This window comes from Chanos chanos, chromosome 6 (genome assembly GCF_902362185.1).
Source record: "Chanos chanos chromosome 6, fChaCha1.1, whole genome shotgun sequence".
Lineage (NCBI taxonomy): Eukaryota > Metazoa > Chordata > Actinopteri > Gonorynchiformes > Chanidae > Chanos > Chanos chanos.
This window is the reverse complement of record NC_044500.1, coordinates 36,781,973-36,891,774: the sequence shown is the minus strand read 5'-3', so window position 1 is coordinate 36,891,774 and position 109,802 is coordinate 36,781,973. Positions and strand designations below refer to the sequence as shown.

At 39.8% G+C, this 109,802-nt stretch overlaps 12 protein-coding genes across 14 annotated transcripts; all 12 read left to right on the top strand.

The window, feature by feature from the left end:
* The first annotated feature begins 9,611 nt into the window (after positions 1 to 9,611).
* Positions 9,612 to 18,429, top strand: inavab (innate immunity activator b). Its single transcript, XM_030778317.1, has 9 exons — positions 9,612 to 9,666; positions 10,866 to 10,999; positions 12,226 to 12,348; positions 12,591 to 12,819; positions 12,964 to 13,017; positions 13,172 to 13,559; positions 14,434 to 14,589; positions 15,010 to 15,760; positions 18,337 to 18,429. The coding sequence occupies exons 1-9, from the start codon at positions 9,612 to 9,614 to the stop codon at positions 18,427 to 18,429; spliced, it is 1,983 nt and encodes a 660-aa protein (XP_030634177.1).
* A 1,297-nt stretch (positions 18,430 to 19,726) lies between these two features.
* Positions 19,727 to 24,132, top strand: rnpep (arginyl aminopeptidase (aminopeptidase B)). The gene is made up of 11 exons (XM_030776522.1): positions 19,727 to 20,128; positions 20,645 to 20,785; positions 21,083 to 21,234; positions 21,573 to 21,689; positions 21,886 to 22,121; positions 22,356 to 22,469; positions 22,613 to 22,725; positions 22,914 to 23,022; positions 23,150 to 23,374; positions 23,642 to 23,784; positions 23,935 to 24,132. Exons 1-11 carry the CDS (start codon positions 19,745 to 19,747, stop codon positions 24,079 to 24,081), a joined length of 1,881 nt encoding a protein of 626 aa, XP_030632382.1. The 5' UTR covers positions 19,727 to 19,744; the 3' UTR covers positions 24,082 to 24,132.
* A 570-nt stretch (positions 24,133 to 24,702) lies between these two features.
* cyb5r1 (cytochrome b5 reductase 1) lies at positions 24,703 to 27,893 on the top strand. The gene is made up of 9 exons (XM_030776523.1): positions 24,703 to 24,732; positions 25,176 to 25,325; positions 25,562 to 25,634; positions 25,840 to 25,946; positions 26,100 to 26,229; positions 26,357 to 26,440; positions 26,567 to 26,652; positions 26,951 to 27,050; positions 27,151 to 27,893. The coding sequence occupies exons 1-9, from the start codon at positions 24,718 to 24,720 to the stop codon at positions 27,321 to 27,323; spliced, it is 918 nt and encodes a 305-aa protein (XP_030632383.1). The 5' UTR covers positions 24,703 to 24,717; the 3' UTR covers positions 27,324 to 27,893.
* Positions 27,894 to 29,337: 1,444 nt separating this feature from the next.
* Positions 29,338 to 33,218, top strand: adipor1a (adiponectin receptor 1a). The gene is made up of 8 exons (XM_030777458.1): positions 29,338 to 29,416; positions 29,530 to 29,738; positions 29,899 to 30,015; positions 30,101 to 30,272; positions 31,026 to 31,212; positions 32,121 to 32,308; positions 32,578 to 32,771; positions 33,001 to 33,218. The coding sequence occupies exons 2-8, from the start codon at positions 29,595 to 29,597 to the stop codon at positions 33,127 to 33,129; spliced, it is 1,131 nt and encodes a 376-aa protein (XP_030633318.1). The 5' UTR covers positions 29,338 to 29,416; positions 29,530 to 29,594; the 3' UTR covers positions 33,130 to 33,218.
* A 1,297-nt stretch (positions 33,219 to 34,515) lies between these two features.
* Positions 34,516 to 36,110, top strand: rabif (RAB interacting factor). The gene is made up of 3 exons (XM_030777811.1): positions 34,516 to 34,821; positions 34,912 to 35,133; positions 35,407 to 36,110. Exons 2-3 carry the CDS (start codon positions 34,990 to 34,992, stop codon positions 35,653 to 35,655), a joined length of 393 nt encoding a protein of 130 aa, XP_030633671.1. The 5' UTR covers positions 34,516 to 34,821; positions 34,912 to 34,989; the 3' UTR covers positions 35,656 to 36,110.
* Positions 36,111 to 38,136: 2,026 nt separating this feature from the next.
* Positions 38,137 to 52,588, top strand: kdm5ba (lysine demethylase 5Ba). Of its 3 annotated transcripts, none has more exons than XM_030776613.1 (27): positions 38,137 to 38,510; positions 40,502 to 40,579; positions 40,974 to 41,096; positions 41,206 to 41,376; positions 42,665 to 42,802; positions 42,964 to 43,057; positions 43,145 to 43,251; positions 43,513 to 43,671; positions 44,091 to 44,210; positions 44,326 to 44,484; positions 44,719 to 44,900; positions 45,366 to 45,528; positions 45,759 to 45,878; positions 45,997 to 46,191; positions 46,521 to 46,702; positions 46,825 to 46,949; positions 47,122 to 47,272; positions 47,403 to 47,517; positions 47,680 to 48,035; positions 49,098 to 49,236; positions 49,341 to 49,520; positions 49,649 to 49,801; positions 50,039 to 50,482; positions 50,567 to 50,657; positions 50,857 to 51,059; positions 51,204 to 51,476; positions 51,713 to 52,588. In XM_030776613.1, the coding sequence occupies exons 1-27, from the start codon at positions 38,358 to 38,360 to the stop codon at positions 51,839 to 51,841; spliced, it is 4,503 nt and encodes a 1,500-aa protein (XP_030632473.1). In that variant the 5' UTR covers positions 38,137 to 38,357; the 3' UTR covers positions 51,842 to 52,588. The 3 variants fall into 3 exon arrangements, with proteins under 3 accessions (XP_030632473.1, XP_030632474.1, XP_030632475.1); XM_030776614.1 differs by having other exon boundaries at positions 42,964 to 43,060; positions 43,142 to 43,221; XM_030776615.1 differs by having other exon boundaries at positions 42,665 to 42,808; positions 43,145 to 43,221.
* Positions 52,589 to 53,012: 424 nt separating this feature from the next.
* Positions 53,013 to 63,170, top strand: ipo9 (importin 9). The gene is made up of 24 exons (XM_030777010.1): positions 53,013 to 53,178; positions 54,836 to 54,897; positions 55,014 to 55,100; positions 55,285 to 55,486; positions 55,581 to 55,669; positions 55,832 to 55,918; positions 56,074 to 56,193; positions 56,284 to 56,384; positions 56,597 to 56,655; positions 56,767 to 56,918; positions 57,014 to 57,112; positions 57,221 to 57,327; positions 58,172 to 58,311; positions 58,402 to 58,564; positions 58,888 to 59,114; positions 59,281 to 59,429; positions 59,533 to 59,661; positions 59,894 to 60,169; positions 60,285 to 60,451; positions 60,538 to 60,671; positions 61,112 to 61,231; positions 61,469 to 61,576; positions 61,775 to 61,851; positions 62,322 to 63,170. Exons 1-24 carry the CDS (start codon positions 53,013 to 53,015, stop codon positions 62,430 to 62,432), a joined length of 3,132 nt encoding a protein of 1,043 aa, XP_030632870.1. The 3' UTR covers positions 62,433 to 63,170.
* A 1,239-nt stretch (positions 63,171 to 64,409) lies between these two features.
* Positions 64,410 to 67,978, top strand: shisa4 (shisa family member 4). Its single transcript, XM_030778728.1, has 5 exons — positions 64,410 to 64,467; positions 65,745 to 65,922; positions 66,620 to 66,756; positions 67,474 to 67,662; positions 67,931 to 67,978. The coding sequence occupies exons 1-5, from the start codon at positions 64,410 to 64,412 to the stop codon at positions 67,969 to 67,971; spliced, it is 603 nt and encodes a 200-aa protein (XP_030634588.1). The 3' UTR covers positions 67,972 to 67,978.
* A 2,955-nt stretch (positions 67,979 to 70,933) lies between these two features.
* lmod1b (leiomodin 1b (smooth muscle)) lies at positions 70,934 to 75,654 on the top strand. Its single transcript, XM_030778316.1, has 3 exons — positions 70,934 to 71,236; positions 72,911 to 74,698; positions 75,628 to 75,654. The coding sequence occupies exons 1-3, from the start codon at positions 70,934 to 70,936 to the stop codon at positions 75,652 to 75,654; spliced, it is 2,118 nt and encodes a 705-aa protein (XP_030634176.1).
* Positions 75,655 to 79,742: 4,088 nt separating this feature from the next.
* timm17a (translocase of inner mitochondrial membrane 17 homolog A (yeast)) lies at positions 79,743 to 82,905 on the top strand. Its single transcript, XM_030777357.1, has 6 exons — positions 79,743 to 79,783; positions 80,628 to 80,727; positions 80,915 to 80,978; positions 81,149 to 81,277; positions 81,688 to 81,798; positions 82,045 to 82,905. Exons 1-6 carry the CDS (start codon positions 79,758 to 79,760, stop codon positions 82,113 to 82,115), a joined length of 501 nt encoding a protein of 166 aa, XP_030633217.1. The 5' UTR covers positions 79,743 to 79,757; the 3' UTR covers positions 82,116 to 82,905.
* A 628-nt stretch (positions 82,906 to 83,533) lies between these two features.
* Positions 83,534 to 96,415, top strand: rap1ab (RAP1A, member of RAS oncogene family b). The gene is made up of 8 exons (XM_030776124.1): positions 83,534 to 83,598; positions 90,623 to 90,711; positions 91,125 to 91,193; positions 91,316 to 91,372; positions 91,772 to 91,912; positions 93,990 to 94,133; positions 94,340 to 94,460; positions 96,281 to 96,415. The coding sequence occupies exons 2-7, from the start codon at positions 90,655 to 90,657 to the stop codon at positions 94,427 to 94,429; spliced, it is 558 nt and encodes a 185-aa protein (XP_030631984.1). The 5' UTR covers positions 83,534 to 83,598; positions 90,623 to 90,654; the 3' UTR covers positions 94,430 to 94,460; positions 96,281 to 96,415.
* Positions 96,416 to 102,947: 6,532 nt separating this feature from the next.
* On the top strand, positions 102,948 to 104,045 carry LOC115815358 (uncharacterized). The gene has a single exon (XM_030778315.1). It carries the CDS (start codon positions 102,948 to 102,950, stop codon positions 104,043 to 104,045), a length of 1,098 nt encoding a protein of 365 aa, XP_030634175.1.
* Positions 104,046 to 109,802: the final 5,757 nt, after the last annotated feature.

The following is a 109,802-nucleotide window of genomic DNA, read 5'->3' as shown; positions in this document are numbered from 1 at the left end:
GTGAAGCTACTGTACTGTAGTAGTTTCTATTTGAGTGTTTTATATATATATATATATATATATATATATATATATATATATATACACACACATATACACATACACATATATATGTACTAATATATGTATTTATATATATATATATATATATATATATAAAGCAATTCAAAGGGTTGCAGGTAAAGAACATGGTGGCTGCAGATCAATTTTGGTTTTATTCAATGACAAAACAGATAAATACACACCGCTTTAGCTGACCTATCTCAATGTTCATCTAAGATGTTCTCTTGCTTTTGTGAACTTTGTCCCTGTGTTATCTTACTGCTCAGCAGAGTCAGACACTTTCCACTACTGCTAGATGTGACAGTGGTGATGGGACTAGCCACTAAGAAAGTTTCCCATGCCGGTCTCTGGTGTTTTTAGCCGTTAGCTCACACTCTCTGCCTTCCCTCTGAGTGGTTGCGAAACCCTCTGACTACACTCATTCACACTGAAATTTACTTTCCTGGGGAGAAACATGATGGGCTTTTCCCCTTCCTTCTTTCTAAACTCTGAATAAACCTGTATTACTAATAACCAAACTGTAGAACACAGATGACATAAGCTGTATTGTCTGTGTTTAAAGGGGAGGAGAAACTCAACATTATGCTTAAGTGGTTTGACTGATGAATCTATGTGCTTTATATACATAAAAATAAGAATTGAAACAACTGTGGAAACAGTAAAATTCATTATACATCAAGGAGATGTACTGGTTAAAGAGTGGCAAAACCATGTTCATTTCTGCTTTGGGGCCAAAATGCAAAAAAATAGAAGTAACCTAGATAGGGTCTCTGAGCTCAGAGTAAATGTGTGTTTACACCACTTTGATGGTTCAAAATGTAGTCACATGATTGACTGTGGCTTTTTTTTAAATCTATGATAGGATAGACATTTTTGTTTGTTTTTGTGGGAAGATGAAACCATAAAACAACGGTGTTATTGTAAGGTTTTTGAACAACTGCAGAAAGTTATCATAATCAATACAAATAATCCACATTTTGCAAAATGTTGTGTTCATGAATTACTCTTCATTTTGCATGTTCAGGAAACATATGCACGGTCAGAAACGTATATTTCAGCCACAGTGTTAGAGAGGAAGTCCAATAAAAGGCTGATATGTATATCTGTTTGTGCGTGTGTGTGTGTGTGTCTGTGTGTGTGTGTGTGTGTGTGTGTGAGTACAAGTGTGTGTAAGTCTGGTTATACGTGTGTGCGCTTGTGCGTGTGCGTGTGCGTGTGTGTGTGTGTGTGCGTTTTGATTGGTAAATCGGTTTTGAAGTTGTACAGTAGTGATCTGAGGTATACGAGGAGACATAAGCAACCTCAGTGCCCAATGATGTGGTATTGTTGTCAAATTCACCAGCAAGTTATTCGTATAGGAAAATGACAGCACACGTAAGCTAGTTCACCGTCATTAAAATCACAAAGACGTTAAAAGGAGCTTCTGCTCACTAATCTACATGACCAGTCAGCTTAATGTAAGACAGTCTTCACAGTTTTAAAGAATGCACATCGTTCTATATTTGTTCACTTCTGTGTTTGTGCTGGGGGGGTCTGCAACATCCTGTGACTTTTACAAAGAATTCGTTGCTCTTTGCTGACTCCCTGCGTTTCAGCAGGAGATGACGCATGAAGTTAATTCTGCGATGAGTAAACCAAAGTTGACAGAAACTTCAAACAAGCTATTGTAGAATCTAGTTGGAATCATCATTTGATAGTCTTTCTTTCTAATCGCTACTTATTTTGTGCGTGATCATTTGAAAAGACAATCATTCTGAAGTATTTTACTATCTTTTTTAATGGAGAACGCCTTTCCTTAATTTTCTGCAACTGATGAAAATTAGTAAAACGGAGATTCGCTTGAAGTGAGGTTCCTGCTCTCCTTTCACATGGAAACGATCTTTTTACCTCGAACAGGATAAAAAGTATTAGTTCACTGAAGGACCCCCCCCCCCCCCCCCCCTTCCGTGCTGGGAAAGTTATTGTCTGTGTGTGTGTGTGTGTGTGTGAGAGAGAGAGAGAGAGAGAGAGAGAGAGAGAGACAGATTTGGTCGGGGAGAATTAGTTTTGCTTAGAGTGATGATCATCTTTATGGAGTGAAACTACTTGGCATCGTTTAAAGAAACAGCGAGTAACTATACTCAAAAAAGAGGGAGAAAGAGGAGTGGGAGGGTGTCTACCAAGGAGTTTAGGAAATACCATTTGTTTCTAGATGGGGGGAGTTCTTTGTTTAGAGATTGAAATTGAATATTATTCATGATTTGCTTGAATTTTCATTTCATTTGTGTCATTAAAAACTTTGTAGTAAGTGTCTGCGATGCTTGTGGCCAAAAAAACGAACCTGCAAACGAACCTGTCCGTCTGTGATGGTATATCCCTTCTCTCAGCCTCTTGCTTACAACTAGTTGGAATGTAGTTGTCGAGAAAACGTGGACGAAAAAGTAGGATGGCGTTGCGTAAAACTCCATCAGTTTTAAACAGATTTTACTTTTTCAGTCACGTAGAAAGGTAAGCGAATGGCATGTTTTCCCTTTGACAAAATAAACATCTTTCAAAAACGAAATACGGGTAGATGACTTAGAAGTAGTAAGCTGCCTGATCCAGTATTCACCATTCACTCAATAGATGTCACGCATCATAAAAGTTTCTGAAGAAGCGTGATAAAGAATGATCGTGAAGAATCAGTTGAATGGCCTAGGAGGATTTTGATCGAAAGAGCGGATATGTTGATTACAGTAAACTTCTAGTGCTGAAACTTCTAGTGTGAAATATTCGTGTCCGCAACGCTGTAAATGGCTGGATAAGCTGTACTCTCCTGTTCCTGATCATACACATACACAGACCAGTAACTTGTAGCCTACGTTTCCATCCATTTTTGCAAATGTGTTGATTTTTTTAAATTAATTTATTTATTTTAGGAAAATCATAAACATTGCTCAGCTATTCATAAATCAGAGTCACTGATCAGAGTGATGAATTTGTGAATCGCCGAATAATCTATTGGCTGACAATGGACCAGTTGTTAAATGTGTTCTTGAGAAACTGTGGCGGATGGTGGCCTCATGTTCAGATCTCGTTGCTTGTTGTCAACATTTGTCTTGAAACAATTATTGTGATATTCCAGGCAAGACAAATTCTGTATGACACAAGCCATGTTCTATTCAGGAAGATTGAGATTTTGAATTTGAACGAGTTATCTGAGTGCATATTTTATGTGCTAAAAGCTCTGACTATCTAACTCAGTGTTCCTTCCCTTTACTGTATTGTGATGAATTGTCTGTTATTAATGATATGTGACAGTGGAACCACAGGAAAGTTTTTTTTTTTAACTTTTTTTTCACCTCATCAAATAGCGTTGAGAAAACAAAGAGTTTGCTTTCTTGCTGAAGAGTGTGCTGCTATTGTTTTCTTAAGTGTTTCACACATTCATTATTTATTGAAACAATGCTTTCTACTACAAAAACAGATACGGTACAGTCTGACCAAAGGAGATGAATGAAACGATATTTTGGTCTCCCAGCAAATCTCTCTGTTTTAACCATACTTGCAAAATTAGTATTTTGACTTGTTTCATGGAATAAAATAAGAGTGTCTCTTAGTTCCACTATTATTTTGAGGATTCACTTCAAGATTCTGTGTGACGCTTTGGAAGCTGGTGGGAAAATGAAGGTTCTCTGGGGAGACCCAACCCAAAAAGACAGGCTAGGTGGGTGCCAGTGGGATTTGAGTTGGCAGGCGTCAGATAGAAGTGTAGAGACATAGGAATGTGACTAACACTGGAATCCGTGGCTTTGTGGGGTCACAGACGGGGTCATGCTAAAGAGAGTCTAAGTGCTGGACACATATTTTGTGCTGTTGACAGCTCAGTTGAAGATGTTAATTATCACATTTAGATGTGGTTTAACACAATGACAGGCAATGTAGTGATGTTTCAATTGCAACCACTAGTTTATTATGAAATTTTTTTCTTCAATTTTCTTCAAGCACATCAGTGTATTGAACAAGCGGCATTCCTATTTAGTCATTCATTTATTTATTTTAACATTCAGCTATAAATGAGGCATTCTGTCATGATTCTCTTGATGTGTTATGGGCTTGTTAGTGCGGATAGTGTTAATTTAGATTTGAACAACAAAGGGATGAAGAGGTTCAAGTGGTTTTCCTCAAGCTCAGACAAAGCATAAATTTCAAAGCCAGTTTGGATTTGTTAGTTCTGAGGCCTATTTTACTATCACTGGGCCCATCAGTGGTCTTGTCCTCATCAGTGGTCCTGCTGCTGTGTCTTTGCTTGAAAATGCTTTTTTTAGATGGGCATGTAATGGTTGTGCAAACCCATGGCTACACAGTATATCTTTCTGCTGTCCTCACTCTACAGACATTGAGACTAAACAGGAACAGACAACGCTATGATCTGAAGGGAACAGTGAACTTCCTCTCAGATTAAGAAAGGAAGATAAAAAAGAGGATATTGTCCTCATGCTGCATGGATGAGTAAAAAGGACTTGCCAGGACTATTTTCACGAATTATACCTACACCACTTTGTTTTCCTGCATAAAGAAAATTCTGTTCCCTGTTCATGTACCTGTCTGTCCCTCTCACTTTTGATGGCTGTTTTAGTTAATATGTAATCAGTAATTAGTTGTCTCCTACCCCAGAGCTATTGTTTTCATTCATTCATTCCATCATACATGTTTTATCCACAATTAAGATTCCAAAGCAGTATGGTAAAAGGACGGTCTTTACCAGTAGTGTCTCTCTCATATGTTCTCTCCAGCTGTGCATTTAGTGCCTTGATCTTGACCACTGTGGTAATTAATGTGGGAAAGGGCAGCTTTCCGTAGGATTTTAGCTCAGAGAGACTTAACAGCTACTGTGATACTATACAATCAAGAAGAGACAGCATTAGCCACATCAGAAACTGTTTCTATGACTCACATGAAATCATTATTGAACATCTTCATTTCTCCAAATGGAGCCTTAGAGTCACAGAAGCACCATACACAGGGGTGGAGTGCTCAGACAACCCAAAAAGCATCTTGTCCTTAGGGTTCTACTCTTGAAAGCAGCAATTACTCAGAGGCTTTCTGCAGATGGTAATTTGCACTAATTGCACATCACTGATCAATGATGATGGGCCCAGGAAAATCTGTTAGGTTTATACTAGAGACCAAGTTTATAGACTATCCACTTTCATTCCACAGTCAAAGTATGATTTATCCCTATGGGCAGTGTTATGTTGATGTGTTACTGCAGAGTCCTCTGAATATTCTGGGACTGTTATATTGCCAGTTGGTTGGTATGATCTCTTGTCAGCCTCAAGAAATCTCAAGAAGTCTCACAGGGATTTTCTGTGACATCCACCCTATTCCTGCCCCCACAGTGAACTAAGGACTGTGAACTGAACTGGAGTCTGACTGTCTCTGCAGTGTACACCCATGTGTAATGTAATTAGAAAGAGAGCCTTCTGTACAGAGATTGCCTTTCATTCTCTAGCAAAGGAGAGGTTTCAAAGTGTTGTCCGTGGCATTGTTAACAGTGACTGTATGAAACACTAGGTTAATAATCTTGTGTCCTGTGTTGCCTTGTTTCTTTAGTGGCAATTTCATTTTAAATTATATATTTACTGATCATTTTAGGCTTTTTTCCTGTTGTGTTTCGATTTCCACTCGTAAGCTGGTACACTCAAATTGTATGTTTTGTACATTTAACATGTAAATAAACTAAAAATTACTCATTAGTAATGAGTATTTAGACTCAGTGAATATCATTCTCAGAAAACACCTCTCCTTTTCTTGACTTCAGGAAGAAAAAATTTGAAAAACATCACTGGTAAAAATGCTATCTATTTTATCCCTGGGTCGGTCTACACGGCTGCAGCAGGAGATCAGAGTGAAGCTGACATGGTTCACTGCCAACATCAGTGCGCTTGAGCTGCCAGTCTGAATGAGCAGGATGGCATAGATCACTGGCGTAATATGCACACAGAATTTCTCATGTGTATTGAGGCGCTATAGCTCATAGCCTCAGGAACAGGAAAGATAGAGATCTGCAGTGCACCATAGAATGTCGGCTAATGCATGTATACAGAGCCACAAAAATCAACTTGTTATAATCCTTTGGAAATCCTGTATACATAGTGCTATTCTTATAGTGTATATGGTCTTGTCACAGCTTGTTTTATAAATTTGCTCTCAGGTTTTACCATGCAGGCAGTCCCTAAGGCATCGGTCTTTGGGTTAGTTTTTTTTTTTTTTTTAAGACATGTGGAGTATGAAAGTATTGTTTTAGAATATAAATTCTCAGGTTTTTCAAACACCATAGACGGAACTGGCTAAAGAGAGGTGTTGTAGTAATCAGACCTAAAGATCATTACTCAGATGATGGCCCCGCGCACCAAACTATAATGTTCGTTTTCAGTCTCCCCAGAAACTGCTGGTTTACATGTGCTTGTGTGTGCGCGCGTGAATGTGTTTTCCTGATATGAACACTTAATAATCAAGCTTTATAAAGCTCTCTAATAGCATATTTATGACAGTCGCCCCACCGTATCTGTGGCCGTATGTGGAAGTGTTCACGTTGTAGAGCCTACACTATGTGTTCGTTTTCCAAATGGTTTTTTACATGTAATCTCTGCTCAGAAAAAAAACTACATGTAGCATTTGGAAGGTTCGTTTTTGTGTTCAGTTCTGCATTCATTACATGGTTGAGAGACTGAGGAATTCTTCCCACCAAAGCCAGTCTGCTAATCCTTTGTACACTCTTTCTCCTCTAACCAAATGAGATGGAAGTATTTAGACTCAGTAGACATCGTTCTCAGAAAACACCCTTTGTTTTTTGACTTCAGGATGATTTATAAGTTAAAGCAGATGTCTCTGACAGTTTATGAATTGGAAGCTATGAGCGAAATTAGATATTGGTATGCTCCAGACTGCTGTCATGTTGCCTCTTCGTTTGAGATGTGATACCATGCAGTTTTAAAATCATGGTATTTTTTTTCAGGAGCTATACTGACATTCTTTAACAGTCAGGGTGAGTAGAGGGATCATTGGTTCACAGGAGCAGCAGGTGCAGTGTCTCCCACCACATTCTAGTAGACTACCCTGTCACCATCTGTGTGTGGGTTTTTGTTTGTTTTTCTTTCCTTTTTGGAGTGGGTGGGATTAAGACCTTGTGTTTTATTGCAGCAGGGCAAACACATATTACACAGCGACTTCTGCAGGTATTGTCTCAGAATTGAGTCACGTTGTTAAAGAAGGATTTGTTTGTTTATTTATTTGTGTACATCATTTATTGTTGTTTTACAGTCAAACTCTCTCAGATTCCTTGTGGAAACCACCCAAAATTGTCAAGGTAGAATAAAAATATGTAGTTGCTGAACTGTTAAAATTGTGAAGTTTGATTTATCTTTCTTTACAGACAGAGGAGTATCTCTGTCTATAGACTGAACTTAATTTGGTTTTCCAAAACGGGGAACATTGCAATTACAATTGTCAGGAGAGGGCAGCAGAGAGTTATTTTACATATCGCCTTTCAAAACTTTGCCTCGGTTCCCAGGGCTATTACCCAGAATAGTTCATTCATTTGTGCCAAGGACTCCTGCTCTCCAAATGACGATTGGCAACTATGTATTCATGTTAAAATTGTTACATTCATTTCTGTAATAACGGACATTTTGTCTCAATTACTTTGTCATCAGCCCTTGCGGAGGGCAGAAACATTTTGTAATTCCATGAGTCATGAGGAGAGAAACAGGGAACTAATCTTTACAGTCTTTACTGTTTACACCTGGCGATGGCGGCCAGTATCGCAGTGATTTACCGACAGACTGTGTGAAAGCGGCTGCCACAGGTAGGCTGGGCATACGTCACTATCATCTTACGGAGCTGGAGTAGTTTGGAAACATACCACGAGTGAAGACATTGAGGAGCGACTGGCTCCTGATTTAAGGATTAACGCCAGGGAAGAAATTTAAACAGCTTTTTGCGATTCCTCTTTCTTTTCTTTTCTTTCTTTTTTTTGGACAAAGACATGTTATTGTTCTTGTAAGTAACTAGAGCATTTTATGTTGTCTTTTTATTCAACGTCATGATAAGATTTACAATAGTTTACTACTGAAAGAGCTGTTAGTTGCGGTACGTGAGAACATGCAAGTGGGCTTCTGTGACATTTTGATAAGCCTTGGCGTGAACTGTCTTGATCTGTCAATATGAAATAGTCTGTTAGTAGTGTGAAGCTAGTAGTGTATTTAGTAGTGCAGTGCAATTAACTTACTTTTAAAAGTTAACTGAAGGTAGGGAGCCTATTAACTGTGATCGCGATACTAGAATTACCTGCTTCATCACAAGTCAGTGTATGTTTTTATCAACTTTGTGCTGAACTTGTCCCGACTCTATAACGAGGGATTGGTAATAGTTTCACAGTAATAAATGTTCTGCCGCAAGTACACATGTGGTGATTGGTGACGTCGTACTCCTCCTATTACCTGTTAATAAGTACCTAACCGGTGGTTACTTAAGATAACGCATTGCACCATGATGATGCAGGGCGGTCTTGGCGTGTTGATCTCAGAAGACGGGAAGTTTACTAGACTAATGGCCAAGCCAACACTTGACTCTATCTGTGTCAGAGTTGTTCATGAGTATGATCACTTAGATCTGATTCAGAGAACTGACGTGATTACATAGATTGTCACTGTTGACTCAGAGTAGAAACCGAATGTAAAACCCTTCATATCAAGGCTGGGGTTATATTGTCAGGGCTGTGTCGAAACTTTTCTCTGTGTTCAGTTATACTTGCTTTTTCAGAGCTGATCCCACAGTATCAGTTTAAGTGGTGGACAAAAACTTTCTTTAGTCAGTAACCTGTAGAATCAGCTTTTAGTGACACATGTTTTATGTAGCACTACTTGCATGTATGTGATTTAGAGCTAAGATTAACGAAAGCACTGAACCTAACCCAGAGGAATGCCCTCCGTTCATGTCAGTTACCTCTAGAATGGATGATGTTTAAATTCTGTTAAGCTGAAATTAGCAACATTATTTCTCTTTAATCAACAGAAACAGATCATAACTGTTTTCAAACTCATTGCCACCCATTATTCCTTTATCAGATAAAACACTGTGTTCAAGGCCTTCTCCTACACTTCTTTTTTTTTCAGTTTGTTTGAATCACTCAATTTGGGTTGAACAGTTAAAGGAAGTCTATGGTCATTTGAATGCCCTAGAGTTCAATCCATAGGCTGATGTCTTGCTGACAGAGCATTGCTGCAAGGCATAGTTAGTGTGAGATTTGGAGCTGCCCTGAAAAGCCATTGTTTGCTAGGTTTAGTCTCCTGGAATCTGCTCTGACCCCTGTGGCTTTTGGCCTGGAGACCTTGTCATGGTTGAAGGGTTAAATGGATCCACAAGACAGGCCTTGTTCACAGTCACTTGAACTGCTAATTTAGTCCATGGCGAATTTACATGGTAATTGAGTGTGGATTGATAAATATAGTGTTTTGCTTTGTAGGGCATCTTGAAGCTACAAAAAAACCCAGTCTCTTAGTTTGGAAGAAACTTCATCAACAGAAATGGAGGGAAAAGAGGAAACCAGCGACACTGACAGCGGAATCATTCTGCATTCTGGTGAGTACATTGTTTGAATTTAAAGTGTCAGCTATTTAAGAGCAAACAGGTACTACTGACCCTCCCTAATTTAAGGTTTCCATTAAGTTGTTGTATATTTCATTCTTATGTATACCGTTTCTTCTTTTGTAATGATCTAATATGCTGTTGGTGAATCAGCAATGAGTTGCAAGGCTATCTCTCTTAGTTAAAACATTTCTTTTGCACTTTTAATAAACTGTAGAAAAATGTTTTGCTCTCATAATAGTGTACTTCAGATCACACACTACTATCACATATGAAGCTGTGAAATGTTATATGTAGCATTTTAAATACGTTTGTAAAATTGGATATCTAGCAAGGTGAGTAGAGTATAGATACTTGGTGTTTGGATTTCAACCCTGAACACTGATCCGAAGAGATCTTACCTGAGGACAGAAACTAATATAGACAGTGTTAGATTGACAACCTGAGCTCCTCTCACTTACCTAAACAACTTTTCCTTTTCAGCAGCATTTGGGAGAGTGTGTGAGATTATTTTGTTTTAGCAGTAATGCAGATTCGTCAGTCTCTCTGTACAGAAAATGAAGAAAACATAAACAGTGATGTTTAGAGAGTCCACAGAAATTGCTGATCACATTTTTTCACTCCAGATCTAATAAAATCATGCATTGTTGGATTCAGACAATAGATAAACAATCCAAGCTGTATGGCACTATTGTTTTTAGACTAAACTTTTGCCTCTACGTAGTTCTCATACCAGTAGCAGTTAGGTGACTTGTTTACACACTATCACATTGTCGAATACCAAAGCATGTCATTTTTGTGCATGGAACCAGTAAATTGTCACAAGATACGTGACATACAATAACATTTGCCTGTAGTCAGCGCTGACCTAGAGTGATGAACCGAGTGTCAGTACTCAGAAATGCTGTGGTGCCACTTATCTTTCAAATCAGCCACAAATTCTTCTACATTCAGTTTCTTTTCTGATCAGATCAGCATCAGTTAAGTTCCAGGAAAGAATATTACATCTAGCCAAGCCAGAACAAATGTATGTCTTAGTGTCTTTATGACTTTTGCAATCATGGCCCATTGTGTTGTGATTAACTAAATAATTTCTTAATTTGTCCGCTGTATTATTGAATAAATGTGGTAATATATGTTTTCTGTGATAAATAATGATCTGATTATTAACCTCAGAATTATTTCTATTACAGGGCCAGACAGCCCTACTACAGTCATGAAGGACGTGAGCACCCACACCCGTGCGGTGAAGCTGAAGCAGCAGTCTCTACAGGACCGACTGGAACTGTGTCTGCTTGAGCTGAAGAAACTCTGTATCAGAGAGGCTGTGAGTCAACTTGACCACTTCTCTGCACACACACACACACACACACACACACACACACACACACACACACATACACAACACAGAGACATTTTTCTATCAGCAAAAACATTTTTCAGCGAGAAAATAGAGGAAAATTTAGTGATTTTAAGGTACGTGATACTCCTGTGTTAAAGATTTACTGACATGAGGAAGGAATGAAAAATGTGTTTGAAAGTATGGTGAAAGGACTCAAGTGTGCAGTGTTAATGTATCTTTATGTAGGAACTGATTAAAGAAAGGCAGCCGTTTCCGAAAAAAGTTATCATAGAACAAGTTCCGGGCCAATCAAATGGACTATTTTGTCTTGCGTTTGTGTAACCAAGAGTGTAGGCCTTTCAGGGAGTAAATGAATGGTGTCAAAAATTCCCCAATCGAAGTCAGCTGATGATATTTACATCCAGGTTTGATGAAGTCATTTGACAAAAGAATGCTCTTATCTTTTGTCATTATTGGGAGACAGAGGGGTGTTTAGGCTTTAACAAAAAACTGCCGCAGAGTGATACATAAGGTCTCAGAGACACATCATTGTTTCCAATTTGTGGAACAGTGTCTCACTTGTCAGAACTTGTACAGCAGTTCAAGAAAGAGACACAGCTGATGACACTGCTTCTTTGAGTCACTATGGAGACTCAACTTAAGACCAACAACTTTGTTTTGTATTGTTGAGCATCTAATGATACGTCTTTCTTTTGACCCTTAAAAGCTTAGGGTTTGTGGTTTTGTATTTAATCAAAAACATTTATATAAATATAGCAGTGTGCAGTCTGTATCTATAGCCCTGATCTGAAGAGGAGGGACATTAGGACCTCTGAAACATTGTGCTTTCAGTAGAGATTGTGAAAGAGGAGAGCCTTTCCCAAAATATTGTGTAACCTCAGACTGTTACCTGTCTAAACAAGTTGAATTGTCTTTTTTTTCCACTGGGATATGAGTATAGGATCTATTTCCTTGGAAATACATTTGTAACTGAATTTGATACATTTATTTCTTTGAAATAGTTTTGTGCTGGTATCAGATATATGGGAAGAATGACAGCTTAGGAACATTACCCCCATTGTTGCATCTTTGTAATGTAACCAGTCAAAAAATCTCACAGAATAATTGCATAGAAAATGATGAATGATACAAGTAAACTCTTTAAGTTTTTTTTTGTATTTGCTAATGAACGGCTTCTTTCCCACTTTTAGGAGCTAACTGGACATTTGTCCTCAGACTACCCTTTACTGCCAGGAGAGAAGCCTCCTGTAATCCGACGTCGCGTAGGTGCTGCCTTCAAACTAGATGAGCAGAGCATTCTGCAAAAAGCGGAGGTATAAAGCTTAGCAAAACATTTCAGTCGACTGTCAGCCCAGTTAGTACAGGAAAATAACATAGTGTAGAAGTGATTAAAATTGATGTTAAGCTCCAGATGACTTAATAGTAGAAGCTGTTTGGAGATTTTTGTCATTTGTACTGTGCTAAATTACACTGAATGTGCCAGAATATACATTTTTGGTCAACAAAAAAAAATAGTTGATGTCTGCGTTCTGCTCTTTGTGTCTTATTTGTCCAGGACTCTGAGTTGTGTTCCGTGGAAGGTGAGCTGGCCTTACAGCAGCAGATCTGTGCAGCTGCACGGAGGCTATGCCAGGAGGAACACCTCAGCAAGGCCATGAAGAAGAGCCGCATGCAGCAGTACAAGCGTGAGGAGAAGAAGCTAAAAGAACTTCAAGAGGCCGTGTTCCGGCTGCGCCTGGAGCGCGGCCGATCCTCGCCACGCCCCGGCATGCTCATTCAGAGAGGTGAGCGACTCACCCTGAAGCACGCAGTACAGTCTGTCAGGCAGAACATATTTGTGATGCTTTTCTTTATGCAGTTTTTAACATTGTACCAATGACTGTTATATCACATGTAACGTGACTCAGTGTTGTCATTTGGATTTTCAGATCAGGGCACTTCAGATGACAGTTCTCTGTCAGATTCAGCCGTGTTGGATGAAGGTATGAAAGCATGAATAAAATACTCAAATGATATTTGAAGGGTTTTTTTTTTTTTTTTTTTGCACCCTATCAAATAGTTGAATCATTTAGATAATACGCAATAAAGCATTTGATTGTTGTGTTGTTGTTTTCTTTTTTTCTCTCCACATATCAGAAGAGATGACCAGTCAGTCATCTCAACAGTCTTCAGACCTCCCGCCCCCAACTGACCACCTCCTATCTGCCCCAGGCAACTCACACCTCCAACCTCTGTTCCCTGGCCCTTCACACCCCCATCTTCTCTTCCCTATCCCCTCACACCCCCATTCTCCCCTTCCTGCTTCTTCACACCCCCATGCTAACCTCCCTGCCTCCTCACCGCGACCCTCTGAGTTGGCCCTCCATCAGTCTCCTCCACCGGTCTTGGAGGAGCTGAAACCTTGCTCCAGCCCTGTTCTGGAGACTGAGCCTGCACCCATACAGAACTCCCCGTGGAAAGAGTCCAGTCTAGATCAACCCTACCAGAAAACAAAGAAGTCACGGTCTAGTAGCAGTAAATCCAGGTAAAGAGCCAGCGTTACTTTCTAGTGACAGCACTAGATACAAGATACTACAGTTATGTGTCTGCTTCTATGTATGCTATAGCTTATGCATTCTTAGTTTTGCATTCTTAGCGCGAAGTTGTGCACTTAGTGTTTTAAATGTCACATGGTGGTTGAAAGACAATCATTTGAAGTGGGTGCTTTCAAGTGGTTATGAATACCTCACATAGTAATTCTCGGGGTTGCTAGAGCCACACCTTCCTCTGGTAATAGTTTTACAAGACTGATGTTTCAACTCAGTGTAGTTTCTTGAATGACATCATACCTGGTGGCTCACAGAGTGGTTATACAGATGTTTCATGATGCTGTAAATGGAGGGGAGTGCATAGAGTACTTTTTGTGTGTGTTGCGTATTGTGTGTATGTTGTTTATTTGTTGTATGCTTGCTACTTTCAGACAGCTAGCTAGTAACACAATCCATCAGCTTGCGCATCAACAGAGAAAGACATACCACCAAATGAACAATTTCGTTTAAAAAACTGCTAGTACATCAAATTCAAAGTAGCTTATCATTAATAACCAAAACATTGGTCAATGACCCACTAGCTATAGAGGACCCCTAGTTTTTGAGGACCCCAGAAAGAAGTGGACAAAGGCAAAAATAACATATTATCCTGATTATGTCTGTTTTCATCTCCTTTTTAATTAAAGTACATGGCATATTAATAAAATGTAGTACTTACTAAATGGAAAAGCATGTTGCATTTAACATGATTTATTGAATGCTTTTATACCCTTGGTTTTTATACAGTTTTATTTTGGACTTTTCTAACTCTATAATGTTGAGAGAACGTGTGTTATTCTTACTCTTTTCATTCTTTTCTGTTTCCAGTAGTCCTGCTGTCACTCCAGTGTTGCCTCCACTGGAAGCCTGTTTGGGAGAAGGAGGTCTATTACTGCAGTCACCCAGACATTTAGCACTGAAGCACACACAATCCAGCAGTGCCCCCTCAACTCCAGACATGCATCTGCGCAGGGGCTACTCTCTCAGGTCAGCCCTCACTCCTCTAGCACATAACAAGTCAAACACATGTCTTAGCATTTTCAGTGGATATTTCCCAATCCTACTGGAACATATTAAAAATATATCAGCACTTTACTCCAAAAATAAATAAATAAGTATGATTTGTAATAGGAATAACAAGAGTTTGCCTGTTTATTCATTTATCATGCAACTCTGTATGCATGCCAACGATCATTTGTTTTGTCCACTAGGGATTCATGAATTGTTACTAGTCAAACGTTTATTAGTCTGGGTACTTACGAAGTCATATAAGCAAGAAACCTTCTGTCAGCTCTCTCTTTAGTAATTAAGTCACTGGTGCTATTGCTTACCCCCTGTCTTTAATCTTTCTCTTGACTGATTTGTTGTGTTTTTGTGGATAATATCTGTTGTTTTGAACTTCAACAGAATTCCCAGCAGCGAGCCTCCATGTGAACCAGACCTGGACCGCGGGCGATCCCGGGTTGCTCGGAGACGTTTGACAGACTTTGGGGCGTCATCATCAGACTACTCCCCTCACAGGATGAACATAGGAAACCCGCTCTACCACTCCAGCTCTGAGGACAGCAGCTCCGAGCACTCTACTCCTTCCTGTACCAGCTCCCCATGTGTGGAGCATCCAGCAGAACTCCATGGCTCATTCCGGTCTCATTATCCATGTCATTACCCCGGCCATCCTGATGGACATATGCAGGCCTATGCTCAGGCCTATGCACCCACTAGCTTCTACAAAACCCCCCAGTATCAGTCTTCACCCAACTTTTTCAGGGGGTTTGTAAATGGAGTGAGAGGCTACCCCTCAGACATGGACACTGGAAGGCTTTGTACCAGCCAGCTGCCTCCTCAGGCCTGTCCTGCCGGCCGTTATGAGTACTGGTATGAAGAAACCCACCCCCATGCGCAGCGTGTGCTCAAAGCCCCACCTTCTCACATCCGTCTGGCAAGGGCTCCATCACTAAGGGAGTACCCACACCATCCCAGCAGGGTACTGCCCCGCCAGGTGGTGTCTGAAGAGCTTAAATCATGGCACCAACGCAACCAGTTTCGAGAACCTCGCCCACGCTCCCTGGACCGGCAAAGACAGGGCGCAATCCGTATTCGAAATATCCCGGGTCGGGAATCTCCACTTTCCCAACAGCACATGCTCCAGGAACAACAGGTAAAGAGTCACTACTGTAAAGCAGGAAGAAAAAATCTTTTTTTTTTTTTTGGTCAGGTAAAACAAAACAAACCACCCACTTCTTTAAGTATGCAACTTGCTGTGGGTTTTTAAGAAACAGAATAGCACAGTCTCACCTTACCATCATGTTTCTATCTGTCGAAGAGGAATTTCCAGTGTGTGCACACAGCTTGACAGAGGTGCAATGCCCAGGCCTGTCTCAAGAACACGGAAGGTTTCATAAAAACTGGGCAGGTTAAAAAACGTTGAGTCCTGTTAGTGAGATCACCGCTCTCACAAGGTGTGGTGTACCAATATGAAAGTACCCAAAGTATATTTCATTGAAATTTAACACAAACCTTTGTTCTTACTCAGTTGCATGGTCAACGTTAAGTAGCATGGGTTGACAAACTGGCTTGTTCTTCTCAAGTAGCTGTCATCAGCTTGACAGATACAAATAAAAGAGAGTTAACCGTCAGGTTTATTCTTGAATGTCAGTGGATTGGTGGCACTTTGTTCAACTGCCTCATTTAAATGTCACAAAAAGCCTAAATACATATCAGATTTGGTGGATAAATGAATAGAATCCTCATCTGTTCTTACACGGAACTGAAGATATGGCAGAGGGTGTGCAGATGTTTGTGGTTCATCTCAAAGTCAGTTTTGTCATTGTGGCAGTTTTGTCCTACAGGAATATAGGTGAATCTGTCCACTCCCTAATATGATACCTCAGCAAGCATTCCATTATTCAAGGACAACACACAAAGGCTTGTACTGAATGAGAGAGACTGTGATTTTGGCCCTGCCCTGTGTCTCTTTATATCTGTCATGATAAGTTGTTCGGTCAGGATTTCATAGTGCACTTCCACCAGCGTGTATTAACTTTAGAAATCACCTGAATGGGATTACTTCCAGGAGTGAAAAGGATATGGGTAATTGTTCCATGGGCCTGTTTGTTTGGTGAAGAGCTCTATTTAACACAGTCAGGTGTTGATGCAGTAATATGTCCTTTTCACCTGCTCAGTCAGTGCAGTTATTCACTTTAACATACCTCCATTAAAACAGGTCATTAGAGAAGAGCAAGCCATTTTTATTACCATAATAGAGTGTTAGATGATCACCGGAAGTATCTCAAATGTGACCACACATTTGTGTACCATCAAACTATGAAACTAGTATGCTAGTATACATTTTTCTATGAACAATTTGAAACACCCATAAGCTTTTTTTTTTCACTTTCATGTGTTGTAACCGCACTTAATCACTGCAAAAGGGAAAAAAGAAAGGAAATATGAGAATTCAGTAAAGTCTGTTTCGGTATTCTAAAGTTTCTGCTTTCATCCTCAAAAAGTGATGGAAAAATGACTTTGAAGTGCAAATGTGGACCATATAATGTATGTGGCGGTTTTCCTTTTATAAAATGCCTGTGTCACTCTGGGATGTCATCTTACTTGACTAATAGTGGACCCTTCTTCCAGCTGTTAAAATAAATGCCATTTTACATAACAAGTGAGACAAGCAAAAATAGGCCTTACATGATATGCCCATTCGACCTGACACATAAGAATGCCTTCTACTTTTTAACTTGCATTTGGAGGTTAGCAATGAAATTATGAATACTGATTTATGTTAAGAACCAAACAGCACTCATGTCCCAGCAAGTTGAAAATGTGAGTGAAGCTGAATTCTATTTCAGAGTAATTCAAGTGTGGGAAATACCTGATCTGAAATGAAAAGATAAAAAAAAATCATTTTGTAGGTGTGAAAGTATCCACACTACCTCTTTCAAGAGTTGAGATATAACCACAGGATTCCACTGTAATAACATTTCAATCCAAACATTATATCTGGGAATGGAAAGAGCTTTAGTGCTTAAATTTAATTGAAGCCAAGTTTCATTTTGTCATTCTTGGGTTCACATAGTCATTAACCTTTGATTATTTAAGAGAAGTACAGTTGTTTTTCATGTTTTCTTTTCTGGAGGTAGGATTTTAGAATGTTACATTGCTTGAGACACACAGTTGCTACATTCCAGTGTCATGTTACAGTCCTTGCTAATGATTTACGAACTCATGTGCTCAAAGGAGAGGGCAGCTGTGGCAGTCTTAAAGATGTTATCTGTGGAAATATTTAAAGAACTCCATATTAAATGAATGGCTCTATCTTTTCACAAAAACTCTCACGAGTATCAAAGTTATCCTCACAATACACACTTCTCCATACAGTACAAAAAGAACCCCAGAGTCAAGTGTCCATGTTTTCTCACATGGAAACAATCCATGAGTGAATTAACTGAGTTTTGGGACATTTTGGCCCAGCTGCTGAGACATGGATTTTCATAATGAGACACTCCCTTGCTCAACACTACTTTGAGTCACTGTGTATGCTGCCACTCCCTTCTGGTGTTTTTCTGATGCTAAAACATACTGGTAGCTAGCACTGGTTGTCTCCCAGTAGAGTTTGGAAGATAAAGCCAAATGATTTTTGGCTTTAAAATGGCCATACTCGTTTGTTGATTTTGTTTATCATGTTCCTTGTGGGACTAACAATTGCACTCTGTTGTATGCCTTTTCTAGGTGCCCCAAAGACGGGTCATCCAAAGAGCTACTGATGAAGCACCAGTCCAGTGGTTTACAGAAGAAGATAAAGAGATTGTGAGCCAGGTTTAACAAAAGGATTCACGCCTGCAGAACAAATTGGAGCCCTGCCTGACAGTCATATTTATTCATTAATTTATTGAGCTGCTCATCTTGTCACTTATGAATTCTGGAGACTTGTCTTAACATGGTTAAGGTTTGAACATAAGGCTCTGATGTGACTAAGCCTATGTGCCTCATAGATCAGTTTTATTCCAAACTGTTCTCACAAAGCAAGAGACTACAATGACAGGCATTATATGAGTGTGTTTACTGTGAAGACAATGCTGTTGTTACTCTAGTTTTTTCTATAGTTGTAACATTTATATGTTTTGTAAAATCAAAAAAAAGAAGAAATTTAACTTTTTACTAAAATGTGTTTTATATGTTAAACAAATGTATGCTGCAGTAGAACTTAATAAAGTTTAGACTTTGATTCTTAACATGTGTTGCACTGTCCCTACTGTCATACAAAATATAAACCTTTACACTCGACAGAAAATAACATGAATGTAAGACCATGTGAGAATGTGACTTCATTTTTGTCTGTATAGTATCAGGTAACATACAGATATGTCTTTGTCTTAATCTCAAATTAAAAAAAAAAAATCTCAAATTACTCTGGTGCTGTTGGTTATCTAGCATGAAAGTTATCGTAGCATTAGAGCTTGTAAAAAGACGAAAAACAGAAAGTTCATACACAGGTTTTGTTTTGCCAGTTCTCAGTCATGGTCACATGCTGAATCTGCGCATGGCAATCCTTTCAGATTAAAGACAGTTTTTTGGCAGTACTGATCATTTGAATACAAAATCTGCTCTGGATACCTATGCCCCGCTTTCAAATTTACGGAGTCATATCAATGAAGCAAATCCATAAAGTTGTGTTCATTTCTACAGGGCTGGTCAAGTCTGCATTGTCTGGAAAGTGTAGCGATTTCTCACACAGTAAACCAATGAACGTCGAATCCATAAGTATTACATCGATTCTTTCATATTTCACTCTTATAAATAGTAATGTCGATGGCTACAGCAATGCAGCAGCACATTTGGCGGTGTCCATTTATCTTAACTCGGCGCTAGTATAATCAGCTTTACATAAACTACAGACGCCCCCCAGTGGAGTGAGCGTGAAGTGGTGGGGTTTTTTTGGCCTGCGTATTTTTTGCGCCGAAACGAACTCCCAGCACGGGCAATCCATATGTTATAACGGCCATGAAATCTGTGCTGCAAACTGAGGAAGTGGTCATGGAGTAAGTGGAGCAAGTGGGAGAAGACAAGTGCCTTGGGCGGGCCATTGTGAATTTAGCGCCGTTAGACATTGGTTTTGTGCACGATTCGCACCTGCAAGATGGATGATTATCTGAAATTACATTCGGATAAAGCAAGGGATGTGGCCACTTCATCCAGTTTCCGTGCATTTAAAATTCAACATTTCCACCTCGATCTTACAGTGGATTTCGAAAAGAAGAGTTTAACGGGAACTGAAACAATCAAACTGCAGTGCATTCAGGAGTCCCAACGCGAACTGAAGTTGGACATTCATCCCAGATTGTCAGTGCAGGAGATTTCCTATCGTGGCAGCGACGACGACTCAGAATGGATCCAAGTTGAATTTCACGTTCGAGACTTTACTAGTTACGGTACTACTCTAGTTGTGGTGTTCCCCACTGCTTGGAACAGCGAGGAGAAGTTTCAACTTGCCATCAAGTACTCCGCTTTTGATGGACCAGGGGTAAGTGTGTTGTGGGATATTGATAATTTAGCTGAATAGTTGCCACGCTTCTGAAATTGGTGAGAAAGTACTTTATAGGGTCAAATACGGCTCAGTTTCGAAACACTTATTGTAAATCGGGGAATCAGCACAAGCAGAGTAAGAGTTAGACATTATGCAATGCGATAGTTTCAGTTCCAGTATTGTGTGACATGAAACGCGGATTGGATTTGAGATGCATTAGACTAGATCTACAGGTGTTTCTGGATAGTCCCAAATGCGTGACTTTGCATGAAGCATGCCAACGTACAAACCCAGAGGCGTACAGTCTCTTAAATGGGACATCTTTGTAGATGTCCTGGCTGAATCCTGTCCAGACAGCTGAGAAGAAAGAGCCTTTCCTGTACACCTCTGGTTTCCCTGTGCTGAACCGCAGCCTGTTCCCTGGTTTCCATACGCCCATGACAAAGAGCTCTTACACAGCCTCAGTGAAGGTAATGTCAGTGTCATTCATGCGTGACATGTACCATCTTCTAGGTGTGCTGGCTGGAACCAGCGCAGACTGCAGAGAAGACCAAGCCCTTTGTCTTTACTCAAGGCCAAGCAGTACTCAACCGCTCTTTCTTCCCCTGTTTTGACACTCCAGCAGTTAAAAGCACCTACTCAGCTTCAGTGAAGGTGAGGTCTTGGGTCTGCCACACAGCCACCCACCAGGAACATTTATACAGGACAACTGGATAGCAAAACAATTTTTTGTTTTCAGTTATCTAGATATGTCGTACAGTATGCTGTTTACCAGTAAAACTGTTACAGTTTATCTGAGTGATGACATTGAAGTTCTTTTACTTCTAGATTGATGCGCTGTGAAATGTTAGAGAAGCTTCCTGTTAGGTCACATGTTATTGTTGGTCTCTGAGCAGTTTCAGGCCCACGGGTGTCGTGATCATTAAACTGACCTTTATCCTCTGTCCTAAGGTACCTGATGGCTTCACAGCAGTTATGAGTGCTACTAAGTGGGACCACAGGAAGACAGACAACACTTTCCTGTTCACAATGGAACAGCCCATTCCCTCCTATCTGGTGGCACTAGCTGTAGGGGATTTGGTGTCTGCTGAAGTGGGGCCAAGGTAAGTATTGTGGTAGCAAAGGATGCATGTTACATACTTAGACATGTTCATTACACGGCCACTCCAGAGCCAGTTATATTGAGTTCAAAGCAGTTTTACTTTTGTTCTTTGAGCAATGCTTTGATTCAGTGTATTTGTTTAATTGCTGAACCTCATTGTTTATCTAAAACTGATTTGTATAGCTCATCTAATGCTGATAAAGCATTGTACTTGTGCTGCGTCCAAATAACCTACACATCTGTTTTTAGCAAAATGGATTTATGGTTGTTCAGAAAGATTACAAACCGTTGACTATTCACCTCATAGACCGTTTGTACATGCTCTTTTTTTCTCCCCAGAACTCGAGTATGGACTGAACCATGCTTACTGGATGCAGCGAAGAAGGAATTCGATGGAGTGATTGAGGAATTTCTATCTGTGGGAGAGAAGCTGTTTGGACCCTATGTGTGGGGAAGGTAAAAAAAACCCATTAATGTCACCCTGGTCTTGCAGAGTATACACCCTTCAGTTCTGTCCATTTCAGTTCTTTTACTTACTGCATCAAATTTCATTTTGTAATTCAGACCAGTCATCTGATATGTTAGCATGAAAATATGCGTAAATGGATCTTGTGCTTAGATTCATATCTTTGTATGATGTGTGTCTGTTTAGGTATGATGTGCTGTTCATGCCACCGTCTTTCCCATTTGGGGGGATGGAAAAACCCTGCCTGACTTTTGTCACTCCATGCTTGCTGGCTGGAGACCGCTCTCTCGCCGATGTCATTGTGCATGAGATATGTCACAGCTGGTTTGGCAATTTGGTGACCAATGCAAACTGGGGTGACTTCTGGCTGAATGAGGGCTTCACTATGTATGCCCAACGTCGAGTCTGCAGAGAGATTTATGGTAAATAAGAACACTGAATCTTTAATTCGCTTCTGTAATGAGTACACCAAAAATGAACGCACTGAAATCTTCCTTCTTTGCCAGCCTCACCACTTTTGTATTCAGTTAATTTAGAAGGGTCTTGTCAAACTAGAGCTATTAATGTATCATGTGCGATGTGGACACAAAAGTAAGTGTGAGGACACTGAGTGTCCGATAGTGTCGGTCTAAGATGTCAGTGTGTGTTTTTCTCAGGGGAGGCCTATACCTGTCTGGAAGCAGCAACAGGCAGAGCACTTCTGAGACAGCATATGGACAACACTGGAGAGGACCATCCGCTGAACAAACTACGTGTTGAGATCAAACCGGGTCAGTCATCAGGGAGCAGTTTTACGATCCTCTTTTGTGTTTTCTTCACGTGTAATCACCTCGTGCCGCACAAAGAGAGCGTCTTTAAACCTGAAAGGGGAAACATATCAAAGGTCTTATTTTCCATCATGTGGTTTTAACAGGTGTTGATCCTGATGATACCTATAATGAGACACCTTATGAGAAAGGTTTCTGCTTTGTGTCCTATCTGGCCCACCTGGTAGGAGACCAGAGCCGCTTTGATGCATTCCTCAAGGTGATTTTATAGGTCATATCATAATATTGCGCATGGGTTATTGAGGTGTAGTTATGGTAAAAGTTTTAGCTTAAAGCTGTAAGAGGGTCTGTATAAAACTGGATACTCTTTTTTTTTTATTATTATTACTTTATTTATTTATTTATTTTTACTTAAGTGGAACTGACATTTAACTTTTTGACCTCCAGGCTTATGTAGAAAAATTCAAGTTCTGCAGCATCATGGCAGAGGATGCTTTGGAGTTTTACCTAGAGCATTTCCCAGAACTCAAGAAGAAGAACGTCCACAAGATCGAGGGTAAGGAGAATCAGTGGTTCATGTCTTATCCTGCTCTTTTTAGGTGGCTGTTTCTAATATGTGAGAGACAGACACAGAAATGGATTGATAGGGAATCTTGCCCCTTTCTCCTCTTTTTTTATATTAGGTCTGGAGTTTGATCGCTGGCTCAACGTGCCTGGTTGGCCTCTCTTCCTCCCTGACCTCTCTGCTGGGGAAAACTTGATGAAGCCTGCGGACCATTTAGCAGACTTATGGGGGAAAGACAGCTTGGACTTGGCAGCCATCTGCAAAATGGATGTCTTGCCCTGGAAGACCTACCAAACTGTGTACTTCCTTGACAGGATCCTTGAGAAGTCTCCATTGCCTGGAGGTAGACTCTACAAGTCTCTTTGCAAGAAAGCTAGGAAGCTTCTGAAGATATAGTTTGTCATGGAAAATAAGACTCATTATCATCATAATTAATGTACTTTAGATGCGCCTTAAAAAAAAAAAGCAGCTTCAAAAGTTGTAATCAAAAGGTGTGGTTATGGCAAAGAAAACGTATCAAAACATATGGGTACATTTGAAGAAATGGTTGAACCTTGTATGTGTATGATTAAATGACATCAGCACAATTCTGTTGCTTCCTCATTATTAGAAAATATGAAGAAGTTGGAAGAGCAGTACCCGCACATTGTGAAGTCCAGTAACGCCGAGCTAAGATTACGCTGGGCACAGATTGTTGCGAAGAACCAGTACCAACCAGGATTTGAACATATCACCAGTTTCCTCAGTAGCCAGGTCAGAGCTGCATATTAGTGTATTTAACATAATATATGTTACATGTATTACGCATTCAATCCAGTGTTAGAGGAGGGTGTACTAAAAGAGCAGAGTACTAGAAGTGCCTGTGATTATCTTTACATGTGTTTCTCATTCTCTCATCCACAGGGGAAACAGAAATACACTCTACCCATCTATCGGGCCCTGTGGAATGGGTCAGAAGAGACAAGGGCTCTGGCCACAAAGATTTTCTCTGCCACCTGTAATCAGCTTCACATAAATGTCCGCAACTACGTGAAGAAAATCATGTGTTGACCATATGAATTAAGCAAATTTTCAGGTGTTGAAAGAGTTCCAAACTTTCGATTAGCTATGGGTGATTTAAGGGTATCTACATACACTTTGAATTTTGGAATTACAAAAGACGCTAATAATATGGCATACATTGAGTGTTTAAACAAAGATCTGCATACCGATTATGTTAAAAAAAAAAATGAGCATGATTTTTCTGTTCCTCAAAGGGCGTTTCTTTTTGGGTGGGGTTGTCATTAAAGTTGTCTTGTTTTTAAAAAAAAAAGTTTCTGTGTCTTAAATTTTCTGCACTTTAACTTCAGAAATGTATCTAGATATTGTTGTTTTTCTGAAATTAATTGCGCGCAGTTACAAGAATTCTTAACGTCTTTTTCAGTAAGAAAAAATAACTGGTGTGTTCAGTTAATCGTAAAGGCATACTTTTATACTTCCAGAATTTTGGGGCGTGTGTCCGGAATAAACACTAAAGTTAGTAACACACTGGATGTGCCGATACCGTTAGCAACGGATTGTGATAATGGCAAGGTATGCGTTTTGGGGACGCAGCTTTGTTTTTTACTAATGTATTCCTTGCGGGCGTGTCAGTCCAGCTCTAAATGGGCCGATAGGAGCCCAGACAGACAGTCTTCGGTTGCTGTCATGGAGTCGTCTATGGTAACTTTCTATCAGATGACTTTCCATGTCTGTTGCTCAGGCGAAGGAAATTACTGACCGTATTTGCATTTAACTTGCTTTATGTGTTAGCTTGTAAAACTCGAAGAGTAGTTAGCTATCTTGCTAGTCAAAGCAAGCAGGCAACTGCTACTGGCTCGTCATGAGCAGCTTCTAACTTCTAACTTGAGGTCTATGACTCAGACTGTCTTTCCTCAGCTATAGCTAGCCAGCTAGCCATTTTGTGTTAAGGTTAGCTTCTGATTGAACGACCTCTTCTAGAGTATAGGGTGCATAGCAGAGAACTAGCTCCTTTTACGTTCCTGGACATTTTGAGAACACGAAAGCTGTGGCACGTCTGAGAGGGTTAATATTTGCCTAATGTCATGTTTTCTGTTTTCTCGTATTCATGAGTGGTCGATTGTGCCGTCTTATCTGCACCTTAGGCAAGGGTTATTGCAGTAACTGCCGGTGTGCTCCTGGTCTCTACCTTGGGGATTGTCCTTGGGGTGTTTTACCTGGGCAAAAAGAAAAAGGCGCCCGCGACTCTCCTTGACCCCACTATAAAATATCCTCTTAGACTCATCGACAAAGAGGTATTCGTTGTCTGTAATTGTTTTAGAAGCCTTGCCGCAAGATTTTAACGTGCATTACCTTATAGAGTACAATACATCAAACCTAAAGAAAATGTTTGGCTGCTCCGCATAACGTATAAATATTGTATTGTGTGTATCATAGTAGTAAAATGATATTAACTAGCAAATTAGATAGTTAATGGCAGTATTTAAAAGAAGAAAGAATGACAAAGTATGTTTTTTTACACGTCTCTCAGGTCATCAGTCATGACACGCGCAAGTTTCGTTTTGCGCTGCACAGTCCGGAGCATGTCTTAGGCCTACCAGTCGGTAAGCGAACTGTTGGTTTTATAAAATGGTTGTTTGGGTTAATACAAATCTCTGGCATTAAGAGGAACAATTATGATTACATTTTTTGATGGCTTACACTTGCCATTTCACTCTATACCTAGATTTTGATAACAATGGACACCCCTGTCTTATTTGGTGGTGTTTAAGTTTATTCAGGCCTTTGTAATAAATTGTCTCTTTCAAGGCAAACATGTCTACCTATCTGCTCGGATTGATGGAAACCTGGTTGTACGTCCATACACTCCTGTGTCCAGTGATGATGACAAAGGATTTGTTGACTTGGTGGTGAAGGTACTTTTTTATTTGTTTTCCACCTCTGTAACAACACCTGAACGAGATCAAGTCACACATTCAGTGGAAAAGTCTTGTGTTTATTAGACTGCTTTATTAATATTCTTTGTGTTTGTTCTCAGTGTGTATTCATAGATGTCTTGTTCTTCTTAGATCTATTTCAAAAATGTCCACCCTAAGTTTCCAGAGGGAGGTAAGATGTCTCAGTACTTGGATAGCTTGCGGGTAGGAGATGTGGTGGAGTTCAGAGGACCAGGGGGTTTGCTAGAGTACAAAGGCAATGGTAAGAATTATTTACTCATTTCATCTGTAATATTAATATCATTTTAACTGTGTCATACTCTTTGATCAGCCTTCAAAACTGATACATTCATGTGTTGTTGATGTCGTTTATTAACATCTTACAACAGGTCTGTTTGCTGTTCAGCCTGATAAGAAATCACCTGCTGAGATGAAGACTGCCAGAACTTTGGGTCTGATTGCAGGAGGAACAGGTATAAAGTCCCCTCACCACTAGCTTTGAATGAAAGCTTTTCATCTCACTGTCTCGTTGTTAAGACAGAGAGAGAAAGTTAATGCTTTTGTTTCGTGTGAGAACTATCTGTTTTGTGTTTGTGCAGGCATCACTCCTATGCTTCAGCTGATCCGTGACATAATGAAGAACCCTAGTGACAAAACTACTTGCAGCCTCCTGTTTGCCAACCAGGTGTGTGAGTCATTTATAATATCATAAATGTGTTCAAGGGAACAGCCAGACGTACATAAGAATGTGAACAGTCACTAGGTTTTGCATATATCCAGCCAAAAATGTATTTCTGTTCACAAAATAGTGTAGAAGCATAAAGGAGAAACCTGGATTTAAATCATTGTCAGTGATCTCATGTAGGGCTATTGTGTATCTTACGACTCATTCTTGAGGAAGCACTACGAGGCTTAAGGTGCATATAATGAAACTAAATGGGCATTTTTGTTTTTCTTAACTGGGGCCTTGTGTAACATAACAGACTGAGAAAGACATTCTCCTGAGGGATGAGCTGGAGGAAGTCAAGGCTAGGCACCCCGATCGGTTCAAACTGTGGTACACTGTGGATAAAGCGCCTGCAGGCAAGCAACCTTCAAACCTTTTTTTCAGCTACACAAAGAGTTGGTTTTCCAATATTTTGCATGGTGCAGAGATTTTAGTGTGTTTATCTTCTATCCACAGACTGGGAATACAGTGAAGGCTTCATTAATGCAGATATGATTCAGGAACATCTTCCACCCCCAAGTGACGACTGCCTCATTCTCATGTGTGGTCCGCCTCCCATGATCCAGTTTGCCTGCAACCCCAACCTTGACAAGCTTGGCTACAGACAGGGCCAACGCTTTGCTTACTAGTTACTTCTCATGCTGGGGCCTTCTTAAAAATAAACTCCAAAGATGGCAGCACTGAGGCATGCCCATCAGCTTCCTTGGAAAATTCAGCCTAATACAGTCCATTGGTTAATAATAGACAGCTCCACAATGTCAGTCCTTAAAAAGACAGGCTTAGTATCTGCGTGTGAATTTATTATGACTCTAATACAAATGTTTCAGGCCAAATTTTTAGGGTCATGAAAAACCAAGCTCATGCTCAGACCTGCATAGTGACATGCTTTATCGTATCACCACATGTATCTGTAAACTGTCAGATACTGATAGAGCTCCAAAATGTTTAAAATGCACTTGAGTCATTTTGCTGTGTGCAGAGTGGCATTATTAAGTATTCAGGCACCTGCTGTTGCTGGCTTTAGCATTGAATATTTTATTTGTGCCTGTGTGGTTGGATTGAATTTACCAATTAATTGTCTGTGCAACTGTGTGAATTTATAATGTCCTTTGAAATGTTTTATATGCATGCACTTACTGTATCATATCAGTTAAATACAGTCAACTGTTTCAAGCACTGAACAGAATACAAAAAAATGAAGAAAAGATTGAATAAATTTGTTGACTCTAGTAGTGGGTTAATCTCATTTTGATCAGTTTTATGTTGTTTGTTAGATGTATTGCAAGAGTTGTTCATCCTCTCTGAATTTCTTTGCTTTCATTGATCCATTATGGGAAAAACAGTGAGCAGTGTTATGCTGTCAGAAAGGCTGTGGCTAATGACAAAATATTTGCTTGGTGCCCACCACCCCCTTTGTTGTTATGGATTAGGGATTACAAGAGATTGAAGGCTGGTGGCAGTTGGTTCTAGATATTTTTCAGTGTCATTCTGGTAAAAAATTTATACAGCCTTCGACAACTGCTCTCAGAAACCTAATAGTATAAAAATGACTTCAAATGTTACGGTTTTATGATGGATTTTTTTAGTAGCTTTTTAATTGTTTAAATAACCAAAATACTTATACCATTTAATCATTGAAAATATATATATAATTTCGGATCAAGGGAAAAGTTATAGTTAAAAAAATATATGGCCTTTGATTTTGCCTTGTGATCAAACAAATTCATAACATGCCCTCCCGTAGTACACTGCACCCAAGTTAAGAGCATACTCGCCTTTGACTATCACAGCAACCATCGCCATCTTGACCACGAGATGGAGCCTCTGGGTTATTTTTCGTGAAACCACAGAGAGCCAGTTCAAACCCGTTACCCGGCATAGGTTTAGGCTTGTCATCAGTGACCATTTGGCTTGTTTTTGTAAGAGGCTGGAAGAGATCAAATTTCTTATTTCGCGTCTTGAGATACAAGGTGAGCACGGACATAAACTTTGAATGTGTAGAAAACAGCTAATAACAACGATTGTAGTCAAGTGGGCGTACAATTATGGTAAACAGTTTTCGCTAGCATTGTTATTGACTTGGTAGCATTTTCGGTTACATGGAATTTGGTGTACCTTGTAGGTTTCTGCAGACTGGATGGCTATTCAACCTGCGAGATGCTAGCCGTAATAGAACAACTAGCTGATCCGCTAGCTGGCTGCCTTATGAACGCTAAGCTTGCTAGCTAAGTTGTTTATCAGCTTGAAAACAAGATGCAACCTGCATGCCACGTCAGTGTTGATATTGTATGGAAAACTGTTCTGGCAGTTTTAATTTAACTAATTATAATAGCCGTGGATCAGTTGTTTGTTCATCGCTGGTAATGAAGTTAAAATACACTCTATTTGTTTCATGGCTCAGCTCACTTGCTAACAAGCGATACCACCCAGGAACTCCTGTCGTACATTCCATTGTGTTAGCTGATTTACCGACGGAACATTACTTTTAATTAAGACCTTCCGTGTATTTATGAGTTTATGCTTCAAATCGACGATGGTTTAGGTTGATAAGACCATAACTGACTTGTACGTCATTCCGTATATTTTTATGAATACCGAACTAATGCAAATTTCTGAAACAACTGAACACTGTATTTACGTTTCCAAGTTTTGATGCAAGACTGAGGGATACACGTCAGGTGGGCAATATAGACTTTACCGGATACCAGCGTAACTGTCCCAGGTAAATCAATTGTTTTCATGTTATGTATCTGAGGAAATGCATAGTGTTGTTTTCACAGGTGTCACTCGTGCCCTTTATTAATGCAGGGCTTTGTTTGTTTCTGTGGCTGACAGTGGTCTGAAGTGTCAAGCTTCGGCTGAAGACAAAAGCTGAGGATCGGTTACAGGGCAGTCTACTTATGTCAGGCCGAAACGGGTCTGCCAGTGATGCAGACTGTCGGATCTCAGAGGAATGCCGTGTCCCAGCTGACATGGAGCTGATGGAGCTGGGACCCCTGCTGGAGGAACCAGGGGCCAGGGGGGGCAAAGGTCTCCTAGCAGAGGCAAGCTCACTCATTCAACCATAAAGACAGTACATATTTATCTACTGCCTCTGCTGCAGAGGACAATGTTGTACTCCTCTAAAGATTCGAATCCTCTAAAGATTTGAAAGCACACCCCTAAACAATTTCACAATTTAATGTAAACTAATTTTGCATTCAGGGGGCACATGCTCATGCAGATGAGGATGAGGATGAGGATGATGAAGTGGGAGAGGTACTTACTCTGCCCCTGCAGGCTCATCATGCTATGGAAAAGATGGAGGAGTTTGTACACAAGGTATTCACTGTAGCCAAGAGCAAGATTTCCTCAACAGAAAGTGTAAGATAGTCGAATGATAAAATGTTGTGGTTTTCCATGGCAGGTATGGGAAGGGCGCTGGCGGGTCATTCCTTTTCATGTTCTACCAGAGTGGCTGAAGGACAATGACTACCTCCTGCATGGACATCGGCCCCCCATGCCCTCATTCCGTGCCTGCTTTGGAAGCATCTTCAGGATCCACACAGAAACTGGGAATATCTGGACCCACTTGTTGGGTGAGTTGAGACCTTTTTTTTTTTTTCAATTGATGATTTTTGCGAACTTACAGTGCAGGGGGGAAATGGAAAGTTAAATTACAGAGCTGTGGAAAAAACAAGTTGATGTACCACAAAACACAATACTGTACCAGCAATTCATGTATGCAAGGCAGCTTCCTCAGAATTAAGCAGGCGATCAAACTGGGATATTGCTTTAAGTGTGCATTTTCATCTAGTTCATTTAGAGCAGTTATTTCAAACCCTGAAGTTATTTCCTCCTTAGTTGATTCATATGAATTTTCACAGGTAAAAAAAAATGTTTCTGCCCACAAAAATTTTGTCCAGTGAAAGAAGTCTGGGACAATATTCACGATGTGTTTATTGATCATTTCAAGCGGGCCAAACCAGTGCCAAATTGTAACAAAATAATTTAGAATCTGAACCAGCCCCAAGCAAATGGACAATAAATTTGAAGAATACTTTAAAATGCTGATTTTAGTGTTTAGTATTTTTGATGTTTATTTGACGAGTGAGCCCTACTGAGACCAAAATCTTTTAAGCTAGGTCGGCAAAAAAAACAACAACAAAAGGGTTCAGTACATGCATTCAGAGACTTCTAACCATACAGTGTGTAATTACTAAACACATTATATTGCTCTATACTTATCGTCATATAAGATATTAATCTAGTCTCATAATACATTTTTAAACACGTCTTGTTGCTCCTTCACTTCCATTAAAATTTAATGAAGGAATGGTCATTTTTCACAGGACTCATTCTGTTCCTGTGTCTGGGCACTCTCACCATGCTGCGGCCCAACATGTACTTCATGGCCCCTCTGCAGGAGAAGGTGGTGTTTGGAATGTTCTTCCTTGGTGCAGTTCTCTGCCTCAGCTTCTCCTGGCTCTTTCACACTGTTTACTGCCACTCCGAGAAAGTGTCACGTACTTTCTCCAAGTAAGGCCAATTCTCATTCATCTGTTGTCTTACTCTGTCAAGTCTTAGTTTGAAGTCGAAGCTCAAAGTATTTCACTCAGGAGTCCCTTTATGCTTAGTGGAATATGTTGTTAGAAGTTATCTTTTGTACTCCTCAGGAAGTGAAATTTGACACTTAACAGTTGTACAGCTTTTCAAGCCAGTCCACATACAGTGTTTATGTGATGCAATTCAGAAGAAATTCCTCGCAAAGACCAGATATTTTACTGACAACTGAGAAAATACCTTTTTCTTTGTGTTTGTAATTTTGAAAGAGAAAAATCACAAAGCATCTTAGCCACTATTTATCTGCATAAATGTCAGACCATATGCAGTGCCTTGTACTTCTGTCCATATGAGCACGGATGCTACCATCATAGCTTTAACTGGATGCTGTGAGTTTTTACAAAAAACAAAAAAAAATTCATTCAAAATTGTGGATGACATTCCCTCTCTTACTACACTGATGGTTCACCACAAGTCTCAGTTTCATCCACACTTCTTTTGCTAGTGTTTGTGCATGTACCAATCTTATTCCCCTCATTTTACCTCTTTAACGCAGTTCTCCAATGTAAATGATGCATCAAAGGAATATGGGATTCGGGTCTACATGTGAAGCCCATATAAAGTAACTTTAAGTATGGGCATATACACTGGTAAACAAACCCTAGTTACATTATCATCACCAAAAAAATTCCCTGATGCACTGCATTCTATCAACTGAAATGACCTAATGTCTCTCTCCTGTAGACATGTCAAGACTTAATGCACTAAATCAGGTTCATTTATGAAATGTGATGAAATGTCTTGAGTTGTTGGATACTTGTCGCGACAAAGGCTTCATGTTATTCAGGCTCCAGTTGATGTTTAAATGTCTCTCTGTCTCTCAGGCTGGACTACTCCGGCATTGCTCTGCTGATCATGGGCTCCTTTGTGCCCTGGCTCTATTACTCCTTCTACTGCTCCCCTCAGCCCCGCCTCATCTACCTCACAATTGTTTGTGTGCTGGGCATTGCTGCAATCATTGTGGCCCAGTGGGACCGCTTCTCCACACCCCGCCACAGGCCCACAAGAGCAGGTAAAAGCTAATCATTGATGTTTAAATAATGGACCCTTTGTGCTTGTTCTGCTCCAATAGGCTGCTGACTGAAAGCAGTATCATTTTTGACTTTGATGAAACATTGCTATTACAAATTAAATACGGTCATGTACATAAAGAAGTGCGCTTTGACTTCAGAAAGCAACCATGAATGTGGACACAGTCTGACTGGTACCTGCTCTGTATCTTTCATGGTCGTTGCCTTCTTTCGAGTCATTTTTTCTCTGCCAATGATTACTGTTCCAAAGGAGTATTCATGGGTCTTGGGCTGAGTGGTATTGTTCCCACCATGCACTTCACCATTGAGGAGGGCTTTGTCAAGGCCACTACAGTAGGACAAATGGGATGGTTCTACCTGATGGGTGCAATGTACATCACAGGGGCCGGCCTCTACGCTGCCAGGATCCCTGAACGGTATTTCCCTGGCAAGTGTGACATCTGGGTAAGGAGGGAGCATTTTATCGTTTCCTTACATCTCATGATGAAATCAGAGGTTGAAATCACAAGCAACAGAAAAAAATAATTGAAGCTCTTTGCTCATGCTCGTACATTTTAAGGGGCTGAAAATAACAAATGTATTGTTAATTCTTTGCTTTTTTTTTTGCCTCTCATCCTGGTTGTGTGTGTGTGTGTGTGTGTGTGCGTGTGTGTGTGTGTGTGTTTCTTTCTAGTTCCACTCACACCAGATATTTCATGTGCTGGTGGTGGCAGCTGCCTTCATACATTTCTATGGGGTTTCCAACCTGCAGGAGTTCCGCTATGGGTTAGAGGGAGGTTGCACTGATGACACTCTGCTCTGAGAAGCCTAAATCCCCATTCCTCAAACCCTCAGAGAAGTGCTGTTTGGAAACAGTCACCTGCTCCTCCGAAGCCTTCTCTTCTCTTGATTAATACTACATCATATATTCTTCACTTTTCTGATAGTGTTTTATTCCTGGGCTCCATATGGTCCTAATAGGTAGTATTAGCCTATGAACGAGGGGTAATCATACTGGCACAGCAGCACTAAGTCTCTCATCCCTAGAAGTTCATTATGTGAACTGGATTTGCTTTAAGTGTGACTATTTGTCTGGAAGTGCACTAAGTTAAATTAGTGCATGGTGGCTATAGTGTCATTATTAACACTTAGACTGAATGCAATCTATGCTGATGTGTGTGTCTTAAACCTCCCAAAGCACTTTCCAACAGTCTGTAAAGAGAGCGTCAATGATCTGGGTTATGCATCAGACAGTTATGTAAATCCTTGATGGATCTTATCATTAACTGATTAGATGCACATTCCACATATTGCTGATTACTTAATCAGTTAAGTAATATCTATTTCATCATTAGGTTCAATCATTTAGACTGGGTAACGCACAATGGGCATATTGGGGAATATAAGTCTACTAGCTTGGAGATGACTTCCTTTTTTAAGCTTTTTTTCCTTTAGGATAGATTGAGAATTCAAAAGGTCAAATTGTTGCACCTTACAGTAAGAGTATTGTTACAAATTTAGATTAGGCCACTGCACTGAATTTCCGTGCAGCATAAAATATAATCATTTAGCGTTCCTGTGCCTTAGGCCACTGGAAATAGTTTCAAATAGATGGGCCAAACTACAGTCTAGTGAACATAACTCAAATCTCAAACATAAGTAGGCATTTTCGTTATTCCTAATGAAATCACTAGGCACATGACCTCCATTGTTACATTTTCTCAAACTGCTGTTCATAAAGACTAGTGTTTCATTCTTTTAAGATATAAGATGACTTTGTGGCTTTATTACAGAGATTAAATATGTGTATTCTTTTGTTGTGTTCTGTAAAGACGTGATAAATCCTACTTTCACTGAATTGCATTGTGTTATAATAAATATTTATGGATGTTAAAATGAACATTGTCTGGAGATATCCTTTCTACTTTGGGTAAATGGACTTAAATATAATGCATGTAGCAGTCACCTACTTATTTTCCTTTGATGTTACCACATAATTTGCCACCACCCTTCTCTTTATATCTGCAACGAAACCTGTATAATTTAACCTATTTTCTATCATAAGGGAGTTACTGTTGTGTTCCAAAAGGGTAAAATGCGAGTGCAAAATTTCAACGCTACTTACAACGAGGTGGAACGTTGTTTTCGGGCTTGTTTTTACACGACAATATTAAGTTGCTGCACTCAGGCAATACCGTCGCGACAAGCCTTGCACTTTAATGATAAACTGTCCACTTTTTAAGTCTTTTCAGGTGACTTTTTGAATTTTCACCTCATGGGCACCTCTGGTGGACTACATTTCATAGAAAATATTTATGTTAAAGCTTTCCCCGGTAGTGCAAGTGACTCACAAAACTAAAGGAGACGCCAGGAAAAGCCCCGTTTCCCCGTGAGCCTCGTCAATTTATACAGCTCTCGTTTTCATCCTAGCTAACTGTGTAGCTATTTGGAATGTTTTACAATATATATCATGCCCTGTAGACTTGCTTATTAACTGAGGTGTTCGATAGACTTGGTACGTAAGTACATTAAACGAAATTGTTTACTATATCCATCGTACTGTTTTTATAGTTAACTGTTGTGCTAAATGATCGCTTTCATGCAGATTCTCTGGCAGCCTGGAATAATTTAATCTTGGAAACGACGACAGTTCATTTCAGATTGACTTCTATCTGTTGCCGACATGGATAACAGCAAACAGAATGAAGGATGTACAGACACCTCTACGCTAGTATCGGATGATGGGAAAAATGCGAAATCAGTGCTGTGTCAACGCTGTGGTTCCAAAGTGCTTTGTCCAGGAATGGCACAATTTTCAGAAAAGGAGGTAAGGGCCCTACAGATTGCCTCTGGGCAGGGTGCCTGGATGTAAAAAACAAAAAATGTTTTTGTTTCTTGCTGCAGGTTGAGTTTACTTTTGTCTGTAGTTTCCATTTGTAAACATGTTTAACATAAATATGTTATTTTAGTAGTAATACCTTAAACATTGGGAATATAAATAATAGTAATTTAGTAATAATTGTTTATTGAAATATACTGATTTTGACTAGAGAAGACAATTTATCTTTGTTTCTCTCTGATATGTCTCCCTATCTACCAGCTTTTTTTACCCTCAATGAGGAAAAAGTCCACAATCAGCCAGTCAGAAGGCTCATTGGATGGGGACACATTAACCGCTCACTGGCTGGTGGATGACATGTTCAACTTTGAGAACGTGGGCTTCACCAAAGATGTTGGCAAAGTAAAATACCTCATCTGTGCAGATTGTGAGATTGGGCCCATTGGTTGGCACTGCCTTGACGACAAGACGAGCTTCTATGTGGCGCTAGAGAGGGTTAACCATGCCTAATCTCTGGATGTTAGTAAGAGATTAGGTGTTTCTGTGATAAATTGCACCTGATTTGATCAGCATGTTCAGTCTTGCTGGTCCAGGCTATATCTTTAAGTCAGTTCAGTCACACAACAACGTTACGTGTGCTGCTCCAGAGCTTGATTTTCCAAATAAAAAAGAAGAATATGTTTCTTTTGTAGTTACTGTTAGGTATACTTTTTTCTTATTACTGTAAAATGTCTGATATTGTTCAGTTGTATAAGTCAATTACACTTACATTCCTTCAATTTTTAACGACTATTTTCAGTTTGTCATGTAGACCATTATATAGAATATTTGTGAACATTGCCTGCAGCAAAACACAAATCTCTACCACTCGCCCCCTCCCCAAGCTTGTTCTGAGAGTTTCTCACAACAAATTAGCTCTTGTGTATGCAGTGGAGAAGTAATGTTAAACGTATGAGGTAAGGAGATTTTTCCACCTCATATTACTAAAGAATAATTTTGACCTTCCAAAAATAAAATCTGAACTTTTGCTGTTGTCTTATATGATCTCTTAATGAAAATGTCAGCTGCTGAGATTATGAGCAAGAAGAAGAATAGTTGTGCTTTTATGAAATATGCTCTCTAACACACACACACACATACACACACACCTTATATATATATATATATATATATATATATATATAATGATAGTGCCCACAAACAAACAAATTGCGAACATATAGTGCTCAAACATGTAGGCAAGTGTCTGTCGCTGGTCATTTAAGAGCTCAGTGTTTGATACTGTCTGACATCTGTAATAACCACTCTTACAGGACCAAGTCATCACCATATAAAACAATGCAAAATAGAATTAATTTAGATGTTAAATGTTCAGTAGTGAATATTTTCCACAGTAGTTCATCCTAAAGAATTTGGATGATATGTCCAGATGCTGCAAAGCAAGTATTAGAACATAGGTTGTGTCTTTGGGGCCAACTTACGTATTTCTTACAGTTACATCAACAAATCCTCAAGAGAGATTAACATGTCTGTGTACATTCAACTATACTGCCCACCTGAACCCGACAGTGTTCTGTATTTTAAGATCGATTTTCAGTGTTTCAATATGGCTGTTTTTATTCTTACTTCCCTAACCTTACAGTTCGTAGTTACAACCTTGCTAACAATTTTCAAAAAGCCCTTTTTTACTTTTTGGTTTGTCCTTGATTCTTACATGGGCATGGAGACACCTCTCAAAGGCCCACAGTGAAAATATAAAGGGCGTGTGGTTTTAAATGAAACACCTACTTAATGAAGATACATATTCATAGCACACTAGCACAACCTATGTTCGTTGTACAGCCTGATCACTCACGTATATGCAGTGTCAGTATGAACCAACGAATACCGGATGGAATAATTCCTGGATCAAAAAGTCAATGAATCATAATAAGAAAAAACTCTTGTTCGATTCTATGGTTTTGTACGGTTCTGTCATGTAGTCTTCGCTGAGGCGGAACACCGTATACTGTTGCCGATTTGAGTTGACGTGGACTACGTGCTGACAGGCAGGGCTTGTATGGAATGATGCTGTGGACACTGAGGTACCTATCTCGGTCCGGAGCAAACTAGTGGAGGAGATGTAAAGGAGGCAATAGTATGGGATCATCTCGTTAGTTTATAGTCACCGCGGTAAGCAATTCTGTATGTCTTTTCTTGTAACTTGATGCTTTTCAGGTGGTGTAACCACGTGATGTAAATGCAAGTATACTAAACGAGTAGTATAGTTATGATCGAATGTGGTTATATTGTCCAGCTTAAAACACATTTTATTCTGTGTTCACTACAACTTTTATTCACTATGATGACAAAATTAATATCCCTACTTCTATACAGTAGTTTTGAATGGGCAATACGAAAGAGTCCATTTAAAAAAGAAGTTCCGGTCTTCGTGAAGCGCTCAGCTGTAACATATTATTGCGCGCAAGTCATCATACTGTAAATAAAACAGGACATTGGGCCTCTTCATTATTTCGAAGTTTGTGTCTGCTGGAAAAGGTATCTTAATACTTCTCGTGTTAAAAATGCATCTTGTCAGTTTATGTTATAGGGGCTGAGCTTAAAATAAACATCGTGTTCGGTTGGTTATAATCGTCAAATATTTGTAGATATCATTACATATAACACAAGTAAGGGAAGTAGGTTAATTAATAAAAGAGCCGTAATTTCACACATTTGTACGAATGATTTTCTTAGGGCAACAGACCGATTTGTAGAAATCGAAAATAAAATATAATGACATAGGGATATCAAACCAGTACCTTGGTGTAATAGTTTTGCAGTTCATTTGGTTATGAATCTGATAAGTCGTTACCTAATGGACCTGAAATTCTCACTAAGCATCAGATATTTTTGAACGTAATATACAGGCAGACCTTCCCTTTGAAAGTTACAATGAGCCCAAAGATCAGTTGCTGTTTATGATTTGCATTCGTATGGTTGTGCAAATGCATCGTCTCTACTTTTTGAAGCGGAAGTAGTAGTGGCACTCAACGTCAACAGTCCGTTCGAGAGTACGTTTCCAAAGTGGATGAGGATGTTAATTGTAGGAGTTCAGGTGCAATCGGTTTGTATAATGAAACAGACACCAAACTGCTCAATACATTAAACTTAACTTTACAGAGTTTACTACAGAGCCAACTACATGTCATCATTGGAACAAGATTGCCAGGATGACCCAACCTCGACCTAACGAGTTTATTCCACCGCCGGAGTGCCCTGTCTTTGAGCCTAGTTGGGAGGAATTTGCCGATCCATTTGCGTTTATCAACAAAATACGACCAATTGCAGAAAATACTGGCATTTGCAAGATCCGCCCACCCCAGGTAATTATTCTCAACGTATCCTTACATTTTTGCATTTTATACGAATCATTTCGTATTTCATAGTTCCTACTGATTTTAGTTTAGTCTGAAACACTTTTTATAAAGACAGGTTTTTCAACATGGCGGATTGCGGCGCTGGTTGTAATAGTCAGCTAGCTAGTCCAGTAACGGCGTGTGCGCGTGTATTTGTGTATGTGTATGCATGCGCGCAACCGTAAGTAGTTACAGTATTAATACTTTCTGCCTAGTGTCCCATCCTCAGTTCTATTGGGACTGAGTTGATATAATGTACAATTTAACAGCTAATATGAAGACTTTATGAATTATTTTTTGAAAAGCTGTTGGAAGCAGAACGATTTTGTGTATAAACCGTTGTTCAAAACACCCACCCCGAAAGGGACTAGGCAATCTCCAAACATTGCTGACTATCTATCACAATCAGGAATATTAGTTACAATCCAAAGTAATGTAATGGTTTGTAGTTATATTTTTCGAATGATGTACGTAGTATTTAATGTTTCTTTCCCGTTCAGTTTTCTTTTTCCATTATTGAAACTCAATAAAAAGAGCCAACTTCCCATTATTTATTTACGGAAGTGAATTAAGCTAGCTACATTTCACTTCAAAGCTATCACTGTATTTGCTCCCTATTAAAACCATTTTAGACTTAGCGGGTTTGTTTGTTGATTTTCTTTTGTTTGTTACAGTAGAGAGCCATTTGTTCGCATATGTTGACCATTTTACTCGTCAACTGCGTCAACAATTCGAGATTAACATATTATACATTGTTTTCCCAATTAAATGTTTAGCTACGTCATGCATGTGCATTTTTTTCAGTAGCCTATTTTAGAAAGAGAGCTCACTAAGTGTTCTGAATATTTCTGTGGGTCAGCATGAATTTTAGTTTAGGCCTGGTTGTTGGGTGTTGTCCTCCATGTTCTTCAAGGTGGAGGATTTGCATGGGGTTTGCCATCTGGCCATATCAAAGAGTTGAAACCGAAATTGTGTACGTTTAGCTGTACGGGTGCGAATCAGTGATGTATAACATGTATTTTCTTTTTGAAATGCACAACACATGTTTGGTACCCAAGTAGCAGAAAAGTTGGTTCTGAATCTGTGGTGTAGCCATGTGGGGGGGCACACGATTCAAGTGCTTGGTAATAAATTCTTGTGATTTGACGGAGAACCATTCTGTTTGAAACAAAGCTATTAGTTGATCTTTTTCTTGTGTATGTGTACGTTTATGCATGTGCGCTTGGTGTAAAGATTCTCCCTGGAAGAACAATGGTACCAGTACAGTAAATAGCTTTGCTTTATCTGACTCATGATAGAATAGATTTGTGTATATGCTCCTCAACATCTCAAGTCGTGAATGACTAATACACAGTGCACCCAAAATGTGTGTCTGTAAACCAAGATGTGTTGTCACCTTTTAACGGAATGTTATACTCTGAAACTTCCGGCATTTAGTTGTTTTTTTTTCCACAACTGCCTTAATGATTCTAACACCTGCATTTGTACTTAATAGTTTCTTATTCATGGCTATCCATAATTTGGTTAAACATCGTGTTTTAAGGTAATTATGTCATTCTGTTTGCTGGATCATTTAGGTTGGAGAAATTCAGTTAATTTAATTTTTTTGTTTGTTTTGTTTAGTCCATTCAGCCCTAGTATTTCTTGTTTGTCCCAGTAAGCATTTTGATTCATTCTGATGTTAAACAATGCTTAATAACTGTACAAATGGGGTGTCACACAGTAATCAGTAGTTCTGCATGTTTGCTGTAGCCTTGTGGTATTAACAGTGTTGTTCTTCTCAAGTATGGTACTTAATACTGTAGAGGGCACTCATTATATTTCTGTGCATTCTCCATTATAAGCTGAGAGGTTAAAGTATGTTTGAAAACGACCAACAGTGATACTTGGAGCTTTCTGATGGTTATATATTTATAAAATCATTAAGACTGATCATATGTTTATGTTTAAAATGGTAGGGTTGGCAGCCACCATTTGCTTGTGATGTGGACAGTCTGCATTTCACTCCACGTATTCAGAGACTCAATGAGTTGGAGGTAAGTTGTTTGCGAATGTTTCAGGTGATGGACATACTTGCTGATGTGATAGACGCAAATCTTTGATGGATGTATTCACTGAGATGGTTTGCAGATTCCTGTAAATAAGCTTATGCTGTCTACAGCGGACAAAATGGTGACTCTTAAGTTTTCCAGACTAAAAGATCTGAGGTCGCTCTTATCAAGCGATCATTAGTTGCATGTAAAGGTTATGTCTATGATGCCACCATCAGACCTTCCTGTGACAATGATCCTTTTTAACTTCTAAAAGCTGAGAATTATTTAGTTGTGATTGCTGTATTTGTATGACTATTTAGCATTTTCTTTTTACCAAATTAATACGTCTTTGATTCACTGTACTTTGCATGATGATTCACACTTTTATTTGGAACAGGCCCAGACCAGAGTTAAACTCAACTTCCTTGACCAGATAGCTAAATTCTGGGAGTTGCAAGGTTGCACGCTGAAAATCCCTCATGTAGAGCGCAAGATTCTAGACCTGCATCAACTTTACAAGGTAAGATCTTCGCTCTTTTTACAGGTGTGGCACGCTGACCCTCGATGATTGGGCAGTGTGTGCTGTTTTCCATTTGATACAGTAGAACTAATCTTCTGACTCTCTACAGCTGGTGAATGAGGAAGGTGGCTTTGAAGTCGTTTGTAGAGAACGACGATGGACACAGATTTCTCTGAAAATGGGATTTGCTCCTGGAAAAGCCATCGGGTCGCATTTGCGGGCTCACTACGAAAGGATCCTCTATCCCTATTACCTGTTTCAGACAGGGGCCAACCTTTTGGTGAGACCACTGCTTACTCTCTCTCTCTCTCCCCCTCCCGGCACACACAAACACTGCCTTTCTCTCCCCCCCCCCCCTCTCTTTTTCTCATTCAGTGTCTAGAGTTTATGGATAATCGGCTCATAGTCCATGTCAGGCCTGGATGTTAGTGTATGCATTTGTTACTGCAGTATGGCTATGCTCATCTTCTGAGTAGAGGCCCCACTACTATGAAATAAAAGAATGCACTGATTGATCTCAAACTACGTTGTTGATTTGTCTGTACAATGAGTCTCAGTCAACTGGCCTAGATTTAAGTAGAGTTGTTATTCAGAATTGGCTTGTTTTTTAGATAACAAAGTAAACAAGCATTGAATAAATGAAGCGGTATTTAAGTATGAAACTAGTTAAGTGTTAATGAATCTAGAAGTTAAGGGAACAAGTGTCATCTCTGCCAGTAAACTGCCTCCTCAGATCTGCTCTTGGGAATAACATGATAGCCTTTTGTGCTGTTGTAAGGTACATGTAACCCAGATGTTTCAACTGTTTCCTATTTTTGTTGTTTGAGTTCTTGTTTGTCTTACTTTTTCGCATCAGTTGTGTTTGACAGCCTTTTTTTCTTTTCTTTTTTGTCAGCTCAGTAGTGCATCTGTGGGCTCAGTGGTTAGAAGCTATTTCTGTGCTTTCTGCAATGCATGTTTGCCCTTCCCCCATTACGTTTTTTTTGTTTCTCTGTTTCTTCACCTTCCGCTCTCTCTCTCTCTCTCTCTCTCCCCTTTCTCTTTCTCTCTCTGTCCCTCAGGTGTTAAACCCCATTTAATGAGCCCTGGGCTCCAGTCCTTCAAACCACTCTCTCTTACCCCAGGGTTTTTTATCCCACTAGTGTCATACCTGTTATTTTTCTCAACGTTGCTTCAAAGACTCGTCTTTTACTAGTGTTTCCTCGCTGTTATAAGGTTCTCGGTACCTTTTTATAACAAAAACTTGGAACCTTTTTTAAGATGTGTGCAGATCTTTCTGAGGATGTTTTGAGCAAGTCTTCTATGTCTACACCTAAGACGATGTTGCAATTGAGAATGCATTTTTTGATTTGTCTGCCATTATTTAGAGCAACATTAGATTTGCAGATATGGTATTTTGAGCAGAGTGACACAAATTCAATGTATTTTCTATCAACTGCTTAGAGCAGCCTCCTGGATAATTCCTCTTGTTCCATCTACACAGTTATTTCTGCTTGAAAATTCCTTTTCTTTGTAAAGTGAAAACTCATTTTAGCTTCTTTATCACTGAATATCATCCACTCTTCCAGCCGAACACTCAGAAGCCGACACTTACCAATGACACCAAAGACAAGGAGTATAAGCCACACGATTTGCCCCAGAGACAGTCAGTGCAGCCAGTGGAGATGTGCTCCATTGCCCGCAGAGCCAAGCGTATGAGGACAGAGGTAAAAGCCTTTCATTGTCATACAGTCAATCCAATGACAGTGCCACAATAATAGCCTTTTACTGTTGTTTGTTTCCCTGAAAAACCAATGCAGAAATTAAAATAAAGACTATAACACATCACATTTGGCCCTTACTCAGTGCTGGGTTTTTCTCCATGCAGGGACGATGTGTCAAGACAGAGCAGGGTGAACAATGTGAAAACAGGCCTAACCTGAGGAGGAGAATGGGTTCTTATGTGGCTAAGCCTGAACCAGGTACTGGACTGTCTTCAGCATTACAAAGACAAAGGCCAGTGCTAATTCTGTTACTTTAACTCATTTAAAATGATTCATCTGTTCCAGTGAATATGATACCAGTACAGATAAAGCAAGAACCAGCAGAACCTAAAGATTTAACGGTTGAAGGCGAAAAATCCAAGGTAAGGACACAACATTTTCTCATTCACCACGTCAGCTTCTGCTTTTTTTTTTTTTTTTTTTGAAATCCTAGTGAATGTTTTATGTAACTACTCTCTCAAGCCCTTCCACGTGTTCTCGTTGTGTACATACTGCAATATAAATATGTTCCTTTTTTTTTTTTTTTTTTAGATATGAACTGTGTTTTTTAAGTTTACTCCTCTGTGGATTTTGCCTGCCATCGTCATTTAAATGTTCTGTGACTGAGAGGGATCTATTTTCCTGTATTTGTTTTTCTGGAATGTTCTTTCTAGGTGGAGCAGTACATGTGTTTGGTTTGTGGCGGTGGGGGGGACGAAGACCGGCTGTTGCTGTGTGACGGCTGTGATGACAGCTACCACACCTTCTGTCTGATCCCTCCCCTACATGATGTCCCCAAAGGAGACTGGAGATGTCCCAAGTGCCTGGCTCAGGTGGGCTCCTCCGTCCATGTTTTTCATAAGCAACATTCATATTGTCCCAAAAATGTCCGCATAAAAATATCAAAGTTTTATTTTTAACAGGATTCTCTTAGCAGAGGTTAGTGAGACTCTCAGTGTTGGCTACTTTTTTTTTTTTTTTTTTGTAATTTGCAATCATGTGAATAAACAGAGCTGTTACTATTTCCTGCTCACATCTGTACACATTGAACCCACACAATACCATTTGACTTCAAGCCAATAACCCACTGAAAAAGAATCCAATTGCTCTACAGGAGTTTGTATAACAAATAATTTACTTTGAATAGTTTTGGTTGGTTTTGTAGATGTACATGTAAAGTCTGCACTAACCAAACCACCTAATTGACAACCTACCTATATGGTTTGCATCCTCTCCTTTACCTTCTCAACAGGAGTGCAGAAAGCCTCAGGTGGCATTTGGCTTTGAACAGGCCTCCAGAGACTACACGCTCCGATCGTTTGGAGACATGGCTGACTCCTTCAAATCAGACTACTTCAACATGCCTGTCCATGTAAGCTCGATGAGGGGGGGGAAGAAAAGCAATTGTGTTGTCTGTTTTCGCAGTGTAATAATGGCCGGAACATAGAATAACTCTCTCTCTTTTGTCGTTTTTTTTTTTTTTTAAGATGGTTCCTACTGAATTGGTGGAGAAGGAGTTCTGGCGTCTGGTTAGCACCATTGAGGAGGATGTCACTGTGGAATATGGTGCAGACATTGCCTCTAAAGAGTTTGGCAGTGGTTTTCCTGTCAAGAACGGCATGTTCAAAGTTGCTCCTGAAGAAGAGGTACGTCAATGCTTTAGAAGTACTGAGGCTAACTTGTTTAGTAGGCTATCAAGAGCTTTGCAGACCACATTACCTAAACGTATTGTTGGTTCTTAAGGCTTCTTAGTCATAGAAATGTTTGTCACTGGTTTTCTGCGTTTAATTTTGAGAAAATTTAAATGATGCCACTGATTTCTAGAAATGTTTTGAAAATGTTCATCGTTTAAAGAGCGTGTACTTTTTCTCTTTTTTTAGCATTATCTTAGCAGTGGGTGGAACCTGAACAACATGCCAGTATTGGAGCCGTCTGTGCTGACTCACATTACAGCTGACATCTGTGGGATGAAGTTACCCTGGCTCTATGTTGGGATGTGCTTCTCCTCCTTCTGCTGGCACATAGAGGATCACTGGAGCTACTCCATCAACTACCTGCACTGGTACTGCTCAAAAACCAGTTGAAACCTGCACACTACCTGCAAAATTACGCCAGAAAAGAATGGATCCCTGTCAGAAAATAATTTCATCATGAGAACTACTTTGTAAACGAATTAACGTATAGCTTAATTCTTTTGCCCCAGTTTGAATAAGTAAACTGATTCCCTTATCAAGAGCCACTTCAGTAAATTAAAACAATTACAGGTCCCTACAAGAATAAAGTGCCATATGCTAGCGTAATATGGACAGAGGTAAATGTGATGGTAGCTACTGTGGCAGAGTATCTGCCCTATTCCTGACAAGAAGTGAAAGTAATCTTTTTTTTTTTTTTTTTTAATAGTTCTCTGATGTTACTTATTCTGCATAGTATTTACCTCTAATTTGTGTTACCTTATGATATGCAAATAATAATTTCTTTATATGATTTGGGCTTATTGAATCCTGCTCTTTGTGGTTTTTTGTTTTAGGGGAGAGCCTAAAACATGGTATGGTGCCCCTGGGTATGCAGCTGAACAGTTGGAGGATGTGATGAGAAAACTTGCCCCAGAACTGTTTGAGTCCCAGCCAGATCTGCTGCATCAATTAGTCACCATCATGAACCCTAACATCCTCATGGCTCATGGAGTTCCAGTGAGTATACCAAAATAAAAGTGTGTGCATATGTATATGTACAGTAATATAGTACAAACTAGTTTGATTAGTCTCTTGTAAATTGAAACTAAACACTAAATCACCTGCTTGCGATTTAAGCATATTCCAGCAGGTTAATTCAAGGTTATTCCAGTAGGTTTGATGAAATGATCTTGTGCTGCTGGGTTATTGCAGTGTGGATTTATAATGGTGCATTTTTACTGTTTTAGGTTTATCGAACTAATCAGTGTGCTGGTGAGTTTGTCATCACTTTCCCAAGAGCCTATCACAGTGGATTCAACCAGGGCTTCAACTTTGCCGAGGCAGTCAACTTTTGCACTGTTGACTGGGTAAACTGCTCTGTATTTTGCCAGTCGTGTTAGTGTGGGATGCCACACAAACTTGAGAACGCATGGTGACAATGTATGATTCATTGAATTTTCCCTTTTTTTACGTTTTATATTTAAGATGCCTCTTGGTCGAAAGTGTGTGGACCACTACCGCTCCCTGAACAGATACTGTGTCTTCTCCCACGATGAGATGGTCTGTAATATTGCCGCTAAGGCAGAGTCCTTGGATTTGGATCTCGCGTCTGCTGTACAAAAGGATATGACCAGTATGATTCAGGGAGAGAAGGACGTTCGTGAAAAAGCCTACAAGATGGTGAGTGGCACATCCAGTTCAAACCGTATAAGCCAGTGCCAACCCCAAATACAATACTACAACCTGTCAAACATTGTAACAGACATGTGACTGAGTGTTCATTTGTGATAACATGTATATAAGTTGTATATTTCTTGGTACAGTTTTACAGTAGTGAATGGATTATTTTACTAGCTGTACTGCGTATGGCCGTGAGTGTGGATTACTCTCAGAATATTGTTGTAAACTCACGTGCAGTGGGGCCCCTTAAGAGTAATTTGCTATCATTTCATCATTTAGTCTTCTCCTTTTAATAATTGATCCCTGTGGGTGTGTGTGCTTCTCCCCAGGGTGTGTGGCACTCGCTGCAAGTTGACTATGATATGCTGCCAGATGAAGACCGTCAGTGTTCAAAGTGCAGGACCACCTGTTACCTTTCTGCCATCAGCTGTCCCTGCAGCCCTGGCCAGCTGGTCTGCCTCCACCACATTCGTGACTTCTGCTCCTGCCCTGCTAACAACTACACCCTAAAGTCAGTCCATACATCACACTCTGCATGTATATCCTTACTATGTGAAACTTCAGCCGGAAACCACAAATATTTCAAATGAGTAATTTCTTTTCTTTTCCTTTTGCTTTTTCTTGATGCTGTAGCTATAAATTCACCTTGGCAGAGCTGAACCAAATGTTTAAAGCTGTGATGGTGCGTGCAGAGTCCTACACTGAATGGGCCTCTCACGTCAACAAGATATTAAATGCAAGTGAAGACAACAAAAGTGGTAAGTGACAATACCGCGCCTGTTTTGCAGTCCTGTTTTGTAGTTTTGTGTTGTATCTATTGGAATCATGCGAATCTTAGAGTTTCTGTGTTACCGGCAGACACGACAATGACAAAGGTGAAGATGATTGCTGTCGGACAGAAATCAGACATCAATTATTGTATGTTAACAGATCTTGAGGAACTACGCTCTCTCATTGCTGAATCTGAGAGGAAGATGCTCCCTGACACTGACCTGCTGCTTCATCTGCGGCAAGTCGTCCAAGAAGCAGAGAAAAGTGCCGCGATGGCACAGCAGCTCCTCAATGGCAAGAGGCAGACCAGGTACCGTGACACATGCAACGCTTAACTGTCATAACTAGTTGCAATGACGTATATAGATAGTAATGATACTCTGTCCTTATTTCCTTTTATTTACTGGTGTGTGTGTGTGTGTGTGTATGTCTGTGTCTAGGTACCGCTCTGGTGGAGGAAAGTCTCAGAACCAGCTCACAGTTGAAGAGCTTAGGTCATTTGTCAAGCAGCTGTATCACCTGCCATGCACCATCAGACAGGCCCCTTTTCTGAAGGTATTAAATAATGTATATAACGTGGTACGATGCCATGAAGTCCTTTCTCTGTAACCCCTTTCCCTCTAGATAGCTCTTGGACAAGTCATATCTGACTTTTGGGAGTCACGTGTACACACACACACTCATCTAAAATCTTAAATCTCGCCCCCACCTCCTCAGGCTCTGTTGAGCCGCGTGGAGCAGTTCCAGCAGAACAGCGCAGATCTTCTGGCTCAGGACGTACCCAGCTCTGCCGCACTTCAGGATCTCTTAGATGAGGGCTCTGGCCTTGACGTGGAGCTGCCAGAGCTGGCTGTGCTTAGGGAGAGGCTGGAACAGGTGCGCTGGGTCGAGGCTGTGCAGCAGGCCAGTGATCAACCTGCCAGCCTGAGTCTGGACTGCATGAGGAGACTCATAGACCAGGGTGTAGGCCTGGCACCTCACGCCTGTGTGGAGCGAACCATGGCCCGTCTGCAGGAGCTGCTCACCGTGTGCGAGCACTGGGAGGAAAAGGCACAACACCTTCTAGAGGCGAGGTGAGAGAGCAGCAAAGCCTGACACAGCTGTGGAGATACTTCTGCGACGCACATGTTTTCTCTCTGTGTCTCTGATCTTGTCAGGCACCAGAGAAGAGGAAAGAGAGCTGTGTAACAAATCCGTTTTATAGAAATGCTTTTCCTGAAGTCACTGCTGTGAGAGAGCCTTGTCTGATTCATTGATCTCTTTCTCTGGCCTTAAAGGGCCTAATTGTTCCAGTTTCACTAGGGGGAGCTCATGGAACAATTTGTCGATTGCTTTGAAGCTTAAAAAAAAACAAGCAATTTCTTTCATGACCAGATCAGGAGTAAACCCTGGTTGAATTGAGGGTACAGATCACTTTGTAAGAGCCTATAAGGGCATAAGGCTGTATAAAGCTCTGTGTTAACCTTACAAAGACTAATGTAAATAGAATCTTATTTTGATAAATGTTAATTATTGAGGCAAATATTTTTGAAACTTGTGTGTTTGGGGGTAAAAACGCAAGATTTAAAAGGATCCTTTTTTTAATTTATTTTTGTAAGCTGATTTAGCTGTTGAATGAAAATATGAATTTTTGGCAAGACATTGCTTAGGTTTTTTTCCATTTATTTGTACTGTTTTAATGATAAAACAGCGCAGTGTGCGTTGATGCCACTGACGCGTGTTATTGAAAGCAGTCTCCGAGACTAAGCCAGCATTGATGGGGTGTAAAATGTGCGAGGTTTGCATTTAGAATCCAGAGCTGCTTCCTGGTAGATTAACTGGATCAAGCTATTGTGAGATTGCACAGTTAGTGGTGAACTGTGCTGAGCTGTGGTGATGTCCTGTAGTTGAGTATGGTATATGATGAGTTGAGTAGTATCCATCTCTGTTTGATACAGATGGATAATGATGCAGCCTGTTCAGATTTATGTTACGTTGACACCTGTTTTTGAATCACATTGTGTATCTTTTTTTTCTTCTTTTTTTTTTACACCATGTAAATGTATGGGTCACTGAAGTTTAGGCACGCAACAGTGTGTGAGCGCTATTAAGAGAAAACTTGTACTTTTCTTTGAAATTTTTCCCCCCTTGATCAGGCCCCGCCACGGTATTGAGAATTTGGAAACAGCCCTGCAGGAAGTCAGCAGTATCCCTGCTTACCTCCCAAACTGTCTCCTGCTCAAAGACTCTGTCAGCAGGGCCAAAGAATGGATACAAGAGGCAGATGTCCTCCAGGTGTGCTAACCAGCATGTTCTTAGAAGCTTCAGTTCTTGTTTTGTTTCGTTTGTTTTTGTTTTTTGGGTTTTTTTGGGGTATTTACTGTTTTGTTTATTTTCAGATTGGAGGACGTATCCCAGTTCTTTCCACGCTCTCTGATTTGGTTTCAAGGGCAAGATCCATACCTGTCCTGCTAGAGCCACTTGTTCGACTGGAAAGCCTAGTGTCTGAGGTACAGGCATGGAAGGAGAGTGCAGCCAAAACATTCCTGTTGAAGAACTCCCCCTTCTCTCTACTTGAGGTAGATTCCTTTTTAATGTCCCTAAAAAGATTACTGCAGATGTAAGATTAAATCAGTATGTGATTGGTTTTAAAATGTAAATGGTGTATTTTTTTTTTTCCTTTCAACCTCATTGTCTGTGTGGTCAGGTACTTTGCCCCAGGTGTGAGACAGAGCCTCAGAAATCAAAGTCTAAACGGACTAAGGATATTCTACCATATGGCAAGAAAAACTCTGTTAAGCTGGAATGCGTCAGTGATGTGGAGAGGGCTCTCTCTGAGAGCAAAGACTCAGCATCAGCGGTAAGCTTCTCTGTTTTATGCATTGTATCCGTCATTGTCTAAGCGGTGACACTTTAACTGTCCCCTGGAGTTGCTCTGTGGTATATTTCATTGTTGATAGGGGGATAATTACTCTGAATCCCAATAAAATGTCTGGATGCTCACATTTCCCCTGCCATCATGAGACAACATAAATTCAACTGAAATAATGAACGGTAACAACTGCTCTGGCTCATGGAATGAATACGTTCTCAACAGATGGCTACCCTGGATGAGGTGCGTCTGAAGGAGCTGGAGAACTTATCCATCCTCAGGACATCCAACGAGGCTAAATTTCACCCCACGTCCAACTGTTCGGCCCCCACTGTTTGCTTGTGTCACACGGTGCCAGCTGGACCTATGCTTCAGTGTGAACTCTGTCGAGACATTTACCACAGTGGTTGTGTGCCAGGGTTCATGGACCCACAGACAGGGCAGCCGTGGCTATGCCCGCTCTGCCGACGCTCAGAAAAGCCGCCGCTGGACAAGGTGCTGCCCCTGCTTGCTTCTCTACAGCGGATCCGGGTACGGCTCCCTGAGGGTGATGCACTGCGCTACATGATTGAGAGAACAGTTCGCTGGCAGCACAGAGTGCAACAGGTCTCTCCTTCCACCCAGCATTTGTGGGCTCTTGCTAAACGCACCATGGAGTCCAGTGGAAAAGTATGCTGTTTTTTTTAAATTCTCTACTTTGTATACTGTTGACATGCCATGAGGAATTTTTAACTGGAGCAAAACTGTCTGCAGGTGAGGTACATCTCTGGAATGGCATCGTTTTTTAACGAGGAAGAGAGCAGCGGATCATTTTATCTACAACATCCTGGCGTTCCTCTTAGTGGTGAGTGTTAAAAATATGCATATAGACTTCTCAAAGGCCTATTGGTCTGTGTTTGCCAAGGTAACCTTTAAAATGAGAATAACGTCGTTAGTTTAAACAATCAAACAAAAAAACCCATAAAAGCAATAAAATGATACTCTTCTCCACACGAGGGACAAAGCATTAAGAAAACTGTTGTTTGTAAACCGCTGTCTCTCAGGTCTTAGTGTGGAGCTAGAGGAGCTGATGGTAGAGGGCCTTCTGCTGCAAGTCACATTACCTGAGATGCAGCAACTTTACCACAGTCTGCGCTATAGGCTCTGCTCAAGCCAGACGAACTGGCACCCATCACTTCAGAGCAGTGAGCATGATCACCAATATCACATCGCTCAAGACAGAAGCCCACCCCATCAAAATGGACAGGTTGGCATTCTTGATACCACTTTTTTGGGGATATGTCATGGTAAAGCTATTAGTTGAAAACCCAAAGACGAAGCCAGTTGTTTACTCAAAAGAAAAGTTTGAATGGATTGACCGCAATAATCGTGGGTATTCCCCCCAATGCAGGACACCAGTCATGAATTCAAGAAGGAATGTGGCAGCCATGGTGACAAGCAAACCAAGCGGCGCCTTGAGAAAGAGAATTCAGAGGGTCGAAGCAAAGACACAGTCAAGAAGCCCAAGAAGAAGAAGCCTAAAAGGAACAAGGATAAGAACCGGGATGGAAAGACAAACTTGTCTTCTTCCAGTGGTCACTCTGACCAGTCCTACTCTGAGGACTCTGAAGAGGATTGGGCCCTTTGTTCAGCAGAGCACTGTCAGCAGCCTGAAGGAAATGAGGTTAGTCTGAGAGCAACTGGGCTCAGATGGTCGTTTATATCAACACATTTCTTGAATTTTTGCATCCATGGGCTCCTACTGACTTTGGAGGACAAGCTTTCTTGACGAACAGTACTTTTTGGCGGGTTCTATGTCCATTGTGTTTTAATATCAATCGGGGGGGGGGGGGGGGGGGGGGGTAGTTAGGGGGTAGGGGTAAAAATGCTGATGTCAAAAACCTTTGTCTCGCTCCTCAGGTAAATTGGGTCCAGTGTGACGGTAGCTGTAACCAGTGGTTCCACCAGATCTGCGTGGGTGTGTCTGCGGAGCAGGCAGAGAAGGAAGATTACATCTGTGCCAGCTGTGCTATTAATGATTTGACCTAATGAGGACCAAAAAGGCTTTGAAGTATAGTCAAAGGACTTTCAGTTTTGCACATAAGTTAAAGCACCGAGTATGCACCTGATCACCCAACCATCCCTTTTGCTGCCTTTCAGAAGTACTTCTCCACTTTTCCCTTCACGATACTGGTGCTCCTTGTCTCTCGATAGGACTGTTATACAGAAACATTAAGACTGTCACTTTTTGTATTTCTAAATTTCCTTCTATGAGTTGTGTTTTTTTTTTTTTTTTTTTGTTTTTTTGTCAGAAAGACATAATACAGAGTTGTACCTCAGGGGTTTCCTTCCCAGAAATGTAGGGTGGAGTGCATCAACCTCCCTCAAGTCATTGGATCTTCTACAGAAGTGTAACATCTTCTAATATGTGACTTAAAAAGGAAGATCCAGCGCTATTTTTCGAAGACATTAATTGGACTAAACAGAATGATCTCAGATTATTTTTGGAACCCACTGCTTTGGTACAAGTATCAAATAATATAAACATTGTATTTATTTATCCCAGCAATAACTGAGCTGGTTCCCCTGAGTTTAGTAGCTTGAGAATCTACTCTGATATTTAGTAAGAAGCATTAGAACTGGTTGTACAGAATTCTGATGTGGGTTGTTTGGGTGAGTGATGTAGCAGACAGAAGAAGCTGTGTGAAATATACTTTTGAGTATACTGCTTTCTTTGAACGTTAAGTTTCTGATGTTGATTCCATTGAGGAATAAAATCGTTTGTTCTCAAAGAAATCGTCATTTGCTTGTTCCCTGACTCCTAACGTATGAAGTTTCGTACTTTAAATTTTTTGTCCTCTTACGAAAAGCGTTCATGTATCAAAATATGATTATCAGTGGTGCGTTTGGCTCACGCAAAACATTGAAGAAGAAATACATGTAAGATATGGTGTGTAGATTCAGTAATATCATGGGGAAAACTTTTTCCCCCTCTCTAACCACTGAGAAACATCAGGCTGTATTTGCGAGTGTCTAATCGTTATTCGACCTCCATCCCGGAGGATGGGGCTCAATTTTTAAACTCCGGAAAAATGTGATAAGACAATACGTCATCCTTTGGTAGCCCCTCCCCTATAGTGCATTGGCGCGCTCCGGTGCAGTATTGAGTGTTCCTCCGGCCCGGTACCTCCTCCGCAACTCAGCCAACACAGGCAAAAATATGGCGGGTATGAGTGCGTCGGGCTCCGGCACAGTTTCAGCCGCAGGACCGGTTCAGCAGGGACTTAAGGTAGCCCTTATAGAGACATTAACGGCTATTCTGTCTCCAGTCCAAGAAGTTCGAGCTGCTGCAGAAGAGCAAATAAAAGTTTTGGAAGTGACGGAGGGTAAGCGCTGTCATTAGCTTGCTAAGTAGCTAACCTCATTGCTAGTTGTCATGTAGGTTAGCTAGCCTTGTAGACATCGGATGTAGATTGTCACCGTGTGATTTTCTTTTGTATAGGACAGGGTATTAGGACTTCATGGCTGTATTTGTCTGTAGCCACTATTGTGGCACGCAGGGTACAACATTTCATTAGCTAGTTAGCCAGCTTGTATGGAGGCTGAAATCTCCAAGTTGGGTTGGATCTGAAGAGCATGTGCATTGCGCACTAGTGCAGCAGCTGGTCAAAGCATGTCTTCATATATAGGCTAGAATCTTAACGTTAAGACTTCTTTCGAGAACACAGTATAACTCCCTCACGTAAGTCTGCGTTTTCGGTAACTGGTTATGGTTTTTGACTTGTTGATCAAGTAAGCGGCATTTTTATGACTACATAAGACTTTACATCATTTCAGAGTAACCCGTTAACCAGCGAGATGATGTATGGAGTATAATTCTGTTTTTAAACAGATTCAGCAGACTATTTCACCGTTTGAGTATACTTTCAAAAGTAAAGCGTTTGGTCCATAACTGTAGTTTGTATGTGAATGTAGCAAAATCATCAGATATAGCTGGGGAAGTTATGAATACTATCCTGGATATTTCGATTGAAAGACAAGTTTGTAATTGACTACAAACTCAGGAAGGATCATGCCCTCAGCGCGCCAGCTGAAATTTTTCCAAGGAGAATTCCCGCCCTGTTGCATCCCGGAGGAAAATGAGGTTTGGGAACAAGGGGCAACAGCATCAGTTGTGACGTCGCTGTAATGACTGAATCATTTCCATCAAATAGGGACATGATGTTTGGAGTATATCAGCAGAATAGTTAAACCCAACTAAGTCCACAGTTTTATTTTGCAGTGAACTTGCAAACCTAACATTTTCTAGTGCTACAGCTCAATGGTCTTGTAAACAATGTGATCTATGTTTAGTTATTGGGGTGACCATAAAGATGGTAATACTACATATCCTCATGATTCCTCTATTGTCACATACGGATTGTAGTAGTAGTTTGACCATTGGGTAAAAAAAAAAGATAGAGAGAGAGAGAAACAACTTTTGTTTGTTTGTTGACTGACACATGTATTGTGAAGCCTGTGGAATTGCTTCCTGAAAAGCATTCATCAGTTGTTTCTGATAGTTTTTACCAGTCAGAACTTGAAATGACATTGAAGAGCACTGTATCAGAAGTGATATGTACAGTGCCTTTTGGGCTAACCTGCTCAATACAGAGCTAAAAGGCTGATTGTGCAAGCAACAGTAACTACAGCCTCTCTATCTCTCTCTGAGGCAGCCACTGTGTGCAGGGTGTCAGCAGTAACATTGTCTTCTGTCTCTAGTGTCTCTTTGAGCTAAATCCAGTGATGTCGAGAGATCACACTGCTATATACACACTGCTAGATGTGCATTATGCAAGCCTTAGAAATCCTTTTTCATGAGGATTGTACTGTACATATGTCACAAAATCCCCTTCACATTTTTACGGCATATCACAAGGATACCAGAACATGAGCTGAATGTTTGCTCTGCTCATAGAAGTCATTGCTGTAAGAATGATTTTAAAATTCAAACGTTATTTGATTTGAGTTGATGACAGTATCTTCACTGTAACTGCATTACAGAGTTTGGAGTTCATCTTGCAGAACTTACTGTGGATCCCCAGGGAGCTCTTGCTATTCGGCAGGTGACAATGATTAAATGTCTTTATAATGTCAGTAAATGAAATCATGCTATACCCTGACTGGTTACTGTACTTGTCCCATGTTGTCTGATCTTGATTTCTTCTCACCCTTTAAACAGCTAGCCTCAGTTATCCTGAAACAGTATGTTGAGACCCACTGGTGCTCACAGTCAGAGAAGTTCAGGCCCCCAGAGACGACTGACAGGGTACAGTTTACTTCAGAACACTTCTGTAGCAGTTTCATGGTTCCATCACATTAAATTCTTTCTCTATGTTATGAGGCTGCGTTTACTCCAAGCAGTTTATCACAACTTGCTTTATTTTCTCATCATACTGTCCAGTCCCCCCGCCCCCTCCAAACTTTTACTGTGTGTCTTCACACTATTTTAGGCCAAGGCAGCTATCCGTGAATTGCTGCCCGGAGGCCTGCGAGAAGCCATCAGTAAAGTGCGCTCAAGCGTGGCTTATGCTGTGTCAGCCATTGCACACTGGGACTGGCCAGAAGCCTGGCCACAGCTCTTTACACTCCTCATGGACATGCTAGTCAGTGGGGATGTCAATGCAGTACACGGGGCCATGAGGGTCCTGACAGGTAAATAGTCTTTTGAAGCTATACTGTACTGCAGACTAATGAGAATCGCTGGTGTTGTTTGGTATGTCTAAAACTGTTAATCCGGTTTACACAGAGTTTACACGAGAGGTTACAGATACTCAGATGCCACTGGTTGCCCCTGTCATTTTACCTGAGATGTATAAGATCTTCACAATGGCAGAGGTATTTTGTTCCCTTCAGTCTTGGACTCTTAGGACTTAAAATGTTGTCTGAAGCTAGTTAAAGTGAGTCTTGTTCAGCATAAATGAATTGTCCCTTTATCAAATTCGAGACTCTGTTGCATTGAAAATGTGTTTACTGATCCACCTGGTAATTGCGCTGCAGGTTTACAGTATTCGGACACGATCCAGAGCTGTTGAGATCTTTACCACTTGTGCCAACCTCATCTGTGCCATTGAGGAACTGGAGAAGGTGAGTGTTCAGCTTTGGGGAAAGTGGGCCTGCAAAGAGCCGTGAATCAATGGTGCATTTCTCGTCGGCTGTAGCATTCTTGAGTGTTATTCATCTAAATGGATTGAACAGAAAGGTCAGATGTTTAGAGGATGTGTATTCTTGTTTTTACACAGGGTGCAGCCAAAGCCTTGATCTTTCCTGTGGTGCAGCAGTTCACTGAGGCCTTTGTGCAGGCCCTGCAGATGCCTGACGGGCCCTCCTCAGACAGTGGCCTCAAGATGGAGGTCCTCAAGGTGAGTTAGCTCCCAATATTTGGCATTTTGGCATGACATGTAACTATGTAGGCGTTCCTCTACATCTGTTATTGGGTTTATCATCCTCAGGCTGTCACAGCTCTGGTGAAGAACTTCCCCAAACCCATGGTGTCTTCTATGCAGCAGATTCTGCCGATTGTGTGGAACACCTTGACAGAAAGTGCCTCCTTATATCCTTCGATGTGAGAATTGTTGCAAAACATTTTGTAGATTCTTTTCTGATTTTGCACTTTGCTTTTAACTAAATTTGGATTAGCAGAGGGTGATTTGTGAGAACCCTTGGATTACTATACTCTGAATGTCCTCTCCTGTAATTCAAAAATCCCTCCAAAATGAGTCCAAATGGAAACTTTCAGTGCAGTTTTCTTAACAAAGCATTTACCTATGTAAGGACAGAGGTGAATTACACAGAGGAAGTGGATGATCCTGTTGATTCAGATGGTATGTCATTTTGTATTATAATATCATTCAGTACCAAGTGAACGAAAAATCGTGAAATAGATTATAGTTGTGATAAAAGACTGCAAAGATTGCTGTTTTTCTGTACTTTAGGAGAGGTTCTTGGATTTGAGAACCTGGTGTTCAGCATCTTTGAGTTTGTCCATACGTTGCTGGAGAACAACAAGTTTAAGAGCACAGTCAAGAAAGCTTTGCCAGAGCTGATATACTACATCATCCTTTACATGCAGATCACAGAGGATCAGGTATATGTTCCTGTGTAGATGCTAGAGTGTTTGTTGTCTCTAATTCTTTAGTTCGGTGCATTGTGGAAGGCTTAGCCTTATCTCTTTCCCTGTAGATCAAAGTGTGGACAGCCAATCCACAACAGTTTGTTGAGGATGAGGATGATGACACCTTCTCGTATTCTGTACGCATATCGGCACAGGACTTATTGCTGGTGAGCACAAAGATTGAACACAGTCTTATAGGGGAAATTTGAGTTTTGATACTGATGCCGCTTGACGCCGACACTGCCTGTTCACACTCTCTCCATCTCCTCTGTCAGGCTGTGGCAGCAGAGTTCCAGAATGAGAGTGCAGTCGCGTTAGCGGCTGCTGCCACCAGGCACCTGCAGGAGGCTGAGCAGGCCAAGAACAGCGGGGATGAGCACTGGTAGGGAGGACAAAGCGCTGCAACGGGTGGCAAAATTTCATTTCATTGACAAAGCAGTTGTAGAGGAACATCATCTTTTAATTTCTTTTTTCGCTCAGTTAAAAAAAAAACAAAAAACTTTGTTCGCTTGCCAGTTTTAGTACATACATCTAGAGATGCTCATTGAAGAACGTTAACAAACTGATCATTTTCAGATAACTTTGACTGTCATTGCTTGACATAGGTCTAATATTTTATGCTGAGGTAATACTTTTAAGTTTAATTTGAGGGCTACAGAAATTCTTTGTGTCTGGCAGCCTTCTGTGAAAAGAGGGGGAAAAAGCACTCTTCAGGCTACATACAAAATTAACGTTGTTCAGTCTTGTGATCTCTTAATCAAAACTCATTTAAAATCTAATCCCAAATGTTTGACAAGGCGGCTTAGAAACTGCTGTTGATGAGTGAGAGGCAAAGATGAGGGGGGGACATGCAAATCCCTCATGATTTAATTGCAGTGAGGCTGTACTAAATGTCAAATGTGCTTGAGATCCAAGTATTTACTCCTGAATTAGTATAAAAATTAGATTTTGGGTCATTTCGTTTGTATATGTTTTTGTTACTTTAATCAAGGGCACTGATCATCTTTACCTTGTATGATCTTAATAAATCATAGGCCCAGTGTTCTGTGAAGCTCTTTTTTTAAACACTATTATGCAGATAAAGATGAATTTAAATAAAAGTCAAAAATTAAAACTTTAATGTGATCTTGATAGATATAGTTGAGTGATTTCAGGAATTTCAGTTTTTCAAAATCTGTGTGGAATATAATTAACCCCCTCCATTTTGATACTGTTCACACATACAGGTGGAAAATCCATGAGGCCTGCATGCTTGCTTTGGGTTCGGTCAAAGCAATCATCACAGAGAATGTGAAAAACGGCCGCATACAGTTTGACATGCACGGTTTCCTTGCTAATGTGATCCTTGCTGACCTCAACCTGGCAGGTTAATTTGAACAAATCTCCGCATTTAATTTTAGTCTCAATGCGATACTGAGCAGGCAGTTATGGTGGCGTGTGTTCTGCTCTCTCCCAGCGGCCTCCCCTTTCCTGCTCGGCCGAGCTCTGTGGGCGGCCAGCCGCTTCACCGCAGCCATGTCACCTGAACTCATCCAGCAGTTCCTCCAGGCCACAGTTAGTGGCCTACACGACAGTCAGCCACCCTCCGTCCGCATCTCTGCTGTGCGAGCCATCTTTGGGTGAGCCACGCTACTTGCATACACTGTATTTCATTTGCTTATTTTTTTTTCACCGACGTGTGAAATGGTTAATGTTCTCTTACTCAGGATTTTGATTGGTTGGTTGGTTTTCATGTGCTTTTGATGGATATTCCTTGACAGTAAGGCTGGCTCCTTAGAACATTTAATTGATATGCACAGGAAAGTGTGTGAAGCATCAGTGTAGCTTGGGGTATCTGTCAGCATGCAGTTTTTTCAGACTGGGATAAATATGTTTAATGTTTAAAGTATGCGAGATTAACCACAAATACCAACAACGTGTTGTGTATTGATTTGTTCTGTAGGTACTGTGATCAGCTAAAGTTGTCAGAGAGTACCCATGTCCTGCAGCCCTTCCTGCCCAGTATCCTGGAAGGACTGGTGCAACTGGCAGCTCAGTTCAGTTCTGAAGTCCTGACTCTGGTCATGGAGACACTGTGCATTGTGTGCACAGTGGATCCAGCTTTCACCACTAGTGCTGAAAACAAAATCTGCCCTCTCACCATTGCCATCTTTCTCAAGTACAGTAACGGTACAAACAGTCTTCTTCCTCTTATTCATTTTCATCCCCATCCTTTGACTATAACTAGAGGTTCCTCAGGGCTCAGTTCTGGAGCCTGATATATTTACACAGTTAGATGCCCCACAGACCCTGCTGCTCAGAAAGTCACAGTCTTCTGTTGTTTCTCTCTATGAAGATCCTGTGGTGGCGTCTTTAGCTCAGGACATCTTTAAGGAGCTGGCTCAGATCGAGGCTTGTCAGGGACCTATGCAGATGCGACTCATCCCCACACTCATAAGCATTATGCAGGCCCCTCCAGACAAGATTCCTTCAGGCTTGTGTGCTGTAGGTACCGTTCGTAATATTTTGTATTACAAGTTATTGCTTTCTATGGTGTTATATTTGACTCTTAAATTTGTCAAACTACCATCGGTTTTTCTGTTTTCAGACAGCCATAGATATCCTGACCACGGTTGTCCGGAACACGAAGCCACCTCTGTCTGAGATGCTCATATGCCAGGCTTTTCCTGTGGTGGCTCAATGCACACTTCGCACAGATGACAACACAACAATGCAGGTGAGTATACAACATTATATATGCTTGGTGACCAGTAATATTTTCATAATCTTTAGTGTACTCTGTGTACTTGTTTTAACCTCTCTTGGTTTGGTATGCTTTCTGACCATGTGGTTATGGAAGAAGAATATCTTTGAATATGTTTGACAGTATTTAGCCCCGTAAAAATTCTTCCATCTCTCTCTCTCTTTCTCTGTCTCCCTCTCTCTCTCTCTCTCTGTCTTTGTCTCAGAATGGTGGTGAGTGCTTGCGGGCCTATGTCTCTGTAGCACTGGAACAGGTTGGTCAATGGAGAGATGAACAGGGCCACAGTGGCTTGTGGTATGTAATGCAGGTGGTCAACCAGCTCCTGGACCCCCGAACGTCTGAGTTCACTGCTGCCTTTGTGGGACGTCTGGTATCTACACTCATAGCACGAGCCGGCACTCAGCTGGGTGACCAGCTAGACCAAATTCTGCGTGCCATCCTCAGCAAGATGCAACAGGCCGAGACCCTCAGTGTTATGCAGGTATACAGAAATCTGTCTCCAGCTCACTCAGCAGGTATTACCTAATCTTTACGTGATGCACATGCAGTGATTCCTTTCAAGCATCTCTGTTGTCATTTCTCTTTGCTTATTCCAGTCTCTGATTATGGTGTTTGCCCACCTCGTCCACTCACAACTGGAGCCACTGCTGGAGTTCTTGTGCAGTCTTCCTGGTCCAACGGGTAAACCTGCCCTGGAGTTTGTCATGACTGAGTGGATGAGCCGCCAGCATCTCTTCTATGGCCAGTATGAGGGTAAAGTTAGGTGAGTGCTTACATTAAGACATACTGTGTTTTTTCAGTAAACAGAAAGGCCTTGCCGTTAAATTAACAACGTGTTCCTTTCTCCAGCACTGTGGCCTTGTGTAAATTGCTGCAGCATGGTCTCAATACCAATGACAAGCGCCTGCAGGATATAGTGGTCAAAGGAGAGGAAATCTTCAGTCCGGATGAGGGGATCCGCACACGCTCCAAGGCTGCCAAGAGTGAGTCCCTTACTTTATTGCCGTAAGCCCAGTGGCTGACGTCATTGCCTTCTGCGTTTCCCTTTCCGGCCCTCTTCTTTTACAGGGTACTTCTTCTTCTAGCTCAAGACTTTAATTATGCTTTTCAAGAGATTTTTTCAGTTATGTGGGGAATTTTCATTAGAACACATTTAATATGTTGTCTGTGATATGTTCATAACTGTGTGACTGTACTTGGATTTTAAAATACAGAATTTAGCACAGAAAACTTTTTTTTAACCAAAGTTACAGAAATATTAGATTCTGTTCTCAAAGACCTTTGTCTTTGAGTGTTTATACTATGAACGGACTAGGTCTGATCAAAAAGATAATCATACATTTTGTGATCAGGTATAGGATGTATACTCTAGGTTTTTGTAAGGGAGAGACACTTGATAAAATATATTTTTGTGCTGTTTTAGATCCTGAGCGATGGACCAACATTCCTTTGTTGGTAAAGATCTTTAAACTCATTGTCAATGAACTGTCATCAGTGGTGGAGGCCAATGCAACAAGAGCCAACGCTGCAGACTGGAGCCAAGGTAGAGTGGACTCTTAATAGATTATATGTTTATATCTTTAAAATTTCCACAATGTTCTTGATAAAGATATTTTTGGGGGTTTGAGACTTTTTGACTCATTACTGAGCTCATCATTAATAGTGATATTAGACTACCTGAACAGAAGTGACAAAAATACTGATGAACACAGAATTGTTAATTGACCACTAAGTACGGCTTAATGTGTTCACTTAATGTCCTCACACTTTGCCTTATCAGACTCCGGGGGAATGTGGGAAGACCAAGAAGGAGAGGAGGAGGAGGATGAAGATGATGAAGGGCTGGCAGGACAGCTGCTCTCTGACCTCATTGCTTCCAACAAATATGGTGAGGCACCCTCTGTAATATGACAAGCACTAATGGGAGTTTGGTTCAGGCAGGAAATGTCAACGTCAAATTAAATTCACGTAGTTTAAATTTCCAGGGGGTACTTGAGGAAAATCGTTTGGGTTGACGGGGTTCAACTGACAAAGTTGGGAACCCCTTTTCTGCTGTATCGACGGCCTTTTACTTTTCCATTCCCAGATGATGATTATTATGAAGATGATGATGAGGAAGACCCAGACGCTTTGAAGGATCCCATATATCAAATTGATCTCCAGGTGAGTTGCTCGTGATTCATCCCTGCTGCGGTTAGTGAACTGAAGCAGATTCATTTAAATCAAACACAGATTCATTTAGATTCCTTCCAGGGCCCTTCCGTTTTTCTTCATCTTATGATTAATCCTGAAAACCGTTGAATTCCTCTCAGTTTAAGTGTATGAATAGGGGGTTCCACACTTGGTAAGTAGAAGTTCAACTGTTGAGTTTAAAAATCATAAACAGTGCACACATTGGAAAATCAGCCCTGGCATCATTAGAGCAGATAATGTGGCAACTGTATCACAGTGTTATTTCTGAAAAAATATTACATTGAGGCAAATGACAAGATGAAAAAGGCAGTTTTACGGAGGACCTGCGCTGACTATTATTCTTCTCTCTATTTATGGAATAACTTAGGAACCTTTTTGCTGGAATTCATTGTTACACAGTCAAATATGTGATTCACATGTCTTTTTCTTTCATTCTCCAGGCCTATCTGACAGACTTCCTGACTCAGTTTGCACAACAGCCGTGCTACAGCATGTTCTCGGGCCATTTAAATGAAACTGAGAGGAGAGTCTTACAATCCATCGGCATATAAGCACCACCTGTCCCCAGCATCACTCCTAAACACTTTCCTCCTGTCAGTCTGAAGTGCTCACTCACCCTCTCCAAACTTTTGAGTATTGGAATGTCTTCTAAATGCCTTTTAGGTGTCTCTCTTCAATACCATTCTCGAAAGAGGACTACGGAGGTAAAACGATTGAAACGCACACACCCTGAGCCCAAACCTACATTTGAAGTGAAGGAATCCTGAGGTGGACGTATTTGAAAGATACAGGAACAGTGTAAAAGAGGAATGAGGAGATGGGCACCTTGATTTGATCCCAGGAAGGACTGGGCAGTCAGATCTACAATGGATGTTTTGGTTAGCAAGACACTCTTGGTCCAGTGGACTTGAAGGAGCTTTGAACATGACAATGGGGTTGAGTGATCTATGAAAATTTAATGGACTTGACATCCCAGTATGAACAATGAAAAGGGTTCAACGGATGCCCCTTTGTGACCCCACATTCTACCCAGTTGTGGTGGTCTAGAATCTGTCTCTAGAGATAAGACACTTTATAGGAGAAATAAATGTTGAACAGAAGTGGGGAATATTAGGTCTCTTTTCAGAAATCACAGCTTTTTTTGTCATGGAAACAATCTTCTAATGACCCTGATGTACTTGTTGGGATGTGTGTGTGGGTATGAGGGATTCGCACTGTTGCCATGGTGAAACACATCCTACTACTTATCCTTGTACCCACTGGAGTTTTGGGTGAAATTTCAAAATAAAAGACCCAAAATGGTCCCATTTTCATTTTCCACGTCTTGTGATGGTTTTACAGAAAATAAATTAAATTTGCTTTAATCCTAGGTGGTATTTTCAAATACATTAAATAAGCAAGCCAGCACTTTATTTTACAATTATCTTTTTTTTATTTTTGCATTTACCATTACTGTTTAACATGTTGTAGCTTTGGACACTGTGTCTGACAAATGCTTTATAAGAACTGACCCAAATGCAGATGATATTTCATCACTGATGACTAGCCATGTGATGCAGTCTTCTTTTGGCAGTTACCCAAGTGATTTTAAGTTTACTGGTTATTCAGCTGCAATTTACACCAATTAAATACCTTGTAGAGATGGGTTTGCATTTGACTGATGGCAGTGAGGTTTAGCAGGAAGAGAGTCATTAATTGTCACCAGTGCTCAGCTGTTTACAAAAGTGTTTCCTGTGGCAGTCCCATACTGTATAGGCCCTCCAGTGGAAAATCTGTGGCATAAGCCATGGTTCCTCAGAACCATTTTTGGATGTCTGCTTTTTTTTGCCAGTATGAAATCTGCAGTGTTGCGCAGAGAATCCCTCATAAATAAGGTGTAAAAGACGGGGAACTGCCAGAAGATAGCCAGAAGTGCATGTCAGCATGAAGTGCTTAAGTGACACATACACACACACAATATGTGAATGACCTAATTTCAATGACAATATATTTTATATTAATGAGTGACGTAATAAGCGTAATACTAAACAGTTCTAGCATCAGGGCTAAACAGGACAGCATGTCCATCAGTGGGCAAGGAGATTCTATGTTCTTAAAGGGTTTTGGTACTTAAGGTAAGTCTTGGCTGTTGACAAGGGATTTTTAATCGCTTAATTGTTTGTTAAGAAGATCCGTTCTTTCCTCTCGTTTTCGTACACTAAACATGATGCCGTTCTAGGTGCCAGTTTGTGTCTTAAGACAGGACAAGTGTTGTTTGGAGTGCCTTGTTCCCCTTTAACAGGCTGAGGAGGAGCGGGCAGATTGGCGTTCAGGCTCATCCGACCTCTCGGCGTGCAGCGTCAGAGGCGATGTGTCATTCGACACGGATCTTAGTGGATCACGAACCCAGTGGTTGATGCTGAGCAGTTCCGTCGTTAGTGCACAGTTGTGTGTGTCCTGGAGCTATTTTATTTCGGTACAAATGACACCCTAAAGTGTAACTCTTTTTGTTACAAATTCTTTATTCTTTTATTAATCGTTTTATTAAGATGTCCCTCACTGCGGTGGCTATACCGGTCCTCTACATGATTCTCTCAGCTTGGCATGGTAAGGCGGCAGTGCTTCGGTTTCTTTATAGGCCCTTATGAGATGCACAGAAACACTTCACATGTGGAAGATATTTATGGGCAATGAAATATAAACGATAGGATGTAGATAGCCCATCCCATTGTAAGACATGCCATTTCATTTGAATGTGACTCGCAGTATATAAATATTACCCTCTTAGACTTCAATGTGATTTTTCGTGTATCTTGTATTTTGGGGGCGCCATGAGCAAATGGCTATGTGTTGTTCATTTGTAAACGCACAAAGATTGCTCACAATAACCATCGTCATTCCAGTCATTTGTATTTTGTTTACAGAGTATGTCGTGAACATATTGAAGCAACTTGATTTTTTGCAAAATCTTTCTAAATCCATTTGCCGTTTGCCAAACGGCGGGCTGAATTAATATACTAGCATACTGTTAATATAAGCAAAACGGTTACCAGATGCTGAGTAAAGATTTGATGAACAAGTATTTATAGAACGACAGATACGTTCCTAAGCTAACAATCAATGACAGTGTTAATTTTGTTTCACTTATTTTATTGAATATGTGATCCAGACCACTAGTACGCAGATGCTTTGCACAACCTTGTGAATATTTTACATAGACCGGTGTTTTTTCTGTCTTCATGTAATAACCACTATTGAACTAGGAACGGAAAGTTAATCCGTGAGTTCAGTCCTTCAAGCAGGTGGCAGAGTGACCTACATTTACAGGAAACTACTACAGGAGCAAAGATGCTATTTCTTGTCTCGTTGAAATTGCATAAATAAGCTCTGAAAGTACAACTGTGGTAATATTTCATAGTGGTAATATTTCATAGTTCTCACTTTTCATTCTACATTTAGATATTTTCGAACATGAATTTGTGAGTTTGCGCCCTCAACCCCACTAACCTTATGCATTGTTGGCTTTTACATGGTTGCTATTTTGCTTGCTTGCCTTTTCTTTCTTGCATAAAAAAGAACATGCAATATTGGACCACTCATATTACGTGATATACCAAAATGTCCTTACCCAAAAGAGCTACTTATTGTTTATTAAACATTATTCTCGTGTAGTGGAATTTACCCAAATCCTGTACCAGTTGGAGTCGATCTTTAAGCTGGTACTTTATACTAGTTTGTATTCCATCAGGGAGCCTATTTCAACTGACCTGTTTGGCTAAATTACCACTGAAAGCAGTGTGGCGTGAAATTTCCTTCCTGTTTGAAGACCACAGAGTAGTAGTTAGGTGTCCCCTCATCAGGTTGGTCTTTATATATGCCCACAGTGAGTGCCAGAGAGGACTGCCTATGGTATGTTGACAAGAACGGCACCTGGCACAATGGTTTTGACTGCCCACTCATCACCTTCTGCTGTGGGAACTGTCACCGCCGTTACTGCTGCCTGGATGCCTTCAAGATGATCACAGAGAGAGAGCAGAAGCGATGTATGCTCTTCCAGTTCAGGTGCTTCTCCACTCCATTTAACTAGTGCATTACAGACTTTTTCACAGTTGTTGCTGGTTTCCATCATCTTGCTGTCACTGCATATTTCTGTTTATTAGTTAACTCCTTTGGCCCTGAATAGGTCATAATTATATTGATGTCTTTCAGTATTGCACACTTGAGGTACTGCTGAAATGTAGACAATTTATCCCTCTTTGCACACTTTGTTTCTCATTATCCTTTTAGTGGTCTCTCTCATTAGGCTCTCATGGGGACAGTGGTAATGCTGAGATAAGTAACCTCCAATCCAGCTATAAGCTCTGCAATTTTTTTTCCAAGGTTCCCAATCATCAATCAATTAGGAGTGCACAAACACTCATTATGGGCAACAAGATAAAATTAAACTGCTCTTTAGATAAGACTCAGTACATTGACCCGGTTGTAAGTTTGAAAGGGTGGCCAGTCAGTGTAATCGAATGCAGTGCCATTATTTGAATAAGGGTAAAGTAATGGAGGCACACGATAAGATGTTGGAGGGCAGAGGATGTGTGACACATGAGTACATTACAAACACTAACAATTGCACGACATACTGTTTTTCCTTGTGTTAAGTCAACTTTTGGACAATTTTAGGTTTAATTGTATGACTTTTCAAGAGCTATCGATATTACTTGTGATGTGCTGCTATGCAGTTCATTCTCTGTTCTCACTCACTCAGCCCCACGACGATCGCAGGCATCGCCTCCTCCATCCTGCTCTTTGTAGCCATCATTGCCACTATGGTCTGCTGTTTTATGTGTTCATGCTGTTATCTTTACCAGCGCCGGCAGCAGCGTGGGAGGACCCCTTATGAAGGTGAATGTACGACCAGCTTAACGTATTTACTTATATTATCCAAGTAGTGTCTCAAGTCACAATTCTGCCAATATCCAGGTAAGGTGTGGGAACAGGCAAAAACACGCACAGATGTCTACACGTTAGTGTGCTTGATATCTATACATGTACACCCCTGTTCAGATAGCTGAGCCATATGCAGGACATATTTATTTACTATGACTCTATATTTTCAACATTAATTACAATGGTATGAGAGTACTGTGCCAAGAAGCTTTTGTCAGGAGTTATATTAAACAGGAGTTATCTGGTTACTTTGTAAGTTTTAACTATTAAAACATAGTGTTTCTGAATGATGCAAAAGTAGTGTATCAAAATGGTACAGTACCTTGTATTCACATGAAATCCATCATGGCCAAAAATAAGAATGTTTTTTTCTCTTATTGCAGAGACGCAGGAAGGTATTGTATATGATGAACTGCGTGTGCACTTACTGAATATATCTTCTTATTAAGTGTATTTTTATTTAATTAACCAAAGGCTGCTACACTGTATGATTAACATGCTTGCTTGTTTACCATGCACTTAGTTAAAAGCCCCAATGTATTCTGAGGACTAAAGGACTCTAACAAATAAATGCAACCTATTTATGCTTAAAGAAAAACGCATGGACAGCACAGCAGTCATGACTTGATATGAAAATGGCTCTGCACTGACTGACTGCAGACTGTCTCACAGCCCAACAGATTCCAATGGCCAGCTACCCTGTAGAGCCAATGTATGATGCGTACGGTAAACCCATTGGACACCCTGATTACACTAACCCTGGATATCCAATGGCGCCACAGTACCCTCAGCAATATCCCATGATGCAACCAGGACCTTATCCACCATACCCTCCGGTAGATCCCGCATATAGTCAAGCAGGTGAGAAACAAATAATTTTATGTTGAAAAGTGAACAAAATGCAGACCATATTTTAAACTACATGTGCAGTAGTCAGTATTGTCCCTTTTGTTACACAGTGTTGGTCCAGTTCTAATTTCCTTATCAAGAACTATTGCTGCTGTTAATTTAACAGTCCTAAATTTATTTCAGTTTAGTACAGAGAATGACAGGGACTTTGTGTGTGTTTGAAAGGTTTATGATATGAAAATAAGTCACTGCTTAATTGTTCTGTTGTGTGTTTCTTCAGCTCCTCCACCCTACTCCCCACCACAGTACCCAGGAAACTGATGCAATAGGACTGATGCAGAAAGAACAAGATGAAAAAGGGAACTGCAGATGGTGGAATGGGGCCTTGTTCTTTTGGAATCCTTCACATATTCAGAGGCACTTTTTAATTTATTATATGTATTTATTTTTTAATTAATGAATTAATCAACAATTAATTGGTCTAATGGAGCATGAATTGGTCTTGGATCCTTTTGCATCTGAGTGCATCCCTGCGTGATTTGGAACTATCGTTCGACTGTCATCAGTGAGTCCTTTTTTTCACCCTGCTCACAGCAAGTAGTTCAGTTTCACAGAATCACAGACTCTACAGAAATTACAGCTGTTATTTTGGGGCTTTTGTAGGTTGTGTGTTCATTATTTTTGGTAAAATACATACCCAAGGTATCTTGTTAACTGACAAGACCTGAAATGAGTCTATTTACTTTTTTGGAGAGGGTGGCGTTGAAATTGGTTCTGTCTCACAGGACATGTTTTTCTGTACCATACCAGGACGAGAAAGAATCATTAGCACGTCACACTGCAGTGGATGTCCTGGGGCAGCTCTTTGCCCAAACTAGTTTACATTGTACAATTATTTATCTGACAGCTAACCTTAAGCATGTCTTCCATAGAAGAGAGTAACATTACATGAAACATGCTGTACATTGTACATCAGTGGTTGTCTTACAATAGAAGTGTATGCATTTCACAATGCAAATGTTTGATGTCAGAGATTTTCCCACTCATCTCAAGTAACACGCATAGTTTACAAATTTAGTCTGATTCAGTGGGTAAGATACTGATTCTGTATGAATCAGTATGATAGCTCTGCCATCACGTGAAGTGAATGCAGTGTGAATAGTGGGGACGGGATCCTGTATACAGTTAACTCACTGAAACCACTGTTTTCATTGTAGCTGTAGCTAATGCCGGCTGATAAACTCAACACGTCTCATTCACACTCAGTACATTTCACCTTACTAGGTCCAAAAATATTAACAAATGATAAAATCAAAATTTAAACTTTTTGAGAATAAAGCTGCATGTAAATATATGTTGTGGATATTTTACAATTTTGTCCAAATGATTAATTTTAGAGATTATATATGTCAGAGATTTTTCAGCATCATGTTTACAGCCTGTCCGTATAAATATATCATTTTCTTTCTGTGTGTCCACCATGTGAATATTCCCTTTAACATATATTAACCATAGAACATAACCATTTTGGTTTGGGTGATTCATCACCTAAAATCTCAGTATTTAAGTAAAGTGGTAACAGTTTAAACACTACTGACTGCAAAAGATATTTGCTTGTATTTCTGTGAGGAGAGTGATTGAGATATACAGCCAAAAATACAGGTGAAATTTTGCATCAAATTTCATTTTTACCGCGATCATTGTTATCTGTTCTGTTTCTAGATTTGCACTTGCAGATGTCCTGTATTTCATAAATCACAGACTTAGATTTAAAGACAAGACTCTCGTCTCTTTGTTTGATGAACTGTATGTGGCATTGAAAGTGTCATTGTCATAGCCAATGCTAAGAATACAGAGATTTTACAGTGTACACGTTCCACATAATACTGATGATTTGAATGTAAAGAAAAACATAACAGATAGTGAAACATCTTTAGATTTTAAATTATTGTTAGATAATGACAGCACTCAATTTATAAAGGCATTTGTAAATTGTTTTCTGTTGTCTGGATAAAAACTGAATCAGTCACTGTATGTATATGGATAGGCACATAATGAGATGTATAACAGAAAATCTGCAGAATGACCTCAGAGAAAAATTCACTATGCACTAATTTAATATGACTGTTTTAAATTAAACAATTCTGAGTAAATTAAATGATATATGAATCTTCTGATTGCAACTAAGATGGTTTTTAATGTATACAGTGTTGAGAATGAATGTCATTAATTATATTATAAATATTTCTGTTAGCTTTATAAGTGCACAGAGGTTATCTCAAAAGGAGTGAATCTACCTGAGGTTTACGAGTGTTCATGCAAACATAGAGGACATTCTCATCTGTTTTTCATCTGGCACAATAAATTAAAGTCTATCATTTCCCATACAGCTGTATGTGTACATCAACCTAAACTGGAATCTATTTCAAGTGATGCTATGGGTTCTGTGTCTGTTGTATAGGGTGCTTCTACTAACAGAAAAGAAGCCAGATGTACATGTGATGTTTTCAGTTATTTAGATTATTTGTATAACAATTTACTGTAATTAAAGTGATGTTTTTGCTAATAATAATTATGTCACTTCTGAATGTAATGTGTGAGATGCAAATGTGAACACAGAAAACCAGAAGGCAGAAAAGTTAAATGACAAACTTTTTTTGGCTTCCTCTGTGTTGGTAATCTGTAATTTTTTTTTTAATTTAATTGAACAAAATGATTTAATAAACTGTAATTCAGTCGTTGTTGAATAACTCCCCTTTTCAATAAATATTTGGTCTTGTATTCTGAATCCCTTTTCATTTTGCCCTGTCACTCATCATACAGCCATATGATAAATTTGATATCTTTCCTGCAGTGAGGTAAATTACTCCAATATGTTATTATAAATAGGAAGCAATAGTTAATCTAAGAGAAGCTTTGACATTTTAGTAAGATAAACCTTGGCCCTTCCTAATTCCTTTAATGGACTATGTACCCTTTCCTAAATATGGGCATGCAGTCACAGTGGATTTCATGGAATGTCCAAGCATCAGAGACCAGTAATGATAGACTAGTGCGCTCCGAACTGGTACCTCTGCTCGGAAAAGACGTGCTGTTTCCCCGCGTTTGTTACTGCCTGGATTGCCTGTGTTCTTAAACAAACGTTCCTCGATAAATGGAAATACTGAAAAGGTAAAAAGGAAAAAATATATAGGCATATAAACAGGCAAAACAAAAATAAAAAGGAACTGAGGCTACACAAATACTTATCGTCAACGCAGTGACTTCGCGAGTGGATTAGAAAATGGCCAACGCAACGATTAACAGAAGGAAAATTAGGGGACTCACGCGAACGGGACGACAGGTGAGCGAGGATCCGGACCTCGACAATTTGTTGTCCAATTTGTCGCCCGAAGAAATGGAAGAGCTGGAAAAAGAAGTTATGACTGTTCCGGACCCGGATCCGAAAGATATTATTGTAGTGGACCACACGGATTTAAAGCCCACATCTATAGTTAAACGGAACCAGCGAGATGATGAGTCCAAAAAGTCTGTTCAAAGAGATGACGAGTCAAAGAAGTCGCTTCAAAGAGACCAGTCTATTGAGGTAAGATAGAACCAATAAACCAGTGTTGTGACCAGCTCAAGGTCCGCTTTCATGCACTGGACTCTTCCAGACTGGACCACCATATCCAGCACCACGGTCAATGACTATCTTATAATAAAGCAGCTGATTGGGGATGCTAGATCAGACTTGTGACTTACTTGCACTAATCAATGCTTATTTACTGCAGGTTAAGATAGAACACTCTGGTAAGTTAAGTACGGTGTAAATGGTCCAGTCTGTCAATAAAGTCAACGTTGAGAAAAACCTGTCAAAAACAGACGTTATAATAGCAGAACAAACAGCTGTACTTAAAATCTTTAACCTTTAGGATATTTGTCGTAGAAGCATTTTGACTCAGCCAGATCATTGATTCTTGGGCTAAAGTGTTATGGATTTCTTAGGCAACTATGGGGAAATCCTCCTCTGTAAGCACTCCCATATTCCTCTGTAACACAATCACTTACTCTGTCTCTAAGGCCTGCTACCTCCCAAGATCTATGGCAAGACCATAATGGTGGAACAACCACCACTCCGCACTTGTCTTTGAAGAATAATCGTAATGACATTTTAGACATTTTATGTAATTTTAGAAGAGCCTCTAGTTTAGTTGTACTTTATACTTTGTTAGTAATCAAAGAGAAAAATGATGTAGAGCACTGAAATGAAGTGGATATTTGGTAAGAATAGTACCATTTTGTACAATCATAAATAGTTTAAACTCAATAGTTTGCTTTTAAGGGGCTGTTATAAATAAACACACAAAAATATTCCCCAAGAGAACTACTTGTGTTGAGCTAGATGTCTCAACAGTTCTTTACCAGTTTATTCAAGACTCATGCGCAGTTTGAGGTTTGTGTGTAATAATTTTGATATGAGATTTTCATTTTGGAAAGACAAAGGCTGAAATGTCATGGAAGGGAGAGAGAGCAAGAGAGAGTTGGAGACACACTGAGATGTAGCGTACGTGAGAGAAAGCAGTGAATGTGTGGGCCTGTTTGAGAAAAGTTCTTCAGCTGACGAAGCCTCTCTCCACTGTGGTCGTTCTCAGCCCTGGCCTGATGGAATTCCTTGGTTGATTGCTCCTTTGCTTACTGCCTTTTAAGGTTACGTCTGCCAAGGCTGGAGCTTTGCACAGCAAAACAGACTATGGCTCACAAATCAAACACTCAGCTGCTGTGTAGATTTATACCTTCACTATAAAATGGCTGCGTGTGTGTATAGTGTAAACATGCAGTATCTGATGTTGAGTTTATAGACTTTTTCCCCCTATTATATCACTAATTACATCATAGTTTTAGCAATAGTGTTTGTCCAAACATTGCTCTCTGTATCCAAGTATGAAAAAAACACAAAGGCTAGTTAGAGGACCTTTCATTCCAGTGGTATTTCCTGAAGAGAGACATGGATGATTTATTTCTTACTTCACTTTAGAAGAGTTTGGTAAGGTCACTTAGTGAGAATAATTTGTAAAACGGCCCAAGAATGTAGATTTGTTAGATCATGATGGTTTGGTTGAAAGACCTTGAGACCAATGTATAATTCATTTCTCTGAACATGACATCACATGGGAAACATGGGGACACTGAAGTATTCAAATGTCATAGCCAGTGACTGATTGAAATTGCTAAATAAATGACAACATCAACTGATTGTCTTAGTCTTTCTCTTTTACAGGGAGAGCCTAAAAAAGAGAGTCGTAAACAAGAATACCTGAGGAAAATGGGCCTGAGCCAGGAGAGAAGTCTCTCCAGATCTGACAGTAAAGATGGAGATATTCAGAGACAGAGCAGCATCTCTGTTAAACAAGCCAATAAAGTGGAGGACAAGAACCGAAGACTGACAGAGCAAACAAATGATGACAGACCAGGCCCATCTAATCGATTCACACAGAAGCAGACCAAAGACAGTGAGAAGAAAGGAGAGAATACAGACAAAGAGCAAAAAGATGAGAGGAAGCACAAGGAAGAAAGAGAGGTAAAAGAGCCTAGTAATAGCAAGACAAAACAAATGATTTCCAAGCTTCAGGAGAAAAAGGATGATAGTCGAGAGAGAGAGAGAAAAGAGGAGATTAGGAAAAGGGAGACAGGGGAAGGCAAGGCAAAAGAGATGATCTCCAGGTTACAAGAGAAAAAGGAAAAGGAGGAGAATAAGGAGAGAGAGAGAAAAGAGGATGTTAGAAAAAGAGAGGAAAGGAGGACAAAGGGTCTAATTTCCAAACTGGAGGAAAAGCAAAGTCAAGTTTCAGAAAACCAGACAGAAGAGGACAAGAAAGGAGGGGAGAAAGACAAGGCTGATAAGAACCTTGAACAAGTTAAGACAATAGAGAATGAGAAAGAGACAACAGTGAAGGAAGAGGGAAAAAATGTTATGGAGAAAGCAAAAGAGAATGAAAAGGAAGAGAAGAAGGAAGAGAGGAATAAAGAAAGTACTAAAGCGCTGGAAAAGCCGAACGAAATCAGTGGTCAAAAGGCGAAAGTGGAGGAAAATGGGGGAGATATGATGATCCCTAATGAGCCTCCGAAACCGGAAAAAGCAGAAGTTGGAAATTGTGTAGCAGACAGTTCAAAAAGCAAGACTAAAGAGGAGGAGGAAGAAGATGAATCAACCAGCATGTTTGATGAGGATTTGCAAAGAGTCCGGAGCAATGACCCAGGGATGACTGAGCTCAATGTCAATAACTCTGAAGTTATCAAGACCAAAACACTGATTCAGTTTGCCGAGGCCCTGAGGGACAACACCCACATCAAGACGTTTGCCCTTGCCAACTGCCGTGCGGACGACCATGTGGCATATGCTATTGCGGGCACATTACGTCACAACAAAACCCTCACTAGCATCAATCTGGACTCCAACCATCTCACCAGCAAAGGTATCATGGCAATAATTCAAGCCCTTCAATACAATTCCACTCTCACTGAACTGCGCTTCCACAACCAGCGGCATATCTGTGGAGGAAAGTCAGAGATGGAGATGACCAAGATACTGAAGGAGAATACAACACTCCTAAAGCTAGGCTATCATTTTGAGTTGGCAGGCCCACGCATGACTATGACCAACATCCTGAGTCGGAACATGGACCGACAACGGCAGCGACGTCTCAAGGAGCAGAAACAAGCACAGGCTCAAGCCAATGGAGATAAGAAAGACACACTGGAAGTGCCCAAGCCTGGTAAGGGCTTCACCAAGGGTTCTCCTAAAGCTTCACCCAAACCCTCTCCCATACCATCTCCTATACCATCCCCTAAGCTGACACCCAAGAAAGGTGGTGGACCAGGTGGTCCTCCACCCCCACCTGCACCTCCACCTGCACCTATGCTAGATGGAGATTTCTTGCGAAACTCCCTAACTCCTGTGTCACAGAGAAAGCTTGAGGATAAGACCGGAGGCCGAGGGAGCGCTAAAAACTCAAGGGACCAACTTCTTGCTTCTATCAGAAACAGCAATATTAAACAACTTAAAAAGGTGAGGAATTTTGTGCTCAGACCACTTTTTGTGTTGACAGACATAAGATGGCAGCTTTAATTAGGACAATCTCAGCTTTCAGTTTTGAGAATTTCTCTATCTTTGATGGGTTGAACAAGCCTGAGAGTGAGAATTTGATGGAGAATGTAATGGGTTGAAAGTGTTACATTTTGATGTAAACAAGCATGATTAGCTCTCAAGTGGTACATCATTATCTTTAAAAGGTTGATGAAGCACATACTTCTGTGCTCAGTGTAACAAAGCTATCAATGCAGTGCCTGTTTTAATTTAGTTATATGTCATTACAAATAGCTGTTGTCATTATGAATGGCTTTTTACAGTACATGGAACAGGACAACAGTACTACTTTGTTGAACTCTTTGCTATTGTGTCATATAGTGTGATAAAGTTACTGTTTCATTTCAGTGTCACAAAGCAGTCATAAGTGTCATTCCCAGTTGGGAGCACAGTATTTATAGTACCTTTTGTAACACTATGACTGGATGCTGAAAAAAAAAGTCTTTTTTCATTGGTGTTTAACTGCTTACTTAATACTATACTAGTATACTTAAATGTAGCGCATTGTCATGGCAGATGAACCCATTTTATTAATAATGGTTTAACAAATTGGTTACTAGTGGCTGGTACTATTAGTGGTATTTGGTGGTGCTTACCAAAACTGGCGTTCTTTTCCATATTCTGCAAAACACTAGGCTGCAACTTTACGCCAAGCCACATAATTATAATGATTTGAAGTTTTGATAATATTTGTGTGTATGCTGATTAAAATCTGATATGATTCAAATCATTAAAGTTGGCACAGTTATTTTATCTAAGAGCTTTTATGCTCATGTGAGACTACCAAAGCTGAAAAATATACCATTTTAACATGTTTATTCTGTGTATACACAATTTTTTTTATCTAACAGGTTGAAGTACCAAAGTTACTGCAATAAACACAAGACAAGACGAATTAAGGATGGAGCAGGGGGGGGCATGGAAGAATTGAGGAAAGGACGTACATCTCACAGAATCTGAGGAGATAATAAAGTGCCATCTTCTGTACAGTCTTATCACTGCCCAGTAACATGGAATACAGTCAAGGAATTAAGATGTTCTAACGGATGTAAAGCTTCTTCACTGGATCCTCTTACACACAATGCATCGGACAATGGAGCATGCCAGTGAGGGAGGCAAGGTGCTGACATGGTGGTCAGAGGTTGAATTGGTCTGCACCTGTCTGCATCTGACACTTTTTATGTTTTGTTTGTGATTTGCACTAGGTGAAGAAGTTCATATGGTATGTTGATGAACGCATATGGTACAGCGTGTGTGTGTGTGTGTGTGTGTGTGTGTGTGTGTGTGTGTGTGTGTGTATGTATGTGTGTATTCATGGGATAAAGTAAGTGGTTCATACAGACTTAGGCCAAGGGATTTTATGATAGCTTACTGAATTTTACAGTTCAGGAAACTAGCTCTGTGCTTGGCAGTTGGAATTCTTCGGATTCTTTCCAAATGATCAAGAAATGAAGTTCAAATGCATACAGGATAAACTGTGTTACATGTATACAGCTGAATCGTGTATTTGACGGAGGAAAAACAATATGTGTGTCTCTACGTAAAGGCTGGCAATAGACAGTTGCTTTGAGATGGCATACAGTTACTCATTGTTTTTGACTAGCTTTCACTATTTCATGTTCAGTGTCTTATTCAGGAAAGTAAGACTTTGAAATGAGTTAAACCGGAGTGAGTCAAATCTCATACCAGGTTAAACAGAGTTTAAGTGATGTAGAATTCCTTTTTATTTCCAGGAAAGACTCAGGATGGAAACCATGTTTTATAAGGACGAAAGTATTTAAGTGAGTTACGCTTAAAGATAGAGTTCAATGTTATCATTGATATTCTGCATTTTTGTACAAATTTTATCTCTGAAATTGTGTATTTTATACAGATACTTTATGGTTTTCAAACAGCATTGTGCACTTTCACAGTTCTTTCTATGGGGCAATATCTGTTTCTGTGAGGGCACATCTTTGTTGTTTCAAGCAATTGTCAATGTAATATTATCACATTATCGATCATTTCTGCTGTTTCATTTTGTTAAAGACATGGGGGTTTTCACAAAAGAACTTAATAGTAAGGCCTAGGGATCTTGTAACTGTAACATACTGATTGGAGAACTTGCTTACATTAGACATTCCTTTGAAGCAGCAGTAGCTACATTGCTAACAAATATATGGTATGATCCTCTACTTTAAGTTCACTTCTGGATAAACAAAAGAAATCCTGTTTTTTTTAAATGGTGCTTTGAAGTATCTGCCCTGATTTCAAACAGCCTCTCATCAAATCACTTTTGCAATGCTGGTTCCTTTTATCACATATTATAATATTAGCTTCTCATATTACCACAAAGGTGTCAAGATTCCAGTCATAATGGACTTTGTCATTAAATCTTTGTAGGTGTTTGAATCATAAACAGTTGTTGCCTGATGTTCCACACAGTACAATGCTGACCACAGTTTAAAACCAAACAAAGAAGAGGTTCATTGTGGCTAAACAATGACATGTGTCATGACAAATACAGAAAGTTAAACAAATTCTAATGTGCATAAGCACATATGAAGTTCATCGAAGTCTCAATGGCTAATAAATTACCAGTGCTCTAACAGATTACTGTAAATGCAGAGTTCACTCTGTATCTCACTTCGTTAACATAATGTGAGGTATATCCAGGTATGGTTAGATTCCCCCATTTACAGAAAAGCAAAAGGTCCAACATTTTCCCCATTCAATGGGTAACATGTTATACTATATGTGGAAGGTCTGAAGTTCATTCAAGATTTCAAGCAGGGGAACCTAAAAATTCCCAGGCTTTGAATTTTTGTTTCATTGTTTCAATAAATGCATTGCATAAATAAATGAGTATATAACTTCATGTTAAGCACAATCATCCACTTATTTCATTGTAGCAATATCAGACATTTCTGATATTTTCCTGCATGATTTATATTGATGAGATAAGTTTTGCACCTTGAGAAATACAATTATAATAACCTCAATTTGGCTTTACTTGTAGATTTGTTCCTTCACAGTTGTTTGTATATATTCATATTGGAAAAAAAGCAGATCACAGATGTACTCTGTCTTTGTCCAATCTATTTTACAATAGTGCAACAGTGTAAAAAATCTTACAAAAACATTTGCAAAGACTTACACTGTATCATAAGATGACTGGATTTTAATTGTTAAAACTCAGGCAGTGCAGAAAGCAATGGTTGTCTTTAAATGAACTGAGGAATTGGTGCAGTTGGAAGTTCTTTCACTCTAACACTACTGTGAAGACCCTTAGCTCAGCACATGGGCTGCATGTTTTTAGAACATTTTAGTAGTGTTCATGGTTAAATAGTACTACACAACCCACAGTAATAAAGGACTAATAGTAATAATTGTGTGCTTTGTCTTTTGTCTCTCTCAAAACCCATGTATTCTTGTGACCCAATGAAACAGATGTGCATTAGGGATGCAGAAGTCACAAGAAATGTACTGTTTGGAGTGGACTGTATGTTACATTAGAAAATCTTAGTTTTTACACAGTCTTAGTTTCATATCTTTAAGGGACACAACTTAAAAGAAACTTGTTCAATGTTAAACTACATACCACAGATACCCCTTTTGAAAATGGCATCGCTGGATGCTGTTGTCAAGGGAACTCAAGAACATCATGTTCTAAGCAATTCACTGTGCAATGGAACTCTCCCAAGAAACCCAAAGATTGATTGGAATAACTGTAGGCCAGTCCATATTCTGATTGCCCCTGCCTCGCCCTCTGCACCCATAAAATGTCTATATTTGGTCATTTCACAAGAGAGAGTCTGAAGCTCATTCCTTTCCAGTTCCTAATAATGGGAAGATAGCCAGCAGTCTGTCTCTATTCACTCTGTGGAAGCATAGCAAGTGTTTGTGTGCATGTGTGTGTGTGTGTGTGTGTGTGAGAGAGAGAGAGAGAGAGAGAGAGAATGAGAGAAGGAAAGGGAGAGAGAGAGAGAGAGAGAGAGAGAGAGAGAGAGAGAGGAGGTGGGAGAGAGGTTCCTAATCCGGTTCCTTAAGAGAGTGATTGTAGGTTGCTCAAAACCACAATTTAGTAAACATTTCCTCTCAGTTTTAGTAGAGCTATAGTAATTATTTACTTAAGGCTTCATAACTGGATCATGACTGAGTACCTTGTGGAATGCACAGGCAACTACGCAACACTATGTAGCATACAACATTATCAGTTTAATGTTGGATATCAAAGTTGATCACAAATGTACCAAGTCTGACTCAGGTGTTCTGAATTACATTCCCTGCTATTTTAGGTTGTTATTTTTTTTATGACAAAACTAAGTGTATTCAGCTGACTTTACTGTTTGACTCAAGGACACAAATGAAAGCCATTCTTTGGGAGAGATAATAACTTTTACATAAAGCCAAGGTTAAGGTCAGTTCCTGAATGAATTCATCGTTTCCAACTAAAGTGTATAACTGGAATGTGGAAACAGGTAAACTGTTGTGGAAATAGAAATGGAACAGAACTAAAATGGTTGGAAGTTAAATTAAATTCTATGAAAATTCTGTTGAGAATGAACCCATGTACTACACTTTGAACGAAGTTTTGACAGAGTGGTTATTTTGAATTTTTGTGTGGAATCTGTGAAGAGGCCTGCTAAAATCTGAAATCAGTCTAAAAAGCAATTTTTAAAATTCAAAACTCTATTTCAGTCATTTAGATTAATTTTTGTCCAACAGTATGGTCTCTACACTTAAAATAAAAATCTTAAAACTTAATCCTTTATGAAATACTCTTTACTTACCTCATTTATTTTTTCTAATATATGGCCTATTATTTACTGTAATTCTGATGCAAATAACAGTTCCTTGTGGAATCTCGTCGATTTTCTTCAATCTGATTTCTATTCCCTACCCAGCCTCAGAACTGGCTGCATGAACACGCGGTCAAGTGTCGATGTGATGTCACGATGTACGTTTAATATTACGTCAGTGGGAACAGGAAAAGAACAAAATGGAGGAGTACGCAAGGGAGCCATGGTAAGCAATTTTGTGAGATGAACCTCAGTAATTGTCGATTTTTCAGTTGGTTTGAAACAGGTTTTGTTAGCCTGTAATAGCTATTTTGGGCGCATGATTTACAGCAAGAGTCGAAGGTGAAAAATTAAGGAGTAATTAGTGATTTTGAAATGCTAGCTTGTACTAGCCAACCACGATGCCTTGTCCAGTGCTGCTTTGCTCTTTAGGTAACCACTAGCTTGTAAGCTAAGCAAGTGACCTTGTTCGGTCTGGCAAGAATGATCATCCACATGTTTCTTTGGGGTAGCTATTGTACCCTAATTTGTGGTTTGGTTGTATAGGACCTCGTTGATACTGTCGTATAGGTGGGTTGTCATGTTGAAAAACATGCAATATTTGAAGGCAGATTAGCTGTAATGGTGGGTTTGGTTAGCTTAGCAGGCTACGTAATCTAGGGATAAAGGTAAGAGGGCTAACCTAGCAAGGTAAACCAGAAGTGAAGCCAGTATGTTAGGAGCATGGTTAATGACTTAGTTCTTATGGAGAACCTAACTTGCCATTGTATTTCTTCCAATACTAGAAAAGCGCTTATGGAAGGACCGCAACCAGCGTATTAAATTCAAGACAACATAACGTTAGGCGAGAGACCGGCTTTATGTTGTCGGCTGTTTTCGTAATTATCTAACTGGGTAAATAACGTTAGGTGGGAGAAAATTGGTGGACATTTTTTCAGGCTATGCCGTTAGTGCTCAGGAAGCCTTCTTCAGAATTGGTTTGTTTTGAAGAAAGGCTTCATCTTGCACATTCGCTCTCATGGTGGTTGGTTGTGCAATTATTAAAGCGGTTGTCCGTTTTGAACTTGTAGCCCCTGGAGGATTGTCGACGACTGTGGGGGTGCTTTCACCATGGGGGCCATCGGAGGAGGGATCTTTCAGGCTGTGAAGGGATTTAGAAATTCCCCAGCTGTAAGTTTGTCTGCTTCGTTTTTCATTGGTTGGCTTGGATACGGATAATGATAACTGTAGGGAACTTATGTAAACGCCAGAAAGGCTTGAATCTGAAGATTGCCGTTCAGAAGTCTTGTGATAAAGGGTAATTGCTGTGTTCAGTGTCATCTTGTGACTATGGTGTATTTATTTTGTGTTTCTGCAGGGAATGGGCCATAGGCTGAGAGGCAGCATGACTGCTATCAGGACCAGAGCCCCTCAGCTTGGAGGTATGTATATTGTTTGCAAGATCCAGAACTTCCAGTAAACATCTGTAAAATGAAAATGTTTTTACTTTCCACTTTTTTAAAGCATTTACTAGAATCTCATATTGACAGGCAGTCAGCTTGTGTGTAATTGTTATGGCTTGGCTTTTCTCTTTAAATTTGTTTTGGAACAGGAAGCTTTGCTGTATGGGGTGGGCTCTTCTCCATGATCGACTGTGGACTAGTGAAAGTACGGGGCAAAGAGGACCCTTGGAACTCAATAACAAGTGGAGCCATGACTGGTGCTATCCTTGCTGCAAGAAGTGAGTCAGTGGCATCATTCATAAAATAATTTGTAAATCAGGAGCTTAACTCTTGGTAAGCAGAGGAGAGATGATTTTCTTCAGTGTCCTGGCTTCACCTTCTATTACAATTCCAAATCTTAACTTCGTTAATCTTGTGTATTCACGATACCTTCTCTCAGAAGTGCTCAGTTTATCCTTTGCCAATTTGCTTTTTATATTGGCTCACACTGGCTGCTAATGTAATGATAAATCATTTTGCATATTTACCAAGCTAACTGCAAATGGTTTGTCAGTAATATTTTATGTTTAGGCTAACATGTGTCTTACAAATAAGCTACTTTTTGGCTCCAGAGGGCAATGAGGCTTTGGCATTGTTATGCATATTGTGTTCTGATGTTTTAGTACTTATCCATTCTTGTTCTTCTCAGATGGGCCAGTGGCTATGGTGGGTTCTGCAGCAATGGGAGGCATTCTGCTGGCTTTGATAGAGGGAGCTGGAATCTTGCTCACTAGGTTTGCCTCATCACAATTCCCAACTGGTAAGTTTTCAGCTCAGTGATGCCAAGGAGATCCTTTTTTCTACTGAATGTGATTATTTGAATCACATGCATTTCAGTGAGAAGTTTTTGTATCCATCAAACGCTGTCAGTTTCAGCCACATTGTGAATGTATGTCAAATGTTTATAAGGTTGTAATCTTTGTATTTATCTTCCATCATTTTGCCCGTTTCACTTTTTTTCAAGTCAATTTGTGACCAGTCCATTTTTACCTTTTGCCTCCCCCAGGTCCACAGTTTGCTGAGGAACCAGCCCCCATGCCTTCTCCCTCTTTTGGTGACTACAGACAGTACCAGTGACAGGACACTCACTCTCATGGCCTTTTTTATTCCATGAACTTATGTCTGGGACACCCAGGTTACACTGGGAAACAGTGGGGAAATATGTAAAAAGTACATGTAAAAATGCAACATAAAATGGGCTGTTTGAGAAGGAAAGGGTGAATTCAGACTTCAATTCTCCTGGAGTTACTTACAGAATGCCTTTTGCCATTCTCAGCCTTGTCTTTTGCTTGTAGTTCACCTTAATTAATTTGAAGTGTCCACAATTTGGACAAGGGAACAGTTCTCTCCAGTCTGAGGGTTAGATTTTTTTTTTTGTCTCCAGTTCTTTTATCTTTGCATGTGAACATATCAACACAATGATGACATACAAGCTGAAAGTATTGGTGACTCAGGCATTTTTTTCAAGGTCATGTCTGCCTGTTCAGATACCTGTAGTATGTCCGTGTTTTTGTGTGTGTACAGAAGCTTTCTGCATGTCTGTTTTTTTCCCCCTCTTTTTTTGCCTTAATGTACACGGTCTGATAGGCCTCAATGTCCTTGAATCATTCACATTTTTATTTCTTTTGAGGATAGTTATTTATTTTTTAAGAGAGATACAACTATTCTGGAGAGACTTTTATTTAATGTTGTGCTTTGCACTGATTTGGGACATTAGGTGTACTATTGGCAAAGGATTGAACTGAGACAAGAGGTTTTTGGTGTGTACCAATGGACAAACTTCCAATAGTTTTTTTTTTTCAAGGGATTGATGTGAAGTATGTTGGAAGAAATACTACAAACATGAATAAAATTCACCATAAACACATGTTTGAATGTAATTTGTATATCCTCTGCTTTGCTAACCACATAGTGCACTTACTTGAACAGGCCTCTTCAGTCTTTACACGAGCACATGATTGCTGTCAATTCAAGATGACTCAACATAATGAGGTTAGATGAAATGTCTAAAACCTCTCTCCTGTTCCCCACTAGGGGGAACTATCTATGTAATCAAGACCTGGATTTGTTCAGTTCATGAGTGGAGGTCAGGGACTTTACTGGAAGCTAATAGTCCCCCATAATCAAGTTCTAGATACCTGCAGCTCTATCACTTAATACACCCATTGATGGTCATATGTCTATGGTTGCATCTTCTCTAATGAAATTTCAGCTCTTGATATCATCAGTGTATGTCCATCTTTAAACGTGGAATTACATTTTAGAAGTTATATCAATTGACAGAAATGTTTGCTGAAACATTTATCCCCCTCGTAAAAAGAGTTCAGAGACGAAAGAAAAAAGGTACCAAAAGATGCAAGACACCGATTACTTCGAAAATACATTCATCAGCATACCGTATTTCCCTTACGCTATAAGGCTTTTTTTCGCCGCGGGGGGCGCAGCTGAGTCATTTTTAAGCATGACACTTTTCTGCGCATCAGTGCAAGACCGGCCCGGGTCATTGCTTAGCGTAGATGCGTGTGTGGAGTGGCGGAGGTAGCAACGGAGCCCGAAAACGGTGAGTGCCCGTTGTAAACTATGTAGAGGCAAGGGCCAACGAAATAGCTGCCGAAAAGGCGAACGTATAATTTATAGTTTTAATCTGAAATTTACCCCGTTTAAAATTTGCTTGTGAGAGATTAGAGGGCCCACATGCTCTACTGTGAAATGCTTCAATGATCAGAAGACGGGGGAAATTTTAACTTAGCAACTGTGCGGTACTGTTGAATTCAGGCCGGGTGTTAGGGTAGGTAACAACTAGCTTGTTAGATAATCCTGCTAATAAACCGCATACCGCCTGGGGAATGCTGTATGTAATTTCACTCAAATATGTACAGTCCCTGCGTATAAATGTGATGTTTGGCAACCTTTTATCCTCTCGGACGGCGATATATTTTTTTGCCGCAAATTACTGTTAGTAACGGTACTCTTATGTTAGCCAGCTATCCTAGCATTGTTAAGCGAGTGCATTTTAAGCTAGGATAACTTGCAGTTAGCAGTTAGTTTTTTATTATCCACTGGCAGGTTCCATGACTGACATTTGGTTAACTACTGAAATCTCTTAATGCTCCACTCAACTTTGTTGCATTTGCGAGCGTTGTCGACGTAACGGTACAACTAACGTTACTTCCAATAACCATTATCACAGTAGCTTAGCATCGTTGCTGGTAATCGTATATTGTTTGAGCTAATAAGTTTTTCAGGAAATATTGCCGTTATTCGTACACGATAATCATCATTTGTGACATTCAAATATATGGTCACGTTATTCGCTTTGACCCATGTCTAAGCGATACGGTCAACATCCCTCCTAACTGGATCACAATGTGGGATCACAAAGTAGCATAGCGGTATGCATTTCTGTTCCGTTAACGCCACTTTAACCGCAGAGCATTTGTATTCCAAACAGAAGACACGTTTTTTAACGAAATCTTACCACAGTAATTATGGTACCCTAGGTCATCTTTGTGGCTACTTACATCATGAGTAACATGCTATATAGTGAGGTATGCTATCTCTATATTTGGTACTATCTGCCAACACGCTCACTCAAAGCAGTTCTACAGCAATGACTGTGATGCGTATGTCTGAATGTGCATCTGCACTTCCTGAATAGCGTGTGCAGTTTTGGGTTAGGGGTTTAGATTTATGATGAACCGTTGTGTACGTTCTCGTCGTTTGGATATTACGCTCTCTTAAGCCCAGGATTAGCCAGGATACACCAGCATAACGAGCTCAAGAAACGAAAGGTTCAGTAATCGGGAGATAAGCAGAATCAGATGTGATAGTGCTGGACCTGTGCAGAAATGTTTTTTTTTATGGGTGCCCAAACTGGAGTTTAGAAACATGGATCTAGAAAGCATTAATTGGCTGTCCATAGTGATGCACCTGGAGACATGTGATGCAGTCCTTTTCTTATAGTAGGTAATATTTAACTATTTAGTAATGTCTGGCCCTGTTCTTAGAGTTTCTTTGATGCATCAACACAAAAGCTACAAATAAGTGTTGCCTTGCGTATCATGGGCACTGTCCAAATGTTATTACCACAACTTGCTGATCTTTAGCTATTTATAAGTGTTTTAAAGCGTTTGATTGACACTGTTCTTTTACCACATTGGAAATACACAAGGGATGCAACTCTGGAATGTCAGCAGCTGTTCTGAGTTTTCTGTGGCACCATACATAGCATTTGTTTCTGTTGTGAAATTGAGTAACTGTCTGTTCTTCCAAAGGAAGTTATTTCAAAGAACATCGTTGGCATGATGACGGAGAGAAGTATTTAAATGTAGCTACTGTGAATTAATTTTAAAGAAATGTCACAGGATGCGTTCTTGACAATCATATCTCTTTAAATGTCATTTAAAATATGCATCAAACTGGTAAAAAAAAATATCTGTGTAATATGATCAACTATGACTCTTTGCTTCATTGGAAATACTGTATTAATACAACTTCTGCTGTTGGTTGGTAGTGTTGGGTGGTAGTGTTTGATTGCTCTGAGAGAATTTGTCAACAATGTCTGTGATAATATTTGAGAGAGTAAATTAAAAGTGTAAGTGTGGCTGTAAGTCTGTGCCAGTGTTTTACTGTGTATTGAACTTTAAATTTGACTCTGGAGATCTGTGGTGTGCTTGGAGTAACTGCTTTACACAGTTGATATGACTGTGAACTAGATAACATGAAGAATCACACTAACTGGCTTCTTTTTTTACCTAGTGCAGTGTTTTAAGATCAGTTTGACATTTTCTGCTCATATTTTACAAACTGGATGCGACTGAAGATGATTGAAGTGGTGTCAGCAAAGTCATATTTAAAGACTGCTTGGACTAGGCAACTTTCTCTTCCTCTTGCTTCTCTTTTTGTAACTTGAAAGATCAAAATTGGCTTGGGAATGAACAGATTCTGCTCATGTACAACTTAAAGACATAAACATTTGGTTATGTTTAAAACCTAAGAGCTATCTTTCAGTGGATTGAGCATGTGTTTGGATATTTGTTCGGAGCCGTGTCATGCGCTTGAAAGTTCTTGAAATCTTTAACCTGATTCAGTTCAGTTCTGACTTGTCATCGAGAAAAGTTCTCATGTATTAGAGTCATCCTCAGCCTCTATGTATAAAGTACTTAAATTATCAGTGATTTGAAAATGTGGTACAATAAGAATGCGTCGACTGAAGGAGATTGTTTCCTTTATAGAAATATAGTCAATTGTGTATGCTAGCTCGTCTGTGTCCTTATATCTGTGTGGCTTAAAACCCCTGCTAATGCTTTTCTAAACATTGAGGCCTAACATGTGATATTAGCACATTAATCACGATTTCTAAAGAAAACTTACAATGTTTTGCACAGTTTCTTCAAGAAGTATGTGCAAATAGGTTTTCACAGTTGTCTTTCATCGAGACCTTTCTTACCGCGAATACGCCATCAGTGACTGGAAAGTGAAAACCATGAGGCGGAGCGGGGGTAGTTTGTGACTTTTGCTGGTTTTGTTCTGTAGGGGGGGTGACCTTAGGTGATTCTTGGATTGGGGCTGTCCTAAATGCGTTTCCTCTAACCTCACAGGGCCCAGAATGAGTCTGTTAGTGCTTAACACCAAGGCCTCCTCTGAAAAGAGGATGTGGTTTCTTAACTACTCTGAGATCTGACAAGTGCTGTATTTTTTGTGTTAGTCATTTTTCATCTAAAATGTGATTGCATCATTTGGATTTTCCTCAAGGGTCTTTCCTCATAAAATCCCCTTCTGAACTAAATAATTTCAGGAAATGCTCCTCTGGGTATAAAGAATACACTGTTTTTTCTGTCTCTTGAGCTATCATAGTTGTTCTGCAAAGTTAACACGAGTTAACTGAAGCTAACAGCACTTCAGTTTTGGATTTAAGTGAGTTAAACAGTTCTCAGGGCATTTTCTATCGATTGTATATAATGACATTGGCACTAGAGGCAGTGTACTGAAAAGCTCTGATTAGTGTTGGTGAGTTCGACCTTTCTACTGCTGTAGCTTACCTGAGAGATTGTAGTCAGGCTTGGTTGACCGGTCTTATTAGATGGCATTTGTAGCTCAACTTGCTGTTTAATAGGAGCACAGTGGCGTTGTCTGTGCCGTTGTTATGTTCACACGGTCAGTGTGCCAAGAACAGAGGGCTCTCACTGTCTACAGAGACAAGGTCAGAGAGTGAGTGGCACCCCATCAATACCAGCGTCCCTGGTGTGCCCAAGGCCTGCACCTTAATAGACCACTCAATCAGTGCAAGTGAAAAACTGTGGGAAGAATGGAGCTGACAGAATTGGTGCTACTTACACCATGAATGCATTCACAGTTTCAGTGGGACTGGCTCTGAGTTATACAAGAAAGGGGGATTTAAAAGAAGAAGAAAATATTTGTAAAAAATAGCACTTTAAAGAGTTCATAATCTGCTACGCCTCTTATTCTTTGTTTTTAATTATTATTTAGCTTTGTTATGAACTTACTTTTAGGTATCCATTTGTTGTTTTTGTCATAATACTTTGTGAAGTTCAGTTATCAACAGGGGGGTATTCCAGAAAGCGAGTTTTGTGAAAAGTTAACTCAGTTAACTCGGAACAAGTAGTAAACCTCCTAATAGAAGAGTCATATGGCTTTGTTTTGCTATGAGAATGAGCCATAGAGTTCTTCTGTCAGGAGGTTTACCACTTGTTCTGAGTTAACTAACTCAGAGTTTTCACTAAACCCGCTTTCTGAAACATGGCCCTGATGTTACAATTTACAGCTGAATCGACTTTGTCTAGACCTAAGCTTGGTATGAGTGCTTGTAGTTTCCATGGTGATGTTATGTCAGAATGGTTTCATCGTGGTTTATAATGTTTCTTTTTAATGCTTTATTGAAGAAAAAATGTTTATCAGTTCTCTCTTTTGGATAACTATGTGTCTCTCTGAGTTATGTTCAGTAATTTGCCATTCTTTCTTGTTGTAATCATGGTAATGCCATAAGTTATTCTATTAATCATTTAAGGTTTTTTTTGTCAGGAAGCATTTTAATTTTCAGTAAAATGTCTTCTGGATGTATTAGACTAATTGTTGTTGGAAAGCCCTGTGTTGGGAGTAATTCTGCTCAACTTTCCACTTTTTTGGAACCATGTTATCTCAGTGCGGTCACCTCAGTGTGTGTTTGTTTAAAATCGGCTGCACTGACCGTTCTTAACAGAGATTCCGTTCTTGGATTCTACTGATTTAACACTGGATAGTTGTTTCAAGGGACTGTTGCCAGTCTCTGAGTGACACTACATTCAGACAGTGTCATCTCTTTGTTGTATGAAATGTTTTGGTTTTCCATGTCATGATGCCCTTTTGCTATAAATCACATTTTCTAATGATTATAGTGAGTAGGAGTCTGTAGCCTCATAACAACTGTTATTTTTGGCATCTTAGTCACATCTGAGTCATTTTAAAGGCCAGGTCATTCTGAAGAGTGGGCAGCTGAACCTTTATTCATTCACTTTACATAACTGATCTCGGTAATTAGATGGTAATACAGTCACTGATTATGAGGCTGTAAGAATATGTGTATTGTTTTTGAAGTTCAGTCTAGTGTGCTCTTTTTGTGATTTGATTTAAATACTCAGCACAGCACAAGCATTGGGTGACGTTAGGAACCCACAGACATGAGTGTTTGACAGAAGACCCCAACCTAACGTTATCCTCTCATTTGTGACCTACCAGAGGTAAATGACGTGTCAGATGTGTCTATTGATTTAATTTAATGGTTTTTACTCTTCAGTTTTGTCAGAATTTTCTTCAAATGGTTTGCTGTTTTGTCTGTGTTGTTTCTTTAAAATATTCTTTGGTGTGAGCCTTTTGAAAAGACACTTAATGGAGCTCTGTTTTAATAGATTTGTGGTACGCGTGAGGGACAGGTGGTTAGCTGAATCCACTTCAGAATTTGAAACTTTGTTGAACTTGACTGAGAATCTGAGAGAGAAAAAAAACCTTGTAGTTAAATTGCATCACGGAATACTGTAAAGAAAGAAAACCCAGTGTCTTTCTCTTTCAGTTGATGCCATTGGGTGTAAATGGGATAGAAATGCAACTTGGTTTTGTCAGAATTTTCCCCCTTCCTTTTTTTTTTTCTCTCATAGAAGCCTTACATGGAAACTTCCAGCTCCTCACTACAAGTAGTGGATTGAGTAGTGATGTCATGTTGTACTGTGGTATGTGCACGGATCTGTTGGAGCATCATCCTTCTACTTTCTCCACTTGTTTAAATAATATGCCAAGAGTGGTTGTGTCCTCTAGTTTGTATGGACTGGTGTTGTCAAACACCAAAGTGCTGGCAGACTGTCGGAGGTGTGTGTGTGTGTGTGTAAGAGGCTGTGCTTGAGATATGGAAGGGATAGGACCACATTCTATTAGACTGCACGCGCTCGTACGGTTGTTTATTGGTTGAATGAACTGATGAATCCAGAGGCACTTGACCCAGAGCTGAAGAGAAAGACAGTTCTCTTGTGGTTTGAGGTTCTCATTCAAATGTTATGTTTCTATCAGACTGCAATTCCTCACATTTGCCAGTTGGTTCCCTCCTTCCTCGGGTTTCTGCTGTTACCATTAAAGGAGATGAGTCTCTGACTTCTGTGGTCAAGTCAGGGAAATTCTCTGTTAAGAAACAGAGCTGGGCTAAAGCATGCTAATCACATCTGCCACCTCACCGATGATGTATTTGTCAGCTTACATAAATATGCGCCAAAAAAAGTTGAAACACACATCAAAGCCAATGTGCACTGATGTATTTAAGCGTGTATGTGTCTGCATGTGTGTTCCGTGTGTGAGTATGTATGCGTTTGTGTCTGTGTGTGGGAATATTGATTCCACATGATGTTTTTCAGGCACTGTTTGACTGGGGGTCTTAAAACGCATGTCTTTGTGTGCGACGAAATTTCTCGGTCAAACTGTGATGTTCATTTTTACCGCCATCACCAGCTGCCTTTCGGTCTCTGGTTCAGTAACTGACAATGCAGTTACACTGTTTCACTGATATTAGACCATCGTTCTGCTGACATGCAACTGAACAAGGCATTTTCCACTGCATCTTACGTGGTCGACATCCAGTATGTTTGCCGATTGATCATTTTGAGCAATGTACCTACACAAACATGCAACCAGGACATATAGAAACCTCTCATTCCAAATGGCCACGTGCCATGTGGAGTGAAACTAGATTTTGTACTTTTTACAAGCCTTCTCTCCGCCCCTTTCATTCTCCTTCCGCGCGGGGTGGAGATGAGGGTAGGCGAGTGCCGTCAGTGAGATGAAGTCATAGGGGCCCAGAGGCACTGCAGGCCTTCCCCACAGCTGCACAGCCCCAGACCGCACACCTCCATCCAAATCCACAGCTGCTTTGTGTTTCTGAGGTCATGCTCCTTCTCTCCCCCACCCCTGGGCTTTGCTCCAACCTTATCCCATTGTTGTGCGACTGACTTTCCCTATGTAGAGACAACCCTCGAATGTGCAATTGCGCCGAGGAGGTTTAAAACTTTTTTTTTTTTTTTTTTCCCCCCCTCTTTCTGATGTTTCAGACTGCAGCCCTGTCTGGTGAAGAGACTCCGCCATGCGTGAATACAAGCTAGTGGTGTTGGGTTCTGGAGGTGTTGGGAAGTCAGCTCTGGTGAGTACAGTGTTCTGATTGTGTCTGTTTTTGTCCCGTCGTTGTCCGTGCAGTAACGCTCGGGCAGTGTTTTCCGCAGCGCCTGAACTTGGCCGTGTGACTGCTGAGGCTGATGCTCCACACCCACAGGCCTTTAACGAATGGGATTTCTATCGGCCCGTGTCTTTGTCTCATTGTCTTCATTGTTCAACTGCATTATTTTAACCTGAGACGCAGGTTCATTTGTGAAGTGTACAGCAGCCAGCAATGACGGATTAAATGGTCAAGACATCATGGTCCTCTCTGTGTTTATGGACTCTCATTCTGAGAAACTCCAGTGTTAAACCAAATAACAGAATCAGAAACACTTTATTTACCAAATACAGCAAAGTTCAGGATTTTTTTTTTTTACTACATACTCTTATCTTTCACAGACAGTCCAGTTTGTCCAGGGGATTTTTGTGGAGAAATATGACCCCACAATAGAGGACTCCTACAGAAAGGTAACCATTTGCTCAGTAGTTCTGTATGGGCAACTGTACAGTCATAATGCTATAACAATACATTTCTTAATCGATATCTCTTTTTTTCTCTAATGCTCTGTTCCTTTTTACTATTCATGCAGCAAGTGGAAGTAGATGGGCAGCAATGCATGCTAGAGATCCTGGATACGGCAGGCACAGTGGGTATCCCCGGATGAACTTCTGGCTCCCTGATTCACTGGCTCTGTTTAGGCAGTTTATATCAGCAGACAGTTGTATATACACTATTTTAAAACAGAAGAGTAGCACAGCATGTCAGCTGTGTAACCTTGATTTTAAGGTTCCACTGGTTTGCAGAAGATGACTAACAGCGTGGAGCAGAGAGCAACATTAAGCCAACTAAGCAACATAAAAGATTAATACCCGGCCATGGAAATCAATTTAGTAGCCTTACAAAGTCATGATGCCATTGCTCACGCAAACATATTGCAGATCTCACATTCTGGAAATGTTGTTACTTAAGTTAGCTTGACTTTTACGTTGAAGAATTGCATACAACGCGTGTTTTGTGTTTTGCTTTTTTTTGTTTTTTACAACAGGAGCAGTTCACGGCGATGAGGGACCTATACATGAAAAACGGTCAGGGCTTCGCTCTCGTTTACTCCATCACGGCACAATCCACCTTTAACGACCTGCAGGACCTACGGGAGCAGATCCTGCGAGTGAAGGACACAGAAGATGTAAGTATCTGTTTTTGTCGTAGCCAAGGACATACATTATTACTCAGAAAATTCAGCTACATTATGCTGGTGGTTTCATCGATGAAATACTTTTCAGGAAGGAATAGCCAGAGTGGGCGGTAGAAGTAAAAAGTCAGCAGTTGTGTGAAATATAAGTTTACATCATTATAGAGTATCTGATCAAGTGTACGTGACTAAGTGAGTGTTTTCAAATATATTTTTGAAATTGACCTGTTATCAGTATGGCTTTGTAACCACAACTTTTGGATCTGGGATAGACTCCAAACGGCCAGTGACATCAGACATGAATATGAGTGTTGTCAGACACGTTTACACCACTGTGTGCTTAGCCATGCCTTTAGCTGGAGGCAGGGATCCCCTACCTGTACTTAGGGTCTGTGTCAGGGGATGCCCTTTTTTGGAGATGTATGAAGAGAAAACACTGTTAGTGCTGCAGAGACCTTAGTAGGTCTGGAATTTGTTATGATTGGCCTTTAACGCCCGTCGTTCTTCCCTGCCTCTTGCTTGTTTTGCGTCCTGGCATGGGATTACACACCAGAGCAGAAACGATCCCCTGCAAAGGTTCAGACCAATTGAAAAACTCCGAAAGGCAAAGCATGAAAAGGGTAATTTGATACAAATGAGTTATGCTGATTTCTGGTCAGGCAGATCTAGATGGAAAGAATTAACAATTAGTAATTGCCAATAAGTATTTTCCCATGTCCAGCTATAAAGGGAAGCATCAGCCCCCCTCTCCTTGTGGCCAGCCCAAGTGTGGCTGCCTGCCCTCCTTCTGCTTGGCTTGTGAGTCCTAAGAGAGGGGCTCTGTAACGGCTGTGAGTCTCCTGAGGGTCTGCAGAGGGGAAAAAGAAAACACTCTGCATCCTGTGCCTGTAGGTGCTTTTAAGCTGTAGCACCGTAACACCTTGGGCCATGGTACATATCTGTGCTGTTTTAGAATGGAAAACATTCCATTCACTGTGGCTGGTGGACTACAGTGGAATAACTAAGATTCCATTGTGTCAATGTGAGTTTGAACTGTCAAAAAAAAAAGGAAAAAGAATTGTATGCATTTTTCAAATATGAAAAAAAAAAAATATTTTAATTTTAAACTAGTTTCACAGTGCTTGTGTGAACACAGTTCTAGAACAGAGCATGTATCAAAACAGTCATAATCTTCAAACAGTGCATTATTCCTGTATATCCATGTTATATATCCCTGTTGTATTCCTTAGCCTTTGCCAGTCCAAAATTTGCTAAGACATTATTAAGTCTAGAAACACAATTATGAGTTTCATTTCATAGTCACATGTCCCACAATTTGAAAACAGCCCACTCTATAATTAGTCTTACCTATTTTTTTTACAGGTGAGTGTTAGGTCTTTTTACCAACATGACTGAAAAAGAGCCCAGTGACAAACAATAGCATGAGCACCCTCTCCTGGATGCAAGGCACATTACACTGATTACACTGATCAGACAGACACTGTCACATGTGATTTTTTTTTGTGTGTGTGTGCAACCTCAGTTGCAATTTAAAATTCAAAAATACTTCAGTTTTAAAAGTTAATAACGTTTCCAAGTGGACACAGATGTAACTTTTACTTTAAATGGCTCGCTGAACTTTTCATCAGATTTGTACTCACTACTACTTTGTAATCTGATCTGGGCCTTTATTGGCTCTCTATTAATTTGTGAACGCAATCTGCAAAATGTTTCATTTTCAGCTACTGAATAGAGTCGAGCCAGTAGTATATTCTAGAATGGTAAGTTTTTGTGAAGCTACAGTCAGAGAAGTCCGCTCTTAGGAATTATTGTTGATGTAAAAATTAGCTTGTGAAGGTGCAGTTGAGCCATGACAAACATGCAGGACTGTTGTTAGCATTAGATACTTTAGTATCTCATCTATCGTTTTGTGTGCAGTTGATTTGTAACACATCATGTCTCCATTAATGGCACGCTTTAAGGTCCAGTAGTTGGATCTGTACTGCTCTTAACGGTGACATGACATGCTGTAGAATTCATGTTCAAGAGAGGAACTCTGATGTCTCACCTCCTTCTTTTGTCGGTCTCTCAGGTGCCGATGATCCTTGTTGGGAACAAGTGTGATCTTGAAGATGAAAGAGTGGTTGGAAAAGAGCAGGGACAGAACCTGGCCCGACAGTGGAACCACTGTGCCTTTTTAGAGTCCTCCGCCAAATCGAAGATCAATGTTCTTGATGTAAGGAAACGCACAGGAAACTCAAACCAAAACATTTCCACTTTTTTTTTTTAATCATACCGGACAAAAGACAATAACTTATGGAATACCAGTTGTTACTGCTTTAGAGACAGTGGGGTGATGTAATGAGAGTCTTTTTGAACTGAAACAGTTTTTCCTCTGAGTTTTATATCCTCTTGTAACTGTTTCTTATTTATCTGTTACAGATCTTTTATGACTTGGTCAGACAGATAAATAGAAAAACGCCTGTGGAAAAGAAAAAGGCGAAAAAGAAATCCAACTGTGTTCTCCTGTAAAGGCCAATCCCCTGCATCTGCTCTGAGCCAGGTCAGTGACACAAATACATACACAAGATTGAGATCCTCATTATGTACTGTATCTTAGCATCTCAGTAAGATGAACAGGAAATGGAGGATATTTTTAATGTAAGCCTATATGCACGCTTCCATTTTTCATAATGGCTGTCTTTTCTACTCGGAATTACAATACAGATTTCCCTTTGTCTGTAGTGTCTTTATTGGCATTTTGTATTTTAAACAGAGAGGAACAGGTTCAGCTACAGGTTAGCACATGCAGTTGATTCCATGAGCAGTGTAATGTGTTCTTTATGTTGTCAAACCAGCATCTGAGCTTTTATCCTCAAGGATTCTCTGATCTTAACATAAATGTCTGAGGTACAGGACACCTAGACCAGTGTTTCCCAACCTTTTTTTTCTGGAGACCCACTTTTTAAAAATGACAAACCATCTTAACCCAATTCACAATAGGCCTTACCTATATTTTGTGAGAAGACCAAATTGGTGCATAAATGAACGTTGCTGATCATTTTATAGCCATTTGCGCATCACCGTATATTATCTTGAATAGGTAAACCAGCCATTTCAAAGAGATATAGGTTTGATAAGTCACAACTTTGTTTTAAGCACGTGTTATTGAAAACATATACACATGTTAAATACTTTATATGTGAGACCAAATAAATGCATTTAGGTGGCGTTAACAGGCTGTCTCATTGTTTTTATTTCCTCTCATCAGTAAAACAATATACACACTTTAAATACTTTATAAATGAGACAAAATAAGTGCATTTAGGTGGAGTTAACAGGCTCTTGTTTTTTTTCCTCTCATCAGTAAAGCAACCAGAATGTATGCTAGCCTTTCATATTGCATTCTTTGTTATAAGTACAATTATCAGAACAATACGAACATTCAGTACTATCAAAAACATGCTTCTTGTTGAAATGCTCATGCCTGTTATCAGAGCAAGTTGACTTGTGTTTCAGTGCAGCTATTGTTATCAAAAAAACAATCAATTCAAACAGTCAGCAGTCAATTCGTTAACCAAATCAGTTCTATTCCATGTCAGGAAATTCTGCAACTTTATTTGGCGTCTCAAATAAAATCTCCTGTGAGCCACATGTGGGTTGCGACCCAGCCTTTGGGAATGGATGACCTAGACTATGCGCTAAATGTCAGAGGTACAGGCATTTAGTATAGTGTTTAGTGTTAGTATAGCGTACAGTGTTAAGTCTCTGAAAATGTGTATTTAGAACTCATTCTTGATTCAGTCACTTCTCATCTTTTCATACCTTCCACTCCTTAAACACGAAACTTCACTTTGCTTCTCAAAATGAATTTAAAGTTCTTACTGCACTTGACATGTTGGATAGAAGACGCGTAATGTTTAGTCTTCATGCACAGAGAAGAGTCAGATATACAGCGCGCTCTCTCTCTCTCTCTCTCTCTCTCTCTCTCTCTCTCTCTGTCTGGTCATGATATAGGCCTACTTGTCCTTGCAGGTAGATTTAGCAGAAAAAGACATGCTGTGAGTAGCAAGAAATGTCCAGCAGGGGGTAGCATAGACTCTTCAAATGGGAAGGTCTTGACACTCTGGGATCATACTGTCATTAAAACAATGAATAGTGTGACTTCTAGTAAAATACAAGACCAGTTAAGCTTCAGTATGTGAACTTCTAATATCTTCACTGGGAAACAACCATTTTGATAATCATATTTCACTTTCAGGATTTGACAGCTATGTTTGCCAAGATATAAAATGGCATAAGAGAGTTTTTTTTTATGTCATTAACAGTTGTCATATTCATTCATTAATTGATCTGTTCTTTTTCTCTTCATTTAAAAAGCAGTGATGAAGAACTGTTGCCCTGATTGGAACATGCCAGCATACCCACCCTCAGTGAGCAAAACAGTGGAACAGCTGAATGACTTAACTCAACCAGAACAGGACTCAAAGAGAGCATATCCATCTTATTTTCACTGGGGTTCAGCTTTCTTTTGGAAAAAACAAAACAAAACAGTAAACATGAGGAAAGAAGCCTCTACTCATAACTCGTTCTTGTACCTCTGGAATCCCTAAAGCAACTTATGAGCTGGCAGAAAAATCAACAACGAACTCAGCTTCCATTTGTCACCGTCAATGAACCCAGTGACTAAACTCCAAACATGTACTTGCAATAACGTGTGGTTGGACAGTGTGGGTTTCCACAAGTCAATCTGTGGAAAACAATAGCGTTCGCATAACTGAACAGGACACACATTCTGTTCTACGGCATTTTTCATTTTTTGCTGTACTTCTTTTGGAAAATGGACAATGACTTCATTTATATGAGATTGAGTGAGATATTGGTGATTAGCATGACTAGATCTTAAATTGTAATTAAAGTGTAGATGTAAGTGAAATCAAGTTGAAGTATTGCCTCAAATGCTGTACTTCCATTCCCTACACCAACTGTGCTGATGGTGTTTAGACTGAGGTTCATGAACTTTAAATGTAAGAATATTGTTATCCCCCACATCCATGGATGTTATCCTGAACAAAATATGTCTCCAATGTGACTTTCTTTTGTACGTGGTCACTTGGCTTTCATGGTTCCATAACATGCCATTTTTTTGCATAATGATGTGTATGAAAGTGGATCTTTTATAGCAGAAAAATAGGGGGAGCAATCAGTTTTTTGTCCTTAGAGGCTGAAATATATAAACCCACTCTAATATTGCTTTTTGTGTTTTTCTGTCTAAAGATGTTCCTGCTTTTATGAATGATTAAATTTTAGTACATTTTCATTGGTATTTTGGATTTCTTTTTTTAAATTGTCAGATCTTACCATTGAGAAATCAGTCTGTTTGGGAATTTAGAGACATGACTGGGGTTTCTTCAGATACCATCTCCTATCTTGTGCTACAGCATTGTTGTATGGTTTCTTGTTGACCATGTAAACCAGTTTGTCCATGCGCAAAATTCAAACAATTTGTCATTTCACTCAAACCCGTTAGGCTGGTTTTCAGAAAGGTTGGCAATTAAGCTTTTCTTTGCAGGTTGCGAGAGCTTTCTTTCCACGTTCATATTTCAGTCTGTTCTTAGAGAAGAACATTCCATCGTACACTTCTAGCATTCAGGAAATTTGCAAGTAAAATTACAGGATGTGTTGTAACTGTCTACTTTATTTGTAGTAGGAGTTACTGTGGTGAGGAAAACTTTATTATAAATAGTGTTGGGGGGTCAGAACCTCAAAAAATTAAGGTAAGCATTGCTTGACATTTTTTTGATCTTGTGAACTTGTCGGGGAGAGGTTTGGATGGTAGATAGTAAGCAAACCGTGGATATAAAACCATATGGATATAAAACCGTGTTGTTGTAGTACTTACTGTTTTCAATGTAGCCTTTGCATAACTGCACTTCAATGTTTTTGGATGGTATTAGGTCGAGGCAAATGACGCACAGAAAAATTCTGTCGTATATCCATGGTTTCCAATACAAATACCAAGAGAGAGATGGTCTGACCTTTCTTTCAGAAAACAATGTTATGTTAGGCTATATTGTGTGACTCATAAACATTACCAGGTTAAGCTCAAAGAAACTGGTCCACAGTGCATCAGTTTCTAGTTCATTGGACACATACAGTGTTGATCCTCTCCCTAAAATCTGCAGTGAGACTGCTTTTTGAAGTAACTTGTAGAATGCTATCTCAAAGCATGAAACTTTTTTCTATTCCAACAAATTAGTTGGGGACGCCATTTGTAAAGTAAATTGACACTCTTCTTTTTCCTCCACATTTAAAGTCTAAAATAAATGAATACTCAAGAAAGTACGTGTAACTCTGACTTAACCACCAAAGGAGCACAGGCAAACTGTTATTTATAAACTACATACATTTTTATTCTCGTTGTATAATTTATATACAGGGTGAGCATCCCTAATCTGAAAATCTGAAATCCGAAATGCTCCAAAATCTGAAACTTTTTGAGTGCCAACATGAGGTCACAAGTTGAAAATTCTACACCTGACCTCACTTGTCCGTGTGGGGCCCTGACGCTCTGCTAGCGCCAGTTTGTTACCGACCATCGTAAACTTCTGCGTTGGTGTGTCTGCGTCGCTCTGTAATGAACCTTCAAAACACTAGTTCGCGGTGGGATTTCTATGCCCCTGTGTTGATTTCCCTGTGCATTACAAATGATGGAGTAATGTTAAATAAAAAATCGCAATTCAGTCATAGCACAGCAATATCTGTAAAACAGGGTCAAAAGAGGGAGTTTCTAAACTTTGGGGGACAAACAAACGGCGCTCTCAAAATAACGAGCGTTCGGTTATTTTGCCAAAAATTTTCAGTGGTGACTGGAACTGAGTGGATCACATTGGAGTAGGAGCTAATAAATGTTGAACAACAGTTACTTTTACTGAAATTACTGCAACACAGAAAAGAGAGAAGACATTGGAGGAGATGGTGTGTACGACCACTGAACCAACTGAGCAGAAGGAGAGCGTACGCCGTACCCACGGCGTAGATTCGACGCAGAAGTATAAATCGGGCTTTATACTTCTGCGTGGAATGTACGCTCTGCGTAGCTGCGTACCCTACGCCGTAGTCTACGCCGTAGACTGAAGCCCAATTTATACTTCTGCGCCGAATCTACGCCGTGGGTATGGCGTGGGCTCCGCGTAGCCGCGTACCCTACGCCGTAGCCTGACGCGCACCTCCCTAGAAATGTAACGTCGCGTCGAAGCAGACCGCAACAACTGTGATTGGTCCGCTTGGTAGGATCACCCTCATTCTGCTCAATCGGTTCGATGGTCGTACACACCATCTCCTCCGATGTCTTCTCTCTTTGTGTTGCAGTAATGTCAGTAAAAGTAACTGTTGTTCAACATTTATTAGCTCCTACTCCAACGTCAGTTTCAGTCGCAATGGAAAATTTTCAGCAAAATGGCCAACTGAACGCTCGTAATTTTGAGAGCTCCGTTTGTTTGTCCCCTAAAGTTTAGAAACCCTTTCTTTTGAACGCAAAACTTGTTTTACAGATATTGCTGTGCAAAGACTGAATTCCAACTTTTTATTTAACATTACTCCATCGTTTGTAATGCACGAGGAAATCAACACAGTGGCATAGAAATTCCACCGCAAACTAGTGTTTTGAAGGTTTCATTACGGGACGACGCAGACACACCAACGCAGAAGTAGCCTATATAATGCTCGCAACGGCGTAGGCTACGGCGTAGGCTCCGCGTCGAGCCTAAGCAGAAGTATAAATCAGATTTACAACAGTACTCACGGTGTTTTCGCTTATTTTCTGCTCTGTGGCACAAAGCATGCCCGTAACCAGCTATGAGGTCACCGAAGGCCGGAACTCGGTAATTTAGATCTAAAAGTAAGATTTGAAGCTAAATACAACATGATAAAAAAAAATCAGCGGTTGAGAACCGCTCCTCTGAGACGAGTGCGTGCTTAATACACTTTAGACTTCCTACTTAGTGTCCGCTGTGTGTGAGAGTAGTGAGAGAAGGAGCGAGCAGCCCCGATCATCAGCATTGTTGATGACAGTTTTTGGTCTTACAGAGGAAGGTAAAAGAAGTCACCTGAAATAGTTTGGTTGCTGTGTCAGACATTTTCTCCTAACTTTCGGCGGGGTCATATATTCTGATGGCCCATTTAATTAGACCAGTAGCCTAAAGTTATAAGTGTGAGGTCAGCTTAATCAGTTGCAATTTCCGTTTGAAATACACAAATTGGATACTCTACAATCAACAACACTGCATGTAATCGAATGTGACAAGCAGCTATGGAAGCCCTAAGATGCCATCAGTTTACATTTTAAATTTGATTCCGTTTTCTCGTGATAACGCAATAATTCTCGAGTTATTCATGTCATTATTATTTGTTTTCCCGTGATAATGACATAATTAATTCGATATCTCGGGAAAACGATACATTGTTTATTTTGTTTCGTTATTTCGTGATAATGACATAAATAATTCGACATCTCGAGACAACAAAGAAAAATGACACGTTATCACGAGAAAACGGAATCTAAATATATATATATCCATGGCATCGTAGGGCTTCCGTACTTTATGATGTGATTTATCAGGGATGGAAGTAACAACAATTAACTAATAAAAATGGAGTTGATGAAAATACATGTGAATGGAAAATAGAGAGGTAAAAATGTATGTGAATGGAAAAATAGAGTGATAAATTGTCAGTTGATATGATAAACTCGACTGACATTTATCTTTTACAGCAAGTAATGTTTGTTACTTCCGCCCAAAATGTCAATCACAAACCACGCCCACTGACAAACTGATGAGTTTTTGGCTCTCAGCTAGAAGGTAGCTGAAAAAGTTGTGCCACTGCTCAGAAATAGACGTTAAGGCGGCAAGTTCAGTGGGCGTGGTTTGTGACTGACATTTTGGGCGGAAGTAATAAAAATTGTTTTCTGAAAACGATAAATGGAAGTAACAAAAATTGTTTGCTTTAAACGATAAATGTCAGTCGAGTTTATCAAATCAACTGATGATTGTTTACTCTATTTTTCAGCTCACATACATTTTTACCCCTCTATTTTTCCATTCACATGCATTTTCATCACCTCCATTTTTATCAATTAATTTTTGTTACTTCCACCCTTGAGGCTACTTTCCCTAAATGATAAATGGTAATTTTGTGTTGTGAATGATGAATGATGAATGAAAATGATGAAACATGGCTCTATTTTCATCATATCAGGACTGTTTTAATCAAATCGGCTTTAAATTAATCAAATCACTTGGTAATTTATGTTTTTAATTTCACATTTTTACCGCTCTATTTTTCAGTTCACATGCATTTTCATCAACTCCATTTTTGTCAGTTAATTTTTGTTACTTCCACCACTGATACACTCTATGATGTTCGCGCAACAACTAAATCGCCTAAAAGACACATTTCTCAGAACGTATCCTCATAGTTAAGCGATGCACGACTGTATTCCAAGATCCGAGAAAATCCAAAATCCGTAGGGTTTTGGGATGCTCAACCTGTATAACAATACTAAGTATTATTTTTTTCAAATGTAAGAGATTAGAAGGGATGAATAATGAAGAGTAGTGTTCAACACACAAAACTGCTTTTGAAAATTGACTGACAGATTAACTTTATTGATAAACTATTCATTCACAAGGAGGAACTGTCTAAGTGTAAATCCTGTTTGGAAATAATAATTACAATTAATAATTAACTTGTGAGATTATTAATAATCTTACATGTAGCAACTATAAAGGTTGTTAAAAGCTTTAATACCTTCTTGAATTGAAAATGAAATCAATTTTCATGATCCAATGATCTATGTTGTAGATAAAACAGCCTTGTAAGGTGTCATGACCTGCTGCTGTCTTAAGAAAGCAAGATTATGAGACAGCGAGGACTTGCGTCACATAACAACCCAAATACCGCTCCAACTGGCAACACATCTAAAATGCAGAAAGAGCACCATGCAGAAACAGGGTAATTATCTGGATAGTTTTTTAAAAGTGAAATCACTTGTTATAAATAGGCTTATTTTATCTGTGAAATACTGTTTACAAATGCAAATAAAGAATGAGTTTGAATTGCTATCAGATAAATGCTGACCTTTCATACTGTGCCTATCCATTTGCCAGAAAGTTGCAGTTAAATTGTGCTGCAAGGCTACTATATTTGTTACTGTTTTGGTCTCAGTATTACCAACAGTATTCATTAACAGTTACCTATACTGTATTATACTGTATTTCATTTTATAATTGCTATTTATTATTATTGTTGTTGTTGTTATACAAGCATTATTTTAACGGGAATAATACGCTAAATAGTGGTGCAGTGGGTAGCGCTGTTGCCTTGGATTTGATTCCTGGCCATGTGGCCAGGGTTCTTTCTGTGTGGAGTATTCATGTTCTCCCTATGTCTGTTTGGGTTTCCTCCCACAGTCCAAAGACACATGTAAGTGGAGACATTAAATTGCCCCTAGGTGTGAATGTGTGTGTCTGCCCTGCCCTGCCTTTTGCCCAATGAACGCTGGGATAGGCTCCAGCACCCCCTACGACCCTAATTAGGATAAGCAGCTTAGGATATGCTGAATAGTGGAAAAACCTCAGTGAAACCATTTTAAACAATCATGTTAGATGTTCATATATTGTTATGATTCATATGATATGAGGGAATTTCTGACTCACAATGAAATCGACTTGCAATGGGGTTGTTGAAATGGAACCCCTGTGTAAACTGAGGAGAGTTTTTGTTAATGATCTTGCATGTTTACTTTCACAGATCCTCAGAAAATCCAAGTGAAAACTCAGCCCGATCTAATAAGATGAACTGGAAACTTTGTCTAAAAATATTGTTATGGGGCATCGTTATTGTGTGTATATTATCGAGCACCATTTCCACCAAGGAGCGTAATGCAACTTCAACACCTTCCCATTGCCCAATGCATATAATTAAAGACACTTTTACAGTGATCAGAGGAACTGAACATTTAATGGTGTCTGCCTACAAAGATCACAGAATGAAAGCAACACAAGTACTCACCATTGAAGATCGTAACCGCCGAATCCCCCTATATTGTATCTTTTGCTGCTCTCGGGACGGAGTCGAAGTCACGGTAGCAAAGGTTGTCCAACATAGCATCCATTATGGATATCGTTTTGGAGCTGCACATGTGATTTGCCCCGAGACACCGTCATGCAATAGTACCCATGTGAGTGTAACTACAAATCCTAGTGACTTTGACATTGCAGAAGTGCCTTTTCTGAGCATTGAAAATGAGGAAAGAAGAGATGAGAACTTCCCCTATAATCTCACTGTTTGCATTTCCAATGTACTTGGTGCTGAAAACAACAATGCACTACAGTTCATCCAAATGGTGGAAATGTACAAGCTTTTGGGTGTACAGAAGATGGTTATCTACAACACGACTTGTGGTCCTGACCTGAGGAGGATGTTGCATTACTACCAAGATGAGGGGTTTTTGGAAATTGTGATGTGGCCCATCAGCAATTTCCTTGTTCCAGCAACTGGGTGGAAATTCAAGGAGCTCAAGGGTGATCTCCATAACTATGGCCAGATAACAGTTATGAATGACTGCATCTATAGAAACATGTACAGGTCTCGTTACGTGTTGCTAGCTGATATGGATCAGATCATCATGCCATATGAACACACCAACCTTCTGCTTGTTCTACAGGAATTACAGAAGCAGCATACCAATGTAACCGTCTTTCTCTTTGAAAATAACATTTTCCCCACGACTTTATCAGATCAAAGAAACAGATTTTATGACCCAGTGTGGAAGGCAGTCCCAGGAGTAAACATGCTGAAGCATATCTACCGTATACCTGTTTCAGATGGTATCGCATCTACCAAGATGATTGTGAACCCAAGGGCAATTGAGCAAACTGCTGTTTTTACTGTTCTGAAAATGTATGGCGCAACTTTGCATGTCCCACCCAATATGTCAAGAGTAATGCAAATCACTGACCCTGAACTTGGAGATTTATCCATGGAGCGTCTCATACTTGATGAGAGAATATGGGATTTTGAGGAACTTCTGATTCCAAGAATTAATGAAGTTGTGCATAAAACAATGGCAAATTATTCATTTTGAAAGCTTTAATGTTGCATAATTTGAGCAGGACTACCAACTCTCATGCTCAAATAATTCTACTGGAAACACATGCAGATGAATAAGATCAAACCCTCTAACAACCTATTTTTCTCACTGTGAATGCTTAAGTACAACTACTTTTATTTTCGGTTCAGTTGAATAGCTCTTAACACTGCAAGCTTAGCAGGTTCAAAATAAGAAAATCAACATAATCGGGGCAGTGATTCAATAAGTTTTGGGTAGGCTTGGTGGTAAGGCCTAAAATTTATATCACTGTATAATTTGAAGCAGGGATGGTAACGGTATATATCACGGTATATTCGTTTTTATTAAAATTTCAATGTAAATGCTTTTGAAGGGGTAAATCACTGGTATGGCAACTGCATGGCAGCTATTACTGTACTCTTAACTGTATTCTTTTTCTTTTCCCTCAAGTATGGTTTCAGCTACCACACTGGTACACTCCTTGACAACCCCTCCATCAGTAAATGTTTTTTTATGTTGACCCAAAATCCAAGCAACTTTAAGGGAACATTTGTTGGCACATTGTTGGGCAGTGAGTGAATGTGTTAGGATTCTGGTGGATTGACCACACTGGGCTCTGAGATTGTTTATTTTCTGTGCCCTCAGTTTGGATTTTAGTGGGTATGTTGGCTCACAATTTTTGTGCTTTGTCTCGTAGTGGCGCTTCACATTGCCACTTTTAATAACCGCCACGGTCTCGGAGCACATGAGACATACTGGTTTTGAACTGTCCATGGGAAGAATGAACATGTAACAGTCTGTCCATTCTTGAGCACACCATGTGAAATTACTTTTCTCCGACTCACTTATTTCTCCAACTTTTGTCTCTCCTCTCGTCTCTCTCCCCTGCATGTGTGTACTGCACTCATTAACTTGAGTCACAAAACGTATCGGAAGAGACAGATTTGATTGGCTGAGTAACATCACGTGAGATGATTTACAATGCATACATTTGGTCTGTGAGTATCCAGGCCCGCTAAACCAGTGCCGTAAAGGCTAGGAAAGCTGCGCCAGTAAAATTGAAATGCTCTGTTGAAATTGATTAACTCTAAATAATTTATCCGCTATAGGTCCGGTATGGTGGTATATGAAAAATTCATACTGTACAGGAAATTAAAACCGGTAAACTTGATGAACCGGTATACCGTCCATTACTAGATTTGGGCATGGGTAACTAATTCAAATGATACAGTCTCAGGGTAAAGGGAGATTTTTTTTCTGTTTTCTAATATTGATGTGTTTCTTGTTATCTTAAAGTGTTAAAATAATAAGATAATAAAATAATAAGTTTGTATGTGTTGAGGTGAATATGTTTTTTATTACTGTCACAGCCTGGGTATAGATATTGTCATTTTTTTAAATTATTTGATGATTAAATGAACATTCCAAAATTCAATTAATTGGTGGAAAAGTGTGCCTTTAACACTGAGTTTTTACTGTGAATGTTGGTCATTGAAATTAATTTAAAAAAAAGAGAGAAAAAAAAGAATGTGAGTGACTGGGACATTGCAGAAGTTCCTTTTCTGAACATTTAAAACAAGGAAAGAAGAGTTGAGAACTTCCACTACAATCTAACTGCATTCCTGCTGTATTAGGTATGGAAACGTACAGTGCCCTAAAGCTCTCCCAGTACAAGCCTTGGTATGTACAGAAGATGGTTATCTACAACGCAAGCTACTGTAGATGACAATAACATGTGACCATCAAAACGAGGGATTTTAGGAAGTTGTGATTTGGGCCAACAACCATTTCCTTGTTCCAGTAACTTAGTGGAAAATCAAGGAGCTCAAGCGTGATCTCCACAGTTATGGCCAGTAAACAGATAATCAGTAACTGCATCCACAAAAACATGCACAAGTTTTATTATGTGTTGCTCACTGATATGGATCAGATCATCATGCCATTCAAAAACACTCACCTTCTGCTTGTTCTACAAGAATCACAGAAACAGCGTGTCAGTGTAACCGTCTTCATATTTGAAAACGACATTTTCCCCACGACTTTATCAGATCAAAGAAACAGATTTTATGACCCAGTGTGGAAGGCAGTCCCAGGAGTAAACATGCTGAAGCATATCTACCGTATACCTGTTTCAGATTGTATCGCATCTACTAAGATGGTTGTGAACCCAATTGAGCAAACTGCTTCTTCGATGTTCTGAAAATATATAGCACAGCTTTGCACGTCCCAAACAATATATCAAGAGTAACGCAAATCAGTGACCCTGAACTTGGAGATTCAACCATGGAGCATCTCATACTTGGTGAGAGAGCATGGGACATTGAGGAATTTCTAACTCCAAAAATGTATGAGGTTCTACGCAAAATAATGGCAAAGCAGGCTCAAAATAAGTACATCAAAATGACTGGGGCATCAATCCAACGAGATCTGGGTATAGATAACTTCAATCAAAATATACAGTTTCAGGGTAAAGGGAGGTTTTACTTTTCTCTGTTTTCTAATATTGATGTGATTCTTGTTATCTTAAAGTGTTAAAATAATAAGATAATAAAATAATAAGTTTGTATGTGTTGTGGTGAATATGTTTTTTATTACTGTCACAGCCTGGGTATAGATATTGTCTTTTTTTAAATTATTTGATGATTAAATGAACATTCCAAAATTCAATTAATTAGTGGAAAAGTGTGCCTTTAACACTGAGTTTTTACTGTGAATGTTGGTCATTGAAATTCATTTAAAAAAAAGAAAAAAAAGAATGTGAGTGACTGGGACATTGCAGAAGTTCCTTTTCTGAACATTTAAAACAAGGAAAGAAGAGTTGAGAACTTCCACTACAATCTAACCGCATTCCCGCTGTATTAGGTATGGAAACGTACAGTGCCCTAAGGTTCTCTCAGACTGTAGAAATGTGCATGCATTCGTATGTACAGAAGATGGTTAATACAACACAAGCTACTGTAGATGACAATAACGCGTGATCATCAAAACAAGGGATTTTAGGAAGTTGTGATTTGGGCCAACAACCATTTCCTTGTTCCAGTAACTTAGTGGAAAATCAAGGAGCTCAAGCGTGATCTCCACAGTTATGGCCAGTAAACAGATAATCAGTAACTGCATCCACAAAAACATGCACAAGTTTTATTATGTGTGTTGCTCACTGATATGGATCAGATCATCATGCCATTCAAAAACACTCACCTTCTGCTTGTTCTACAAGAATCACAGAAACAGCGTGTCAGTGTAACTGTCTTCATATTTGAAAATGACATTTTCCCCACGACTTTATCAGATCAAAGAAACAGATTTTATGACCCAGTGTGGAAGGCAGTCCCAGGAGTAAACATGCTGAAGCATATCTACCGTATACCTGTTTCAGATTGTATCGCATCTACTAAGATGGTTGTGAACCCAATTGAGCAAACTGCTTCTTCACTGTTCCGAAAATGTATAGCACAGCTTTGCACGTCCCAAACAATATATCAAGAGTAACGCAAATCAGTGACCCTGAACTTGGAGATTCAACCATGGAGCATCTCATACTTGGTGAGAGAGCATGGGATACTGAGGAATTTCTAACTCCAAAAATGTATGAGGTTCTACGCAAAATAATGGCAAAGCAGGTTCAAAATAAGTACATCAAAATGACTGGGGCGTCAATCCAACGAGATCTGGGCATGGCTAACTTCAAAATATACAGTTTCAGGATAAGGGGAGGTTTTACTTTTCTCTGTTTTCTAATACTGATGTGTTTCTTGTTATCTTAAAGTGTTAAAATAAAAAGACTACGTTTGTATGTGTTGTGGTGAATATGTTTTTTATTACTGTCACAGCCGATGATTAGTAAACCGGCAATGTAAATGTACAATGCCCTAAGGCTCTCCCAGACTGTGGAAATTCACAAGCATTTGAACAGTTGTCAGTAACTGCATCCACAAAAACATGCACAACTTTTGTTATGTGTTGCTCACTGATATGGATCAGATCATCATGCCATTCAAAACCACCCAACTTCTGCTTGTTTTACAGGAATAACAGAAACAGTGTAAACTTCTTCATATTTGAAAATGACGTTTAGGATAGTGAATCAAATATTCACATCCTAAAATTAAATAAATTAGTGGAAAGGTGTACCTTTAACATTGTGTTTTTTCTGTGGATGCTGGTCATTGAAATTCATTCAAAAAAAGAGAAAAGAATGTGAGTGACTGGCACATTGCAGAGGGTCCTTTTCTGGACAAGGAAAGGAGAACTGAGAACTTCACCTATGCACTGTGTACATAATTATTATGCAAATGTATTATTTGCAGATTTTTAAAAATATTTTGATAGACGTTGTAAGTGATCCCAATTCATTCCTTGCAGGAAAAGTAAATGTTACATAAAGAAAAACTCATATTTTTATGTTACAAGGGGAAAATATAATCAGTTTCCCAAAAAGTAGGTGTGCACAATTATTATGCAAGTGGGAAATACATTATGTTTTTTTTCAGTTTATTTCATAAATAAACCACAAAAAAGTTCTTCTACATGATTATAAATAATGATTATGAAATCATTAAAGTATTCTGTAGTTTAACAGCTAACAAAAACATTTTTAGTCTTGGAAATACATTTATTTGCCAACATAGCCACCTTTCTTTTCTGACACTTGCATTAGTCTCATATCCACGGACTGTGTCAGTTTGTTAATGTGATAGTGCCGAATTTTAGCTGAAGCAACCAAGAGGTGCCCACAGGCTGTTCAGAGATGTGTACTGCTTTCCTTGTGTAGCATGTGGCTCCTACCACTGCTGGTAGTGGGGGTAATCTAGTGAATAAATAAATAGTTGGTAAAGACTGCAATTCCACTGGACCAGAATCAGAGGATCCAAGACTCGAACGGGAGGCGGAAAGGACTATTTGCAATATTCAATGATCAAGCAAGACAAAAGGTTATAAACTGGGACCTTGTATTTCTTTGAATATAACAAAATAAAGTTATTTCCTCTACCACTATTTCTTTGATCTTGAACCATTAAATAACTACACATATCTAACTGAGTGCACCCCAACAGAGGTAGTCTCAATTCTCAATCTTTGGATCCAACATCAGGTGGGTAGCAATATCAAAACAATACCCGGTTCAAGACCATCCTTCCCAGCATACTTCAACCTTACAAGAATTCACTATTCACCGTATCAGCAATAACACAATCACCGTACCACGGCTCAATAATACACTGTATCAGTAGTATGAATACTCAGTCCACTTGCTTAAATAAGTGAGGGTTACGACTCCATCCACAGGCACAGGGAATGCTTTGAAGAAGAATGTCTTTCAAGTCAAGTAAAAAAAATAGATATATATTAAGTCACAGGCTGGATTTGGGGTTGTGCATGTGGTGCTGGAAGTTGAGTGGGGCTGGCCTGGTGCGGTTTGTGGGGTTTATCCTACCGCTGTGGCAGGAGAGGAGTAAGGTTGGCAGTTCTTGACTCTGGCTCTTCAATTCAGGAATCTTCAATCTAGGGGTCTAGAGATCTTGTCTGGGTTGGCTCACCATCAGACTGAATTCAACTCAAAAACCTGACCTGCAATCATTAATATGGCCAAAATAGTTCATTAATTGCCCTTCTGATTTGTCAGAATTTGTTAATTCCTTTAACTTAAACAATATATATACAATGGAAACTGTACAATCAACATATTTTAAATAACCTGCACAGTAAATGAACTTGTGAGTAAAGTGAAATGAAATTTCCATTCCGACCTAACATTGTATACATTTTTCATTT

Bases quoted from the DNA above. Each gene is read 5' to 3' on its own strand.
- inavab (XM_030778317.1), top strand. From the start codon at position 9,612: ATGGAGGGAAAAGAGGAAACCAGCGACACTGACAGCGGAATCATTCTG. The intron at 9,667-10,865 runs GTGAGTACATTG...TTTCTATTACAG, and splicing joins CGGAATCATTCTGCATTCTG to GGCCAGACAGCCCTACTACA. The intron at 12,349-12,590 runs GTATAAAGCTTA...TTATTTGTCCAG, and splicing joins GCATTCTGCAAAAAGCGGAG to GACTCTGAGTTGTGTTCCGT.
- rnpep (XM_030776522.1), top strand. From the start codon at position 19,745: ATGGATGATTATCTGAAATTACATTCGGATAAAGCAAGGGATGTGGCC. The intron at 21,235-21,572 runs GTAAGTATTGTG...TTTTCTCCCCAG, and splicing joins TCTGCTGAAGTGGGGCCAAG to AACTCGAGTATGGACTGAAC. The intron at 21,690-21,885 runs GTAAAAAAAACC...GTGTCTGTTTAG, and splicing joins GGACCCTATGTGTGGGGAAG to GTATGATGTGCTGTTCATGC.
- cyb5r1 (XM_030776523.1), top strand. The intron at 25,947-26,099 runs GTACTTTTTTAT...TGTTCTTCTTAG, and splicing joins TTGTTGACTTGGTGGTGAAG to ATCTATTTCAAAAATGTCCA. The intron at 27,051-27,150 runs GCAAGCAACCTT...TTCTATCCACAG, and splicing joins TGTGGATAAAGCGCCTGCAG to ACTGGGAATACAGTGAAGGC.
- adipor1a (XM_030777458.1), top strand. From the start codon at position 29,595: ATGTCAGGCCGAAACGGGTCTGCCAGTGATGCAGACTGTCGGATCTCA. The intron at 29,739-29,898 runs GCAAGCTCACTC...TTTTGCATTCAG, and splicing joins GCAAAGGTCTCCTAGCAGAG to GGGGCACATGCTCATGCAGA. The intron at 32,309-32,577 runs GTAAAAGCTAAT...ACTGTTCCAAAG, and splicing joins CCACAGGCCCACAAGAGCAG to GAGTATTCATGGGTCTTGGG.
- rabif (XM_030777811.1), top strand. From the start codon at position 34,990: ATGGATAACAGCAAACAGAATGAAGGATGTACAGACACCTCTACGCTA. The intron at 35,134-35,406 runs GTAAGGGCCCTA...CCTATCTACCAG, and splicing joins CACAATTTTCAGAAAAGGAG to CTTTTTTTACCCTCAATGAG.
- kdm5ba (XM_030776613.1), top strand. From the start codon at position 38,358: ATGACCCAACCTCGACCTAACGAGTTTATTCCACCGCCGGAGTGCCCT. The intron at 44,485-44,718 runs GTACGTCAATGC...CTCTTTTTTTAG, and splicing joins AAGTTGCTCCTGAAGAAGAG to CATTATCTTAGCAGTGGGTG. The intron at 48,036-49,097 runs GTGAGAGAGCAG...CCCCTTGATCAG, and splicing joins CAACACCTTCTAGAGGCGAG to GCCCCGCCACGGTATTGAGA.
- ipo9 (XM_030777010.1), top strand. From the start codon at position 53,013: ATGGCGGGTATGAGTGCGTCGGGCTCCGGCACAGTTTCAGCCGCAGGA. The intron at 56,385-56,596 runs ATATCCTTCGAT...CAAAGCATTTAC, and splicing joins TTGACAGAAAGTGCCTCCTT to CTATGTAAGGACAGAGGTGA. The intron at 60,170-60,284 runs GTATACAGAAAT...TGCTTATTCCAG, and splicing joins AGACCCTCAGTGTTATGCAG to TCTCTGATTATGGTGTTTGC.
- shisa4 (XM_030778728.1), top strand. From the start codon at position 64,410: ATGTCCCTCACTGCGGTGGCTATACCGGTCCTCTACATGATTCTCTCA. The intron at 65,923-66,619 runs GTGCTTCTCCAC...TCACTCACTCAG, and splicing joins TGTATGCTCTTCCAGTTCAG to CCCCACGACGATCGCAGGCA. The intron at 67,663-67,930 runs GTGAGAAACAAA...GTGTTTCTTCAG, and splicing joins TCCCGCATATAGTCAAGCAG to CTCCTCCACCCTACTCCCCA.
- lmod1b (XM_030778316.1), top strand. From the start codon at position 70,934: ATGGCCAACGCAACGATTAACAGAAGGAAAATTAGGGGACTCACGCGA. The intron at 71,237-72,910 runs GTAAGATAGAAC...TCTCTTTTACAG, and splicing joins AAAGAGACCAGTCTATTGAG to GGAGAGCCTAAAAAAGAGAG. The intron at 74,699-75,627 runs GTGAGGAATTTT...TTTATCTAACAG, and splicing joins ATATTAAACAACTTAAAAAG to GTTGAAGTACCAAAGTTACT.
- timm17a (XM_030777357.1), top strand. From the start codon at position 79,758: ATGGAGGAGTACGCAAGGGAGCCATG. The intron at 79,784-80,627 runs GTAAGCAATTTT...TTGAACTTGTAG, and splicing joins GAGTACGCAAGGGAGCCATG to CCCCTGGAGGATTGTCGACG. The intron at 81,799-82,044 runs GTAAGTTTTCAG...TGCCTCCCCCAG, and splicing joins CTCATCACAATTCCCAACTG to GTCCACAGTTTGCTGAGGAA.
- rap1ab (XM_030776124.1), top strand. From the start codon at position 90,655: ATGCGTGAATACAAGCTAGTGGTGTTGGGTTCTGGAGGTGTTGGGAAG. The intron at 90,712-91,124 runs GTGAGTACAGTG...TATCTTTCACAG, and splicing joins GTGTTGGGAAGTCAGCTCTG to ACAGTCCAGTTTGTCCAGGG. The intron at 91,194-91,315 runs GTAACCATTTGC...CTATTCATGCAG, and splicing joins TAGAGGACTCCTACAGAAAG to CAAGTGGAAGTAGATGGGCA.
- LOC115815358 (XM_030778315.1), top strand. From the start codon at position 102,948: ATGAAAGCAACACAAGTACTCACCATTGAAGATCGTAACCGCCGAATC.